The 144,179-nt window shown below is 40.0% G+C and overlaps 1 protein-coding gene across 2 annotated transcripts; it reads left to right on the top strand.

Annotated features, from left to right (window-relative positions):
* The first annotated feature begins 63,360 nt into the window (after positions 1-63,360).
* SYT9 (synaptotagmin 9) lies at positions 63,361-129,551 on the top strand. 2 transcript variants are annotated; one of them, XM_014260204.2, is made up of 8 exons: positions 63,361-63,508; positions 93,265-93,616; positions 95,639-96,185; positions 121,396-121,516; positions 122,504-122,675; positions 123,244-123,373; positions 123,946-124,102; positions 125,074-129,551. In XM_014260204.2, exons 1-7 carry the CDS (start codon positions 63,361-63,363, stop codon positions 124,051-124,053), a joined length of 1,578 nt encoding a protein of 525 aa, XP_014115679.1. In that variant the 3' UTR covers positions 124,054-124,102; positions 125,074-129,551. The 2 variants fall into 2 exon arrangements, with proteins under 2 accessions (XP_014115679.1, XP_087914359.1); XM_088058233.1 differs by lacking the exon at positions 123,946-124,102.
* Positions 129,552-144,179: the final 14,628 nt, after the last annotated feature.

Genomic DNA, 144,179 nt, shown 5'->3' with positions numbered 1-144,179 from the left:
ACTGATAAGTGCTCATCACAAAATGCTAATTGCACTCCATTAAAAATACTCAGCCTATATGATTTCAAATATTGCACGCCGTTTCTCTCTAATTGGTCTAAAAGGAATATTTTCCTTTACCTTTGGTTTCCATGAGAACTTCAAAATTGTTCTGGAACTTGACAAAGACAAACACTTTGATGTTTCTTTGCGTTAGGAAAATCTTTACCCAATAAATTACAATTATGTAAATATTAGCCCCCCTGGGGTAGAAGTTCCTCTTTGAGGCATAAGATGATTAGAGCAGAAAAATTATTAGATTTGTCCATGACCACGCTGTACTTTCCTTCCTCAGGAAATTCTGTTATCAAAGACTTTAATCCCATTCCCGCTAAAGCAAGTCAATTTGGCCACTGAGTTTGATGGGAAAAGAATTCATTTCACCCATTCAGGCAGTCCCCTAAAAGCCTGGATGATAGTAACACCCCTGGCATGAATATTCAGCTCCAGTTTTTAATGCTGAGCTTTCATGGTGGTGAGTGATTTCCCTCGCTCGCTCCCCTTTGCACCGACGTGAAATTCCCAGCTTTCCCGAAAAGCCACTGCAGAACGCTGCCAAACCCAGCAGGGAGCCACCACATCTCCTGGGAGGTGCAGGGGGATTGATTCCTGCTGCTTTTGACCTCAGTGCTCTGTGGGTGATGGCCTGGTTGGATGCTTGGAGGGAAACAGAATCCCAGAATCCCAGAATCACAGAATAACAGAATCACAGAATCACAAAATCACAGAATTCACAGAATCACAGGATCACAGAATCCCAGAATCTCAGAATCCCAGAATCACAGGATCACAGAATCCCAGAATCCCAGAATCCCAGAATCACAGAATCACAGAATCCCAGACTCACAGAATCACAAAATTCACAGAATCCCAGAATCCCAGAACCACAGAATCCCAAAATCACAGACTCACAGAATCACAAAATTCACAGAATCCCAGAATCCCAGACTCACTGGGTTGGAAGAGACCTCCAAGATCACCGAGTCCAGCCCAGCCCTGACACCTCAACTAAACCACGGCACCAAGTGCCACCTCCAGTCTTTTTTTAAACCCATCCAGGGATGGTGACTGCACCACCTCCCCAGGCAGACCATTCCAGTGTTTTATCACTCTTCCCATCAAGAACTTTTTCCTAACATTCAACCTAAATTTCCCTTGGCACAGCTTGGGACTGTGTCCTCTCGTTCTGTTGGTTGTTGTCTGGTGCAAGAGACCCACCCCAGCTGCCCACAGCCACCTTTCAGGAGGTTGTGGAGAGTGATCAGGGCACCTCTGAGTCTCCTTTTCTCCAGGATAAACACCCCCAGCTCCCTCAGTGGTTCCTCACAGGGTTTGTGTTCCCAGCCCCTCAGCAGCCTCGTTGCCTCCTCTGGATGCCCTCAAACATCTCCATGTCCTTCCCAAACTGAGGGCCCAGGACTGGACACAGCACTCGAGGTGTGGCCTCAGCAGTGCCGAGCACAGGGGAAGAATGAGCTCCCTGCTCCTGCTGGCCACACCATTCCTGATCCAGGCCACCAAGGTGTCGGTTCCTCCAGCCCCGGTGGCACCAGCGCGCCCTTTCCGTCCCCTTGGCACAGGGCACGGTTTGTACCCTGCTCCTGGGGGCTCTACCCTGAGACTGAGAGCCTGTTTAGGGAGCAGGCAGCGTCCTGTGTTCCATCTTTGCTTGTGTGATTACGAAAGGCTCCAACAGAGCGTGACCTCGTGTCCCTCAGAGCACAGCAGCTGCTTTGGGATGCGGTGGAGCTGTTTCCCTACGGCTCCCCTCGCTGCTGGAGGCCATGGGACAGGACACTGGACATGGACATTCTCCAGGAGCACACAGTGGGTCTGGGCTGGTTTGCAGACACACCAGGCTCCAGTGAGGGAAGGAGGAAGCATTTCCTGAAATTTAAGGATTTCTCTTCAAAACCCAATGCCAGAGCATATCCTGAATAATTTACACAAGAGTGTTCTGAAACACATTCAGGAGAATGAATTAGGCTGGAGATCAGGGTGGGATTTCTAAGAAAGCTTTTTCCTCTATACATAGAATAAACCAGAAAGTGAATGGTGTTGCATGTTCATGCTGTAACACAGAGCACATAGCCTCCTGCCAAAGGGTTTTGTTAACTGCAGTGTCCAGCACAGAAATAGGGCAACATGCCAGATTCCAAACATGTTGAGAAGCTTCTGAACTCTTTTCCAGAAGGGGGATTACTGTTCCATAGGTTTGAGGTCTTGTCACCTGCTTTCAGCCCGTAACACCTGCTTCAAATTCTTTTATTCATCCATGCCTACATGAAAATAACATATTTCTTTAGAAGCACAAAAGTTAATTCTCTAGAAATTTGGGCAGTGCTGATGGGCCCAGAAAAAATCTTGAAGTGTTATGTGAAGATTTGATGTTCACAGCCTCAGGTGGGGGCTCTTGCCAGCCCAGCTGAGGAACACAAGTTTCACTTCTGCTTTTATTACACTATATTGTGTTACACACACTGATGTGTGTATATTTGTGTTTATTATGCTACACAAAGATTAATCTTGTTCCACCACCCCCCTTTCCCCCAGTGCTATATTGTTTTTGCACACAAAATCGGTACTAATTAAGTTAATTATGGTTCACCAGTATTCACATGAAGAGATTAAGCCAGTGGTGCCTGCTGACCTTAATTGCAATCCTGGCCATTTGAACTGGAATTTATCATTCCTGGCAGTACTACCTGAATATCCCAACAAAAAGTTTCACCCTGTTTTTTCTGGGAGGGAAATCCCTTGCAGCAGAGAGGGATAGCTGAACTCCCGAGGGCTGCAGGAGAACTCTGGGAATGAGGATATTCTCCTGCTGCCAGGGATGGGCAGGTCTGGCTCTGCCCCAGCCCACAAGCCTGCTGAAGTGCCCGTTGTAACTGATCCGTGCACTCGAGGACAAAGGAGATTAAATTTTCTTTCTGGTCTACTGAATATGACTCAGCCACTCAGCTTCCCTTTATTTTTTTTCCCAAGGTTTTTGAAGAGAAAGAGTACAAAAGCTCTGCCAATCATGTTTGCTTTATCTTATCCCATACCCTCCCTTTTCAGCTTCTTTACCTGAAGTTTCCCAAAATCCAAACCATTCTAAAAGCCTAAAAGCATGTAAGGAGAATTTCTTTGTAAAACATTGCTAAAGAATGCAAATAAATTTGACAGTGGCCTGTAAGTACCCTCCCTCACCAGGAAATGTTAGCACGACAAATACCTTACAAAATTTTGCCTTGACAGCCTTCTCTTAGGTTTTTCACCTTTCCTGTGCTGCCAGGGGAAAACACTACCCAAGAGAACCCTTCTAACCTCGAGAAACACGTCTGGGCATCGCCCAGGAAGGATTTATTCTCTGCTAGAGAGATGAAATACATTCAGATATTTGCACACCATTCAAACAGAGGATTTGTTCCCTTTTATTACTGAGGGTTAAAGCTGACTGAGATTCCAGCTGCAGACTTTGGCCCAACCAGTCCAGCACAGAGGATGTTTCAGAGAAATCCATGACGTGCCCTAAAATAAACTCCAGGCTGTAATTAATAATATAATAAATATAATATAATATAATATAATATAATATAATATAATATAATATAATATAATATAATATAATATAATATAACATAACATAACATAACATAACATAATATAATATAATGTAATGTAATAGAATAGAATGTAATATAATATAATATAATATAATATATATAATATAATGTAATGTAATGTAATGTAATGTAATAGAATAGAATAGAATGTAATATAATATAATATAATATAATATAATATAATATAAATAATGTAATGTAATGTAATAGAATAGAATAGAATGTAATGTAATATAATATAATATAATATAATATATATTAAAATATAATAAGAAATAATATAATAAAAATTTTAAAAAATAAAAATAAAGCTGCAGCTTAACTCCAGTCTCACTGAGAGATAAATAATAATAATAAAAAATAAATAAATGTGTTATTGTGCCACTGATTTCAGCCTGTTCCAGCGTGCCCACTGTGTGTTAAGGCACCATTCAACGGGGTGAGGGAAAGGAAAATCAGGATCTGGCACTTATTTGGTGCCCTTCATTAGCATCCCAAAGAGAAGCAAAACAAAAACGAGCAGCCTTAGCAAAATAAAATGTTTAAAAGCGTGTTTTCGTTTTCCTCCATTTCTTCAGCTTGAGGGGTTTTCTGCCAGAGCATTGCACTGTGACAACTTGAACGTGGCCTCTATTAACAAACTGCTCTTAATTTTAACTTTCTCAGCAATACTATCTCATGTCTAAATTGCTCTGGAGGTTCTCCAACTCATTTGAATGGCATCTGATCTTAATCAACTTTTCTTACCCTTATTCAAAGAGTTGGTATTGCACCAATGTACAAATTTGCAAATATTGTGGCAGCTGTTTGGACTTTTACAAAGAAGAAAAGACTACATTTAACCAGCACATATTTCTAATTTGTGGTCTCTATCAAGTCAGCATCAAAAAACGCTAGTACGAAATTTAAAATGAATAAAAATCAATGATCTCCTTTATGGCAATTCATCATTCTTAAGAAGTTACATCCTCACTCATCACTTACACGGTTTGGGACCTACTTTCTAAATGTCAAGGCCATTTCTCCATAATTTTCCTCTCAGCACTGCAGCTTCTCCTCTGGCGGTGATTTTCAGGTAAAGCAAAATTTCCAAACCACAAAACTAAGAACAGCTAATTTGGACCCTGTTCTCTCATTTCCTCTTTGCAGACAACAGAAGAAGCTTGGCTTACAGGCAATTTTCTCTATCCTTATATCTCTGGTAGGAAATCTTTGTTACTATAATTATCTCAAGACAACAGGCCAATGTAGGGTAATGAAAGAAATAATTTAAGATCCTGCTGCGAGCAGACAAAACTCAATTCAGGTAGTTAAAAACCTGATAAATTACTGCTGTATCATGTATCTTTCTTAAAATTGGAAGAGAATGGACCAAAAGCAGCACTAAGAGGGCTGTTGTGATGCATGAGTTGGAAGGAAAAACAACTACATTAGAAATGTTCCAGATCCTATTCAGCAGTGGAAATTAATGGAACATTGTCAATTAGCCTGAAACACTTAGCTTAATGTATTTGGAATTTGCATGATGGATGGTTTATGTAACTCCATAACAAAGCTCAGCACGAGAAAATCTGTTTTTCCAGCTTCTGAGACTATGTTCCTCACAAAGTGGAAGGAAAAAAATATCCATATATACACATCCATGTAGGTAAAGTTGGGATAAAGTTCTCCATGTCTGCCTGCATTTTTAGGCTTTCCAATGTGATCCAGAGGTAAAGCCTTTGCTAAAAAGGACAATCTGAGCAGCAGTTTCACAGCAGACACCTCCCAAGCTTAACTTACACTTGGCTGCAGGACTCTGAGGAACAGGTTCTAGATTTCAGAGCTCTGGGTGTGCACCCTGCGACCTGCACGAGCTGCAGGTGTCCGCTGGTCATCAGCACCCTGTTCTTGTCAGGTGGAGCCACCAGATCACAAACAGACGAGGGATAAAGATGCCTTCAGTTTCAGCTTTCCTATTTGCAGCCCCTGCACTGCATTGCTGTGTGAGCTGAACTCCACACAAAGTGTTCAAGTTCTCCTCACAGCTCAGGCACACACAACAATCCTTCTCCAGCCCCACAACCAAGGACACCGTGGCAGCTCCGGGCCCAAAAAGCACAAGCAGCAGCGAATTGAGGAGAGCAATCTGGGAGGATGGGACTGCATCACCTGCAGCTGCAATTGGGCAATTAACCCCAATGTGGAAATGGAGCAGAACCTATCAAAGTGTGAAACTCCTGAGCCAGGGCCCATCTTGGGTCCATCTTGGGTGGATCCTCAGCCAGGCTCTTGCGCTGCCCAAGCTGCATCCTCTGAAGGCCTTTTAATAAATCCCCACTTTATTCCTTTAACTCTGCCCAGTCCCAGTTCCAGGGAGCCTCTCTGGGCATCAATAAAGCACAGCAGGCTGCACTGAGACTGTGGCCACTGAGCAAGGGCCAGAACCCAACCCAGGAGCTGGTTCTTGAAAAGTAAAGGAGAAAATTCCCCTTGTTTATACCTCTCTTCCTCCTGTAAAAGTGTAATAAGAGCCCTCTTGGTGGTGCCTCTCCTGGACTAAGGATTGGTTCGTGCAAGAAAAATGACCTGTGAGTTTATGAGGAACATCTTGTGACCCAAATGCGAACATCTCAGCACAGGGGTGTTTTGGTTTGTTTTTTGTAAATTTGGGTTACAGTGAACTTTAAAGAAATCCCTAGTCATTGTAGCATCTCTAGACTAATTTAATATCAGTGTACTCTCCTGATGCAAGTTCAGCCATCTGTCAAACTCCCTATGGGGCAAGAAGTCAAATGCATAACACATTTTAAAAGTATAAACTCCTCATCTACAGGCAAGACCTCCCTCAGGCTGCTCATTGAGAAGCCAAATACTGGTACAGTTACAGAGCAGCAACTGCATGGCTTGTCTCCACTTTTTCAGATTTATTTTAGCAAAAGATTAATTGGAATTAAACCAAATTTCCATTCTTATCCTTACTCCTGCTTTCTGCTGAAAAAGGAACAAACCTTCTTCTCTGACCTGAACTTTATGTGAGCCTCTGACAAAGCCTTTGTCAAATCAAACTTTTTGTTGAGCATTTGGCAATTGTCACGGGTACAGCTTCTCCCTTTTCCATTAATCCTGTGTTAAGGGTAAGATGAATTCTGTGCAGTTTCTTGAGCTTAGACCTCCCCCACCAAAAGTGATCAGTGACCTGGAAAATATTAGAAAACCTAGAGAGAGCTACAGATGGCACTTGTGTGGCAGTCCAAAATGTTTAAAATCACCCTCCTCCCAGAGCCAAACTCAAACAAAAATAAAGTCTGAACAAGAACCCTGCTTCCAGAGGTATTTAGACCTGCATAAATTTGGCATGGCTGCTGAAAAATTTATTTTTTAAAACTTCACTCCGTAACAAACATTCATAATGTACTCCTTCCAAATGGGCCCGAAGACGACGACGGTTCTGTTTTCTCAGCTGCGGTTTTGAATTCCATATTTAATAGCGACATTTATTAAATATTAATTGGAAAATGAATAATTTATACCGGTGGCTAGCATAGGTGAATAGTTCTGCCACTCATGACCTCTGCTCGAGCACTTATCACTATCCACACTCAGTCAGGTGAAGGTTTGATTTTCTAACTCTTCATTGTGCCCAGGTTTCCCAATCCATTCGGCACCCACCCATGCTGGCAATCAATAGGTGCCCCTCTGGCCTCATCTGGAAGCCACCCAGGGCAGAAGGAAACCAGCCCCTCTCCCATTTTCATCCTAGGAGACTGAGTAGAGCAGCAGAAAACCTGCAGAGATCCGTGGCTGAGAAGCTGTAAGGACAGGTTTTATGGCTGCATTAACCAGAAATGGTTTTCTGAACTCCCCAGGTGCATTTCTGTGCTGAGCCAGGCCAGGCTGAACCATCACTGATCACTAATCAAATAGATTAATAACTCAGATTCATCTATTTGATGCTGACAATGAAAGCACTGACAGAGGTCACTCAGACCTCCTAAAAAAGGAGTAAAAATGCAGTTTTACTCAAGCCAATTTCTTCTCCCTTTGCAGTTACTGAGCTGCAGAAGACAATATGGGGCATGGATTTTAGAAAGGAATTACCAGGAGGTGAATATGTAAGAACTGACTGGTGCAAAGGCACTTATTGAGCTGCAGTAATCCCACAGTATGAACCTGAACAGAGCAAGAGAGAGATCTGTCAGCTCCCTGCACAACACCATCAGAGCAGTGCAGGAAATCTCCTGGCCTGCACAGATCCCCAAATAACAGAGATATTTTTTTTTGGGGAGCTTTTGCCTTTTGCTCCTGCACTTCTATGCACTGTTAGTGGCACAGAGAATATTATTTCCTCTCATTAGCAGGTGATGCACAACATTCATATTGGATTAAGCACTGAAGTCAATGTGAATTAAGAATTCCCAGCGTTTCACTGGGGTGAGTTAAATAGATAATAAAATCTCATCTTTAGTTTTGAGTCTATTTATATATACACAAGCATACAAATCAAAAGTATTCCCAGTCCTCTGCTTGTAACTGCAGTTCAAATACCAGAGGGTAGCTGTCAAATAACAGATCAAAATTGTACATTTTCCTCATTTAGTCCCTTTCCTACAGCAATCAAGGAAAACACCAGGAAAAAGCCCAGCAGCAGAGTTTCATTTATAATTCCCAGCCTTCAAACTCTGGTGCTACAGCCACATAACAAATCTCAAAAAGGGACTGCTTAATAACAAATTGTTTCATTTTTAACATTTCAAATGCTGTTATTTCCCAGCTGCAAGGCAATTGTGAAAGGCACCTGAGAATCTCTTTGCAAAGGTGTTTTTGAACTTTTGTAAGCAGTTACAGGGACATAAAACCAATGTAGTGCCACTGAAATCAATTAAATTTGTGATGGGCACAAAGTTGCAGAAGAATCACAATATCAATGTCCAAAACTCAGTGAGAAGGTACATCTTACTCAGCAATTATCAAGCACTACCTTAAAACTTTTTGATTTCCATTTTAAAAATTTTTAAAGCATGCTGTGGCAAATGATCAGCTGCAAATACCTCAAAAGCCAAACAGCTCAATTCTGTAAAGTCTTTGCTTCAAAATTAACAATCAGTGAAAATTAATCATGTGTTTTTAATTTGTCATAGAAAAAAATCCTGTAATATCCACAGCAAATGAATGGTCTGGGGTCAGAAGGTTTTGCTGGTGGTTTCAGAGTCACTTTCTGCAAGCTGAAATTGGAGAACAGCCAATAGCACAAATATTCTTCTTTTATTTTCTGTCTATAAAAGATTTCCATCAATACCAGATCAAGAAAATAATTTAAGTACAGCCAAAATAAACCTTAAACTGGCTGAAACATGCAAGAGAATACAGAAGATAAAAACCATTTTCTTTTAAAAAGTGTCTGAATAAGTTAATTTAATTCTTATTCAACCCTTTGTGGAACATCACAGATCTGAACTTCTGTAGATTTTGTCCTGAATGTTGTACATCACTTCTCAGAGAACTGAGAGCAGAAGGTGATAGCCAGAGTTCAACATCCTCTTCCTCTTCTGTACTCTACAAAGACTTAAATAGGAAAATTAAATATTTTCCTGAACAGTGTGTAATGAGCAGAAATGGATCCACCATCTCTGACATCCTCTGGTCCCTAACTCCCACAGATCTTTTCATCTAAGACACAAAATACACAATAAGCAAATGTAGTAAGTGATGAAGATCAAGGGAATAGGTATCAGATTTTAGTGGGGATTATCTGCATGTAAAATTCCCAAGCAGGATGTTCCTGGTGTTGATTAGTACAACATTTATTTGGAAATGCAGGCACTTTTATTTCAGTCATGAAGAAGAGCTGCTTGCTCAGTCTTTGCAACTTCATCCACAGCAGCCCAAAATGATTAACACATGGCAAATTCCAGCAAGTGTCAGACAGCTGATCTGTAATCTGAAATAAGTGAAATGTGTGGTTTTCTCTGCAGCCTAACAGACTAAGTAGTATCAGAATAAATACTAAATACAGTTAGAAAAGCAGAATCTCGAGTCCTACATAACACACATAATGAATTTCACATAACACCATGGAGACAGATTTTAAAGTTAATTAGATAAACTGGGAATGTGAGTGTGTGGATTAGAGAGTTTTCTTAAGTCACTGGGTGAGAAAGTTGGAGTTTAAGGTTTGAGCTATTTTGGAAAATAAGAGACAAGGTGGAGGACTTGTGGCATTGTCCCTTTCTCCTTCTTCATCTTCTTCTTCTAAGGGTTTTTGGGTAATAATGAGTGATTGGGTAAGTGATTGGATAGAAGATGTCACAGTGCAGCACACAGGTGTTGGGTCATTGGGTCACAAAGAAAAATAATTTACTTTGCATTTGTTAATTGGACAAATAGACATATAAAGGATCTTGAAGAAGTGTTTCACTCTCCATTTTGCACCTCTCTTAGTGTGTGTAGCTCCTTGTGCTCTGTACATGTAATAGAGATGAGGAAAGAATAAACAACCAAGCCCAAACACGAGAAAACAGCGTCTGTCTCATCACTCTCAGTCCTGGGGAAAAGAACCCAACACCAGTGCTGCACCCCAAGTCTGTACCTGGGGTTTCCAGGCTTTTTTGGCTGAGGACTGACCACTCCTTTGGGGGCTGGCAGGCAGCCCAAAAGCAATCCCCCTTCCCCAAAATCCTTCCCATTCCCATTCTATTGCCCTCCCGTTCCCATTTTACTGCCCTCCCATTCCCATCCCCATTCCCATTCTATTGTCCTCCCATCCCCATTCTATTTCCCTCCCATTCCCATTCTCATTCTTCTGCCCTCCCATTCCCATTCCCATCCCCATTCCCATTCCCATTCCCATTCCCATTCCCATTCCCATCCCCATTCCCATCCCCATTCCCATTCCCATTCCCATCCCCATTCCCATTCCCATCCCCATTCCCATCCCCATCCCCATTCTATTTCCCTCCCATTCCCATTCTCATTCTTCTGCCCTCCCAATCCCATTCCCATTCCCATTCCCATTCCCATCCCCATTCCCATTCCCATTCCCATTCCCATTCCCATTCCCATTCCCATTCCCATTCCCATCCCCATTCCCATTCCCATTCCCATTCCCATCCCCATCCCCATCCCCATCCCCATTCCCATTCCCATCCCCATTCCCATCCCCATTCCCATCCCCATTCCCATCCCATCCCTCTCCAGCACCACGGCAGCTCTGCAGGACACACCTGGGAGAAGGGCACACAGCAAACTGTGCTGAACACCTCTGGCACTTCAGATCCCAACATTGCTGCAGTTTCCTGAGATCCTGGTGCAGCTGAATCACTCAGTGGAGCTTTCCAGGCAGGGGAGAGGAGAACCAGGTGCTGAAGGAGATTTTCAGGAAATGTGACGTTCCTGTGCTCCCCCAGCACCCTGTGATGTGGAGCTCAGGCAGATTTTGAGGCAGAGAAGATCTTTGTGTTTAGCCCCCGGAGGGTTCCTCGCCCATTCATTTCTTTGATCTGCTCTTGCAAGCTGTGTAAGCTTTCAGAATTTGTGTCATCTTATTTGAAAGGTGTCCACTGCCTGATAACACTGGGTGAAGAACACAGAAGTAAAAATGAACATTAAGTTTCTACTGTGGGCTTCTTTCCTCTGAGTGTTCCTTCTACACCTTGATCATCTCCCAGCCTTATCCTCTAGCTTCTTAATTCTGACGTATTTGAAAAAAAATCCATTAATTATTCACCTTTTTACCCCCCTTCCCTCTCTTGTTCTTTTACATTTAACCTGCTGGACTCCACCAGCAGTTGTATCTTCCCTTTGAAGGCAGTTTCACCTCTTGGCAGAGGTGAATACCTCTTGGTATTTTCCTGCTTCTTAGAGCCCCCTCGTTCTGCTCTTTAACAATGACACTTTATTTCTGGGGTTGGCTTTCCAAAACATTTTGCTAAGTAGGTTAACTCTGTTTTTCTGGTTCAGCATCTTTGGATAGTCCCCATTCTGCCTACGAGATATTTACTTTGGCTTAAAAAACGATTCCACGTCCTTTTAAAGTGTTAATTGTCAGCATTTTAATCACTTTTTACAACTCAGCTAAGCCTGTCCCTCCTGTGCAGACTCCCCCTCTCCCAGACAGCTCTTGAACCCCGATGAGATGTTCCCCTCGTGGGCTCTTTCCCACATTCCCACATTCCCACATTCCCACATTCCCACATTCCCAATTCCCACATTCCCACATTCCCACATTCCCACATTTCCCACATTCCCAATTCCCACATTCCCACATTCCCAATCCCCACATTCCCACATTCCCACATTCCCACATTCCCAATTCCCACATTCCCACATTCCCAATTCCCACATTCCCAATTCCCACATTCCCAATTCCCACATTCCCACATTCCCACATTCCCACATTCCCACATTCCCACATTCCCACATTCCCACATTCCCACATTCCCACATTCCCACATTCCCACATTCCCACATTCCCACATTCCCAATTCCCACATTCCCAATTCCCACATTCCCACATTCCCACATTCCCACATTCCCACATTCCCAATTCCCACATTCCCAATTCCCACATTCCCACATTCCCACATTCCCACATTCCCACATTCCCAATTCCCACATTCCCACATTCCCACATTCCCAATTCCCACATTCCCAATTCCCACATTCCCACATTCCCACATTCCCACATTCCCAATTCCCACATTCCCACATTCCCACATTCCCACATTCCCACATTCCCACATTCCCACATTCCCAATTCCCACATTCCCACATTCCCACATTCCCACATTCCCACATTCCCACATTCCCAATTCCCACATTCCCACATTCCCACATTCCCAATTCCCACATTCCCACATTCCCACATTCCCACATTCCCACATTCCCAATTCCCACATTCCCAATTCCCACATTCCCACATTCCCACATTCCCACATTCCCACATTCCCAATTCCCACATTCCCACATTCCCACATTCCCACATTCCCACATTCCCACATTCCCACATTCCCAATTCCCACATTCCCAATTCCCACATTCCCAATTCCCACATTCCCAATTCCCAATTCCCACATTCCCACATTCCCACATTCCCACATTCCCACATTCCCAATTCCCACATTCCCAATTCCCACATTCCCACATTCCCACATTCCCAATTCCCACATTCCCAATTCCCACATTCCCACATTCCCAATTCCCACATTCCCAATTCCCACATTCCCACATTCCCACATTCCCACATTCCCAATTCCCACATTCCCAATTCCCACATTCCCACATTCCCACATTCCCACATTCCCACATTCCCAATTCCCACATTCCCAATTCCCACATTCCCAATTCCCACATTCCCACATTCCCAGCTCACATGGAGTCTCTCCCACCCCCTGTCCCTCCCTGAGTTCACTCCCTAAGGGAAGCACAGGCTGAGGTGTGCAGGAAAAAGCCAAGCACAGCCTGACAAATCCCATTCCAGCGCTCCAGGGGCCTGGCATTACCCGGGATAATCCCGGATTTCCCACCCCAGGGCAGAATTAACACAATTCCAGCCAAGCCGGGACACCCAGAACTGTGACCTGTCCGTGCCAGGTTTTGCCTGCCTTGGGCAGCAAATCTTAATCCCTTTTTATTTCAACTACCAAACCACAACAGCTTCTGAAGATTTATCGCAAAGGACTGCTAATGACCTGTGTCCCACCAAACGTGACACTGCCAACATCTCAACCGACCACTTTTATGGGGAAAAATAAAATAAAGTATAGTAAAATAAAATAAAATAATTAAAATAAAATAAAAATAAAATAAAATAAATAAAAATAAATAAAAATAAATAAAAATAAAATAAATTAAATAAAAATAAAAATAAAAATAAAAATAAAAATAAAAATAAAAATAAAAATAAAAATAAAAATAAAAAATAAAAATAAATTAAAATAAAATAAAAATAAAATAAAATAAAAAATAAATTAAAATAAAATAAAAATAAAAATTAAATAAAATAAAAAATAAATTAAAATAAAATAAATTAAAATAAAATAAAATAAAATGAAATAAAATAAAAAATAAAATAAAATAAAAATAAAAATTAAATTAAAATAAAATAAATTGAAATGAAAATTAAAAATAAAAATAAAATAAAAATAAATTAAAATAAAAAATAAAATAATTAAAAGAAAGTAAAAATAAAAATAAAATAAAATAAAAATTCAATTAAAATAAAATAAAAGGAAATAAAAGGAAATAAAATAAAATAAATTAAAATAAAATAAAATAAAATAAAATAAAAATTAAATTAAAATAAAATAAATAAATTGAAATGAAAATTTAAAATAAAAATAAAAGTAAAATAAAATAAAATAAAAATAAATTAAAATAAAATAATTCAATTAAAAGAAAGTAAAAATAAAAATAAAATAAAATAAAAATTAAATTAAAATAAAGTAAAAGGAAATAAAATAAATTAAAATAAAATAAAATAAAATAAAATAAAATAAAATAAAAATTAAATTAAAATGAAATAAATTGAAATTAAAATTAAGAATAAAAATAAAAATAAAATAAAATAAAAATAAATTAAAATAAAATAATTAAATTAAAAGAAAGTAAAAATAAAAATAAAAATAAAAATAAAAAATAATTAAAATAAAATAAAATAAAATAAAATAAAATAAAATAAAATAAAATAAGTAAATAAAATAAAGTAAAACGGAGTAAAGAGCAGTTTGATGCTTATTGCAAACAAATCATGCTCTGAACTACAGTTTGTACAAAGAATTTAATCAGCAGGGAACACAGTGGCAAATAATAAATAATAAAATTAAGCCCCACATTAATAAATATTAAGCAATCTTTCATTTTTTTCAAAACAGTGGCTTTGCCATTGCTTTCATAGAAGCAGATCAGTATTAAAAATATTGCTCTGTATTTCTTTAAAACTCTAAAAATACACAGTGCCACAGGAGGGGTCTAAAGAATTCATTTTCCCCCCACCACACCTCTGGATTTTAGACATCCTTATCGACACTTTGTGCTGATTCAACTCTTCCTAAAGCAGAAGCTCTCCCAAACTCCTCCTGCTGCTTTGGACAGAGCTGTTTCCACATTCATTCCAAATGTGCTTTCCTGAAGCAATCATTACAACATCAAATGAAGGAAAAGGTGGAAGAAAAGTTCAAGCTCTGGTTGATTTTTGATTTAATGTGCTAGAAAGTCTCTCATGATACATCCAGTGCGTGAGCAGAGATTGGATTAGAGCTGGAGTGAATTCTCCCAGCCAAATGCAACATTTGGTAGATACTGAAATGTCATTTGTGAGGCAGCACTATCAGAACAAAACACACACAAAGGAAAAAATGGGGGGGAAATACGTCAGACACACAAAATAATTCAATATCTTGTCCTCTCCATCTGCTTTAGTACAGCAACAAGTAGCTGAGTAGGCAGAACTGTGCTTTGCTACTCTTATCCTATTGTATTTTATATTTTATTTTATTTATTTTGCTGTGATTTAAAGGTCTGAGTTAGTGGACACAAGTAGCAGCACTTCCTGCCCAAGTTTTATTCCTGTCAGACTTGAGCAAATGATTATAGTGAGTGCTCCAGATTTCCCAGAATCTGAATCTGTGCCTTTCCCTCCATCCTCTCATGGGTTTCACAACATTTTACTTACATTTTTCTTATCATCAGGAGATTTACCTTATTTTTTCAAGCACAAATGCTACCAAGCAGAATTCTTGGTAATTCTTCCTCCCACTGCAGATGCCTCAGTGTCCTGGAAAAACACAACTGGGAATCTGTGGGGTCCTCTCAGGACAAAGCTGGGAGCTGGACACCTGGCTGGTCACCAAAACATCCCTACTCCCAAAAATCTCCCTGAATCAAGACAGCAGTCAGATGGATTTCTCCCATCTTTGACTTTGTTCCAGGGGTAATATCTGAAATATTCCAATAATTCATGAAGAATTAAAATATTCCAAACTCAAGAGGATTTCTACAGCGTTCAAATTCCACTTCCTAAAATTTTCTTGGGCATTTCTCAAAAAAAAAAAACATTAAAAGAATATAAAGGAAGTGGATGCTGTGCTAGGGCCAAGTGGCTCCTGCAGAGCTTGTGCTGTGTGGTTTTCCAGGGTTCTGCAATAAATACAAGCTAAAATGCCAAAAAAAAACCCAACAAAGATCAGATCATGTACAGCAAAATGCACTACAGAAATAAGGACTCTCCAAAATTAGAACAAAAGAGTAATCTTTGATTTATTAACCCACTTGCCTTGATGACGAGTCTACTTTCTTGTTTTGAATTTTTTCCTGAACAAAAGTCCTGTTCCCCCAATAAATCAAATGTTTTTCAGTCTGTTTTAATTCTGAACATTTTTTGCCTATTTTTTGGATTCACACCTCAAGTAAACAGGCTTGTTTTCCTCATGAGTGCTAACAGTCCCCATTAACACAGCCTTTCATGGACTAAATACAACCCTCTGCTGCCATTCAGTATTATTTGTTCATTTTAAATAATGAATATGCCTTACCTAATGTTGAACAACCTTAAAATGCTTTATTACTCTGAAGAGCTTCGCATTGCACTTAGGAAAAATTATCAGAGTGTTTAAAAGTATTTATATATTTATATTTATCTATATTTATATTTATATATTTTATATTTATATTTATATTTATTTATTTATATAAAAATATTTATGTAAAAATGTGATGCTGCTTTCAGTATGTATTTTCATTGATTTATATTTTTATTTTATTTATATATATTTATTTAATTTTATTTAGAATTAATTTTAATTATTATTAATTATATATTTAATTATTATTAATTATTATTTTAAATAAAATCAAATATTTATTATATTTATTTATATGTTTTATTTATCTATATTTATTTATTTATATTTAATATGTAATATTTATATTTATACATATTTATATTTATATTTAATATGTAATATTTATATTTATATATTTATATTTATATTTATATTTATATTTATATTTATATTTATATTTATATTTATATTTATTTATTTATATAAAAATATTTATATAAAAATGTGATGCTGCTTTCAGTATTTTTATTTATTTATATATTTATTTAATTATATTTATAATTAATTTTAAATATTACTATTAATTATATATTTAATTATTTTTATTTATTATTATTAAATATAATTAAATATTCATTATATTTATTTTTATACATTTATTTATATATTTAATTTTATATATTTATTTTATATATTTTATTTATTTATATTTATTTATTTATATTTATTTATATTTTATATTTTATATTTTATATTTTATATTTTATATTTTATATTTTACATTTTATATTTTACATTTTATACTTATATTTTTATTTTTATTTAATTATATAAAAATATTTATATAAAAATGTGATGCTGCTTTCAGTACGTATTTTTACTTAACAATTCCAATACTTCTAGCAACAGAAGCCCACGATTATTTCATTAATAATGAGTCAGAAAGCCAAAGCATTTTTATATGATGATATGTGCCTATTCCACGCTGAAAAAATGGTTAAGAAATGATGCCTCTTGCTCACCATAATGGTTTGCATTGGGTATTCAGTCACATCTGCAAGTATTTTATTTATTTATAGAAAATAGCAGCATTGCAGACAAAGTGCAGGTACAAAGGGGTGAAATTAGAGGGGTTTTGCAAAAGAGTCCTAAAGATGAATAAAAGAAGAGTTATGGCAGCTTAAAAGAATGAAACTGCTTCAGTGCAGGGCTTCTTAACAACCTGTTTTTCATTTATTGATGGGCCTGCAGGGAAAAACTCCCCAAAAAACATTTGTGAGGCCTAAACTGGGCTTGGCAAGGATTGGCAAACAAAGTAGCGGGCACATTTATCTCTCCCTTCATTTTGGCAGCTCACCCTGACACACGGGGAGTGGTTTTGGCACCCTGACCTGTGCCCAGGCTCGGGGCTGTGGTGTCAGCTGGAGCCTCATTCCAGGAGGTGATAAACAAACCCCCAGCCTGGAGCACTTGGGAAAGCACCAATCCTTTGGAGAGCCTTCCCATCCTGACAGAATACCCAATTCCAAGAGAAAATCCATTCATGTAGCACTCAACAATCAAATATTCTTGCTATATATTTATTTTTTTTTCCCCCCCCACATTCAGAGTGGCTCTGCCAGAAGACACTAAAGAGGCTCCTCTTTTCTTCCTCTCTTCCAGAAAGATCAAGATTAAAGATTCCTCCTGGACCTTTACCTTCTCCCTCTTCAGCTCTCCAACTCCATGTGATTTTTATATCAGGTTATTTTCACAGCTCATACCAGAAAAAAGGCTTAAATGCTTTTTACCCAAACATTTAGGAAGCGAAACAATTTGTGAACAAAAGGTTGAAGCATTTTTATGAGACTAGATAACTAATATCCTTGAAGATTGCAAATATTTGAGGCATAGGTATGCTGCAATATATCTTCTCCTGTCTGCTTCGAGTTAATAAAACAGAGGGAACGAGATGTCTTTGAGATTATTGCAGATTTTCACTGCCAGTAACAATTAAGCCACAGCAGGGAACTCGTGGGGTAGGAGAAAACTGTAAAATTAAATTTCAAGTGCCTACAAAACTAATCATACATTTAAAGCACACCCCACCGATACAGTTTGGAAATCATTGTTCTGGAGTATTATTGTTTTTTCAAAGAAAATACAGATATCTGATGAAGAGAGTTTTAATTAAAAAAAAATCTTGGCAAGACACCAAGGTTTAGTCCTTCAAAAGAGTATTCTTTTAAAGCCCAGGCTCAGGCCAAAAGTGCCACCCCAGGAAGAAAAGAAGATTCAAAGCTCTTAACATTTTAGGGACAATCTGAGAGCCTATGGGTAAAACTGGGGGGGATTTTTAAAAAGCCCAAATTCAAAACGTGTTGTTTACAAGAGAGAAGCAGCCAGCAGTTCTCATACCCAGAGACCATTCAAATATTCCACATTTAGAGTGGTCTTTGCTTGGAAAAATCCATGCAAACTGTCCAATATTCAGAAACCTAATAATTCTGGTTATTTTTTTTTTTCCCATTTTCAACCATTTCCTCTGGAAAAAACCCATCAGGCACTTTCCACCTGGCGTGGGTCTGCTCTGTGCTCAGAGCTCGAAGGTGGAGTTAAAAGCAGCACTGTCAGTGGTGCTGAAATAAATTCCCCAAAAGCTGCTCTGGATCCCTGTGTCCAGTCAAAATTAACTTGTCTCAACAGATAAAATGTCCTCAGACCGTTTTGCCTCTCCTGTCAGATGCTGGGAATGTGTTAAGAGATGGATTCCTTCTATAGTGACGGCCTTTCGTCAGCAGAATTATAGAAAATGATGATGAATGACAGAAAAAAGTTATGGATTTTACTAATTATAGAAAAAAAAAAGTCATATGGAGAACCAAAACAGACTTCTGTAAATCCAGCATTTTAAGGGTCACAAAGTCATGCAGCACTTCCATCAGAGATCTCCAGGAATTCTTTTTGGAAAGAGATAATTTAGCTCATGCAGTTATAGTCTACGGGTACAGGAATTGGAATAAATAACATTTTACTTTAATGTTCCATTTTGGATGCCATCCTTAAAGGGAAAATTGTCTTAGGAACAATTCTGAAATGAATTCAAGATAAAAGTTCACCAAATAAGCTTTGTTGATATTCCTAAAAGAATTCCTGAAGTGCCCAAAAGAAATCCCCCAACGACTTCTCTCACCAGATGCGTAAAGAGCAATAAGTAAGGTGATATTACTTGAATTAAATCCCAATACCTCCATACAGAGCAGCACAGTCCTTCCCAAAGGTTTTTTGGCACATTCCCCTGTCCCTGCCTTCATAATACATTGATTAACACAGTGGCTACTTTTATATCTCTGATTAAAGCAAAAACCTCTGGACAGTTTTAAACAAATGAGGCTCTACCTGAGCAGCAGGATTTGTTGCAGTGACAATAATTGCTCCTGCCATTGAAATGAATCACGCTCAGCTGGTGCTTTCTATTAAACTGTTACAAAAGAAAACCTTTTTCCCATTTAAATTTTAGCTCTTAAGGCACAGTCAAATTCATTTCTTAGCCAGATCTTTTAAGGAAATGGGATTCACGCATTGAAACCGCATGAGTTACAAATCCATCTGCAATTTTTCCTTAAATGCAATGGAGATGTGAAAATCCCCAGGTATTGGAAGTGTTTATAAACTCCATAACATGCTCAGGGAGAGAGGCTTTTTCAGTCCTCACTGATGGCAGGGCAGGCTGCAGAACAAATTCCCTCTCCAAAACAAAAGACATGAGTTTATTTTTCACATGAACATTCTACCTATTAAGAAATAAATCGTGTTTTTAAACTTTCTGACCCTACAAACTTTCATCACCACATGAGGGCTTAGGGACCAGCACATGTTTTACCACTCAGCCAGCAATTGAAATACATTCTTCATTATTAATTCCAGATGTTTCCTGGAAGCAGCTGTCCAAAAGCGTTCTGGCTGGCTACCTGAGCAGCACTCGTGATTTCAGTTCAGCTCTCAGATTGCACATTTCTGTCCTCAATTACATGTCAAGCATCAACAATTTCCTTTCAGAGCTGCAGAGGTCAGCCAAATAAACTCTCAGGTTTTGTTAAGCCCCCCAGATCAAATTGTATAAGGACCACCAAGGACTTAGACTGCACCCACCACGTGCTTTATGGACAACTTTTGCTCCCAAGCTCCTCATCCACGCCATCCATGAGCTCTGGATGTGTTTCAATGTTATTTCATAGGAAGGTTCACCCCTGCACCTTTGCAAACAGACCAAGCTAAAACTTGGACTGTGGAGCAGCACTGACGTTTGATGTAATTTCATCACAAGGAAGAAGATAAATGTTTAGTTGAATCAGGAATCCAGGGACCTAAAGCATCACTGGAAAGAAAATGTATCGCATAAACAGCTGGATGTAGATCTTCACCAAAGAATTTCTTTGCATATTTTTTTTAAAGAATATAACTGAAAGACTCATTTTTCTTCAAATTTATCCTTGAGTAGAGTGGACAAATTCTGTCACAGACTGTACAAACAAAAATTCAAAAGTCAGAGGAAGAAGCATGTGTTCTTGTATGTGCACATAAAATGGGAAAATGAAGACAAAACTGATAAAGCATCTCTTTAATCTTGCTTTAATTGCAGCCCATGCCAATTCATGGATGCTTGCTAGAGGAGAAGGCCAGTTCAGATCAGCCCCTCAGGATCCAGAGATCTGAGCCTAAACATGATGCTCCTGATTGGAAAACCTGCTCTCAAACCCCCTCTGCTGCACACCACGCAAAGAAGGCAGCAAAGTGACATCCAGAATGGTCATTTTCCCCCCAGAAAAATGCTGTACCAAGCCAAAATGCCTTTGGAAAAGGAATTTAATATCCATATTGAGATTTTCAAAGTGTTTCTTTTCCATTTCAACCAGTAAGGAATAGATTTCAGAGTAAAGAGTTCTAGCTGTGAGCATAATGAGGCCAATATAAATCACAATTTTTGACCCGTTCCCATACAATGTCTCATGCTGCAACAGAGATTAAAATTGTGTGAACCCTTAGCTTCAGGAACCTTTACCTCAATGCAAATCTGCCTCCTAGAGCTATCAGTATCAATATTCAAGTTACTAAAAAACATTCACAAGCTTCTGCTGACTTCTGATTGCCCAGGATCCCTGGTGGTGATGGCAGCTCTGCATCCACAGGTTTGGGGTAAAGCAGATTCAGCCCCAAATTAAGCAAATATTTCTGCATCCCACAAAATCCTCCACAAAAAGTAGTTTTTGTTCTCGAGTAGCACAGAAATAGAGGAAGTGTGAGGCATTAACTTCAAACACTTAAGAGCTTTGCCTGTGCCAGCAGCAGTTCTAGATGCTAACCAATATTTAGTTAATAAATAAAACTCAGGGGTCATCTATAAACAGATGTAACAGATATAAACTACAAATGACAGAGTGCAAATACATTAAAATGGTTAAAGTTTCTTATGAATTGACCAAACTCCAAGAACTATAATTTGCTTTTTTTAAAAAAAAAAATTAGTAACAAAAATATTTGTGCAGCAGCAGCAAGGAGTCAATGCCTTAATAGAGAAAAAATAAAAATCCTGATATACTATAAAAAAAAGAAGGAATAACTATACTATATAAATATAAATATACTATAAAATAAATATAGTAAATAAATATACTATCAAAAATAAAGTAGAAAATAGAGAAAAAATCAAAGTACTGATACACTATAAAAAATAAAGTAGAAATAACTACTATATAAATATATACTATAAAATAAATATAGTAAATAAATATACTATAAAAAAAATAAAGTAGAAAATAGAGAAAAAATCAAAGTCCTGATACACTATAAAAAATAAAGTAGAAATAACTATACTATATAAATATAGATATACTATAAAATAAATATAGTAAATAAATATACTATCAAAAATAAAGTAGAAAATAGAGAAAAAATAAAAGTACTGATACACTATAAAAAAAAAAGAAGAAATAACTATACTATATAAATATAAATATACTATAAAATAAATATAGTAAATAAATATACTATAAAAAAAATAAAGTAGAAATAGAGAAAAAATAAAAGTCCTGATACACTATAAAAAATAAAGTAGAAATAACTATACTATATAAATATAAATATACTATAAATAAATATACTATCAAAAATAAAGTAGAAATAGAGAAAAAATAAAAGTCCTGATATACTATAAAAAAAAGAAGAAATAACTGTACTATATAAATATAAATATACTATAAAATAAATATAGTAAATAAATATACTATCAAAAATAAAGTAGAAAATAGAGAAAAAATCAAAGTACTGATACACTATAAAAAATAAAGTAGAAATAACTATACTATATAAATATAAATATACTATAAAATAAATATAGTAAATAAATATACTATAAAAAAATAAAGTAGAAAATAGAGAAAATATAAAAGTCCTGATACACTATAAAAAATAAAGTAGAAATAACTACAATATAAATATAGATATACTATAAAATAAATATAGTAAATAAATATACTATAAAAAAAATAAAGTAGAAATAGAGAAAAAATAAAAGTCCTGATATACTATAAAAAAAAGAAGAAATAACTGTACTATATAAATATAAATATACTATAAAATAAATATAGTAAATAAATATACTATCAAAAATAAAGTAGAAATAGAGAAAAAATAAAAGTCCTGATACACTATAAAAAATAAAGTAGAAATAACTACAATATAAATATAGATATACTATAAAATAAATATAGTAAATAAATATACTATAAAAAAAATAAAGTAGAAAATAGAGAAAAAATAAAAGTCCTGATACACTATAAAAAATAAAGTAGAAATAACTATACTATATAAATATAAATATACTATAAATAAATATACTATCAAAAATAAAGTAGAAAATAGAGAAAAAATAAAAGTCCTGATACACTATAAAAAATAAAGTAGAAATAACTATACTATATAAATATAAATATACTATAAATAAATATACTATAAAAAATAAAGTAGAAAATAGAGAAAAAATAAAAGTACTGATACACTATAAAAAAAAAAGAAGAAATAACTATACTATATAAATATAGATATACCATAAAATAAATATAGTAAATAAATATACTATAAAAAAATAAAGTAGAAAATAGAGAAAAAATAAAAGTACTGATATACTATATCAGTAGCCAGGAACATTTCCTGCAGGGTTGTTCAGAATACAAACAAAAAAATGTATTCCTTGCAGCATTCCTCTAAGCCTAGACACTGTAATTTGCTCACTTTCACACAATTAACCTGAGAAAACATTAGTGGTTTTGTAATCCTCCACGGTTTCTTTATGTACCAATCCATTTCCTGCTATTGGCAGGGTGTGAGGCCAGTAATGCATGTTCAAAGGAATAAAAACTATATTTAGAAGCCAAAAAGGAACAAACTGACAAGGGGAAAAAGTGCAGCTCCAACAGAACATGTGCAGTGTGGGACAGCAGAGGTCATCCTTGCTGGGGGGAATGCTAAACAGGAGAGCATTAAGCAGGAAAATATAAGAATATAAGAACATACATAAGGAAATCTAAAAGGAAAACATAAGAATATATAAGAATATAAGAAATGGGACCACTTGTTCCACGAAGATATCCATTTTTTGCTTCTCAAAGTTTTATATGCATCACAGGATTTTTTATTTTATTTTTTTTAATTCATTCCCTTATTTTAAGCTGCTCCCTACAGCTCATTTGGATTCCTGACAGTACCACCTTTCTTTAGCTTTCTTTTCCCAGTTTTCAGGTGATTTTTTTAAACACCCTCTGTTTGATTTAATTTGATTTCTGCTTTATATTCTCGTCGTTTTCATACTAATACCACATCTCTGTATTTGCTCTTCCCCCAGATGCCTACATTTTCTCTTTTATCATGGAATTCATCTTTTCATCCTTAAATCCACTGATTTTCTCTCCAGTCTAATTCCTTTTTGCTTTCAGTGATGCAGCCTGACCCTTTTAGCAGCTATGCCATCACTTTTCTATCATTCTTCTCTCTCTAAAGTGACTCCTGAGAGATTGCAGACCTGAAACAGAGACCCCCTGAAGATCATCAGCGTCTGGAGAAGAGATATTACAGTCTTTGACATCAAAAACCACCCAATTCCAAGGCTCTTCCCTCTTAGAGAACCAAAAATTTCACAGCTCCATGAGAGTGCTCCACCATTGCATTTGATATTCTTTTGGGGGATGCCAGGACTCAAAAACTCCTCTGTGAGTTGAAAATGGAAGTATCTGAATGCTGAGAGGTGACTCATTAGCCTCTCACAGGACACAGGAGAATCCCAGGAGGCTGGAAGGATGAGGAAGAGCTAAAAGAGAGAATTCTTGTCTTCCAGCCTCAAAAGCCAGCACATGTGGAAGGCTGCCAGTCAAATGGGAATGAAGAATGTTATGAATGACCTGAGAATGGAATTTCAGGCTACAGGCATGTGAAATGTGTTGCCAGCTTTTAGCCCAAACTCAATAACAAGCCTCAGAAGTGTCTTTAAAGAGAGCAGATGTTTGAGGTTACAGTGAGTTATGGCTATAACCAAAGTACAAAGAGAACCTCTTCTGATGACTGAAGGCACATATTAAATGATAAATTTATGGATGTCAATGAATATTTTCAGAAAATACCTTCAATATCAATCAAAGCAGCGCTGCCACCCTGAAGAGATGTTATTTCTCAGCACTGAGAACAAAATCACTCCTAATCCTCACCATAGCTTCCACAACTCAGCTGTTAATCACTGTGTTGTGACATATATCTCTCTATATGAAAGGCTGAAGTGTTGAAAGAAAACAAAATAAAAATCACAGTTAAATGCATAGCTGAGCAGAGATCTGCTTTGAAATATCCCCACTTGAGGTCTAAACACAACTGCACTTGTCAGTCAGCTTTATTTCTCTTATTTCACGGCACATAATGGCTAAGAATCCAATCCTTTCAGTTTCTCATCTGGCTTCTCAGTGTAAAATCTTTTTAAATGTCTCCCATAGCAAACTAGGGGTACCAAGATATCACTTGCAGGACCCAAAGTACCATTTGGCAATTTTCAATTTCAAACAGAGCAAAGCAGATCCACCTTGAGCGCTGGGAACTCTTGCCAAAAGAGCCAGGAACCACTGTTAAGTTTTATAAAACCAAGAAACCTAAAAATAAAGTGAAATGTTCATCCTGCCCCTGCCACCCAAATGTGCTGGGGAGAACGAGGCTGTCCCAGCGTGCCCCAAAGCCAGAGCTTGCCAAGGAGCCTGCTCACCTCCCACCAAAGGAAATACCTTCAAAATATAACCTCAGGCCTTGTTTGACATCCTGGAGTCTGGAGCATCAGAGGGGAAAAAGAGAATTCCTCAGAGAGGTTCAGTGCCACTTGTGGCTCCACAGTCTGAAACATCCCAAAACACTGACCCCATCTACGCCAAAAGTGATTTTAAATTTAAATTACACCAAAGGGAGTGAATTTTAATGGTGCTCACACACACATCTACTTCTTCACAAAATGAAACAGCCTTCAAATAAAAACCCCATTAACACTTTCTCAAACCCACTTGTGAGGATAAACAGTTGCTAATATTTCCTTTATTCCATAAACATCATCCTCAGTTTCTTCATCTTGCAAGGACTGACCCAGACCTTTCAGGTTGTACCACAGTGGAATAAGGCAAACCATCCACAGCACGTTATGTTAACATCAAGTTGTCACTGTTAATACCACTGACACTACACTGATGGTATTTTTATATGAATAAAATATTAATATAAAATATTTCATATTTATATGTAATTTGTATATAAAGATATAATATGTATTGTATGTAAAATATATGAAATATTATATGAATATTTTATAATTTAATAAAAATATGAATCATTAAATTAGAATTAAATGAGAAAATGCATGGATTTAATAGTATGTGGTAAATGTTTACTTTAAAGAAATGTTTTAGTATTGGGTGTTTCAGAAAACATATAATGCTAATTAACATAATGAGGATTATTTTAGGATATGGGATTAATGTCTTACCTAGAAAAAAGCCATATTTCAGGACTTTTTGCAGTAATTTCTGTCCCACGGTTCTGGTTATGTCTCTGAGGCTGCAGTGTGCTTTTAAATATCCTGTGAATTGAGAGAAAAGGCTTTCCTGAACATTCTTTCAAACAGAATAAAAACAATTCATGCTAGAAGACAATTTCTGATCTATGAATAATTACCCACAGAACTCCCAAGGGGCTGAGTCTCATGTTCTAACAAAAAAATGACATCTGTTTACTAATATTGATTAAGAGCACACATTGATTTTTGGGTTGATTAACTGACTGGCAAACTGTTGGGTTTGACAGTGAAGTCACACAGTGTGGAGAGAAACACATTCCACATGCTGCAGCTATTTTTCTACAACAATTACTTCCAGGTGAGCAATTAAAACCCTTTAAGTTCCAGCCATAAATTTATTAGGATTAGGAAAAATTACCTTGTAATATCTGGACACAATTTCCCCCCACTGTGAAAATAATCTTGCAGCTAAACATCCTTTCTAACCTGGACTTCTGCATTAGCACCTGTTTTGCAGCTAAACCAAGGAAAATGGTTATTTTTATAATAATATCTTTATATTTACATATAAATATATAAATATTTAAAGATTTGCTTATATAGATGTGCAATATTTTATTTACCTATATAAATATATTATATTATATTATATTAGATTAGATGATATGATATGATATGATATGATATGATATGATATGATATAATATTATATTATATTATATTATATTATATTATATATATTATATTATATATTATATACTATATACTATATACTATATACTATATACTATATATTATATATAAATATTAAATATTATATTATATTATATTATATTATATATTATATTATATTATACTATACTATACTATACTATACTATAATTATTATATATTTATAATCTATTATAAAATCATATAATAAAGATATAATATTTCTAGATAAACATACAAATTATTTATATATTATATATAAGAATATAAAAATACATTATATAAATATAAATACAAATATAGATATAAAAATATAAAAAATATAAAAATGTAAAAATATATAAATATATAAATATATAAATATATACATATATAAATGTATAAATATATAAATAGATAAATATATAAATATATAAATAGATAAATATATACATAGATAAATAGATAAATGATAAATATATAAATATATAAATATATAAATATATAAATAGATAAATAGATAAATATATACATAGATAAATAGATAAATGATAAATAGATAAATAGATAAATATCAATGTAAATGTAAATATAAATATATCTATATGAAAATCTTCTTTTGAAGCTTCCTTGAAGTTTCATGATAAATTAACAACTTTTTTGTCCTCTTTGCATTCAAACTCCTTGAAGTATCCTGGTTTGAAGAGGCTTTTAACCTTTGTTTGGGATTCATTGTTGCTGCTGCCCGCTGGATTTCCCAATTCTCTCAAAATACTCTATTTGTTATTGTAAAATATAAAATATTCTATTTTCTGTAGATTATTGCATCCTCTAAACACCCAGGGCACGGTCCTGCCCCAGAGATCAGCACGAGAGCTCCCTGTGAAGCTGCCTGATCACTGCACTTTATTCATGCAATAAAGATTCCTCTGCTGCTGTAAAACGAGCAGTGAGCTCTAGGAACAGGATCTGTGGCTGCTGCAAGGGCTGAAGCTTCTCCAGACAGCAGCCAAACCACAGCAGGAGGAAGCTACACAAGGTGCTGGCAGGGGCAACACCACCAGATGAAGGAGAGAAGGAGGAAACACAACCTCAAAGTGGAATAATCATCATCTTGTCTTCTACACCATCACCCAACGTCCCTGTGCACGCTCTGAGGAGCGGTTTCTGGTCATGGATCCCTGTCACCCTGAAAAATAAGCCTTCTGATCTTGTTTTCCGTAGTTCCAGCCACTTTCCCAGGAAAGTAGCTGTAAACAGAGATGTTCATACATTCCTGTTAGAGTCTGAGGCACAGAGTGTGTGCCCTTATCTCTGATACTGGCTCTGACATCCAGGAAAACACTGAATTTCATATAACACCATGAAAACAACTGTTATAGTTAAATAGAAAAGCTAAGAGTGTGAGTGTGTAAATTAGAGAGTTTTCTTAAGTCACAGGGTGAAAAAGTTAGTTTAGAGTTTGAACTAATTTAAAGAACAGAAGACAAGAGAAAGGATTAGAGTGTTATCTCTCGTCCTTCTTCTTACTTCTTCATCTTCTTCTTCTGGAGGTTTTTGGGTAATAGTAAGTGATTGGATGGAAAATGCCACAGTGCAGCACACAGGTGATGGGTCATTGGGTCACTAAGAAAAATAATTTACGTGTGTATTGTTAATTGGGTGAAAATAAGTATAAGGATAAAAGAACTGCATAGTTTAACACCATTTTTTGCTATTAAAGCCAACTTGAGCCAGGCTATGGGGGTTGAACTTGTGCAAAAAATTTGGGGAGGATTGCCAAATCTTTTAATTATATATGAATAAACACAAGAAGCAAAGGAGCCTTTGGAGAATCTTTCCTGAAACATAACTGAGATAAGGGAAACTTCCCTGTGGGGGAATATCCAGAGAGAACACGGCCCTGAAGAAACCAAAATACCACAGCAACAAGTAGTGTAACAATTCCTTCTCAGAAACATCTTTTGATGGACGTTTCACATGCCCAGTGGGATTGGGAAGGTGGTAACTTAATTATCCAATCCCTGGTCATTGTCAAGGATCTACAAATGCTGGAGTCAGGAAAATAAAGTTCTTTTTTTTCCCTATCATCCCACTGAGATGTGTTTGTGTGAATCATTCCTTTAGTGACAGATCCCTTCAGGTGACGATTGTCCCCTGCCAGGTGGCCAGCACTGAGAGCTGTGGAGCTCATGGCAGAGCTCAATCCTGGAGGAGAATCTCCAGGTGGAACCTTGTGGTGGGTGCAGTGGACTAACAGAAGTCGTCATTTCAGCTGCAGCATTTAAAAATCACCTGCCAAAAAAAAAGAGAGAAATCAAAAATCTGCCCCCACCTTTCTTCTGGGGAAAATAGGAAAGGGGAAGGGTTAAGGGTAGGGATACAGAAATGCACTTGGTCTGGGATTGAAGGCAGGCAGTGCACCCAGGGAAGGATCTGCCTGAGGCAGAGGAGGAGGAACCACTGCCTTTAAACCAAGAACAAGTAGTTGTAACACAGAGAAATGAGTGGCACAAACCCAGGGCTCACACAGACCCAGCTCCACGGAGCAAACACACCTATGGTCCTTTTCACCCCTGAACCACCTCCTCAAGAAACACTTCTGAGGAAGAGGCAGGTTCAGCCCCTGTTTTTAATGTAATGCACGGGGATTTCACAACCAGCAAGAAGTCATTACACAGCAATAAACTTAATTCACAAATTCCTTCTGTCTTTTTCTAGAATCGCTGCACACACATTCAATTTTCATCAGGCATGAAGAGCCTTTAGGAGAAGTTCACACCCCACATGCCACTCAGGAGGAACCTGTGCAATCAGCATTTCACCAGGGCTAATTTCTTTCTTCTTTTTGGAACAATGTCAGATAACAATTGGACCTCTCTTTCTCCCAGATAGGAGCTGCTTCCCAAAGTTTATACCTGACCGGTTTTCCTTGGCAGAAGTGACACGAAACAACAAGAACCTAAGTTATTTTAGCTGTATTCTTTCTTGCCTACAGCACTAAACCACTTACCCAGTATAAAACCATGCTGCAGCTTGGAATATGTTTTTTTTTTCCTATTTTTGAATATCAACCTCCCAAAGAAAGAAGCATAACTTAACTAAAATCACGGTCTTTGTACCATCACAAAAACAGAAAGGAGTGCTTGCTACCCTTCGGGGTGCCAAGAGAATTCAAATGTAGAGTATTTCTTTCACTTCATCTAAAGCATTCCATAGCATTTCCTGTTTCCACAGTGTCTCTTAAAGACATTTCAGTTTCAGCACGCTTTGCAACAGCCAGATGAGAGTTTAGCAGAGGATTACCTGTTTTCCTCTCTGTTGGTTATTCCTCCTCCTCACACCAAGGGCTATTACTGGCAGCGCCGTGCAAACATTACCCATCCCTTTCCTGCTCCCAAGGAGCAGCCCCAGCTCTGGAAATCACAGGCAGAAATTCCTCCTGGAGGATTCCCCAGGGGCTGGGCACAGCAGCCACAGTGCCAGAGCCATCAGGACGAGGCAGTGGCTGCACAGCACGCTCCGGAGCCGCGGCTCTCACCCAGCACAGCCTTGGCATCACGGAGCAGCTCAGCCAGGGGAATGTCTGGCACAGCACAGCTGCTCCTGACAGCCCTCCCGGACTCATCTGACACAGAAATTAAAGCAGTGCAGTGCAGAATAATGCAGAAAGCCATATGCCTCTTTCTAGCCCTAAACAAAGGATGTGAGCATTTTCAAAAAGCCCCTGTCCAAGTCTGCCTGGCTGCTGGATTCACGAGCGACTTCTGGATGCTCACAGGTAGTGCCAAAGCGTTAGGGAGAGCTGCAGAGTTCTGTGTGAAGCCCACAATTAAGCAAGCTAATGATGTGAGATGATGATCCATGGCAGAACTGGTTTGGGTTGATTTTGAATTTCCTTTAGAATTCTCAAAGAAATGCTTTGCATTAGTGGATAAAAGGCCCTGGTAAGCCATTTGTGCTTGCTGATAGATGCTAAATGCCTCTCAGAAAGCAAATAAGTCCCTGAAATGCTACAAATTATTACAGCCATCATTTCTTCCAGCTAACACATCCAACCAACAGCAAAAAACAGAGAATAATTGTAAGGTTGGAAGGGACCTTTGGGCTTTATCTGATCAAACCCCTTACTTTAAAGCAAACTAAAGTTTGTAAATCAGGACCCTGGAGCAGTTTTTCAGTCCAACCTCTTGCAGGACTGGAAACAACAATGTGCACAAGCCTCAGACATGGCTTTAAAGGCAGATTTCCAAAGCCAAAAAGGGGTTTATTTTACGTGGCATCAGCCACAGCAGCTCTAGCCCTTACAAAAACCAGGATGTGGAGAGCCGCTGACATTTTGCTCGCACACACTGCGTCACTCGGCACTCCCAAAACTCTTGAATGCCCTGATTTGAAACACCCCAGCTGCTCCTCACGGCAGAGAGGGCTCAGCTTCCCCCTGGGCTCCCCTTTTCTCTGGGCCACCTCGGGGGGTGACATTTCCAGCAGCTCATCCTCCCCGGACGGGCGAGCGTCGCACGCCACGCGCATCCAGGGAAGCCCTGACCCAGAAAGGGAGCAGGGGCTGAGGAGGTGAACCGTGCCTGTCCCGAGTCAAACACCAACACAGCCACACTGCACTCACAGCATCCCCAGAAAAAAAAAGATCTCTTCTTCCTGAGGATTTATTTTTGTGCAGCGTTTCCGCTCCTGATGGAAACTGCGTCGATGGTGCTGTCGACAAATGTTAGATCAGACACCCTGATCACATTTTCTAACTCCTTTATGTTCCTTTTTCTACAAAAAAAAAATTAAAAAGAAGCTTCCAGGATTTATTTGCCATCTGATTGTTACCTCTGCGTTAATTTTTACTTATTATTTGGCTTAGTTTTAAATTTTTATTGAAATCTATTTGAGGTGGAAACATTGTGCTTTGAATAGTTATAATCATGAGGCAGAGTATAAAAGAATGTTTTATCCAACATCTCCCTTTCCCACCCGGATGCTCATAAGCAGGCTTTACTTCCATTAGAATATTCATGGGGTATAAATAATAAAAAAAGCATGAAAGCTGCTGGAGTGTAGGTAGAAAATTTGCTCTCCTTGCTGGCTCTTAACTTGCACCTAACTTCCTTCCAACTGGTACAATAACCTGAAGCAAAATCTGTCCTTTGAGAGAAACTCCTAAGCAGTTCACAATGTACTCCATCTTTTAAATCCACACACTGCCACAGGATATTCATGGAACAATCCCATCTCTGATAATGTACACTGTAAGAGCAGGAGCTGGGGAAGCTAAAGGAAAGTTTTTCAAAATTAAGCAAAGGAAATTCTTTTTGTGCTTAAGCAGATGTTATGCACAGAAAATTTTAAAACAAACTTATTTCCAGTCTCTCCCAGGACAGTTCTCTCCCCACCAAACACAGCCTAGTTTCCAAAACATTGTTCTCTTTTACCTTTCATTAACTGAGTAGTTTTCTCATTTCCTTTGAGCAGATATTGTGCATATAGTAGACAAAGTCTAGAGTTAAAAGAACCCAAAACCACAACAGCAAGAAATGAATATTTATGTTCTAAAAGTTACGGCTCATTATTAGACAGCATTTCCCCCCAAAGTGCTGAGGTTTACTTCAGTAACTAATCAGCAGACATATATTGCCTTATAAAGCACTACTACTCCATCTGCATAATTAATAGTATATACATTTTGTGAATCATTTAAGTATGAACCCTTTTATTTGCATTGCAGGTTTGCTATTTATAGAAACAGGAGCTGAACTAACACAGCTTTGTTTGGAGTTTAATGGCTATGCCTCCTTTACTAGCCACAGAATCTTCAAAGCAGCTACCAAACACTTTAATGAAGACTTAAAAGAATTGGAATATTTCAAAATTCCTCTTTATAAACTTCTTTTGCTCCATGAAACTTTGATCGATGTACCCTCCTCACAGTCCCAAAGCCTGTCTTCCAGAAGGAGCTGTCAGCAGTTTAGTGAGGTTATCCATGCTGTGGATATTCTTTCTGGGAGATTTCAGAAGTCGACTGCTGTCTAATTCACAAAGCTTCTTTTGCAAGACTGCTGGTGGATGTTTTTGCCATGTTTGACTCCTCCCTGGCAGACCCAGCACAACAGGACGTGCTGTTTAGTAAGTTAGTCATCTTGAACATCTTTGCCTTTCAGCACAGAACATTAAGCTGAACTAAGCTTGCACTGAAAAAGATGCCAGGGTTTCACCAAAAGAGTTTTACAAGATGCAGTCAACACTTTACATTATTTCTCCTTTCTTCAACTCATGTTTTGACATTATATTGCTACAATAGAATCAGACACCCACACCCATTTTTAATCTATCCGTTTAGAACCAAATGATTCTTCCATTTCTATAAATCATCAGACTTTCAAACATAGCAACAAGCAAGTGTATTATTAATTCATTCTAATAAAACAAATCTGCTTTCAAAGCAGTGACCCCAATTAATTGGGTAAATGGAAGAGAATGGTATAAAAAACAACCAGACAAACAAAAAACCAAAACCACAAGAAAGATTTGCAATGGGTTTGTCACTAATTATCCAATCCCTTTGGATTAAATGCTTTGGACCAGCCAGGAGGCCTTGTCTGACCCAACTCAGCTGATTAAAGTCCCCAAGGCATTGAGTTTAACAGACTAAAGTGCACACTTAGCATGATTCTGACAGTTCTGTGCCCCAAATTCAGGGTAATATTCAGCTGGAAAGCACTATCAGCTATCCTGCTCCATGCCATCCAAGAAAGAAAGGCAACAAACTCCAACTATCTTTCTTTGCAGGGCTTTGTGTTGTATTTAAGTTTTAGAGCTAAAATATTTCAGACTGCTTTGCAGAATGACAGGGCCCCAAACCCATCATTTATTGTGGAGTGGTTTGGGCTGGCAAGCCCACCATCTCTTCAAAGAGCAGGGATGTCTTCAGCTAGGCCAGGTTGCTCTTCTCCTTGTTCCTGTGTTTCACCAACCTCGTTGTTCAAAATTTCTCCTTTATGTCTAATCTGAATTGACCTCTCTCAGTTTGAAATTGTCACCCCTTGTCCCATCACAGCACACAATCCTAAAATGTCTGTGCCCACCTTCCAGCTGCCCCTTAGGTACTGAAAAGCCACAATGAGGTCTCCCCAGAGCCTTCTCTCTTCTCTTCTCTTCTCTTCCCTTCTCTTCTCTTCTCTTCTCTTCTCTTCTCTTCTCTTCTCTTCTCTTCTCTTCTCTTCTCTTCTCTTCTCTTCTCTTCTCTTCTCTTCTCTTCTCTTCTCTTCTCTTCTCTTCTCTTCTCTTCTCTTCTCTTCTCTTCTCTTCTCTTCTCTTCTCTTCTCTTCTCTTCTCTTCTCTCCTCTCCTCTCCTCGAGTCTCCTCTTCTCATGGCACAGGGACTGTTCTACTCTCCCCTGGCTCAATCCCACTCCCCAGCCCCAAACTGGTTACTGTAGTCCACATCTTGCAAGCCCTGGACAGCAGGAAGGGTGGGAAGGGTGTCAGCCTCACTCTGACTTACACCAGGTCACAGCTGAGCAGCAGGAAGAAACCAGAACATCTATTAGGATCCTACATTTGTACTACATTGCAAACACACATCGTTGCTAAACCTTTAAAAAGGCATTATTTGAAATAAAGCTACGGCTTGTAATTAATATGAGCAGTTACATTAAGAAAAACACATAGAAGGCAAGGGGAAAAAAAAAATGCAACAGACAAAAGGCTGAGCAGCTTTTTCCTCTTGGGCATAGTCTTTAATAACAGAATCAGTCAATCATTCTTTGAAATTCTGCTATCAGGACAAACAGAACATGTCTCCAGGAAATTTAGGATGATGGTGCCTGGAAAACAAATAAAAAAAGAGCATTTCCAAAGCATTCATATCTCCATCCAGCATTTAGCAGATGCCTTTATAAGCCTTGAGCTGCAAGGACTGGAACAAGATGCTCTGTGCATTGTTCTCTCACCTCCCCTGTTGAAATCCCTGCCTGTGTTAATATAGGCAAGAGATTTTATGTTCTCACACTGAATCAAAGAGGTTTGAAATACAATGGTGGTTTTTGCACTGCTTATCCCACCTAATGGGAATTCACACACACCTCAGAGGAAGTTTTACTACCTTAAGACAGAAGCAGTGTAGAATGTGGTTTAACAACATTTAGTATTTGCTAAATTTAATTTGACCATTAAAACATTCACCCCCACCACAACAAACTCACATTTTAGAGACAGGTGAGCCCAGTGTCCTCACCAGTTTCAGCACCAAAAGTGGCCTGCACACAAGCCAAGGAAAGATGTACAGAAAATAGGAATTACTAAATTATTCCTTGTCACATAATAAAGCATTGCTCACCTGCAGGCATGTTTCGATGGTTTTTGATGGTCCAGCAGGTCACAGTTGGACTCTAAAGACACTGAAGATTCCTGGGCAAGTCAGCATCAAAGGTAGATATTCACCAAATCTTTCTTGCACATGCAAGAGAAAATAGTGAGGGGTAAGAAGAGACAGAAGCTTTCAATGTAGAATAAAGGGGAAATAAAAAACCAGCTGGGTTTTTCCTTTTTCCCTTAACAAGACTCCATTACATACTTCTAATTATATTTACTCAGAAAAAATGTAGGTATTGAGAGTGATAATAAAATTACAAAGGCAGTACATTGCAAAAAGCGTTTCCATAGCTATTGCAGCGTTCCTTCCCAAGATGAATTATTAACATTGGTGTCACTGCATTTTTGAAGTCAGGGATGTGGAATCATGAATTCATCACTGACAAGACAGAGATGCTGCACACATTTTCATGGAACAGTCTTAAAATGGTGGCCAAAAAAGCAACAGCATCTCTGGTTTGCTATCATGGAGAGTTTCACCTCATCCTATCAAGGAGCAACTTGTGATTTTATTTCTTCCTAAAGCAGGTAGTTCAAATTCACAGCAAGAAATACTGTCACCAGCTATTTACAAGTGGCTTGCACAGAATTTCCCTTGCCAAAACTTGTTCAGCAGATATGTGAATAATTTTGAAAAGCATCTGGCTCAAAGTTAGCAGGTTTTGCACGCGGATGTCACTGGATGCAAATCATCCCGTAAACACGTCGGTGTGTTTCAAAATAAGACAGAGCAATGGACAAACTGTTCTAACTCAACCAGTTGTGGCAGATGGCAGGATCCAGGATGTCTGGAGCCTGCCAGATCCATGGCTTCATCTGGAGAGGACCACGTGACTGTTATTTCCTTCCCCCCACCATCCTTTTCTCTTTATACCTGCTACATCCAAATCCAGGGAGTGTTAAAAAAGATTAAGGCATGAAAAAAGGATATTTAGATCCAGCCAGGCAGTCCAGCTAAGGACAGGTAAATGACTTAGCAGAGTTATAATTTATATTTTCATCAGATGCTCTCCAAGACCAAGAGTGTCTTTGAAGAAAAAAAATGAAATTACAAAAACCAAAGTGGGTTTTCTTGACTAGGATAACTTGCTTCTGGCAATCTGCTGTTTGGGTGCCTCTTGAACCTCAGCCTGGGTTCTTTTTCCTCCATAACTGTATCAAATTTACTTTCTGAACTCTTATTTTTGTTCCCTATTGCATCCTGCAAAAGTAAATCTCATAATAGCTTAACTATAAAAAATAAAATAGCTTAACTAACTATTTTAGGGGAAAACCAGAACAGAACATCCTCAAGAGCTCAGAATTTTTGTTGTGACAGTATTGGCCAGGAATTTCACATTGAAGCCCCAGGAAAAGCAGCATTGCCAAACAAAACAAAACAAAACAAAAAATTAAAAATTAAAAATTAACATAGGACATCTCAAATTAGAAGGGTCCTATAAGGATCATCAAGCCCAACTCCCTGCTGCTCTCAGGACTACAAAAAAATAAAGCATAAAACTAAGAGCAGTCCAGACACTCTGAATTCTGACAAGCCTGGTTACATTCCACATTTACACTGCGCATCTATACAGAACTACTTCAGCATAGCCTTGTGCAGAGCACAAAAAAACCTCTAAATATTGACTCCAGAGATAGAAACCTTGTAGCTAGGGCCCAAAAGTTATGCTCTTTTACAATTTTCATTGTATTTTTTTCTCCCATGCACTCAAATGGTGTCTATTTTTAAAATACATACCAGAAGAGTCCAGCACAGAGCACTGGTATATTAAGAAAACCCTGCCACACTTAAAAACTTTTAAGGACCCTTGCAATGCTTCTCATTCCATGGTTCAATATATTGCAGTACAGATTAAAAATGATAGAATTAAGAGCAAAATAAAGAAACAGAAAAAATTCAGTCAGCACTGAGTAGCTATCTCCCAAGTTTTTCAGCTTGCATCCCACACAGCTGGTGCCAACAGCTCAAGAGGGAGTTGGGCAAGATGAATTTTTTTCCAAGGACTTTGTGTACTTTGAAGTCAACATAGCTATCATATTCCATTTCTTAATTCCTGCCTTCTGAATGTCTGGGAGCAGCCACTCCTGTTTGATTCCCAAATTGCCTTAAAGAAAGGGGAAAAAAATAGAAAAAGAGAAAAGAGACCAATTTCATTGTAATGGAGAGCAGCACTTTAATCTGATGACTTTCAACTTTTACTACTTTTAGTGCACACTCCATCCAACTGTCTGCATGGGGAGGTTTGATCTTGATATTACAGCATATCTTATGAAGGTCCTTTTATATTCATTAAAAAAAAAAGGAAATTGTCCAAGTATTTCAGATATTTCTCCTGACTCTTCAGCAAATATTCTAGTATTTGATTATTTTTCATATTTATGCTTCCCTAAAGGTGGTTTATGGGCATATAAGAGCTCTGCTGGAAGTCTTGTATCATGTTTCAGGAGTGCACTGCTCAGATTTGGTCTAAGTAAAATCCAAATAACATTATCCAAATAAAACTTCTCATCTAATGATTCCTGACTAGTCATGATAAATTATAAAAAGCCACAAGCAAACTTACTCTAGGAGATTGGTGTTAAACAGCAAAAATAACTGCACTTGTTGCCACATTTATTTCCACATGGCAAGGCAAAAGAAGAAGCTGGATGCTATGTTAATGCACTGGCTGTTTCCCAACATCCTCTCGAACATCTGTTGTATCTTTCCCCTATAAAAATGCAAGTAGAATCAGCACTTCCATTGCCTCTTACATTGTAACTTAATCTAGCACTTTTCTTACCCAAAAATGGATTCTAGCAAACAGCCCCAATATCCTAATGCAGCCAAAGTCCTTCCCTTCTCTTTTTAAACCAACAAGAAAGATAAAGCTAATATTTCTAAGAACTAGAATATTTCCTAAGTTTCTGTAAAACTTACAGAGTCAATAGGTCAATAGGATATGCAATAGTTATTATCTGTTATATATATATAAAATATATATAATATATATAAATTATATATATTATATTATATTATATTATATTATATTATATTATACTATATTATATTACATTACATTATATTACATTATATTATATTATATTATATTATATTATATTATATTATATTATATTGTATTATATTATATTATATTATATTATATTATATTATATTACTTAACTTTATATTACATTATATTATATTATATTATATTATATTATATTATATTATATTATATTATATTATATTATATTATATTATATTATATTATTATTATAAATTGTATTATATTATATTATATTAATTATATATACTATATAAATTATATTTTATATATAAAATATGAAAATTATATTTTATATATGTAAAATACATAAATTACATTTTTATATATAGAATACATAAATTATATTATGTGCATATAAATTATATTTTATATATAAATATAGAAATTATACATATATATATATACAATATAATATAAATTATCTTCTGGTACTACATTAGCAGCAACAAATAAACTGAAAGAACAATGAAATCAGTTGTTTTGTTTGGAAAACAGCCCCAATGGAGCCCTGGTTTCCCCAGTAATCTAACAAAATACTATTTGTACAAAGAGATTGTTTTAAAAAATCAGAAGTTTTGGAACCAACTGGTTGGCTTAGAATTTAACAGGCTTCAAGTGAAAATTTAACAGGCTGCAAGTGATGAAAATGAGTAAGAGGGGATGACTGAAATAATATTATTTCTTTCAGACAATATTAAAACTTCATACGTATCCCTAAGGGCCATATTAAAAATGCACATATGCTCAGGAGACCTTTAATCTACGAATAGTTTATCAAAGTCACCGAGTTTTAACAGAGTAAAAGACTTTCCACAGAACGAGGGCTTCCCAATCTGCATTTCCTACACACTTTTATCTATTACATAGGAAATATGAGACATTCTGCATCGAGTTTTACGTTCTAATTAATTTCAACTGTATTCACCTCGAGCGTTTCGGAGAGCGAGCTCACTTGCAGTGTCCTGGAAAAGCTTTTCAGAGATATGCAAAATCTCTCAAAACCCAAGTGTTGGGCTAATCCAATAAAACCCCCAAAGCATCCCAACTGAACAAAAACAAGAGTTTCATGTTGAAAATGCCACCTTGCTGATAAATAGCTTCATGTAAACTTGACTCGTGTCAATAATTCACAGCATTGTGCAGGAAATAGTTTAAAAGTTCCAGGGTTTTTTATAAACTCCAAAGAAAACTATGCATTTGTATTAGAACAAAATGTTTGCTTTTATTTTTCAGCTTCTTTTCCCAGTTCCCTCTGGGTGGGATAAAAATATTTCAAGCCAAGCTGCAGTTAGTCACTAATATAACTGTGCATACCAAAGAAAAACAGATTCATTAAAACACATCTAGCTGTAGAGATCCTCCACAAAGCAAAGATCTAGTCAAACAGTCCTGACTTCAAAATGAAAGCATTACACAAACTTTATCTTCAGCTGAAAGTCAAACTATCATTTCAGTACTCTCCTAATGCAGAACACTTTCTAATTTTATTATTAATGCTGCTTGCTTTATGCTGTTGAACACTCACACCATGGACACAAATGGAAAATTTTGCTAAAAATCATAGATGCATAAGGCTGGAGTTTTGTCTGGAAGTGAAGGAACATCACACCACCTAAAAATAAAAGAAAATAAAGCCAGTAAAGGCTTTATTAGCCCATCTCAGCTCCACTTAGTGCACCCATTCAGCTTTCAGGATTATTCCCAACAGGATAAAACCCTGATGGTATTAGTCAGAAAAATTAAATTAGTCTTTAGCAAACCACTTTGATATAAGTTATTCCAGGGCTCATTAGATCAATCCTGAACCATTAAAACGCTTTAGTACTGACCAGGAAAGAGTGAGACAATTCACAATTGATTTCCATGGAAGCTAAATTACATTACATGGAGTTATATGTCTAGTTCAAAAAGGGCAACAACAAGTCCATCCAGTGTGCTTTTAAAAGAAAAAAAGTCTCTAACCTCCACTTCTTACAACAGTCTGCTCCAGTTTCCACAGAGAAAAATCCAGCTGATCTAGGTGCCTTGATAGTGGTTTGTTGAGATTTTTTTTGGCAAATATTTAGTGGAAAACTCAGAGCTTTTGATCTTCCTTTCCAGAGAGGCCTAAAAAGATAAGACTCTATCTTGGGCCTTATCAATTCTGCACATAAAACTTTATCTGTGGCAACTTCAGCTTTATTTGGACCATACACAATTTACATGCAGTCTTTTGCTAATTATTGCTTTTTCATTGTTAGCTGCTGTGGCATTTTCCAGCAGCCGTGCACTTGGCTGCCTTTGGATTTTTTACTTTTGCAAATATCTCCCTGACAGTTCCTCAGAGTTGAGCACCAAAATTTGATCTAATAATCCACAAACACCATATTCCCTGTCCCTACTGGGGATCCCCAGAGCTCCATCCTTGGCCCCGTGCCCTGCAACATCCTGAACGACTCGGACATGGGATTTCAGGAGACACTAAGTTTGGAGCTGATAAAAAATCGGGAGGAGCTGTTGTCTCCCTTGAGCCAGGGGGGCCCTACAGAGAGACCTCGACAAATTAGAGAGCTGAATTAGAAAATTCCCCAACTGTATGAATTTTAACAAGGACAAGTGCTGGTTTCTGCACCTGTACAGGCAGACTGGGGAAGGAGAGGCTGGAGAGCAGTGCCAGGGAAAGGGAGCTGGGGGTCCTTGGCAAGCTGGATGGGAGCCAGCAGTGCCCTGAGCCAGGAGGGACATCCCTGTCCTGGGGACATCAGGCACAGCAGGGCCAGCAGGGCAAGGGAGGGGATTGTCCTGCTCTGCTCTGGGCTGGGGCAGCCTCACCTCCAGTGCTGGGGCAGGTTTGGGTGCCACGGAATAAAAAAGGTAAAAAGGTACCAGAGAACATGCAGAGGCCTCAAGAATGGGGAAGGTTTTGGAGGAGAAGCCGTGTGAGGAGCAGCTGAGGGCACTGGGTCTGCTCTGCCTGGAGAGGAGGAGACTGGGCTCAGAGCTCAGTGCAGTGACAATTTCCTGCTGGGGGGAAAAGGAGGGGCAGGCACTGATCTCTGCTCTGTGTGACAGTGACAGGAGCCGAGGGATGGCCTGAAGCTGAGTCAGGGGAGGTTTAGCTTGGATATGGTAAAAAATTTGGGCACTGGGACAGGCTCCCCAGGGCAGTGGTCACTGCACCAAGCCTGGCAGAGCTCAAGAATCATTTGGACAACACTCTCAGGGACACGGTGTGACTCTTGGGGGTGACCCTGTGCAGGGCCAGGAGCTACTTTGGGGATACTTGTATGTCCCTTCCAACTCAGAATATTCTGTGATAATAATAATTGGGAAATGTTTTGGACAGGCATATCTTTCTACATTTAGTGCTGCTCAATTTGTTATCCCTTGTTATATTAGAAGTCAGGAAGAACAAGTAGCAGTAATTTGTTCATATAAATGATAAAAGATCACCCCTGTGCAATTTAGTCATCATGCCCATTGCTGTCACTTTGAAACTCACTAACAATTAACCACAGAAAAATACAGCAGAACATTAAATGCTAATAGAAACTCATGTCCATTTCTCCATGGATAAATTTATCTGAAGACACAGAAACCCCTTAACAAGCTTTGCTTTGCACAAAAAGACACCAAGTAGTTATTTCATATTTTTGTTTCAGATTACAAAAAGCTTCCCTTCAGGAGAATCAACGTAACACTGAAAGTTGAGCTCCAGACATTGTTTATCAGGACACATGAAAGTAACCAAAAATCAGCTGAGAAGGCAGAGAAAAAACACATATGCAAACTATTCCAATGCCAAATCAATTCCTTGCAATCTAACATGTGCCACACAACTCGCCCAAATACCCAAAATCACTTTCAGATCCAGTTTTCCCTCAAACCATTCCTAGCTCCACAGCAACCTGCTCCAAGCAGAACTCAGCAGAACAAAGTCTGAACTTGTAAAATTCAGTGAGCACGATCACAAGATGTTTGATGATAACCAGCACTTGTCCTTGCTAAAATTCAACTGCTGTTGGTGGCATGGGGACAGGAGAAAGTCTGCTGACCAGGAAAAATCAGGAAAGGAGAATCAGAATGCTGCTGGGAGCAGTGTGTCTCCAACTCTGTCATCACCAAGAGCCCAGTAAAAATAAGAGCATACAACCAGAGTGGAAAGGAAATGCACATTGTACCAGCGAGGCAATTCTTCCTAATTTTTAGTAGCTCAGAAATTTAGCAGAACAGAGCAGCCTTGGAGACTGAATTTTCCACAAGAGACAATGAGGGTTGCATGTTACACTAATCACAAAACTGTTATTAGTGCTGGAGAATTAATCTGCCAGTTGGATAGCCTGAGCCCACAATAAAGTGCAATGTGTGAAATAGTCAGCCCATGGGAAAGCACAAACATAGCTGCTGGTCTAGAATGGTGCAGCACACTCCTGGCAATTAAACTGGCTGCTGTTGGAGAAAACATTCAGCAATCCATCTGAAGGAAAGAGAAAATATATCCTTTCCCACAGAGATGCACAGGTTCTGGGTGATCTTGTTCAACAGGAGGATTTTCAGACTGCCTTAGCATGTGATTCCTCTGAGCAGGTTCATTTGAGACTAGATTTTTGATCACCTGGAATTTTCTCAGGTCAAAATCCATACCCAACACACTGCTCTGCTCAGTCCCAAAAATGGATTTGTTCTAGTTCTCGTAATAGTAGAGTACAGAAGCAAACCTTGTGGTTCCCCCTCCATAGGCAAAGTAGGTTTAGAGGAAATTAGGAGTCAAGAAGCTCAGGCTTTTTCTGGAACCTGTGTGACACCCCAAAAGTGTCACCTGGAAAGGAATCAGGGATGCATCACAAGAGGAAAAAGTGAATTTTTGACATGGCAGGAGCAATTCTATGTTTTAGAGTACATGCATTACACTGCATGTATATGTACATTTTATACTGGAGAAAGTTCCTGTTACACTCTCATCTTTCTAATGCCTGAAACCAAAGCATAAGGTCAATAGCTGTGCTACAGATCAAACCCAATTAGGCTCCCTGCAGGTGCTCATTTTTCCCTGCATTAAACACTGCAATGTACAAGAAGTAGTCTAGCAAATAAAGATGCTTAGAGACTAAATCTCCTAAGAGCACATCTGTCCAGTTGCTGCTTTTTACTACAGCTCCCTTAAGTAAAAAATCACTTGTCACACCACATCTATCTTTTAAAGCAAATACACATCTATTTTATCTGCTGAAAGTGTTTCTGACCTACAGCTGGTGGACTCTTAGCACCTTCCCATGTTCTTTCTTCTTGCAGTAACTCCATAATAACAGCTGCTTCAGTGACATGGATTATAAATGATCTCTTTACCAACAGAAGTCGCAAGTTTTATAGAAAGACCATATTCCACAAAGCTTTTATTTACAGCATTTGCATAGAAATGACCTTGCACTGAAGACTGGACAAAAGACAGAGGAGCTCCACAAACTGCCAGGAGTAAGAGGTGAGGGGAACAGCTTGCAATGCTTTGATTTCTAATTAGAATGCAAGATGCTTGAAGCAAATGGTACAACTGAGATGGTCAATTAAGAGTGCTGTTATTGTTCTTCCACTGTAAGACCCCCTCAACCTTGCAAAAGACAGAAAATCATTACAAAATTGTTAATGCTTCAGTGTTAGGGTAGCTATCCTTTGGAGAAGAAAAAGCTTATTTATATCAAAATACAGATACAAGTAGAGTAATTTTATCTCCTGGTTTCCAAGGAGACAAGTGACCTCTATAGACTTCTCCTAACAAGCGTATCAAAGTCATATCTTAGCAAGTAAAGCCATGAAAGCCGTAAGAAAGTAGCTCAATGCAGAGAAAATCTGCTGCTCAAACCTGAAGTTGAACAACTTGGGTAGCTTGCCAACACAGCTTCGCTATTGGTGTCACTTCCCGAGATTCCTTTCAACAGAGCGTTCTCTCTAACAGATACTGCCAATCTTTACTTCAAGGCAAAATAACAGGCAGGAAAGGCTCCAGGATGGAAGCACAGACAGTATATTACAGCCAACAGTAGTATATGATAATCTATAATAATCTAACTTTAGCACTCAGGGGGAAAACCTTCCTGAGATCCAAAATCCGTCCTCTCACAGCCCTTCGGCAACGCCTTCAATCCAACATTAATGTTGTTTCAGCAATTCTCTATTTTAGCATTCTGGAATCTCAGGAGGATTCTGCTTTCTTCCTCAGCCAAGCTCAGGAAGCCTACTGGAGCCCACAGTATGTATAATCACATTTTCAATGCCTTCCTAATCTACAAAAAGCAGATTTGTTTTGGCAAAGTGCTCAGCTAAAGAGATTCCTCGTCTTTCCCCAATTGAGTGTCACTCACATGTTCTCACAATAGGGAAACACTGAACCAGCTTTTTCTTGGAGAAACTGCTTTAAGCTTCTCCAGTTGAAGTTTACCATGCATCCCTGCACACATTTTGGTTTCCTTGTTTGGCTCACCCTCCTTTTCCTGCTGTTGCTCCTCCTTTATTCACTTCATGCAGAGTGCTGGAGAGCTGACATGGAGATGGTGAGCTGCAGGACTCCGGGCTAGGAGCAAAGAGCATGTCTGGGGTAGTTTATGACTGATTTCAGCCTGTCCTGATCTAGCTCAGCTGACAGCAACAATAGGAAGTTAAAAAATTAAAAAAAAAAAAAAATTAAACAAAAACATCATTAAGTGCAGCACTTAATGGGTTCTCTGTGGTATTTCCAAGATCAGCTTTAGAGTCCTGTATTACTTGTGGGGTAGGGCTGGAAAAGTGGCCTTGAGAGATTCACAACTGCTGATGGCAAGTTCCTGCATCCTAAACATCTACCTGGGCACAGGCTAACCAAAAAACATTCAGGAAAAGTGATGAGGGAAAGTTCCTGCATCCTAAATATCTACCTAGGCACAGGCTAACCAAAAAAAAAAATTCAGGAAAAGTTTTGATTCGGGAGACAGAAAAAAATAAGGTGGAAGAAACTGTTATTTTAGACCTGCCTAATGAAGCGTTTGAGAATATAAATGTGTGAAGGTGTTTTGAATGAGATCATGAGAGACAGCGCCAATGATTCTGCAGGAAATAAGAAGTGAGAAAAGCTGAACAGGAGCAAGACAGCTCTAGGTCAAACTCACAGGTGCATCAGATGAGGCACAGTGCTGACAATCACGGGGAAAAAAAACCATCAGCATGTAATGCCAGAATTGGGGGTTGCAGTGTGAAATGGATTTTTGGAAAGACACAAATAGCAATAAGAAAGGTGAAAAAGTAGATCTAGACAAATACAAGTCCAGGATTTCTCCAGTAAGACAGACTGCAAGTACAAAACTCCCCAAACACTTTCAGTACCTGTTTTGCTTAAATCTTCAAAGATGACTAGGAGATCAGGTGTTGAGCACAGCTGGTTATAAAAGAAAACAAAATAAAGAAAAGAGTTTAAAATAAAACCAGCAAAATCCCAACACCACACAAGATTCCGACACACAATGATAAGGGTTATCTTGCTGGAAAATAGATCTAGTTATTCTATCCCCCTTGATCCCACAGCTGAAAAAACACACAGAAGAGAAAGCAAGAGGAGAAAATCCACATGGCAGGGGCCTGGTGAGTGCTCAGGTGCTTTTATCTCCCACCAGCTCAACAACAAAATTGTCACTCGGGTTTTTTACTCACTGCTATCTGTGACAAGTTTTACAGGCAACCAGCTGTAATCCAGGCTTCTTTCTACTACAGAATTCTATGTTTTCACATCCTTTTGTTGCCATATACCTACTGCTCCATCATATTCCACCCCCTGAGCAGTCAAGCATGTCTCACACTCCCATTTGGTTTGCAATCCCTCCTTTCCCACTCTTTGCAATAAAGGATGGTCCTTCACTTTGTTTAGGACAAATAGAATCAGTGCTCACAGGAATTTATTTTTAGAGAAAAAGTGCTGAAGTTGCCACTTTTGTGCTTCCCTGTCTAAGAGGTTCTCTGAGAAATTTGCGTCGCTCCTCCACAGAGCAACTCCGTGGTACAGCGAGCTCTCATTACGGGGATAGAAAATCAAATGAATCAGAAATCGAGCGCTGAGCATTCACAGTCCTGTGCTGGCTCTTCCTTCTCCTTGGAAGCACAGCCTCACCTAATTACAAAGCCCTCAGCACTCCCAGCTGTGTGGTACAACGTGACACAGGCGCGCAGCATCGCTTCAGAAGCAAGATGAGAAACACGGGTAGCTCTGTGACAGGGCATTTTCCACAATTCCCGTGCTGATAAGCATTTGATGATGCAGAAGGTTACATAAATAGACAGAGGGATGAAGGTAGATAAGAACAGATGTGACACAGATTGACAAGCACATTTCGGGGTACAGGTCTTACAGCACAGTCAGCAGAAGGCCCGAGGCAAAGTGGTATTTTATTAAAGTGAATCACATAGCGTGGAGAAAGGCTAAGCAGGGTTATCAAACCTTCTCCTATCATCACACATAACAAGAAAAAAAAAGACTGCTGCTTACAATTTAAAGAAAGGTCTGACTCTTATGAACCTTAGCCATGGAATTCTCACTAAAACCGCTGCTTTTACAAAAGGTCTTCGCTCTCCCACTGGCAAACAGCAAAGCATCGGACTGTGTTCAAAAGTCCTCAAAATAAAAGCAAAGTAAGAGATTCAAAACCAAAATTCAAGCATGTCATAGAGCTAGAAATCAAAAAGCTGCAGTATAATTTGGCTGAGTGTATGGGTTTTGTGTTTTGTTTTTTACTACAATCAAAGCTCTTCGGGTCCGTGCCCTTTGTGATTTATCGATAAACAGCTGAGTTCTATTTGCAGCTGCTCAGTCGTAACTCGGGGGAAGTAAAGGACCTACTTTACCTGCCATAATGTAAATTTATTATGGAATTGCCTATTTTATCTCTAATTTATCATAGGAGAGCACAGGATCCCTGCAGCAGAAAGTCTTCCAGTGACTCACAGCTGATGGGTGTAAGCACTTAGCTTAACATCACTGAACACCATGGTCTTCAAACAGCAGCCTGCTGATCTTCCAAGGATGCTGGCCAGGCCTCAGCACTCAGAACATCTGGAGCACTCCAGGAATCTTAGGTGTTGCCAGACTTCTTTTACTCTTCTCCTCTTACCTTTTGGGAAAAGAGTTTAAAGCTGGCAATAACCATGTGCACGCAGTTAGCTGTGACATAAAAAGCATTCCCTGAAATCTCTTAATAAAACAAATATCAACCAACAGTAGGTCATTCAAGTCTGATAAGATCCCATTCAGTCTGAAAACTCAAGATCTTGAAACAGACCCTGAAAATTCAAGACCTGAAAATGGATTTCCCACTACTGATGTTGCATTAGCAAACTGTGTTTATAGATTCATTCTAATCTGGGTCTTCTGCTCCCAGTTTACTCTGAGAACATCAACCTTCCAACCTAAATTCTGCTATTTGCAGGTAGGATATTGCATTAAATTCACTGTGATTCCTTTGTGAAATTGATAAACTTTGTTTTTTCAAGAGAGAATAGCTTTTACAAATATCCCTCATCATCAAAAGGGATAAATAATTTTAAAAATTCTCTGTGGAGAAACACACCTGGGCAGCTGCCTAGAAACATCCCTTCCTGAGAAGTGTTTGAATGCATGTGGTGAAAGTGTGCTTGGACTGAATTTAATCCCTCTGAAGAGTCATGTGTAGAGCTTTTTTTGATAAGCTGATGGTGAGGAAGGCTTCACCACACACTTCCATGCTGGCTCACTTGGATGGGAGCCAGGCTTTCCAAGAGATCCGCTGCCATGGAGAGAGATCATAGCAGGTTGACACATTTTCCAAGAGAGCACAGCACACAAAGTACTCCCTGTGCTTCTAAAGAGAGGCTTTCCTTGGAAAAATCCAGCCCAAAGGGAAGGGTGGGGGTGGATGGAGAGCTTGAGCCTTTCTCCTTACACTCTGAAAATGTAATTGCACAGGGAAAGGCTACACACAATCACAGTGCCATTAGTGAATAGGTCAGCTTTCTGTGAAATAATAGCCATCTCTCAGAGACAAAATGTGTGTATGCATATCGAGCTGCTTATGTAAATGCATTATTTCAACAGCCTTTCCAATCAAAATTCTAGTTAGGATTTGTCCTGCTTAGGTATAAACTCGATTTATCTACCAAAGTAAACACAGCATAGAAATTATGTTATAGATTTCTAGGCTAGAGGTGTCAAGCAGAAAGTCTGAAGTGCATAAAACAGAATAAAGAATTAAATTCAGTAATCCATACACAACTGCCTGAAGGTTGGGAAGAGCAGGTGGACTAAACAGTACTAAGGATCACGCTAGGGAGGCCTGTAAAGCTAGAATTGTTTCTGGATTAGATCTCTATTTTGGATAAAAACGACTTGACTGGCTACCCTAGAGGATCAGGTTGGTATCACTTGGCTACGTTTACTACTTGGAGTAAGGCTCAGACTATGAGCAGGGATCAGGAAAGCAGGGGCTAAAGCCCTAAGATGATGCTGGATTCTAGTGATGATAAATGAGAAAAAAAATCTCTCTTTATACAGGAATTCAGACCATATTTAATCTGGGCCCATTGCTCCAGCTGGACATTTTACAGAGGATGGTATTCCTAAATGTAACTCAAATTCCTCAAAGTCCAACCTGAGTAAGAGATATATCTTTCTTCCATCTGATACATTTATGGTGCAAGCACAAGTTAAAGATTTATTAATGATTTATAATTTAAATAGGAAGTGGGAGTCACATGGCCAGGGATATATTAAGGGATGAGGGGAAAAACCTCTCCAGGACTAGACCCTAAAAGAGTTTCTAGCATGGTAAGACAAATAACAGCCCAATGGTCACAGCTGAGACTGTAGTCAGGGGTGGCACAAGAGAGGAGAACTCATGAAGCTGAAGCAGGCGTGAAATCATAAAAGACATGCAAGACCACAGGTAAAAACATGATAAAAACATGTAAGTAAGGTAGATACCTGAAATACATCTTGTACCAGCCCCATTTTAGCCCTGTAGGTCTTAGAAAGTCCAGCAGGCATTTTTGCCTCTCCCAAAGCCTGCAGAATGGACTGTGCCTTCCTGTCCACAGCACTCTCTTCACCCCTGCCAGCCCTTCGAGACTCAGCCCTGCTCTCGGCTGGGCAGATGCTCCCAAAATGAGAGCTGGAGGAAGCAGGGCTAAACCAGCTGTCACTCCAGCTCAGGCAAGTACCAAGCAGCCCTACAACTGGGATGCAGCTTTCAGGAGAGCAGGGAGGCAGGAGTGAGATGAGTGCTGCAGGCTGAGAGCCTTCCAGGTGACCTGGGGACTGTGGACAGAGGTGTAAACAAGCAAGTCCCACTGCCAGGCTGGAAGATGGAATTTAGGTTAAGGCTAGAGCTTGGAAAAGGAGAGCATATGCAGCTGAGTGATAGAGCTTGACATGCTCACACAGCTAAAATAAGAGCTGTAAGAAGCAGGAAGGAGTGTAATGTCACTCCTTCTAAAGCTGGTAAGAGACTCGTGGGTGCAGCTTGGGCTGTGGCTGGTCAGGTGAAGAGAAACTCCAGAGGTGAAAATAGCCATGGGTTGTCAGAGATGGGAAATCAAGACACAGGAATGAAACCATAGAGGAATTACTACTCCTGCTACAGCAGGTACAGAGCCCCTGGCAATAATCCAGAGGAGAGGTTAGGCTGGTTTAAAGTTAGGAATGCAGAGCTGGGAAGCTGAAATTGATGGTGATTGTTTAAAATCTCACATGGTAAAAATGAAGACTGCGGGGAGGAGAGGGAATTAATCTATCACTCTGTTTAAGACAGATACCAATTTATGGCAGCAAAAAGGCTGGATTTCGAAATAAGAGCCCCCAGAAGGCTGCTATTGCTCTTTGAGTGCTGAGCACAGCTAATTCAGTTTGCATTTGTCCAACAGCACAGGCTCTGCCTTCCCAAAAACCGAGCACAATGCGAAAGGTCTAAAAGCCTGACAGAAATATCTGCCATAGAGGACTAAACTTCAGACTCAAGTAATTCTCCACACAAATATCACACAAAATCAATGCTTCCTAAAAGAGCAAGTAATCATCAGCAGTCTCCAATAAAGTGCTCTTCTTTTTACCAGCTAACAGAGGTCTTCATCCATCATAAGTAGTGCAGATGGTAGAAAAACATTGGCTTCAGATTTCAAGTACTACCTCTCTGAAATTTTTAAGCATCTCTCAAAAGGTAGACCTTGTGAGGTTGAAGTAGTTAAAGGCTTGGACTGAGAAGAAAGAAGGGAACTGCTCACCTTGGAAGGGAAAACCCTCCAATTCTCTCCCAAAAGAGCTCTGAACCATCCTCATTTAGGACACTGCTAAAGGCTGTCTGCCACTGAGATCTGCAGGTGGACACAGCACCAGAGCTGCCTGTAACCTCAGGGTTCTGTGAACTCACCAAGATGATTGATAAAATGCTTTTCTCCAGTCAGAGACTGAACAGTAAGTTAGCTGCAGTTTGGCTAAAATTAGGTTAGTTATGGTTTACCTCCCTCATGATTTAGTAAGGTTAACAGTAAGAAAACATACTGTATTAGCCAGATGTTCTCTGAAAATGCAGGTTTTTTTGTGCTTGGCAATGAGAAAGAAAAACTCATGGCATTTGTAGCACCTTATATTTCAGAAAGAAAATTTCTATCATTATTGGTGGGAAAAAAAAGAAGGAATTACAGAATTGCCTTAAAAAGAAGGCTGTCAGAACTCTTTAGATTTCCACACACAGAAGCAGACACACAGATGACAATCCCATTCTAAAGTTTCACTTGTTAATCTGATACCACATGAGGATACTATGGTATTATGATGTTTTAGTCCATTTTCAGTTCTTCTGATTATCCACCCACCTTCTCTTCCCCCAAGCCCCTGAGTACCAGTGTTCACATTGGTTTATAATCCAGTCTGCTGTAGTGCAGTTAAATACATCTCACTGTTTTTAATTTCATAACATTTTCTTTCATAGTTCCAATGCTCTTAGACTCACAGTGCTTCCTCTGCCCTGCACACTCCCTGTTCTTACTGGTTTTACTCAGAGTTGATGCTCAGCATCTTTCAGAACATAATCTTATTTTACAGACACAGGCTGTAATACCTCCTTGGGGTTTGTCTGGTTATTGCTGTTTGCTGTGAGATGAGCAGGCAGCGCTCACAAAGGCGCTGCTGTGGCACCACAGGGTCCCTCCTGCAGCCAGGGGGGATGAGAGGAACCAGAGCAGAGCAGCTTGTTCCCCCCTCCATCCCGTGCCACAGAACATCTGCTGAATCTGCTGCACTGGACACAAATGGGAATTCAGCAGCTCCCAAAAGGAGACCACAAGACTTTTACAATTTGCCCACACCTCTGATTATCTTTGCTGTGTCCAAAGCAGCACTGTGCTGCCCCAGATAGCCCAGTCCCACCTGAGTCCAGCTTGTTCTGAGTTTAGGAACCTCCCTCACCTTTAAAAATCTCCCATAACAGCCAGATTACTATATTCCTAACCTCTCTTCATTAGTCTGTTGGCACCACTCTAGGAGATACCAGAGATGGCTTTGAGAGAACAAATTTCAGTGTTAAGGGCAGGATTGTGCAGATTTGAGATGGAGGAGCACAATTTTGGTAACAAGAACAACATTGCATAATCTTGATGTCAAGTATTCCTCCTGGTAAGTCTGAAACATCATCTGGCAGGGAGAAGTCCATCCATCATTCCAATAATAATTTGAGATACAATAATTGGAGATACATTGCCACTGTTATGCTCACAACATAACTTTAAGGAAACTGGTTTATGGCTGTCCACAGCCAAACATAAGATGCATGAGCAGAGTCTGAAAATCTTAAGTGCAATCAGTGAAAGACAAAATACTGAAAGCCACCCCTTTCCTGCAGCCATATGAAGATATTATGAGCAAGACAAAGAGTACTAGAAACTATAAAAGTAGGGTGTAAAATGATATTTGAAACTGTTTCATTTGCAACCCTGCACCCTTTTAATTTCTTTTTTCCCTAGGGTAACAAATGTTATCACATTCCAGGGCTTCAGTTTAAAACAAAGAAGTAAAATCTGCAAACTGCACAATATTTTGTTGCCTTAGATCTACAAGGCATATCAGAAAGCCACAAATTCCACAAGGAAATTAGAGTGTAAGTTGACATGGAGAGCTGAGAGGAACAGCAAGCACGATGGATGCTGAAATAAATCCTCACTTGTATTTGCTAGAGTAAAGCAAGGTGTATTGAAAGAAGCCTTCCTGTTATGTTCTGTTTCTCCCCCTGACAAAAATAATGAAGGTGATCCTCTCCACACATATGGAATTACAAAGAATTGGTCTGGCTGGTGTCTTAGAATATTTAATCCCTTTACATCAGCAAAGGGATTCGCTCCCACAGAAAGCACGCAGCAGAGTAAACGCTGTAATCTTGTTCTTTAAAAACATGGTTGGCACAGGAATTGTCCATTTCACTCAGGAGGATGCAATTACATTTCAGCTTTCATGTAAAGCTGCTTCATGAAATTGAAAAGGCTGCGCATGAACAGAAACAGAACAGCAGGGAAAAAACAAAGACCGTGCCTGGCTATGGATCATTTCTCCTTTTCCACACGGTTTGAGGGAAAAATAGCTGGCTGCACTGGGTGAAGATAACCTGCAGGAAGCAGGCTGGGACCAGGCTGATGACTTAATGGCAACAAGGAGTCTAGGACTGAAGAGTTCAGACCCCTGGGGAAAGCAGATAATCCAACCCCTCGTGTCTGTGAGTAAAGACTTTATGAGCTACACAAGAGAAAAATAAAAACAAAACCAAAAAACAACCACAATAAAAAAAACAGCAAAAGATACAGAGAAATGGGAAGTCATCTTAGGTCTCAAGGGAAGAAGAAGAATCTTGTTAGTCAACCCTAATCCAGATGCTGGGACAAAAATAGAGAAGTCCCACTCACCACTCTCTGTGCCAAAGCCTTCGAGAGACGGCAACACAAACTGCCAGGAACGCTTTAACTGAACAGGTTTCTGTCAGGAAATGCCAGTGTGTTCATTTGGCTTAGGAATTCTCATAAGAAAAATAAACTTTCTGAAACAGTCAAGGAGAAAAGAATTCCAAATGTGGGTCTTTGTTCCTCCCTCCCAGCTGGGTATGGGAATGGGAGGAAATTCATATAGAAGGAGGAGGTATCAGGCATTTGCTTCAGGGTGCTCTCCTCCCAAGATGACAATCTTAGGTTTGATGAAGACAGCCTCACTTTTATCAGCAAAACCAAAAAACTCCAAAACACTCTGAAAAAATGCATATCTTCTGCCCATGCTAGGACAGGAGCTATCATGGAAGTCCTCCAGATTTCTAAGACATTTCTCATTCATCTCTGGTTGCACGATTATGAAAAAAAGGAAAGTTTAAATTCAAATACAAACTGCAAATATAACTTTCAGGTCAGAAACTCCCAGCTTAAGAAATTACACTCTGATTCTGTAAAGCTACAGTAAGTTAATTAACGTTTATTAATCAATGTTAGTTTCAATGTGAAAAGCAGCAAATCCAGTCCTAAGAGACTGTTTCTACATCCACACAAATATGGCTTATGTAAATGTAAATATATATAAATCTTGACCTGTTAATTATCAAGGTCTTCACTGTGCAGTTTTAGATACTTTGATCAAAGGTTAAAAAACTCCTGTGAGAGACAGATGTGTTTTTTTTGGAAAAAAACATGGTAATTATATTTTATTATAATTTCTCCTTGTTTTCTGAGTATCAAGTTGTTGGACAGAACAAAAAGTTCAAAGATATTTTTGATGAATATCTTAAAAATGTCTTGTTGCCATCAATAATGAGATTAAAGTCATGTACCCTTGATATTTGGCATGTCTGCCAAGGAAGAGCAAAGTTATTACCAATAACATCTTTGTTATGTAACCTAGAGAAATTTCAGTCATCATTGACAGGTCAGTGAGGAGAATTATCAATAAAAAATCCTATCACACATTCTTTAGTTTGCTCACATTTGTACTTTGATGAGGTATACACTGAAAGGTAGACATCCCTGACTGGTTCAATCATTTTGGATTTTTGGAGTAAAAGTGAAAAAAGAGAAAGTGTGCTGAGCTCACTGTGTGGTTCAGAGGAGCTGTAAAGGTTTCACCTGCTAATCCTTTGGTTCTGTGCCACACTGCAGTGCTGAAGTGAACCCAGGGTTACAATGGAAACCCGAGATGTAGGGGACAAGATGAGATCCCTGGAGCTAAGGGATTTAGCTAATTGAACTAATTTAGCTTGAACTAAAACCCCCAGACCCCACACAGACAAACAAATCTCAGAACTGAGTGCTGCACTGCACTGGAACACACCAAACACAGGCACCCCACAGATCTCTTTGTTTTTACCCAAATTTGGGAGTAAAGGCTGATGTACAGCGTGGAGAAAGTCACCTCAGTCTTCACTGCTCCTCAAGGAATTTGGTGGGAGATGCACTGGATATTGAATTACCTGATGGGAGCTGCATTTGGGAGAATTAAGATGACCTTTTGTGTTTTCTCTAAACTTAATACACATTCAACAGCAACTGCAAAGGCTTGCTTATTTATTCAAGAAAAAAAAGATTGTAAATCAAAATAAATTTTTGCTAAGCTAAACCACTTTTGGGACATCAATGTAAAACAGTTTTGCATGATTTTCATTCGAGACAAAAATGCGTTCTCACTTAAATTCTTTTCTTATCTGGTTAGATTGCCTTCTATTGCATAGAAAACTGCATTTACTTTCCTGAGTGTTGTGTTGATTATATTTTGCCCCATTTTTCTATGTAATCATACTCAATTTCTATTTGAAGAAGCCAGAAAACCTGGCCAGAAAACCAACAATTTTTTCCACAGTCATAACATCATTGTCTTTTAGAAAAGCTTGTGAAACCTATTTCTTTTAGCTTTTTCTCAATGCTTCCAAATCATTGTTTTGTAAGATTATTTTTTTGTTTCTTTTTTTTTTTTTTTTTTTTCTTCCTGGAGACTCTTCAACTCATCTCTATCTGAAACTGCAATATCCAAAACTTGCATTAGATGAAGCGTCAGCAGTTTTGAATCGGGATGATTACATCCTTTGTCTTTCATGCAATATTCCTCCCCATAAACTGCAGAGTCACATTTGTCTCTTTTTGCAATAGCTTCACGTTGTCACTGTGTTTGTTTTTCCCCACGAGCCCGTGTTTGTGCTCCAAACCCTGCTGCAGCCAGCACGAGCACGGGGTGGATAACGCATTCCTCACCTTCTGTTTTCTAACATGGGGGAAAGAGGCCACTGATTTCCACACAAAATCCATGGAGTCAGGCACATGCCTCAGCAAAATTCAAACTAAGGAGATTGCTGGCATCAACCCACTCCAAACACCGCTGCAGACACAGCCCAAGGGAATACTGATTTCCCCAGGCTGAAAGGTGGGCTCCATCACTGGAATAGTGTTTAGAATCCTCTCCCAAAGGCAGGCACTGTTCCAGGGAGGTTAAAATCAAAAGCCATAGTAGGCAAAACGGCAGGATTTCGGTCTAACAGCACCTTGCATAGATCACATTTGAAAAGGTGAGGCCAGGAGTTATTTCATCACAGAAAATGTTGGGTTTTTCCCACAGGTTCTGGCTCACAGAACAACTTAACTTAGAGATGGCCTGTGCCCTCTGCCTTGCTAAAGCAACCTGAACTCTTCTGGCTGCAGAGATATTACTGTGTTGAAAAGAAATGAAAATCTCAGTGCCTAAAGAAGAATGAACACGACTCTGAAAGCTAACAGCAGCTGACATAGGCTGGAGAACATTTCTGTGACAGCTCCAACATTTAACCAGAGAAATATGGAACATGAATCTCAATTTCCTGTGTAGTGTTTTAGTGTGGACTTCAGTTCCTGGAGTAATTAATGGCAAAACAAACCCTTCTCACACAGGGTTTACTAGGTGCTTACCTAGCTCCTTCGCAAGCAACTCTTGTTTTCCAGAGAGTAATCACTTGTCAGAATTTATTTTTACCATAAATTCTGCTGTAATATGAAAGTTCAAGTGCTAACGATTGTCAGTTTTCCCTAGATTTAGGCAACAATGTATTTTGGGAGTATGACTCAGGAAAACATTCACATGACCAAGAAAAGCAGGTGGCCAGGACCTACCACATAGCATCAGCCTCATCAGAACATCCTCAGAGAAGGAAAAATAGCTCCTAGCTGTTTTTGGGAGATGATCACAGGGTGGAAGAAAGAACTGTCCTAAGGTATAGATTATAATTATTACAACAGATAAAGCAAACTGCAGGGACTTTTGCCTCAGCATCACAAAGAGAGATATATATTTTAAAAGCACTAATCTGCTGATGGAAGTGTTTCTATTGTGTTGTCATAAGTCTTGAAAAAACTCATTTACATAAGGGTCATAAGTTTAAATTATCCTGTGCCAAAGAAACAGCTTACCTGGTTCTCCCTCAAAAGTATCACAGCAGCACAGCTCTTTTATTCCCCCAATGTTTTGACTGCAGTAGGGGAGAGGAGCTGTCAGTCTGTTGGGAAGGGAGATGGCCAAGATCCCATAAAACTCTCCATCTCATGCAGATTTATGCCCAGCACTGGGCCCTGTGGCTGCACAGGAGGCTGGCAGACATTACAGCAAGGTACCACTTGAGTTACAGCTGGGATTCCTTCCTCTCCTCCTTCAGCTGGAGAAAAGGGATTTCTTATTCCTGTCATCGCCTTGCCCAGAAACAGGGCTGTGCCCAAGCCAGCTGAAATAAAAGCTGGGCAGTTTCAAGGTAGGTTTTTCACCCTTAGCCAGATGTTCGAGGAAAGGATTCTGCCTCAGGATCAGCACTCCAGGAGCTCTCCATGGGCTGTCCTGCCTCACACTGACACCTGGAAAATATCTGACTTTAGGGCCATGGGCTGCTCCCTTTAACTAGAACCAGAGGTGTTCTGGTGCTTGAAACTGTGTGCACGCATGTGTTTCAACCCTGATTTGAATTCCTGCTCATGGCAAAAGGGATTGCACACCCAACCTCTGCCCTGAGCCCAGAACAGACACCATTTCTACATTTCCTACCTCAAGAATACATAACAGAAAGCATATTCTTGACTATTTTTAACCAATTCTGTCCTCTGGATGGACTCTAGTTTATTTGATTATATGCTAATCAGATCTAAAAGGAATAAAAAATTTTCATCCATTCACAAGGAGACTTCTGGATGTGTTTTACTTGCAAGCAGAACCCATCTGACCTGTCACTTAATTCAAAATTTTCTAGATTTAGCTATCTTTTCAAAGTTCATGACTACAGAAACACTAGTGATATCTGTAAGTTACAAAGCATTAACTTACATGAATCAAAATGAGGGTTTTTTTCCTTGGGTATTAAGAATTTGGTTTGGGTTTTTTTCTTTTTTTAGGTTAAGGTTCTGTTATCTCTTAAAGTTCAAGGATAAGGGGCCATATCCTCCTCACTGAAAGTTACTCCCTCAGCATTCTCTTACAAATTCATCATAAAACCACCAAACATTTTTATTTCTTGCTTTTGGTTAGGAAATGTTAATATGTAGCTGCAAGCAGCTGAGTGGAAATACATTAGCAGAGCTTTCCTGCAGTCCACATGATGACTGAGCTCAGATATTTACTCATATGAACTATTCCACTCAGTGAGATTGTCAATAAGAATTAATTATATAAAAGCTTACTAGACAGTGTGATAACAATTTTCAGACTTTATACATATATATATATAAAAATATATATAAATATATATATATATATATTTTCAGATGATTCTGCTTTTTGAACTAAGAAAAAAGTGTTTTAGAGGTAATAACATTTACTTTATTCAGTGGTTTTAAGAAATGATGAGCATGGCTCCGGTTTTATATAGAGTCCTGAATACTGGCTAGAGTCTTACAATTATAATATTTTTCTGGGCAAGCTACTTTCAGTGACAGGTATTGCATCATCATTCCATCTTGCAAAAAAATGGGCTCCATATTTTATAAATTTACAAATTCACAAATGATATTATTTTTTTATATTATTTATTGGCTGTCAATGCATAAAATGCAGGACCAGCTCCTATTGTTATTGTCTGGCTCCCACTAGCATGGGATAAATAACAAATATATAAATAACAATAAATAACAAATATATAAATAACAATAAATAACAAATAAATAACAAATTTCAGGGTGAGTTAAGACACCCCATTTTCAGGAGGTTGTTTTCTGATACCAAACTTTTATCTTCCTTAAGAATTTGGGTATTACAGCAGGTGAGGGGAGGAGAGTAGGAAGAGTGTCTCACACTTAGCACAATGACTCCATCAACTTTCATTGGGCTATCTTCAACATTCAGGTCCAAAGTGAAATTCTGATTTATTAGTGCAGCAGTCTATCTATGGCTCCCCTTGGAAGCAGGAAAGTCCTTCAGTGGTTCTTGTGTGTTTATTTGCAAGAACAGAGAGCTGGGGCTCAGAGATGGAAAGCCAGACAAAATTGCAGAATCCAAAGGGGAGATAAAAACCACCGACTGCAGAGACAGGACTTTAAATCCATGTGAGCAGTCAATAACGAAAACCACAAACCACAGACTCGGGAATTCGACAATTCTCCTCAAGCTCAATTCACTCTCAAGGCTGAATTATTCAGTACATGTCTTTTTTTTCTCCCAGCAGAGTTTGCAAAAGCTGTCAAGGAAGAGATTGTCAAATTAGAAGGCAAATCAGAAGAGATGTGTTTTCCTCCCTCTTTCTCAAGTTTTAAGGAAGCTTTCTTAAGATAGATTAAAATTGCATGTGACAAGCTACAGCACCCAGAGTAGTCTCTATTAACAATGTGAATGGTATAAAGATCAAGAAAAAAATGGTAATCTGTTGTAAAGAGGTCATGAAAGCAGTCCATCATATTGAAGAGCTTGTGCTCATGTTAAGCTGTTTACAGTCTTCTGGGCAGTATCTCCTACTTTGAGCTTGCAGCTTTTCCTTAGGCAGTGAAGTTTTGTCCAATGCCCAAAATAAAGACAGAACAAGGGAAAAAAATGAAACAAAAAAACTCCCTGATGAGCTGCAGTCTTGTTTTTGCTCATAACCTTCATTCAGACAACTCATCCATTATCCACACCCCTTCAGCTCACTCTGCACGACGTAGCTGAGTCCCAGTTGTACCAGGACATTGGCTGTCAGATGTACACTCCGAATCCTCTGGTACAGCACAGCTTCTAGTGACACTTGATGGCATCTCAGTGCTTTGACACACTTTTCCTCTGCCCAGGAGGGACACTCTGCTCTTCCTTCAGGACCTGCTGTCAGGAAGCTCCCCACCATCACTCAGAAAAGCCCAAAATGACATTTTACTCATTCTGACATGGGAACAGCTCGCAGGCCTCCTGCAGAGGAAACTACAAAGATCAGTACTATCCTAGCACTTAACACTGTTTTATGCATTAAAAATCTGAACAGATGCCAATAAACGACATGTGAGTACAAATAAAAAGCCCTAAGATTTTATAAAAACCGTGATGAGGATACACTACTATCCCTTCCTTCATCAGAGTATGTAATTCTGATCTCAAAATCTTCAAATGACTCCACTGTACTCAAGGACAGCTATTTTTTCATGTCAACATCATCAAAGTGATGATACCACCTTCCCTTTAGTTCACACTAACCTATTTCCATATGACCTCTACAAGTCAGCCATGAGGGGAAGCCCAAATGGGGACATCCCTATTTTCTAACTAGCCTCCCCTTAAAAGCATCCCTAAAACCTTCTGTGAGGAACAACTAACTCATCTCAGGAATGACGCTGCTCAGAAAAGCATCACTTCAAAAAAAAAACTCAGTTGTGGTTACCCAGATTTCCATTTCTTGTATCTTTACCTAAGCATTTTCTACTTTTCAGCAGCAGCAGGAGATATATCCATTAAGAACAGAAGGGTAACTGTGTATGAGAGGGAGAGTGAGGCAGAAAGCCTGGCACAGCCAGTAACAGAAAGGTTTTTGATAGATGCATCAATCCTTGAGCCTACCATGGCATTTCCCTTCTCCAGCTTGGACCACAGGTGAGGCCTTTGGTGAAACAGCCTCCTTTAACCACAGCAATGTTCTCCTTGTTTTCAATCATTTTGTCCTCCTATTTAACTACAGATTCACAGACTTTGATTTCTTGGGGTGAAAAAAAAATCTTGTTTGTTGTGTTCTGTTAGTGACTTAGCTGCTCTGTGTGTTTTCTTGGTTTCCTGAAGTACCCCTGGCCTCCCTTCCTCCCTTTTTTTTTAAAAGAAAAAGGTATTCCCATGATGAGCTATGCCCAAATGGGCAAATATATATCAAACAATTATAAATACTCAACACAAATGCTTGATAAGTTCTGCTTGCAGCATAGCCATAACAAATATTCTGATGAAAGCTGCCTTACTTGCTGCCAGAGATGCATTTGTTTCATGAATGCCTCAGCTTTGAAGGTGACTTCATTGCCAGCAATCTTTGTGTTGCTGCCAGAACACTGGGGAAAAGCTTTATTTCAAGAAAAGAAAGACGAACGTGTCAATTGATGATGACAGAACTGTTGTAGGTCAAACAGTTAAACTTATTCTGGCTCCGTGTGTAGCAGGCTTGGGGAATCTTTTTCTAACTTCTGAGTATTGTGTGAGGGCAGCTCTGAGCTAAACAGAAAAGAAATAGACTTACTGTGGTCAGTACAGGTTGTAACTCTCAGGGTAAGGTTAATAAGAGCATCCCACTGCATCATTCAATGACCTTCTAGGACCAAAGTTAATTAGTGCAGCACTCATTAGGGATCTCAAACGTAACCCGGTCCCCTCGACTGGGGAAATCTGCAGCTGACACAGGAGTGAACCAGGAGTGCCTGCAAGAACACAAACACACAATCAATGATGACAAAATGGCAGATATAACCCTGTTCTCACAGGCAAGATCTCACAGGAAGGAAATGTTGCACTTGCTTTGAGACACAGCTGATTACATTCACTGCTCTTCTCTCCAGAGACACGGGCATTTGCTCACACAGTGCACTTAGAGCCCAGAGCTTTGGACAATATTTGCAATCAGTGATGTCCAAATAGTTTCTCTCCTCCATCAGACTGAAAAATTTCCATCTCCCAGCACCTCTATTATCTCAGCACCTTCAAATTGCTGCTATTTAAAAAAACGAAGCAAGATTTTAGTTATAGCAGAAGGATAAAGAAATTACTTCTTCACCACCAGGCTGCCCAGAGCTCAGTCTGCAGCAAGCCCAGATCCCAAGCTAGCAATGAGCTTGTGGTCCCACAGGATAAAAACCACACTCTGGTAAATGCATTAATATCACTTTGCAGCTGATATATTTGTCTGTCCTGGACAGAGGTCAAGCTACAGAACAGCACAACCATCTTGGTCAATGCCAAACTACCAAATTACAGCCAAATAATATGTAAAGTAATATAAAAATGATAGTCAAATTGTATACAGTAATTCAAAATGTGGTCAGACATGACCACTGGCCTTTGTGCTTTTCAGATCTCTGTCAGTGATCTTTGATAGCTTCTCTGTCCTCCCTCCTCTTGGACATATCACCAGCATTGGCCTGGACTTGATTTTGTGTTACAAATGAGAAAGTTTATATATGAGCCTATAGAGAGTTTACATACATATGAATAATTTAATAACCCTCTTGAACCTGTCTTTTCCCTAAAAGACATTCTGGTACCTCTAGCTCTACCAAGTTCTTTAAAATTTGCCCCTTCTTCACTGCAGCAGGAGTGCTGAAGCCCGATCCTTACGTTTCAGAGAAAGAGCTGTGACTGACAGTACCTCTTACCAATTGTCTTTCTCCCTGCATGCTTGGAGAAACAAACAATGATGATACACTTCGATGATACACTTTTTTTTCTTTAAGAAGGAAAAAAGCTTCTACTAGAAGATGATGCTATTTCTGGAACCATTATCAGCAGTCTTTAAACAGGAGGCTGAGCATCCACACCAGTCTGAACTTTCTGAGCTCACCGCGGCCTTTGATATTTGCCTAAAATATTATAAAAGGGGAAGAGAGGAAAAAAAAAAAGGAAGTTAAATGGAGCAGCCAGTTCTCAGCTTCTCCCCTCATGACACCCACCAGCCTCCCAGCCTACAAACCCAGAAAGCGAAGCAGCACCTTACGAATCTCCTACTTGTCAGGATAAACATGCCTAATGGCAGACATCTCCTCAGCCCCCACCTCCTCCGGGAGGGCTCTCCTGCCCTCCCCTCCGGCTATGCCTGGGTCCCAAGCGCCTGAGCTTTCCCAGCCGTGCTTCCAACTCTTTTTCAACCCGTCAACATGAATCTGCTGAATGGAGACCGCCGTTCCGCCCGGGCTACACCCCTGACATCTTCCCCTCCCGACTTCGAGGGCGCGCGTTCCGGATAGCGAGGGGTTCGGATAGCGAGGGGTTCGGATAGCGAGGGGTTCGGATAGCGAAGGGCTGTGATACCGAGGTGTACCGCAGCCCCGCGCCCGAGCCCCCCCCCCCGCTCCCGAGCAGGAGCCGGAGCCGCAAGGGCGCCCGGCCCGGGACGAGCCGGCTGAGGGCCGGGCCTGCCCGCCGGGTGGAGGCGGGGGCCGGGGCGCAGCCCGTCAGGACCCGCTCCCCGCTCCCCGCTCCGGCAGCCGCCGCTCCGCCTCTGAAGTTTCGGAGCGTGTGCGCCCGAGCCGCGGGGCCGTCCTGCCCCCGGGGCGGAGAGGGGCGCGGCGGCCCCCGCCCGCTCCCCCTCAGGCAGCGCTGCGGCCGCGCGCCTGGGCGGGCGCGGCTCTGCGCTCCCCGCCCCCGCGTTCAACTGGTGGGACCCCCGTGCGGCCCCGGCCGCGGCAGCGGGAGAGCGGCCCTGCCCGGCCCGGCCCGGCCCGGCCCGGCCCGGCGGGGCGGGCGCCGCCGCTGAGGAGGATGCGGGCGGCGGCGCGGCGGCCGCAGGCGGGCGGCGGGCAGCGGCGCGGCGCCTGACCGCGGGGCTCCGCTCCGCTCCCGAGGATGCTGCGGGGCGATGCCCGGCGACAGGGAGGACGAGATCTGCCAGAAAGCGCTGCAGCTGCTGGCCGAGCTGTGCTCCGTCGGGGCGGTGGAGAACGAGAACTGCCGGGATTTCATCTACTACCTGCGGGACAGAGCCCGGCCCCGCCTCAGCGACTCAGGTACGGCCGCCGCCCTCGGGAGCGCGGGCACCGGCGGCTTCCCTCCGGCCCCGGCCGCGGGAGGAGGGCGAGCTGCCCCGAGCATCCCCGGGCTGCCGGGAGCCGCGGGGAGAGGCCTGCCGGCAGCGGGCGGCCGCGCAGGGAAGGAGCTGGCGGGGGATGCTCCGGTGCCGCGGGGCTGGCGAGGAGGGTTTGTCTGGCGCTGCCCGGGGGAGCACGGCGGTCCGGGCTCGGTGCCGCCGGGCTCGGCTGTGGCTGGCCGAGATGCGGAGCCCGAGCCCGCGGCGGGTGCGGCAGCGCGGGGGGCGGGCGCGGAACTTCGCGCGGAGCTGCTCGGAGCCGCCCTGGCCGGAGCCGCCCTGGCCGGAGCCGCCGCCGTGCTGCAGTGCCGGGGAGCCGGGGCTGCCCCGCTGCCCCCCCGGCACTCGCGGAGCTCGGGGTGAAGCGCCCGGGAGCTTCGTAGCTCGGTTTAGCTTCGGAACGCGTTTTAACCCATCTCCCCTGTTTCCGTATGTCGCGAGATAAAAAACCCGTTCCTCACATTTCTGTCGCAGATGTGGAGCTGTCGGTCTGACAGGATGCACACCGGGGTGGTTTCTGTGGGTTTGTCAGGTTTATCGTGGCATAACGCTCTTACTTTAAAACTTTAACTTAAGGAAGCTTTCTCATAAGGAAGCTGAGCTCCAGCTGCACAGAAACGTGAAAAGATTGAGGATCTGTCTCTGGACGCAAGGGAAAGGCAAATTGCAGTTTAGAGTCGGAGCTTATTGTATTTATTTTTGCATCATCGAGTTGAGCTTGCTCAGTGTGAGGAGAAATTTAGTGAGTTAAGGCAGAAGTTGATAGACATTTGCAGTGCTGGGAAGCCTTGCTGTTAGATCAGCCAGTCATCTCAGCACAGTGTTCACTGCTTCATTATTCTCTGAAATAAATCAGTCCCTTCAGCATAGGGCAGCCTAACGACACTCTATTCTTAAATACTTTCCTGTAATTTGGTAGCCTGAAGTAACACTCAGAGTGCAACTTCCTGACAAATCCTCGTATATGCAGAAGGCCTGGAGAAAACAAGTACAACTAAGTGAAAAAAAAAAAAAATGTGGAGGAAAAAGATGTGCTGTCACAATAAATGAATAAGGAATTTTCCATCATTCAGTTTGCTTGTATCCATAGCTATTTGCAGCCGCTCTGGCTTTTCACTACTTAAAATATTCAAATTGGAGTGATTCATGCAATGTTTGATAGGGATTCTTTAAAAGTAGGCAAATTTAATTGTTTGGTTCATATAGGCAGATTTAATTACTTTGTTCATATAAGCAGTAATTTTTAGAGACAGACACCTGTGATTTTCTGTAATTTTCATTTACTAAAGGATCAGGCACGTATTTGTATATCAGGTCATGATTCCAAAGCCGTCTGTTTAAGTCAGTGCTCACTTTGGATACGAAGCTACTTGAGATGCATATGGAGACTTTAACCTCCGCCACTTGGATAACAGCTTTTCGGATTTCTTTCAGAAGCTACCTGCTTCTTTTTTTTTTTTTTTTCATCAGCCTCGGGCAAAAAGAGTACCTGGCATCTGTTTGGGAGTGATTTTAAAACACGGTGTGCTCAGTAAAAATTTATCACCTCTACCTAAAGACGAAGGGAAAAAAAAAAAAAAGATTAAAAAAAGAAAGTGTGTTTATTTCTACCTGTGTTGCTTGAACTGTTATTATACAACAGCCTTCTGGTGTTGTTGTGAACCTGCTCGATTACACAGAGCAGCAATCCCTAACCTTCAGCAGCCAACATGCAACAGCAGTGAGCAATTCTGCTGCAGGCAGCATCTTCCCATTGGCCTCAATCTGGACCTTTTCATTTTTTTGCAGCTGCAGCTGGTCTCAGAGGGTCTTAGCTGGCAACGTGTTACCCATAAACCCTGACTTGGGAAATACTTCTGCCAGGCAGGAATTTGTTCATTTACCTAATCTCCTGTTTCTGTGTTAAAATGTATTTATTGTCCCTGTTTGGCTGTGCAGGTGGTTTGTTTAGCTGGTGCTCAGTTGTGGGCTGTAAGGAGACAGCGCACATGACTTCCAATGTCAAAATCTTCCAAAATGAAGCAACACACAGTGAAAGGGCAGGAAATACGCTGAGCAAACCCAGCTTGCTTTTATGTAGTGAGTTTCATTGACTTAACAAGGGCAGAACGGCATTAAAAAGCCCTGACAGCTGATCCATTCCCTTTCCAGCCGCTAGAGGCTTAAACAGGGATGTGAGGAAAAGTGGTGCTGAAGGACAGCGTCTCCTTATTTCAGAACTGGGCAAAAGATGAGGCTGCCTGTCCTTGTTGCAGCTTCGTGCCCCGCTGGGTGTGAGGCTTTAGTCAGACTGGGTAACTCTTAGGCCACCCAGAGCAGAAGCCTGAAAAGATCTGCAGCATCAGAGTGGAGAAAAGCACACGGTTAAGTATCTGAAGAGGTGCACGACTGGGTGTGGTACGGGGGTTAATGCGTGGGGACGCGCTTTGAAAAGTGCTTCTGAAATAAAGTCACCACTCGCCTAAACCCAGGGACATGGTGGGGACAGACAGTTCTGCAGCGCCTTTGGCCAAAGCCAGTCGTGGATTTTGGCTCTGTCCCCTGCCAGGACCTGTTAGAAAAACCCACCCCTAACTGAGGGAGGGAGGGAGCCGAGGGGCTGCTGAGCCTGGTGCCAGCGCTGGTGTCCAAGCTCGGGCTCCTGGTGCCCCTCAGTCCCATCACGGAGCAGCCAGGTCCCTGGAGATGCTCTCCTCTCTTGCTGACATCTGATGCACTCTGTGCCTCCCTGGGTGGCTTGGCCAGGAGGGAACTGGATGCTCGTGGTGCGCGCCACATCTTCCTTTTTAGGTTTTTCAGTAGATTTCAGCAGTTTTCCCCTGTTGTGGGGAGTGCTCTGCGTGCTTCGAGCTCCAGTTTAGGGGCTACTGAAATGTGGGTTTAACACTCTGGTCCACTGGATTTCAAGGGTGACACGAGTGAGTCAGATTTTAAAGCTTTCCAGAAAACTAAAGATGCAAATTTGGCATTTAGTGAAAAATCATCAATTAGTTCAGTAAGACTTATATATCAGAGCAACCTTGAAAATCCCAAAAGGCATCCTTAAGCATTTAGATACCTTAATAAGCTGACTCGTTTTCTGTTCCATTGTAAAATGTCAATAATATTTCTGTATCACAGAAGGGCTTTATGAGGGTAAATTGCAAAGTCTGAACACATTAAATGTGTAATACATTCATAAAGGAGAGTCAGATGGACCTCTCAGAGATACTCAAGTAAAAACAATGTTTGTCGTATGGGCATTTGAAAATAATCACTCAAGATCGTGGAATATCACCCCATGACACATGATAAAGCAAATATTGTAAAGGAGGAGTGAGCAGAAGAATTCCTTCAACGTGTAAAAAAAAAGAAAAATCCAGTAAACCAAAACAGCAACAACAACACCATGAAAGCAGAAAATCTGGATAGAGGGACTGACCATTAAAAGAAGAATTAAGACAAAAATGCTGCTGTTGAAGATGAGGGTTCTAACAAAAGTCCAGACCACTAATCATAGTGAATTTTCATTAATTTTGTAGTGGAAAAATGAATATAAATACAAAGTAAAGTTTTCTTTTGTATTGCTTTGGATTGCATGTCCTGGCGATGAGCCATCAAGGTCTTATAATATTCTTAATTATGTTCTTTCAAATTGACTAATAGATGCTAAAGCAGAACACGTGATGAATATTGTGGGCATAGTGATGGCCATTAGGCAGAAAGTGTTTTACACTTTACATAAGTATGAGACCAATATTTCACAGTGACAGAAAGCCAGATTTTAGTACTTGATGGCAGTAAAGATAGTTGATAGTCAAGAAATAAAAACACATGGGAGTGGAAATGGGATGGATATTGAAGACGAAATGTCAGAGAAACTGCAGTTATGGTCCTGCAGTAGAATTTCAGCATTTTATGAATCAGTACTTTACTTTTTAATGTCTACTTTCAACTTCAAGACAGAGAAAAAAAAAGCACAAAGAAACAAAAAGCCAAAGAGGCACAAAAGTGGCCTCCCAGCCCTCTTTGGAATGTGAGAGCCAAGGTTTTCTGTGGAGAGTGTTGTTCCAGTAGACTGCTCATTCCCTACAAAGCAATTAAATCATACCCCAGAAGGTTTCCCTTCAATTCAGAACTGAGTTGAAAAGCAAAATCTGTCTTCAGAAAGTAGTTTGATTCCTTAAAAAGGTATTTTAAAATCTTCATATCTTAAATTACTTCCTGATTTATTCCCACCTCACCCCCCAAGTCTTCCAGGAGCATATCAAGCTGCAGGGTTGCATCAAGACCCTAAGATTTGTCTAGATAAATGCAAAAAAGCATTTACAAGTTTTAAAGATATGAAGAACATTTGAGTGGGTGAAATAACTTCCAGTGTGTTTTTTCCTTTTATTTTCCTCGCCGTCAGCCGTTGCTTTCCATATTTTTTAATTTCCTTTTCCTGATTGTATTCAATGTGTCCCACTAGTGCAAGACTTTGTAGGGTAGGGGACAAGTGAATGATATTTCCTCTCGTGAGGTCAAATGAATGAACACGTGCGAAGCCCAAGTTCCTTTGGGTTTTGAGAACCAAAGTGCTCTTTCCAGAGCTGAAAAAAATACAATGCTGTTATGTATTTTTGACTAAAAATAGGTATTCATTTTCTCTTTGAAAAGTCAGGTACAAGTCTGAAGAAGGTAAGAACAATTACTTCCTGTTGCTTGCATTCTAAAAAGTTCTGCTAGTTTAATTCTCTCTAAACAAGGAAGCTCTCAGAGACTTTCCTGACATACTGGAAGAGTTTAAAATAAGTCTTTTTCCTTCAAATCTGTTTTAGAGAGCTAAATTTTGAAATAAATTATAGGAAAGAGAAAATCATGTTCAAAGTAAATGGGCTACCTGTGTACTTAATAATGGCTTGAAACTATAATTAAGGTAAATCAATTTAAAGAAAAGTAAAGATTTTAATTTATTGCAACCACATGTAACATTTTCCTGGAATGCATTTTTGTTCTTTTTGTGGGTAACCTAAAGAGTTGGAGGTGTTTAAGTTATGATTTCCTCTTCAGAACCAGAGAAAAGGACGACTGTAAAGATTTTCCTCATGACAAAACCGAGCTTTGATCAGGCTGGAGCACACTCACGTTAAATACTCCTCAGATATGAAAGAGCCCTGCTCTGCTGAGATCACTTTATATTTTCCAGCCCTGCAAAGGACCTGCAGTGTAGCAGCACTTTAACCTGAGAGGCCAAACATGAGGAGGTTTTCTCTAGTCCTTGTGAGCAAACCTCACTCCACTGCTGTCCCATGGCTGCTCCTGGACATTGTGGGGAGCAGAAATGTTTCAGTCTACGAGAAAAAGGCAAAAGGAAGGCGGCTTCCAGCCCTCCTTGGCCTCCACATCCAGATTCAGTGCAGGTGTGGAAAGCAGGAGCTTTCTGGGGCTTCTATTTCCATTTTGGTTTTAGTCCTCCCTTGTGTGGGGACTTTACCAAATGTTTGTTGTTTACGGTCTGCCCTTACACCCCAAAACTTTACCGATGTGTGACACTGTGTTAAATCGACTGATGCCAGCTACATCCCTCTGTATTTAACAGAAAAAAATGTGTTTACTGCTAGAGGGCACATATATAAAAATAATACTTATTTCCTGAAGTCATTGCAAGCCCATTTTGTGGAGTAATGCTGCAAGTTAGAATAACATGCTAACTGAATCAGAAATCAGTTATGTCTACGGGCACACAGTTTATGCAAGTCTCTTCCAAGTGTGCAGTGAACGTTAAGGAAAACGGGTTATTTGCGAGTAACAAAAATATCTATCACTGAAATCAGCCTGGAGAGTAATGACCTTCGAAAATCAGGATGCCTGGATAGCATCCAGTCTGTCTTACACCTGAATTCCCATCCTAAGTGCTGGTTTTGCTGATGAAGAGCAGGAGGTTAATCCAGCCCTTGGACATACAAACTGGTTTTGCCGCTAAATCTTGATTTGTCATAGCTCCTATTTGAATGGGATTTTTCCATTCCTCATAGATGGGGCTGGAGGGGAAGGAATTTTCTAATTATGCTTCCCTTTAAGTTCCCCTTTATCTTTGAGCAGGCCACAGTTTACATTTGTCACAAAAAGCTCTGGTTGCTTCAGCAGAGGTGTTACTGGAACAGATTTATGGGTTATTAATTCCTAAAAACCCCATGAACTTGTGTTACAACAATGACATTTTTAGAATTTTATGATGGTAGAACACTGAATTGTTAGGCATTTGTGTGATCAATGCATTTAGTGACCCAGCTACTAATGATCAGCCACGTGTTCCCCCAGATAGCTTTCTGGAAAATTCCTTTCCAAACTAATTTGTGTGAGTTTAATTATACTGACAATTCAGAGACCTAGAAATGTAAGTCCAAAATTATTGCTGTCATAACAGCAGATCTGCTTAAACTCAGTCTCGAGGCTGTGCAGCTCTGTACCAACTTTGATGTGCAATATGTAGAGGCTGAGCACAAACTGCAATTTATGTATTTTTCTTTCAAACCACATTTCTAGGGTTTAGCTCTTCCCTCGCTGAAAATAATGATCATTGTTGATGTAGTGCAAATCTGTACTTAAGAACATTGCACTGTACATCTTTTGCTATATTTTGTCATTCATTTAAGCTCTTCTGTGGCTTTATTTAGACCAAAGAGATAAAGAGAGATTATTTTGACCTAAAGCTTTATGTCCCTTTCATACCGCTAACAAAATTTTAGCCCAAAGGATAAGAATTTATAATAATTAATTACAGATGCTGTCAGTTGCAACTGCAGCTCCTAAAATTCATTATCTTACAAGATCAATCTTTTTTTGCATGCTTTGTGGTACTGCTAAACAGAGAGTACTCGATCCATTTATTTGGACAGTACAGAAAGAAGGTGCTCCGTACAACAGGTGGCGTTTTGCACATTTCTTGCATTTGCTTTTGTGATCACACTGGGTATTGTGTGGTTTAAGCTGCTCAAGACGTTCAGCTGCCTCTCTTTTTTGGGCTTTAGGCATTCATTAGCCCAGTGAGATCACTTTGGCTTCCTTTGGCAGGATTCGATCCTGTGTATCTCCCAAGGTTAGCTGGAATTCAGAAATACAGTAAACACAGTTGAAACTGGCCTGTGTGTGTGTGTTTTAAGCCAATTTACAGTTGATGTGTGTCTACCAAAGATAAATGTCAGAAGAGTCTATAATCTGTCAGAAAAAGCTTTCAGATTATTGCTCTAAATCCACCATGCTAACAACAACTACAACAACAACAACAAATCAGGCACTAATGAATTTGGAGCAAAAATTTTCAAAGGGCTTTTTTAAAAACCTTCCAAATTTCTTTTTAAAATAAGAAGAATGAGGATTTGAAATAGGGTAAAATAAAAATAAGAAATAGGATATTTTCTAGAATAGGAAATAGGATAATTCCTGCCAGGATATTTTCTCACTTCTTTTTTGTTTTAGATGCACATAAAAAGAAAGCCTTGCTGACTTCCCATGGATATATGGCTCTTTGTACACATGTCCATCAGGCAGTTAGTTTGTTTAGAGTATCCTAATTCTGTCTTACAGTCTGTGAAACTCCCTAAAAACTTCCTTTCCCCCTGTGATGGACCTTTCCTGTGTGTATACAAAACACTAAATATTTATCTTTGAAAATTTCCTCTGGACAGCCAGTCTTCATCGTTGCCATCCAGGTTACTTTGTGCCCGGCTTCTCCATCCCTGTCCCCAATTCTGTGTGTATGTACACCAGGGTTCCACCTGTTTGTCCATTGGGCTGTTCCCACTCCATTTCTCAAGCAGCATCTCATTTTATTTACTGCCCCATTTTTAATCTCTTTAATTCATCTCTGGTTTAGTTCTCTGGCTTCAGCAATATGGTTCATTTTCTTCTCACATTTAGTGAACTTTCAGAATTTAGTGAGAGTTTCAGTAGCTGTGTAATCAGTCAGTGTATAGAGTTTGAAGCATCTTACACACTTATCTCAGCTATATAAAATCCCTTTAGAGTTCCCTTTTAAAACTTTCTGCTGCTTTTGTCTTTTGCAAGAGTTTCATGGCTATGGAGCTCATGGTTTCACCAGTACATATTAAGTGTTTCTCACATCTATCCAATTTTATAAATAACTACGACTTGTAATTCCATACAAATTATCCTACTCTTATAGAAAGCAATGTGCAAATTAGAAAATGATCAATGAGACTGACAGTGTTACGATCTTCTGTTGCCATTTGGAGCAGATGTTTTACCCATTTAAAAGTTTATTTTTTTCCCCTAGAGAAGTGAAACGGATAAGATTAATGCCTTGTTATTCCATCTCTTTTTGGGAAGCCCACCCTAAATAGGCTGATCTCAAGTATTCACTGTGCTAAGTTCTCTCTGCACAGCAGAAAGGAGAAGAGTTTCTGGAGGCTGGCTGCAGGGAAATGCAGCAGGTATTGAGATGTTCTCGCTGAGCTCTGTCCTACTCCCTGTAGTAGGGCTGATGTAAGATGTGTGTAGTGGCAGCATAACCTGCTGTAAAGAGATTTTAGGTCCATTAGCAACTAAATACAAGAGAAAACAGATCTGGTATTGCTGCAAAAATATGTAAAGCTCTAAAGAGGAAATTCTCTTATCTGTACAATTCCATTTATTTAAAGCTATACCAATTTACTCGGGGTAATACAAGACGCAAATCCAAACCAGTTGGTCAGATTTTGCTTAATTATGTGATTGTGCTCTCTCCTGCAATAGCTCATGCCATCAAGAAAGGTTCCTAATTCTCCAGATGCCACTAAGGCATCCATGATAACAAAAGTCCAATGGAAACTTTCCTTCCTTTTTGTTTTGAGAAATATTAAAGATGAGTGTAACGAGTTAAAAAATTAAAAATTAGAGAAATTAGGCTTAGCAGGTAAAGGGGAGGTGAGGGGCCGAGCCGGTTTTGTCCATTTGGTTTGTTTGTTCCAAGTTCTGAGGTGCTTCACAAACCAAGAGTGGAGAAACCTCGAGGCGCAGCGGGCGCGCATACGGAATGGAGTCGGTGGGAGGGGAAACACGGACTGGGTTACTCCCGGAGCACGGAATGGAGTCGGTAACTCGAAAAACGCGGACTGGATTTCTCGCGGAGTACAGAATGGAGTCAATTGGAGGGAAAACCCGGATTGGATCTTTCCCGGAGTACAGAATGGAGTCAGTTGGTAATTCAGAAAACACGGACTGGATTTCTCGCGGAGTACAGAATAGAGTCAGTCAGTAAACTTGGAAAACCCGGACTAGAGTTCTCCCGGGGTACAGAATGGAGTCGGTTGTAGGGAAAACCCGGACTAGAGTTCTCCCGGGGTACAGAATGGAGTCGGTTGTAGGGAAAACCCGGACTAGAGTTCTCCCGGAGTACAGAATGGAGTCGGTTGTAGGGAAAACCCGGACTAGAGTTCTCCCGGGGTACAGAATGGAGTCGGTTGTAGGGAAAACCCAGACTGGATTTTTCCCGGAGTACCGTATGGAGTCAGTAGCTCAGAAAATATGGACAGGATTTCTCCCGGAGTACGGAATTTGCAGAGCACGGTGCCTGTCACTTGTTCTGCTCAGGAGATGGAGCTGAGGAGCAGAACAGGCAGCCAGGCCTCTGAAGGGAGACATGAAACTCATTCCCGAGGGATCAAAGAGCACCGAGCACACTTGCTGTCACTTGGAAATTAGAGTTGGCACAGCTGAAGCCTGGGGTTCTGAGGACCTGTCTGTGGGGACATAGTGGACAGGAGAGGCTGTGGATATACCGTGTTATACCTCTGTTGGAAGAATTTCTATTTCTCTTTTGTATTACACTAAAACTTGCCTTTTCTCTCCTGATTTTTGAAGCCTTTTGAGCTTCTTTGTGGAGTTTGCTGCAGGGGAAAAAAAAAAAATAGATAAAGCAGATCTGTCCAAATTCTTTGTCTGTCTTGGGGTCCTATCACTTGTTTGTTGAGTGGTGTTTTTTTTGTGGGTTCAGCAGCTTTCTAAGGCAGCAGAGAAATCATGATTTGATGCTGACATTTGGGCTGTGGCTGATGAGGAAAGAGAAAGCTTGGCCATGGTGGCTTCCCCTAATACGGAAAAGCTGTCACCTTGACTCTTCCCTGTGCAGCAGCCCCACTGTTCCTGCCAGCTTCTCTTAGCTGCAGAAGGTGTAACGTTTTTATATCTGCTCTCGTTCTCAAGTTAATGTCTTGTTCCTGCCTACCTTATTCATTCTGTACCTGTCTCTTATTCTGTTGTCATTGTGTTATAAAGAGAGAATTGACTAGTCAAGATGATTTCTTCCCTGCTGCTGCCAGGAGCCAGTGATGATAAAATAGCTAAAAGCAGTTCCCAAAATAGCGGTGCACAGGTATAGGTTTGCCAGAGCGATTTGATAGCGATTACTCTATCGGTCCTTCTGTAGTGTTACAAGTCAGACCCAGCACTGTGAACAAAAAGTGCTCTTTCTTCCTTTGATGGATTTTTCTTCTTCCTCTTCTCTTTTTCTCCAGAGCTGAAAACCAGAACAGACCTTAATAGCAAAAGGACTGGCAGCATCTTCAGCCACTTCAACTTTTCTTTCCTTCCCAGATTAGAGGGAAGCAATTTTTTCACCTTCAGAAACATCCAAAGTTCAGTCTCAGGATTCAGGTCTTATCCTAAAGGCTCTGTGCACTGAGAGAAGAAGCAGTAATTTTGTTAAAATGGAGGGCTTGGGATTTAACATTTTTAGTCATTTACCTCCCTTTTTTCTGTACCCCTCTCTGTGTGGAAGATTTCCAGTGGTAGTTGTTGCCATGGCACTAAGCAGGACGAGGTGTCTACTCCAGTCTCAAAACTGGATGTTTACGGCCGTATTGTGAAAAATTATCCCTTCTGACAACTGGGGGTTGTTTATGCGGAATTAACACACTGCTCCTCTTCTTCCAAAGTGGAGAGAGGCTCTTCAGGTCATTCCCTGTGTGTCAAGACAAATGTGAGCTTCAGCAGTGCTGGAAGAGCCTCAGAATTAGCTCTGTCCTTCCACTCCCTCGTTAGCTGTTCAAATGAACAACCGCTTCACGCCCTGCCGAGCAGCTGATTGGCCTTGGAGGGCAGAAGCATCTGAAGCAGTATTAATGTTTCATTCAAAATCCTGAGAGCTAGGGAGGAAGGGAATTAGGGAATTCAAAACCCCAAATCAGCACTGCCTTTTATTTCACCAGGTCCTGTTCTCTTGGGCAGCATCCCTAGTTTTCTTCCACACTGGATTTCCTCTCAGGATGGTCTCTGCTGCCTTTGTGAGATGTTTTTGCCCAGGGTAAATTTAACAGCTCCCTTCCCTTTGCTTTTCTTTCTCCATTGTCTGCTCCTTCTCCCCAGCCCTGTTGACAGTATCTGCTATGACATATGCTGTACAGGAGATGGAGAGACAAAGAAACTGTGCAAGTCCCTCCATCCTCTCCACTTTTCATTTCTCAGGTCTTCACTGATGCATCAAGGCTGGTGAAATTCCCTTTTTATTTTCTCACCAAGCAAAGCAGATCAGAAAGCTGAAAAATTAGTGCCTTAAAATACTATCTCAAAGATATGTGAGCAAAGTGGATGTGATAAAGCAATCAGTAAAGGAGTGTAGAGGATTGCATGACAGCAAGAACAGCCAGCTGCATCTGGGAAATATGTAAGTCCTTGGACTCCAGCAGTATAAAACTTTCCAAGCTGTAAAAGAAGAGCAATTCTTTCTTTTTTTGTGGCAGTCCCAGAGGTTTGAAACATGGTTGGCAACTAATAGTTGCAGCCATAGAGTCATTGACTTTAAAAGAAACATCCCCTCACAGTGGGCATTCACCTAAGATCTTGGATTAATTGTACATAGTATAGTACGTTCTGGGGTTGTTAAATTTGCAGATGCTGCTAACAAATAAAAATAGTTTTATTAGGACAGGAATAGAAAAAATGTTAGATACAGAAGTGTTGCATAACCAACCTTGATGAGCAGGGAAGCACCCCTTTTGCAGCATTTCAAGAAGTACTGTTCCCAGTAAATGCCAGCAAATAGACCCTAAATCCCTAGGTCCATCCTGAGATGAATATTAATATTGTTGTTTTTAAAAACCCAAATGTTGCTTATTCTATGCAAGAATGGGGAAGAAAAAAAAATCAGGGGAAAAAGCCAGCTTTGACAGAGTATTTCCTGACTCAGCATTTGAATGAAGGTATCAAGGTTGAATCAAGGTAATGGAAGGACTTCACCCCAGCTGAGGAGGACTATGAACACACAAAACAGCACAGGAGGTGCCTGCCTGTAAATCCTGCTAATCAAATATTACTCAACAGTGTGTCAAGACAAATGTGTTTGGCTCAGGGATGTTTTTTAGAGACAGGAATCATGTTTTAGCTGGCTGCAATAGATTACTAGTTGAGGACTGTGAAAACTAAGGCTGTTTTTTTAATTGTGCCAGGCACTTGAGATGTGATCTTGTAGGAATCTGTCAGTGCTGGTTTTCCCCACCCTTTCAGCTGTTTTTTCAGTACTGATATGCAGTAAAAATTCCATCTAGTGCCCTGTCTGTAATCAGCAGAGAAAGCAGGGCATGTCTCAAGTGTGATGCCAGTAAAGCATTGAGCAGAAAACGGCCCAAAAAGCAGCCAAGAGAAAAGAGTGGGCCCAAGGATTTAGGTGGAAAGTAGCCTGTCTGAATATGGCTCACTCTATTTTCATAGCAAACACAAAATAACAGCCTGGGCTTTGTTGGAGGCTCTCAGCACTTTACTCTTATAAATAATAAACAGAATACATTTTCTCCTGTGTGGGTTAGCAAATAGAAATGTGCCTCTGTTATCAGCAAGGAAGCCATAATTGAGAGGCAGTGATTTTGTGGAATTCACATTAAAAAATGGGACTAAATAAAAGCATGAGGAGGATTTCAAAACTTCCATTTCTGTGCAGGTTTTCATGTTTAGCTATGGAATTTATTCATTATACTTTTTTGCAAGCTTGGATTTACATTCTCAGACTCAAATCATGCCACTCACTCCAGCCTGTGTCTGACACAGCAACAGCTCTAACAGGGTAACTTTAGGTAATCTCTTGCATATCCCAGCATTTTGCCATTTACTGCCCCATTTTCAGCATGATTTCAGAGTTTTGAGCATTTGCTTTCATGGCCTGGCTTGGATTGCAAATGCACATCTTGGCGTGACACCATTTGAGACTGAAACTGAAAGGAATGTGGTCGTGGTAATCCTCTTCACATTTTTGTAGCAGAAATGTGGAATAGAACATATTTTTCTTGGAGAGGGACACATTTCTAATGTGCCCCATTTCCATTTTGTGTCCCACTCACATTTGGGATTAAAGAGTGTATTTTTACTGGCTCTATTTATTTGTTCTTAAGGATATTTATTTCTTTATTCATTTCAGTATACCTCAATGTATGTTGTGTTTCATGTTTAGGAAACTTATAGTATTAACTACCCTTGCTTGAAAGTCTAGAGAAATTAAAATGGGTGGAGTTTACTCAACAACCCACTAACAGCACAACTTTCACAAGTCTGGAAGTTTGGAACATGCAATTCTTGGAAGTGCTTGATCCTTTTCTCTTCTTCTTCTTTTCTGTCAGTTTTTTTCTTAATTAAAGTAATCACATGCTTACAAGTGGAAAGTTTTCTGGTTTTTTAACATTCACATTTAGTCATTTGAAAAATTATTCTTTCTTTTCTTGCAATCACCTGAGTCAACCCAATGGTGGGAATCATTTTGATTTTAAGGACATGGGATCACAGGGACTTCCTGAGAAAAGGATGTGTACAAGTACCTGAGTCTAAAGAAAAAATTTAAAGTAATGTTCATGTAATTCAGTTTTAGGTATGGTTTTTTTTTGTAATACAATCAAGCTATTAGACAAGTGATTATATTCTTTCAACCTCATTTTCTTTATTTATTTTGAGGTGCCATGTCTAACTAGGATAAGAAGTAGATACTGGTGAGTGTCTAATCCCACCTGTGTTGGATGACAAGGAAGAAAGTACCAAGTTGTCAAAAAAAAAAAAATTATCCTAAAATCATTCCACTGAAGTGGCTGAAAAGTTAGCAGATCCCACCAGTGTATTCCAGCTAGCAAGAAAAGTGGGATGTAGCTGTCTCTGGAGAAATCAGAGCCCCATTACTATTTTTAGAGACCAGAAGATGAAAAAAACTGTGGCTATAAATTTACCATCCATTCTGTTTGCTTTTCCCTTGGAAGTAGCAGAACTTTTAAAGTTCTTCAAAGTCAAGGAATCCCCCAAATCTGAGAGCAAATCTTGGGGTAGGAGAGATGTGAAAGCTCAGTGTTTCCATGCTGTTCTCTTCAGCATCCTGCAGCAGTGGTGCTCTGGTTTCTAGGAACCAAAGGGCTGACACCAACATCTCCCTTGAACTCCCTGTAATTCTGGGAGGGAGATGATGAAAGCAGTGGTTCTCCCCTTGGAACAGGCTCAAGGAAGAGCAGCCATGTGTCTGCAAGAAGAAGGTTTCAAGGCTGATGGTCCCTTCTCTACATCCCATTTGTTTGTGTGCATCCACCTGGAGAGTCTGCTGCGTGCGTCATGTGAAAAGCGTATCACTGATTGTAATTGAACTCATCTTGAAAAAACTCTGCCAAACCCCTGATCATAATTTCTCTCCCTGGTAAGGTTGTTTATCTTCTCTTCCTTGTTTATTGCTTGAGTGAAGCTAGCACATTTGAAATTCTGGTTTAGAAGAAGTAGGATACTGTATAAGTGGTGGTGTTTCGCTGCAGAATAACCCCCAGAGGGATTTGTAATCCCCTGGTGCTATCATCCAGTGGGGAGCCAAACTCAGTTGGTTTGATAATAAGCTCGGTGCTATGAATTCAGCCTCATACTCAGCCTCATTCTGCATTGGTTAGCATTGCCTAGAAATTAATTAGTGCTCTGTATTTATGCTATCAATGGCATCCAGAGGCTGGCCTAAACACGCTGGAGCTGCTGGCAGCAGCTATATGTACGTGCAGATATTTTTTTTCTCCCTCTATAAATATGTGCTGTAGACTGTCTTTTAAAGGAGTTGTTACTTCATCTTCCCCGCAGCTAAACACAACCAGACAGCACCTGCTGGACATCAGTCAAAGATGCACAATGACACATAGTTTTCTATTAATGTTTACAGGATTTGGAATGCTGTAATTGATTTTGGCACTGAAAGTGCAGTCTGGTAAATTGCTTGTCACCCTTGTTTCATCCCCGGTCTCATTGAGAATCTCATATACAATTAACCATAATTGCTATACTGTATTTATTCTAAAGCACACAGCACATTGCTGGTTTGCTGTTTGGTACTCAAAAATGGTGAGTTAATTGCTTACAAAAACACAACTCAAACTAAGGGCACCTCTGTGGCGTGGGACTTTCCTTCAGAGCAGAAAACTACAGAGCCTTTAACATTGTTCATGTTCCAAACTCATGGCCCTCCTGTACTTGAGATCCCCCTGACTGCAGGGACACTCTCTTGTGCATAAAGGCACGAGTCAATCTCCATTTCCAGCTTGTGGGACACAGCAAGAGGAGCTGGATTCCCACCTGGGTGGTTACAGACCGAAGTTAACAAGTTCTTGTGCTGTCTGCAGGACAGAGCAATTCCTTCTGCATGTGGAACTGGACAGGAATTCTTTAAAGGAGCGTATTTGCTCCACATCCTTTAGGTCACAAGGTGGAAGCAGCACTGAATGGCTCACATGAATTCCTCTGCCAGTTTATCCTGGCAGTATTTTCTATTTAAACAGCCAAGGCTCCAGAATTAGCATGGACTGTCTAGAAACCTCAATAAAACAAAGAGCTTTGCCAAGAAACAGTCTAGGACAGAAAAAAAACAAAAAAAAAAAAAAAAAGGGTGAAGCCCTTCTCACAGATCAGCAACGGGAATGTGCAAAATCTTCTTTCCCAGGAATGAAGAGCTGCATTGTCTCCTGCTGTCATCCAGGGGCTGGATGCTGGAGGACAGGTCCAGTTCTCAAGTTTAGAATGGGAGCACCTGCTCTTTTCATGGATTGTTCAAGGAGGACCAAAATCAGAAAGTTCCTTGCTGTCCTTGCTAAAGCAGAGGATACTCTTCTGTTCTTCACGTTAAGAAACTAGCTGTTCTGATTTTTTTCTGGAGAAAATAATTTCAGGAGGTAAGATACAGATCGAGCTAAATTAACTTAATTAAAGGGAATGCAAATTCAGTAGAATACATTTTCTAGTAGAGAGTGTAGATTCTACTTGCTGCAAGCACAAAATATCTCCAACAGTCTGGCTGTGACAAATAGTGGCAATAATTGTACGTCTAAAACGTTAAAAATATCTTCTATCAGAATGCTGGATGAAAAGAGGAATTTTTAATTTCCTTTTTTAACTCTTGCAAATTAAAAAACAAGCCTAAGTACCATGGACTGATTTCCAGGATATTCAAACTAGTTTAGATCTGACTTTTAATCCAGTTAATTATTTTGCTATTCTCCATTCAATTAATTATCAGATTAAGGTTCTTATGTAATATGTAAAATGGTCTTTTGATAATGAAAGATTATGAAAGAAACGCTGCAGAGTTTGCTTCAGAAGAAAGCGCAGCAAGATTGAAATCTGCAGAATTCCAACTTGAAAGAGGCTATTAACTTTGATAGCAATTGCATGTGCCATTACAGTTGCATATTCCACAAGAAAATGGGGTGCATCACTTGGGGCATGGAAGACAACCATAAATCTTCACTGTAGGAATCATTTAAGATTTATATATATATATATATATACACATACAGAAATACCATCCCTCAGATTTTCTGCTTAGATTTTCCGGAATTGCTGCATTTATCAAAACCTCTATTTCAGTTTTTTTATTGCAGGTGTTGATTGTAATTGATTTGGAAAGTTGTGGTTGCACAGGAAGGACAGAGAAAGGCCAAGAAGATGATTAGAGAGATGGAGCATCTCTCCTACAAGGAAAAGCTGAGAAAATGGAGTTTGTTCAGCCCAAAAAGAGGAGGTGACCTAATTGTGGCCTTCCAGCACCTGAAGGGAGCCCAAAGGAAGGAGGGAGAGGCTCTTTGTGGTGACAGGACAAGGGGAAATGACTTCACACTGAAGGAGAGTAGGTTTAGATGAGATATTAGGAAAAATTTCTTTTCTGTGAGGGTGGTGAGGCCCAGAGAGGTTGTGGGTGACTCATCTCTGGAAGTGTCCCAGGCCAGGTTGGATAGAGCTCTGAGCAACCTGCTCTGTTGGAAAGTGTCCCTGCCCTTGGCAGATGGTTTGGAAAGCAGATGAATTTTAAGGTCCCATCCAACCCAAACCATCCTATGATTCATGGTATTTCAGTCTTCCTGGAATCTACTCTGGAAAAAAAAAAGAAATTCTTCTGTTTTACAACCTAAGAATTGATGCTCAGCATGAGTTTTTTTCACTCTGCAGGGTTGGTGACGTGGCTTTTCAGCTGCCTGTGTCACTTTCCTCCTCCAAAATCTGTTCATCCTCTCAGTCCTTCACGTGTTGGCCGTGTGCCCGCGGCTCCCAGGAAGCAGGTGTGTTTGGAGAGATGACAGCTTTCTCAGGACTCAGTTATTTAATTAACTCCTTTTTAACTGGGTTATTTGAAAAAGCTGTCCCACCTGCCTGGTGGTCAATACCTTGCTTGTGTGCTAAGCAATGCTTGTCAAACTCCCTGTGTCCCTTCCATTCGGTTGTGTCACGCCTCTCTGGGAGCACAGGGGAGTTTCTGGACTCACAGTGAGGAGTGAGAAGATCCAGGTTCCATTTTTAACTTTTCAAACCGTTTTACAAAGGCTCTCCTTCAGAACTGTGCCGCGTCTTGGGTTTCTGCTCCTATTTCTAAAAAGGCATTTAAGTAACTCTGACATTTTTAGAGGGAAAAGCTACTTAGTGATAAACTGTTTAATCACTGAGATAATTTAACAGCTTTGTTCTACAGTCTACTTGGTACTGTGAATAGAAAAACAAACAATTCTTCAAATATCCACTAGGGTCTCTGAGCACATTTCTGCACTGTTTACATTCCATTAACATTCTTCAGATAGAGATTTACTCACAGTGCTTTTAACTGTGTATGTCCAGACACATTTTCTTGCTTTCTTGCAGCTTTCATGAGTAAAACTTGAGTAAAAAATAAAAATAAAAATTACTCACCCCATCAACAACGGCAGATTCATTGATTATTTAAATAAGGACAGAAAGCTGTCACTTATGTCTCAGATACATAGCAGAGGTCACTGAACTTAAATAAAGACTGAAAAAAAATAGCCTGCAAATTGCTCTTTAAAACACCTTTTAAACATCTCCAGGGATGGTGGCTCAGCACCTGTAAGGTCAAGGAGGGAAGTTTGCGTTTGGCTTTCCCACACAGCTCCTTAGAGCTCGATCAAAACTGAGCGAGCAGCTGTGGCTCCAGCCATATAGATCTGTCCTGCTCATCATTAGTCAATTTTTAGACCACCAAAGCCCTACAGGCAATGTCATTTGTTAAGCTTATGTCAGTGGTCATTTTATATGTGTTTGATACATCAGAATTTTATCTTTCCACCCATGCTGATGTAACTTAGGCTTGGGGTGGTCATGGGTGAGTGTGTATGTCAGAGGGGAGGGACGGAGAGAGGGAGAGGAACAGGAGGCAAAGGAGAAACCTCTGAACACACAAACCAGTGGAAATGGGTGTGGATCCATCTGCAGCATTGGAAAAATGGAGTGTGTGAAGTGTTCTGTTCATTGGCATAGAGGGAAATAGATTAAAATCTTCAGGGCAGTTTTAAAATATTAACCATTCGTATTCTAATTGCTGGATATTTTTAAATGCATTGAATAAACACACTTCTTTAAAGTGGTTAGTACTCTTAAATAAGGTTCAAGATGCAGCCATTGCTATAAATGACATTTTGTATGAGCATGGGAGCCTCTGAATCTTTCTCTGGCCTTAGTCTCTGGTGTTCACAAGTTTCTTGAGTTGTGGCTCACAGTGATCTTAAATATCTAAAATAAAAACACTTCCTGCTTTTCTTAGGTACAAAATCCACCACGATGCCCCTTGCAGCTTTTGAAACCTCCAGACAGATGCAAGGCTAATGCGTTTGGTGAAGTTACTATCAGCCTTAAAACCCTGAAATGCTGAAGCATTACTATCTTGACCTTTATGTCAAGATGAATGAAAAGAAAATTAACTTCTAAGACAGCAGGCCATTCTGCAGGACTGCATTTGTTGGAAAACGTCTGGTTTACCATAGAGGCAGAAGGGCAAAAATAGGCTGTTTTTCAGAGATGCTGAAATATCTTAATCTTGATGGTTGCCAGAATTTCTGTCCTTAAAGAACTGGTTATTGACGCTGTTCTGTGGCATTTCTGTTTTATTATTCTGTGGGTACAAAGCTCTGGATGTTGTTAAGAGGAGAGATCTGCAAATGTGGAATTTGGCAGCACATAGCGTTGTATCAACGTTCATCTTTGTCCCTTGTCCCCCACCTGTCTCCTCCTAAAGATTTCCTTTCCTCAGGAATGCAGGAGGTTCTCAGAGCTCCTGACCTTTTCACAGTGGATGATTTGTTGAGCCTGCCCCTTTGGCTCTGTGGCAGGACCACGTTTCTCCAGGTGCAGGTGCCAGTTTGACTCAGGGAATTTAAGGGCACATTAATACATTAATCTTCCTGAGTCACTGACAGAAGTTTCGCATCCCATCCGTGAACTTTGACATTTATTGGAGAGCAGCAACCCCACAGTTGCTTCACTGATGCTGAAGTGCATGGCCCAGATCTTGATTTTGTTTTTTTGTCCTCTTTTTAATCTGTCATAGCTCAATCAAAGTGCTTAAATCAGCAGCTGTGGAGAGTAAAGCCCTGAATTCATCCCTCAGTGAACCACAGTTCCTTCAGTTTGCTGCTCCCTGAGAAAGCTGCACATTTGGATGCCTCCTGCCCACTGTGGAGTGAAAAAAATACAAGGAGAAAAACCCCTCGAGCTTTCCAGTTTCAATTTTACATTCATGATTAAGTACAACATGAAATGATTTCAGTTCATAAGAAATTGCTCAGTTCTTAAGAGCTGTTGCTACTTGTTCTTTCTACAGATTTCTTTTAATAAAATGTCTTGCATGGCTGTTCAATTAAACCCAAGAAAACAGAAATCCAGATAGATTCAAATCTTACCCAAAGCATACATTCTTTAGTATATGCTTAGCAAAAACAAGCAAGTTGAAGTTATTTTCCATATTCAGATTTGCCAAAATTAGGAAGGCTTCCAAGACCATCTCAGCTTTAAAATAATCTATGTCTAGGAATGAAAAAACAGAAGAGCAGTCTGAATGATAATTTTATCAAATCTGTTTCTCATTTCTGTTCTTTAGCTTCTGTTCTTTAGCTGCTAACATTCCTAAGATGTTTCACTTTAGATTTCTCATGATTTTCTCTGTTTTCATATCTGTTCTACAGTTTTCTCTTAGACAGTGCTGTCGACAGACAAGACATTTGGACTTGATCTTAAGGATCTTTTCCAAACCAAATGATTCTATTATTTTATGACTTCCAGAATTACCCACTTCTAAGTCTGAAAGTCTTAAGTTGTTTGGATTTTTTTGCTGTCTAGTAAGGGAGTATGAATGGGGAAAAAAAAAATATTCCATATTTTTTTTCCTAACAGTGAATTCATAGTAGACATGGCTTGATGGTAAATTATTAATTCATTGTCTTTCCTTGTAGTAAATATCCCTGCCAGTAAGGCTTCCATCACACCCTAATACTTTTGGCTCTTCCTTAAATGTAAATCAAGTATTGTAAATATTGAACCACTGTGAATTGCCAAACTCCCATAATGTAGACTTGGAGTAGTTGATTCTGAAAAGGAAGCTAATTAAATAATTGACCTCGTTTCCATTGCAAGCAATCAGACTTTAAAAAGAAGCTTCCACTTCTACTCTGTGTAAATTGTCCAGAAAAGTAATACTGTCTTTTTATTTCTTACATAATTATTTTAAAAAAAGAAAACAGAACCAAAATACCCAAACAAATTATGAAAGGTTCAAAAATAAATATTTTTGGTTAGGTTATTCAAAATCAGAAAGGCTAAGGGTTTCCACTAGATTTAATAAGATTATAGAGAATGGGAGACCACTGGTATGTGAAATTCAATGCTTCTAGTGGGGAAAAAGATTGGAAGTTTGAAAGAAAAATACAGATTTTGACTAGAACTATATGAGCAACACAAATCCTATTAACCATTTGTCAGTCTCTGTGAAAGTATCTTTTAATCATATTCATCCCATTCTAGATTTGTGTGTCTGTATTTAGGAATTAGTGTGAAACTTAAATTCTGCTGAAGCTCCAACAGCCCTTCACCCTCTTTAGTGCTCTGTCCACATCTCCCAGTCCTTCATATTCATTTAATTTCACAGATTTTGGTGTCCCTGCCCCTGGCAGAGGGGTTGGAATGAGATGATCTTTAAGGTTTCTCCCAACCCAATCCATCTTATGATTTTATGATCTCTCTAGCTGTTGTTTTGAGCACTTTGGTAGAATATTATTGTACAGTTTTATACAAATGGGAAATGAAATGCTGCTGTGTCATTTCCTTTAGTACTCTAAAACACTTTACTATTATTGCAACTTACTGGGCTTTCAAAGACTATAATGGAAGTTGGAGCTTATTGGTGTGGTTCAAAAAAGCTGTTTGCTCTTCCATAACCTGGGGACTTCCTGCTGCAGGCTCTATACTGCAGAAATAAGTGGCAATTTCTCCTCATTATTATTCACAGGGTCATAATATTCAAGAGTAATGTGTGCTTGGATGGCTTAGTCATTAAAATATTCACAAGTCTTGACGGTTTCATAATTTTTAACACACGCAATTTGTCCAGAGAAACTTCTACTCGAAAATTTCTCCTATGTTATTCTTTATTCATTCTCCATCATTCGTTTTGCTCTTAAAACCTTTCATTCTGCTAATGAGGGAGCATACACAGTATTTGCCAAAAGTGACTAGTCATTTTGTATGACTAGATGAGAAGTTAAATTCTTCAATTACTGCATGAACTCCTATTTTGCATAATAAAAAAAAAAATAAAATAAAAAGCCAGGATAAACACTTGCAGAACATTAATTAACAGCTCCGCTCACAGCGAAGGATCCTGCAAGAAAAAGGAAAGTCTATCATGTTAATTGTTTTCTTGGAATAAATAATCTGATTCTGTGATTTAACACACGCAAAGAAGAAGCAGAAAAAGTCACTTTACTCCTACAAAACATGACTGCTCGCTGTGAAGGACCTCACAGGAATTTGCAGTGTGAGTGTCTAACCCCAGAATTTCTTTTCCAGGTGTAACATCAGCAGCTTTCCCTTTTAGCTAACAAGACACAAGCATGCCTCAAATGCCAAATGGCTTTTAGAAGATTTCATGTTCCTTTGCTCCAGCTACCTTTCCTGTCCTGTAAATGTATCACTCTCCATGATTCTGCCTAACAGGGTAAAATAGAGCCATTAAAGCCCTCTCCATACACAGAGTGCTTGAAAGTCTGGCTTGGTATCTTTACAGCTGCTGTCCTCTCTTCTGTTATATTTTCATTTATGGATTTATTTTTTTTTTTCTTTTTCCCAGTGTGTAATATTTTACACTCGGTGTTAGGAAACCAGAGGTATACATATATATATAATTTTGCACATTTTATCACTTGTGTGAAGTGTGCATGGAAAAAGAATTCATTAATAAGCAAAAAGAACCAAGAATGAGGCACAAGAACCTGGAAAAATCTTTTTGCAATTCTGATTATGCAGATATGAAAAATCCTTTTTTTTTTTCTATTGCACATTGTGTCTGTGTCACTTGTGGAGCAGAAGCTTCAGTTTCCACCAGAGGAAAACATCATTTTTTGTCAGTAGATACTGCTGCAGGTTGGCAGGGAAAGATGCAAGCCCTTGGACATACGACTCCTCTCAAGTCTGTCTATAAAAATCACTGCTCATCCAGCCAGCTGTCTGATTAGTAAAGGCTTTCTTGTCACTTACAAACTGTAGCACAATATTATGTGTCAGCTAAGTTGTCAAAGAAATTCACATTAATGCAGACTAAATATATTAGAGAGCTGGTGTACAAACAGTAATAAATTCTTCTTAGAACAAGTTCACATACAATTTTTACTGTAATGAATCAGCAAAGTACGAAGTGACCTTACCTGAATTGCAAACAAGACATTCTGCTTACATAACTTTCCTTCTTGATAAGCTAAACTTTTCTTTTTGCAAAACAAAAGAAAGGTGTAATTTACTATATTTTGAGTACATTTTTCTCGTTATTTAATGTCCATGAATGATTTCCTTCAGGGTTTGTTGGTTTGAGGTTTTTTTTTTTTTTTGCTTAAAGCTTTAGTTTAGTGATCTTATCAATAAACTATGATGTCAATCTTATGTCAGTTTTGAGTTGTGTCACAAAAATACTCTGCACACACAAATCTCTTACTGCTTTTGCACTTGTTATTGTATTTTATAAGTAATTCTGTATTTTTTCTATTTAGTAATTCTGATTTCATGTTGAAATCGTGCTGTGAAATTTGTGCAGATTTAAACTAATTGACAAATACCTCGGTGAAGTCGTAGGATTACATTTATAAGATTTAGTTAACGTTAAGCAATATCTGAAAAAGACATGAAACAAATTTGTAACCGAAGCAAAGCCCATGAAGTGAAAGCACACACTGGCAAACTGGAATTTGTAACACTTTTCAGGAATAAAAAGACATGCAAGCCACTCAGAGGATTAGAACAGTATCTTAACCAACACAAGAGCTTTCCATACCCTAAAGCCTACCTAGAAGATGTAGAACAGACAACCAGGGAATAAAAAAAAATCACTAAAAGCTAATAACAGCCTCAAATACCAGTGAGACCCAGCTTCAAATACATTTTCAGGGCATGGAGAATGTTCCTACCATGTGAAGCCCTGACACTGATCTCATTTAGGCCGGTTTTGTTGATCCACACACACAGATTTCAGGGTGAGATGCAGTTGGAGCATGCATGTATTATAAAATTAATAGAATTTCAGATTCATTCCCTTGGTTTTCTTGGCCTTTTTCTTGGCCTTCCTTTAAAGAATTGCACTGAAGGTTTCTAAACACGGTATTAAGGATAATTAACAGCATTTCAGAGAAGAATACATTAGCTGAGAACTATTCCTCTGTCCCAGGAGTCTTTGCCAAGGGACTCCTTCCATCCTGAACAAGTTCCAGTTATGTTAATTAAGGAAAACTTGTGAAGCACAGAGGAAACTACAGGGCAATACCAGGATAAAGCTGCTTCAGGTACTTGATCCTACACTTTCTCTCTGGAAAACTTTGGCTCTTAGACCTCTAGGTTTAAAAAAATACTCCAGTTGCTCCTGCAGTGCAACTACTGAGCTGAATTAAGGCTGCTAACCCTCCTTGGATGTATTTGCACAAAGGAAAAACAATTTAGATTGTCAAAGCACAGCTAGGATTTAAGCAGTAGGCACTGAATGTTTTCATTGTTTTTTAAGAAACTTCTAAATATATTCCTTAAAATATAATATAATATAATATAATATAATATAATATAATATAATATAATATAATATAATATAATATAATATATATATTTATACAATATAAAAATATATTTATAGTATAAATATATTCCTTAAAATCTACCCCCCAAACAACAAAAAAGTAATGAAAGGAGGATTTTTTTTCCCCCCCTCAGGAAATGACAGCATGAAATTTCAGCTGAATTTGGACAGAACCATATTCACAAAGATTGGTCTGTCCCAATGTATCCTATAGTCTAGTAATAAGATTATTCAGGAAAAAAAATTAACTTTATTTTTTTATTTGAAATTTGTTTGGTATAAATAGGGAAAGATTGTTTCTTGTGGACTAAAAATATCTGTATTGCAAGATGTTGAATTGCTGAGATTTGTTTCACCACTTGTTAGCCAAACTTCACCCAACAGCTCCACTGTGTATTACAGTAATGCTGGAATATTGGAATAGTCATTTTAATAAGAACAGGAGAGTAAATCAGCACAGAGAAGAAAGCTTGTTTTACAAGATAAAAATGTGTGAAAGAACTCTCTCACTTAGGATTTCTAGTAAAACTCATTAAGCCTCAAGTTAAACCAAATGACAGCCAGTTTGTCAGGAGGGGAGTTCATTGGTAGAACACCAGGCACATCCAGGCAACCATCAACTTGATTGTCTAAATAATTACATTTTTGGTCAGCAGTTCCTTCTCTGTGCCTGGATGATGAGAAATTCACAGTTCAGTTATTTCTTTTTTATCATATGTTGGGTCTTACTCGAATCTTTTGGAGTCAGATGAATCCAAAGGTTATAATTTGTGCTTTTTGACTCCATAACTTTAGTTGCATGTCTAGACACATAAATTGATCTGTGTTAGCTATTGACCATTGTTGGCTAATTTAGATATTTTATTTTGTATAAAATTTAGCAATCCAAATGATAACTTTGTAAGTTCAAGAAGGAAAAAAAAAAAGGTACTTCTTGTTTCAGATGTGAAAAGACAAAACCACCGCATTTCTGTTATTTTTTCTGTCTAATTTTTTGGTGAGACTTTTCAGCATCAGGGTTTCAGAGGATAAAGCACAACCATTTATTCCAGAAAAAACAAATCAGCTGCAATGTGGTACTGTCGGTATTTGAATGGAATCATTATACATTTGTGGTCTTACAGCCCCCCATACTGAACAGCTCTCATGCAACATGTATGTAAAAGTACAAGACAATTCAAATTCTTCTAAAACAATCTATGATTTTATTCAAAGTCAGTATAAAAGTTTTTGTTCAGTGGATCCATACTAAAATAATTTGAAATGTAAATAGAAGCATAATTTTCTTTCCTTTTTTACTAGCTAATCTACAAAGTGCAGTTACATCTTACAGTGTTACTGGAATTTTGGTTATTGTGATCTAAAAAGTGCTACCCACTTGGTATTTTATCCCTACCAAAGTAACATTATGCTCTTAACCTGCTTGGTGGTTCTCAAACATTGCAATTGGTTGCCCACAGAGGTTGGGGAGGTTTCCATCCTTGGACAAATTTCATTTCATGGGTATATTCTGTGTGAGGTGACATTGTTTGGGCAGAGGGTTGAACTAAATTATCTGAAAAGTCCCTTCCCCAAAGGTTCTGTGATTCTCTTTAATAGGAGAATCCAAAGACAAGATAATTTATATTCCTATCATACAGTCTCTTGACATAAAAAGTGGGATTTTTCTTTTCTGTGTAACAGATCTACTTTAAAATGGAAGTAAAAAAATGTAAAAAGATTCCAAATTCAGCAATGACCAAACTGAGTCTTTTTGATAAAAGGACTGAGGGTTTTTTTTATATCACTGATTGTAATAAGACCTGTCACAGACAGAAAGGCCATGTTCATCTCTCCAGTCTATGCTAACAAAACCTGTGATCCACAGGTAGGAAACTCCATTTCACTTGTTATTTTCATATCATTTTTAACCTTGTGATTGCTACCAACCAAAAAAACCAACAAATAAAACCCCCCCACCAGAACAACAAAAAAAAATCAAACAAAAAAAACCCAAAACACCAGAAAAAATTATTTTGATAAGCATAGTAGAGTGAAAGGGATTGAGACATGGAAATTGGGTGGAAAACTGATTATTTCATCAGAATATCTGTAAGACAATGCCATGAGCAAGATATTCAGAAAGCCTGTGTTCTTCTGGAAACCAGAGCTGAATTCCTGGTTGTTGGCGCTGCATGGAAGGAATGGCAGTGCCTCCCTGAGTCCTCTAACAATGCTATCATGGTCTCAGTAGACAAAGAATTAGAGGCAGCTACCAAGCCTCAAGAATGTTTAATCTGGGGCCACCCTGAATGTCTTTCCTCTTGTTTTCTGTCCAAAGGCCTCCTTTGCTAGTGGGGAACACATTGTCCAGCATCAGCATGCCAAAATCAATGTGCTATAATCCAAATATTCTGACATGCTGGGATTTGGGGGCTCAGCTCTCAGTGCAGCCATGATGACAAAGGTAGAATTGGGAAATTTTGACTTGGGTTCATAGCAAGATGCTTGGCTGGTGTCATGGCATTCACACAGGGAATTTAGAAGCAGCTGGATTTCTGAGGAACAGTTTCTGTGCTGCAGATCTCATTTCTGTGAGGACAAAAAAGTAAAGACTTACCCTGCTCTCATTACAAAGCAGAGGAAATCACTGGCATCAGATGAGTACTGCTACCACAGGAGAATACAGATAAACAGGCTTAGAAAAACTGAGACATCTGGAAAGATGGAGTAAAAATTGTACAGAAAATACAGTGTGTAACAGTACAAGTGGCTAATGGAAAAGCAGCCAAAAATCTCTTCACGTGGGACTGTGCTCACCTCAGATATTCACAATGGATCTGCACCGTCGTTGAAAATTGCCAGCCAGGCATGCAGGATGTGAAAATTACTGTCTGATGGAAGGGAAAAGCTTAGAGCACTACCCTTTAGTCTACTGTCTTTCACAGAAGCAAGACAGATACTTATGATGGCTCCTTTTCCACCCACAGGAACAAAATTTTCATACAAAACCTTCTCCCTGACACAAAGGAGTCAGGAAGAAATGAAACTGAGCTGATGGATAAACACTCCCCTCTCATGCTGTGACCTGCACTGTTTACTGCCCAGCTTCTCTGCAGCAAGCTGTGAGATAATGATGTTACATATGTCATTAAAGCCCCCCAAACTCTCCAGCTGAAAAACAGTTCATGTTGCCCTCATGTGTTTTTTCTCACGGTGTCTGTTCTCTAGAAAACTTCCTCTCATCTTCAAAGTAGGCTAGGGGACTGCAGGTCTGCTTTTCAAATTGTTCCTCACCTTCATATTCACAAGCCCTTATCGTTGGGCAGTCTTCTGTTCTCACCTTGTAATCTTCTGGCTGCTTCCAGATTTCCCATTTCTTTCAGTGTTTGGCCATTTACTTGAATCAGTTTTTTGAAAGAAATGGCCTTTTTTCAGACCTCTGATGTATTTCTTGCTTCTTCTCCAGGGAATGCAAGACAAATTGCTTTATTCTAAAGGCCTTCTTTCACTTCTGCATCCTTGATCCTCAGCTTTTTAATCAAAAAGAGGTTGTGCTCTGCCTCCACTGCCAGATTTGTTTACCAATAAATATTCAAAAATTATCAAGAGCTACCATTCTGCTCTCTCCCAAATTCCCTTTTATGCATGGGAGGAATTTCTTTAATTAATTTCAGCTCTAAAAAACTCTTTGCTGTAATTCCAAGCAGCTGCTGTGCTGTCCCCACTGTTAATGAGCTTTGTCTTCATATGACTCGGAGAAGGACAGAAAGGGCCATGCTGGCTAAAATTGTTTGAAATTGGTTTGCAGCATGCAAAATAAAGTGGACAGCTCCTGTGTGAAATGGATTGCAGTGTCACTCCCCCCACTGTGGAAATTTAATCTGTCTGGCTGGTGAGAATGAGACTCACAGCAGGGGCAGAAGGTATTGACTTTACCACTTTTTTAAGAAAAATGTGTTTTTTTTTTTTATTTTGGGATGGACTGGGGCTGTTTCATCTGAATTGTCATTCTTAAATAATTGTCTTTGTAGAAGCAGTACATCTCAACCTTCTGCCATCCTTTGAGAATTCAGGCTAGCTGTTTGCTTAGAGAGATGCAGCCTGACACTCTGAACCTACACACAGTGTGAAAAATTGCTTTGATCAGCTTGTGTTTATAATTTAAGGCAGTAAAATAGAATCCTCACTAATTGTGTTTAAGGCATGATGTGTTGTGTAATCCACAGAGAGATTCATTTCAAAAACACTGTAACCACAAAAACAGCTGTTCCACTGAGTCATTTTCCTAACGTGCAATTTAAAGCAAAACAGAGCAAAACCCACTCCCAGTTGTAACTTATTTGTGTTGATGGAGTAGGATAATGCTGGAAATGTGGGGAAAAGCAACAGAAAACTCATCTCCACGTTCCTTTTTATACCAGAAATTTGGAAAAAGAAAAGGAAGAGACTTTGGAGCTAAAAAAAACCAGAAAAAACTCAGTTTTGAAGAGATATTTGTATCCTAATTAAATTTCGAAGAGCAAGCCATGCATTGACAGTCAAAAATAATTTACAAAGATAGAAATGAGTCTAAAGTTAGATGGAATGGAATTAAAATAACAAACCAAGATACATCAGTGAAATATCTAAAAAAATCATGTCACAGAGGTGCTTGTCTGCATATTTTCATGGTGTTTGAGCCTAATACAGGCTCTGGAAGAGAAGCTAGTAAGAACTGGTAAAACAGGTGGAGGAAACTGCACTAAAATGAAATGAAAAAGTGAAAAAAAAGACAAAATGTGCTGCAGGCACGGCTCTGTCATCAATTGGAAGTTGAGTGAGCAAGTGAACAAGCCTTTTCACATTTAGAAGAGCTCTTTTCAAATTTAGAAGTACCCTTTTCACATTTTCACCTTTCATCCCACCCCGCTTTTGGAGGGAAATTATACGCTAGGCCCAAGTCTTATGCTGAATTCCAAATTATTTATTTTCCCTTGGTGGGGAAAGAAACTTGAACTTTTAATAAGTTTGTATTTTATGGCTGTTGCAGGGAGCAGAATTTAATTTGGAATCCAGAGGCGTTTGCCTCGCGCACCGGCGCTCCGGAGATGCCGAGCTCCATCGAGTGCCGAGGCGTGACACGGACGCGCTTCTCTCCTTTGCAGATATCTCCATCAGCTTGCTGTCCCTGGTTGTCACTGCCTGTGGCCTGGCCCTGTTTGGTGTGTCCCTGTTCGTGTCCTGGAAGCTGTGCTGGATCCCGTGGCGGGAGCGGGGCTTGCCCTTCGGGAACAAGGACAGCAAGCAGGAGCCGCTGCACTACGCGGACGCGGACGCCAATGACCGCGACTACAGCGAGGATTACCTGGGGCAGCCCGCTGCCTACCCCGAGGCCTCCATGAAGATCAGCCACACCTCCCCTGACCTCCCGCTGGACACCCAGGCGGGGACCAAGGAGAACTGCGTGCCCAATGTGCGGATGCAGCGCCAGATCACCGAGCCCACCTCGTCTGACCGGTCAGTAACTCCCATTTCTCTCCGTTACTCATGAATACGGGCCAAAAAGCATGGCACGCTGATCTAAGAGATATATATATCATCTTCTAGCCGTGTTCCTTTTAAAAAAAATGTTAAATATACAAAAGTTATTCACTGAGGTGCACAAACCTCGTAGGTCGAAGCAACAGCATCACAATCCTATTCCATTCTTCTCCCAACTGATGCCTTGTTGGGACTGCCTAAAAACAGAGGCCAGGCAAAATTAAGGGAATAAAAACCATGTCTATTTATTGAAGGGCCTTCAGGTGCATTTTGGGCAGACAAAGCCCTCCCCCCCAGGGGCTACACCCAAAAAAATAGACCATGGGTCACAGGTTTTCACACTTTTGTAAGTTTGGTCCATTTGTATATTGGGGGTTAATCCTCCAATTACAGCTTCAGGTAATGAAGTCATTTACCCCAAATTTTCTCCCTCCAACTCACTTTTGTTTGCATTTGCCAGGGCCTGAGACAGTGAGGTGTCCTGGATTCCCAGGCCTGGAGGGGAATTGTTCTGTCTGACCAGACTGGGAGAACGGCAGCTAACACTCTGTATGGAGTTTAGAGGAAGACACTAAAGAATTGCAGGACTACAAATACATGGAAAATATAAAAGCTAAAATCCTAAGGCATCACAACTACTGTCTCATCGGTGCTTTTCCCTCGGGAGCTGGATAACACAGAGCCCTGCGTCCCTTAAAAGCACCAGGACAGCCTAGATTTAGCTTGTAAAGCATATTCATTTGCACTTAGCACTGGTGCTGAACACTCAGTAATATCTCCTCAAAGATTTTTCCGAAGAAGAAAAGTAGGGCAAGCTAATGCAACTCTTGCAAGAGCTAGAAACAGGATTAAAAAATCGTAGATTTTAGCCACAGTCATGACTGTGGGGTGAAGAGTGGCTGAACAGGAGTCAGTGAAGTGTCCGGGGGAGCTGGAGAACCAGCACAGGAGGGAATAGGAGAGGGGGAGGCTGAGAGTTTGTGCAGGGGCAGGTGATAAAAGGATTATTTTTTATACAGCAAGAATAAGGATCAGCATGTGAAGAGCCAGGAAATATCTGAGTCAAAGCAGAGGCACTTCAGTGGGAGAGGGTACAGCACTAGCCCAGTGGCTCTTTGCAAGCCTCTTCTTTTTATTCCTCCACAGGATATTCTGCACCTCTCACTGCCATGAGGAGCTTAAAGGTTGAATTTTATTTTTTCTCTTTGGTGACACGATAATATTTTATCCTGGAAATGACTAATGGAGAGCCATAAGATTATGTATTTATTATACAACAAGAGGAAAAAAAAAATCAGGATAGCACATAAGAGGCTGTTCCTGCTTTAAGCATGGGTAAACAGATATTTACCAGGAATGAATGAACAATTATAGCAGAGGAGCTATTGCTGATTACATTCAATATAAATAGTTGTGGATTAATCCTGTGTAGGCATTTTCCACATGATTTTTCTGTGTTCAACCTGAGCTCCTGGTGCTCCTATGCACTGAGTGATGGCTGCATAGAAATGGAACAATAAAGTGGAAGTCATAGAAGATTAGGGTTTTGCCTAATCCAACTTTCACATCCCCCCACCTCAACAGGAATTGCAAATTTGATTTTTGTTACCATCCAGGAGGGAGAAATTTCAGTCACAGTAACTGTGAATTATTAAATTTCACTGGACCAAAGCTAAAAGCAGCTTCTTATCCTCAGCTAATGAAAGTAGAGGAGCTTTTCAGCCAAAGTGCCGCAGAGTTTATTACATCAGGTGAGAGAGAAAAAAGGAAAACGATTGTTGGGGTGGTCAGCAAACCATTTCAGCCCAGCTTGGGACATGGGAGCAGAAAATGATGTGGCATTACCAGTGTGATGCTGAAGGTGGGCTCTCAGAACGTTGGGTCTCACGGTTTATGTTAAACACCCGGCCCCGCCGCGCGTCGCGGAAACGCCAGGTGCCAGCAGGATCTTGGGTGTGCGTTCACAGCCTGTTTCAACTCTTTCCCTTTTGCTTTAAGGCACAATTCACTCCGGAGACAGCTCAACCTGTCCAACCCTGACTTCAACATCCAGCAGGTTCAGAAGCAGGAGCAGCTGACGGGCATCGGCCGCATCAAGCCGGAGCTGTACAAGCAGCGATCGCTGGACACGGACGACGGGCGCAGGAGCAACAGCAAGGCCTGTGGAAAACTCAACTTCATCCTCAAGTATGACTGTGATTTAGAGCAGCTGATAGTGAAGATCCACAAGGCCGTCAACCTGCCGGCAAAGGACTTCTCTGGAACTTCAGATCCGTACGTGAAGATCTATCTGCTCCCCGACAGGAAAACAAAACACCAGACTAAAGTGCACAGAAAGACCCTAAATCCAGTGTTTGATGAAGTTTTTTTATTTACTGTCCCGTACAATGATCTCAACGCGAGGAAACTCCATTTCTCTGTGTATGACTTTGACAGATTCTCCAGGCACGACTTGATTGGCCAAGTGGTAGTGGATAATTTTTTAGATTTGGCAGATTTTCCCAGGGAATGTAATATTTGGAAGGATATTGAATATGTCACCAATGTAAGTATTATATTTTTTTTTCTTTTTGAATTTTATTTGTTTCTGACTTTATTTCCCTAATCTGATTATAACTGAAATTGTCTGTTGAATTTGTGAAGGAAAATACTCTATCCTCTCTCTTTCTCAAGCTTTGACCTTAATCCAGGGAAATTGACAGTACATTTTCAGTCCTCATTTCTTGTTCTTTGGTTATATTAAAGAATGTTTTATGTGGAGACAGTGGGTTTAGTCATTGCCCTGCTGATAGGGCAGAAACGCCGGAGAATGTTTTAATCTTACTTAATCTGGAATTTACTTAAGGAAATATTGCTTTTCTTATTTTGCCTGTCTTCCTGTTTTGCATGATTTTTTATGTAAGTTACAGCACACTAATCAGCCAGAACTGCAGATTCAACATTTCTTATGTAGCAATCTTCAGTTCTTCAAAAAAACTATTCTCATAAAGTCAGAAAAGCCCACAGCTATAATCCAGCCAAACAGAGTTCATACAATGCTGCTCCATGAGAGACTGAAACCCACTGAATTGCTTTAACTCTTTGTTTGTCTTTGCTGTGTTCCCAGGGAAATGAGGAATGTATTTTAGCAGTCTGTATTTCAGTTATCTGTTAGCAAGTTCTGTGCAGGAATCCAAACAGTGATTAAGTATAAAATCATGGAAATTGCTTCCAAAAAAGAAGGAGCTTTCTACTCAGAGCAGGAGCCTTGTAATGCCATTGGAGATGAATCCCACCTCAGGAGGACAGACCTTCAGTGGGAATGATCCATTACAGAAATCCACAGGGGTGAAGGCACCGGTGCCAAGTGTCAGTAAATATTTCATTTGCTATGTCAAACCACACTCCAGTGGAGTGCACATTTTAGAGTCAAATCAACCAGACATCATTAGCAGTAAGATCAAAGGGTAAGTTTGCTAGACCTCAGTTCAGGAAAGTGCTGATGCATCTGCTTAGCTGAGAATGAGAAGTCATTGAAAGGTAAAGGATGTTCTGAGACAAATGACTTGCCTGAATTATACCTCTGTGGTCTGGTAACATGCCCATTTTACACACCAAATTTGTTAAATTTATTTTTTTTTCCCCTTGGAAAATTCTTTATGAAAATGGATATTTTCCTAGTTTTAAGGTGAATTCTCCGCACAATCCTGTCCCACACGAGGATGGAAGTGCAGCAGCAGCAGCACAAGCAGTTCCTCACTCAGGGTACAGGCAGGGGCACGGACACTTGGTGTCAGGGAGGACAAACCTGGCTTTTGTGGGAGAAGTTACTGCTTTTCAGCTGCAAGGGAAAAGTAAGGATATGACAGAGCAGCTGACAGTCATTCCAAGTGAAAGGCTGCCTTCATACAGCATTAAGTGGCCAAAGATCAACTTCATTTTTTACAGCCAGCTGAAAGCTGAATGTGCATGCACACTGGGGCTGCTTTGGTATGAAGGGGTCCTTTTTCCCTGCTTTAACTTAGGCAAAAGATTGGCTCTGGTATTTTCTTTTGAATCATTTCTTCCAAATTTCAAAAGTGATACGGCATATCATTTGTATTCAGATTTTCTGTAATATTTGAAATGAAATTCAGGACTTGAGTCATTTATTAATTCCTCCTGGTACCAATTCTCCCATGAAGTGTAACCCTGTTTATCCAAACAGAGCACACGACCTGCCACCCAGACTTGTCACTGGCTCTCCACCTAGCAGAGGCATTTTCAAAGCAAGTGACTCATGGTGCAGAGGAGACACATCCCATTTTGGGTAATGTGACTTCTGAGATAAGAGTATCAGATAAATGCAAGTGTGGCTTACCAATTCACATTTCCAGAACTTCAAAGGTTAGAATTCATTCTGTGAGGTTATGAGAAATACTCCATGCATCATTAAAGAAACCAAGTTTCAGCCTGTTCTCTTGTCTGTGCAGCTGAGATATCTCAGCCTGACAGCAGAAGCTGGATCTTCATCCAGGGCTACTCTGTGAGCATTAGTGAAACTCAGAAAGAAATGTTGGCAAAGTTTTGAGCCCCGTTGGGCAGTTTAAGGTTGGAAATCAAAACTGTGTCAGCTGTAACAGGTTTTCAATAATTCATGTTTGAGCATCGTCTTGTTTCAAATAATAATTAGGGAACAGAAAAATGCTGGGCAAAGTCACTGAAGGGAATTTACTTTATGTAGGTCAACAAAAAGTGCACACAGGAAGGGGAAACCTAGGAAATGAATGACAAGAAGGGAAGCTCCACACAAACTACACATGACAAGTTTGTCATACTTCTGAGGAGTACAATTCATTTTAATTCCTTGTGCATCTTATTACACTGCCTAACCAGCCAGCCCAAAGGCCTTTATTTTACATTCTCCATTTTATTATGTTCTAATCCAATTTGACACAGCAATATAAAAGAATGTATCAAATTCTTCTCTGCCCAGCAAAATGTCCTACTTCAAGTGAGCACTGCAGATTATGCCTGAAATGTCAGCTTTACTGCAAACAATGCCATTAAACTGACCTATTATGGCATGTGCTTTCTTCTGTTTTTTAATAACACTGGAAGATTTTTTTATCCTTAACCAGCAGTTTTCATTCTTTGGACTACAACATCTGTTACCATCCCAGAGTTTGAAATTATTTCGTAACACGGACACAGGTCAGCATAAACATTTTTTTGCGTGTTAAAAGCAGTCTGGTGCCAAAGATGAATCTCCAATATCAAAATGACTGTTCTTCTAATCCCAGGTCCTCTGAGCATAAAAATCTCTCTCCTGTAACACTGACACTTTTTTCAAGCAGATAAAAAGCAGCAGTGGGCTGTATAATAATGGTAGAAATAATTAAGTGGATCAACTTTAGCATGAGCATGAAGTGAACTAGATAAGTTTTGGTTTTTTGTTTTTTGGGGTTTTTTTGTTGTTGCTTTTTTTTTTTTTAATATCTACCAGTAAGATTACAACTGGTTTCTGGCTTATCAAGAGGAAAATATACTTTTTTATTATTATTATTTTAATTTTTTATTTTTATTTTTAGCCTGGGTTTCTCTTCTTGGCATGTTTTTTTTAGTAGCATCTAAAACATAATCAGGGCTTGGGGTGGGTGTTTTTGGATGCATTTGTTCATCAACTGATGGTATGTTTGAAGGGGAAAAACAAGTGGTTGATATTTCCTTGGTTGCCATCTTCAGACTCAAATGGAATCAATCTAAAACACATGGCTTTGTCACAAGATAAAATGGAAAACCATGAAAGAAGAAGGTGTCAGATATGAAACAGGAAAGTCTGTTTCAGATAAAGGAAAACCTTCTCTTTCAGAAGGTGCCAAGTATCCTCTTACATAACCTGCTGAGCCCCTGGGAAGGAAAATCCTTTGTCAAGAATTGCTTGTTAAACATCACTAGTCCCATGCAGGGCACAGAGAATGTTCCTGCCAACTGGAAATCCAGCTCTGCTTCATCCTGCCTCTTGGGATTCTCCACGTGCTCAGCACTTGAGAAGCAGGTGAACTTCCTTGAGGAGTTTTCTCAGCTCAGATGAGGGGGATAACTGGAGTAAGGAAGTCCTTTTAGCAGGCAGATTTGTGGCTTTGGTCTTAGAGTATAATAGCTTCTGCCACTGATGCTCTTTGCAGTTGTCAAATACAGTTATGTTTAATATCTAAATATAATTATGTTTAATATCTAGGCATGGAACAACAAAAAATGCTCTTTTTTCAGAGTGTTTAAGTTCACATATACACTTAAAAAAAAATCCTGTTCCTAACAGCCCATTGGCAGCTTTCTCTCAATAGATCAAGGTGCAAAAGGAAATGGAAATATAGGGAAATATTTCTGAATCTAAGAGAAAGGAGAGTACAGGAACAAGACACAGGGCAATACAGATAAAATTGGAGAAGTAACATGCCACAGACTTTAAGGAATGTGTTTACTAAAACCCAAAAGAGAGTTACGGATAGTTCAAAGCTATGAATGGACATGAGCTGTATATCAAGTTGTTCATTTTCACATTCAGAAAGAACCACAATATGCCAGAAATTTCAAAGCTAAGAAATTGATTTCGTCTGTTTGTAAGAATCTTCAAGCTCTGTTAGGGCCTGGGTCAAAAATGCAACAGTGTATCAGATAATGCTGAATTCCTTTTGCACAGATTCAGGAAGTAAAAACATATTGAAAACAAAATAATTAATTTAAAATGCATGTTGAAATGCATGTTAGTGTTTTGACAAGGAGAGAGTTAAAAATTAGGGTGACTGTAAGTATTTGAAATTCTGCATTCTAAAAATGCTAATTGTTCAGTGCTGTTGTTCTTGAGTTTGCCCGAGCAAGAAAGATTTGAGAATTTGTATTTTTAGGCATTTATGTTGTGTACGTGAGATGCAACTGGAATCATAACATCACCAAAAGGAAGTTTCAAGTTCCCTGTTTGGGAGATGTTAAAGCCAACCACAGAACGTGTGAGATGAAAAGAGGCTAATTTTTTTCAGTCAGTTCATGGAAAGCATAATGAAAACACAAAATACTGAACTCTGACTGAACTGAAAACTACTTCCTCAAAGGCTGCGTTGTTCAGGTCCGTTCCTGCTCAGCATCTGCCAAACGCTCCTGAATAGGTGCAGGTCATAAAGCTGAGCTTAAACCCTCAGACCTGGAGGAAAACGCACATTGTTTGAAAGGAACAGGTAGATTGTGGGGCTCAGCCAGAGACGGCTGGCTCAGGACACAGTGCTGCTGTGGCAGGGATGAGAGCAGGTCCGGGATGTGCGGATCCCTGGCACCGGCGTTAATCCGCTCTGTTCCCTCCGCTTCATCTCCCCCGACAGCGTGCAGGCTCTGGAGCTGAGCCCACCTACTCCACTTCTAAAAACCGGTTAGCTTGTCAAGATGTTTTAGTTAGTGTTTCTGAAATCCCTGTTCTGGCAACTCGCAGGGCTTGGAGAAGCGATGGCACTGAGCTCAGAAAAGCCTTTAATATATTTACAGTGGTTAACAAAATTTTGGAGTTTGAGGAGGAGCAGAAACAAACCAAGTCTCTGTCTCTGTTTATGAATCAAATCCAACTCCTCAATGTCAAGTGCCATATCTACCTTTTTTGTGTATCAGAAAAAAGGAAACAAAAGGGGATTTTTATTATTATGTTATTTTATTTATTTTATTATTGTATTATTGTATTATTGTATTATTGTATTATTGTATTATTGCATTATTTTATTTATTTATTATCGTATTTTATTATTTTATTCATTATTTTATTTTTATTATTTTATTCATTATTTTTATTTTACTTTATTACTGATTTTTTTATTTATTATTCTTATAATTTATTTTATTTTTTATTTTATTTTTTAATTTATTATTTTTATTTTACTTTATTTTATTATTACTTATTTTTATTTATTCTATTTATTATTTTAATTTTTATTATTTATATTATTTATTGTATTTTTATTATTTTTATTTTTATTTCATTTATTCTTTTTATTTTATTTTATTTTTCATTTTATTTATTATTTTTATTTAATATTTTATTTTTATTATTTCTGTTTTTATTTTTTTTAATATAGAAAACCTATCCTATATTAACCTGGTGCTCTATTTCTTTAGGCTTTAGTTATGGTTGTGAAGATGTACCTATTTAATTGATTTGCAAATGCAAGTCTCTTTCGAAGAGACAGATTTGCAAACCCATGAATCTTGTTTTAAAACATGGCAAAAAGTTTGGCAGCAACAACAGCTATTTCATGGTGATTTTAAGGCAGTAAACACAAGGGATAGGGTTCACCTCGTTTAATGAATTTATTTAAAAATTAAAATAAAAAAAAACTAAAAAAAACCACCAAAACACAATCAAAACCAGAAGTATTCAAAAAACTCTAAACCAGAAAGCATAATTGCCTTTGAGAGACAGATCAGTGAATATTCATCTTCTCCTGAGTCACAAGGTCACCCTTTGTTGCATGATTTTTTCTGTCTATTCTTAATCAACTGTACAGAAAAAAATGAAAGTGCATGTGTAATGAATAATTTCATAGCCAAAAGGTGCTGGAAAGTCATAGATCTTTAATCCATCCAATTCCTAAGGGTCACCACAGTGAGGATGAAATAGAAATTAATTAGGCTTCAGCACAACAGGTATAGTACTCAGTGTACAGTAGAGAACAGCTGCAGCCAGTGTTTTCCTTTTTAAATACCTTTTTACTATTTAAATTTACTATTTAAATGCATTCATTTTCAAAACTGGGCTTTTCCTTTTGTCTTTTGGGGTTTTCTTCTTTGCAAATGTACTAATTGTTTTTTAGGAGAAGATTTGTCAGGGAAGCCATCCGTTTAAATGATCAGGAGCCAGCACTCAGTGTGGCTGACCAAAGGATGGGCACAGAGAAAATTCTGACAGGTTTGCAGAAAGTTAAAGGCAGCAAATGCCTAATCCTGCTGGAGCAGCTGGCTCATGGCGAGAATAACAAACAACAGGACTTGGGAAGGGTCAGGAGTTTAAAAAAAAAGTCAAATGCAGTGGTTTGATAAGGAATTTTTGTTCTCTTGGTCCCGAGACAGTGGTACAAGCACTGCAAGCTTGGCTCTAAAAGCAGGGGAGATATTTCATGTGAGGGATTTCCCAACAGCCTGGTAATTCCACAGAAACAGGATGGTTTATCACTGTGATATCCAGCTCCCATTTCCTGTGGGTTTGGGAGCAGTTTTAAGGAAATAATAATTCAGAATTGTGTCCGTGTGGATTCACTGTGTGAAGTTTGCAGAGCCCGGGAGTGTGGCCATCCGAATTTCCAAGGGAGCTTTTTCAGCGTGGATATTTCTCTACTAAAAAAACCCTCCATACATACCACCAACCAAGCAAACAAAAGAAACTAAAGGAAACAAAATAATAAAAATAAAAGCTGTGTAATGGAAATGGCATCATTCCAGTTAAAAAATTCAATAGAAAAGAAGGTATTTTGGAAGTTAGTATTTTGAGAAAACTGAAATTTCAAAATAAGATATTTTGATTTCTCATTTGGAATGCCCTGCTATATTTTAAAATATTTTGAAAGCAAATTGTTTCAAGACAAGTGATGGGTATTCTGCTTCAAAATGGAAATAAGTCAAGATTCCTTATGAAAGCTTTCTAAACTGATACCTTCCCTGCCCATGAGTGCTGAATCTTCTTGAGTCCACATTTCCCTGGTACAACAGCCCCAGAACAGCAGCAGTATACGGAGAATATTTTCTTCCAGACATTAGCTGCATGCTGAGAAAGGTCAGACACCATCCTAAATTCCTGCTTTCCTCTTAGTGAAAGTGTCTCTACACATCTCCCTTCTCCTTTCTTCTCACCCTCCTCTGCCAATCCTTTTTTTTCCCCAGAATTCTCTCTCAAAGAAGGTTCTGGGAGAGAAAAAGCTCACAGCAACACTGACATAAACCAAAGTCAAAATGTGATCCCGGTAAGCCAAGCCTGTCCTTCAATTATACCATCCAAAATCGTCAGTGGGAGCTACAAATACCAAAAAGATCCTGCTCCAGTATTTTACAATTCATTGGCAGCAATTCATGAAGACAAGCAAGGAGCATTTGCACAGCACTAAGACTAAAATAGCTGTATTAAAGGGATCTTGGTTGTAACCATTCTGCACATAATTCAGGATTAGACTGTGCCATAGCCTTTTTTCTACAGGGTTATATAACTTTCAATTTAAACATGTATTTAGCCAGGCAGGGGAAAAAAAAAAAATCGCTTCAAACATGTATTTAATTATTGAACAGTTTTGGGAATGCTTACTCTGTCTTTTTTTTTTTTTTTTTTTTTCCCCTAGCAGAGGTCACAAAAAGCATTTCAATAGCTTATGGATTTATCAAAATTTCTGCAAAATCCTACTCTTTAAATTAAGTTTCAATATTTGGAGCCAAACTTGAAAATATTCTTCCCTCTGAACATACTGTGCTTATGTGAAAAGCCTCAAGCCATTTTTAGCCTTTAATCCCCACTAGATATCACAGCCATCAGGCATCTTTCTCCACCAAACAGGGTATTTCAGAGTTTTACAGTTCCCTCTCTGTGCAGTCTGTTTACCCAGCTCTCATCTTATTTTCCCTTCTGTTTAAGGGGAAGTGGACTTTTTCTGTTACAATTTCCTTAGGGATTCGCTGTGACTGTGCCCTGAACTGGAGCAGGATATCCTGGTTGTTGGGGCAAGGGATGGCAGAGCTATTTGGGAAGCTGCACTCCTGACTTCATCTTTTCTAGATGAAGATCTTTTTCCAGGTAAACAGCAGAGAAAGTGTCACTGCACACAGGCTCTCTTCTCACCAAAAGATTTGTCTGGCCCCATTCAAAGTCTTGTTAGAGGATGTCAGCTGCCTCACTCTTGAACCTTGCAGGATTCCAGGATCTGTAACAGCAGACAAAATACTTATTTGTACCAAAAGGAGGAATTGCTGGATCATAACTAGTGCTAGGAGGCATGAGATTAAATTATAGATCTTGCCAAAATTAAGGTAAGGCTGTACCATTTGATAAATGATCACATGAGATTAAATTCTAGATCTTGCCAAAATTAAGGTAAGGCTGTACCATTTGTTAAATGATCACATGAGATTAAATTATAGATCTTGCCAAAATTAAGGTAAGGCTGTACCATTTGATAAATAATCACATGAGGACTGTTTTCAGACCTCTCCGCTGCCTTTGTAGGGGGAAAACATTAGAAGCTGCAGCTGGAGTGGGAGCTGACCTGTGGAGAAACACATATTATTCCCACAGTATGTATCTATAAATGTATCTATAGCTTCTCTAGCTGTTCTCATCCAGGAAATTTTGAAGTGCCATAAACAACAGTGAAAACTCCAAAGGACACACAAAGCATTTTTCCTGTGATTTAGGGCAAGGTTAGCTCTGCTGCTCAGAGCATGGTGCTGATAATGCCGAGGCCATGGGCTCGGTCCCTGTAAGAGCTGCTCACTGGGTGATGCCTGTGGGTTCCTTCCAACTCAGAATATTCTGTCCTGCTGTGGGAAATACAATTCCAGATATTGTGGAGGCCCTGTTTGTGCCTGGGTGGCCGTGGAGGTGTGTGGCAGCTTCTCAGTGCTCAGCCACGGCCCCGTGGAGAACCTTGCTCGGGGCATCACAGAAACATCCACAGCTCTGCTCCTCCATTCCCTCACTTGGTGAAAAACAGGCAGCCAAACCATCCAGGGGAAGAGGGCTGGGAATGCATCACTCTTTCATGTTAAGTGAGCTGTTTTTCTGAGAGTGGAGCTAAAGAAACAGTGGCAAAACTGAGGACCTGACTGAAAGCTTTTCCATCGAGATTTATCAGCCCCGAGTTTACGACATCTCTGCAGCAGAGAACTTCATTTTAGCTCACATTTCCTGTCATGTAGGCTCTCTTCTCTAAAGAATTCTCTCTCAGAATAAAGAACATTCTGAATACATGTGTATCAGGAACAGCATAAAAAATGTGGTGTTTCCTGCAAAAAATCCAGCAGGCCACAGCAGCATCGCTTTGTGCTTGCCTGGGGAAGATTAAATGACAGACACACAAATCTCTGAATTCTGCACTGCTTCTCACAAAGGCAATGCACGCTCAGTGCACACTCCAGTTCTAAAATCGTGGATGTTATGACTCCTGTAGTCTTGCTGAAGTTACTGGAAGTATTCACAGGGGTAAATGAGGCAGAGAGGCTTTTGCAGTGTCTGAGCCTTCCTGTGGCTCCCTGACAGAGATTTAGAGTGAGCATTTCACACCATGTACTCTGGAGAAGTGACAGGCTCAGCTGATGGGAATGCATTAGCAGTGTCTGTGCTATCATGACATTTGAGATTTGTGTAGTTACATCCTCCTGGCCCTTCATTGCTTGATTAAACACCTTGCTCTATTTACTCAAGAAAACAGGAGTCACAAGCTACTTCTTACCTTAGTGAGTGCTTAATCATTTTCCACTCCCTTCACCAGGCAAACTTCACATTAAAGCTGTGTACACCATCTGGAAGGAGATTCCTGACTAGTGATGGGATCTTGCTTGTGATGGGCAGGGAAGCAGGAAACAACTGACAGCTGGAGCTTTTCACAGTCTATTATATGAGCTGTTGGGGGAAAAAAGTCCCCCACTCAGATATTTAGGGTAAATCTGGCATCTAAGAAATAGCAGTTTGTCACTACATCAGGAAACATCACCTTGCTTGCCAGACAACCAATTACTGACATCTCCAGAACTTGAAGTTATTGCTCCTCCTAACATCTCCTCCTGTTTCCTGCAGTAAAATTATTTGGGAAGGAGCAGTGAATAGGAGAAACACTTTGAAGGTGAACTCCAAAGAACAAAAGAGCAATTCTCCATACCGTACTTTGTACATCTGTTTTCAGAATTCATTGAACTCTATATGTGTTTTTCTCTTTAAAAGCATGCTGGGGTTTTATAAGTATTCTTAAAAGCCAGCTGTGATTTAATCAACCATCTGATCTGCATTATGATAACTCTTCTGAATAATCCCAACAATAAAATAAATATGTATGCAGTAAAGTGAAACAAAAGTGTGTACAAAAATGATTAGAAAAAACCAGCAGACTTTGGTTTCAAGCACCCTAGAGAGTTATTTATGATCATCAGTAAGAAAGGAATCACTTTAAAATAATGAAAACCTTTCAATATCTGCAACTCCACTGAGCACAGAATCTTACAGTAAATGCTAATTTAACTATGAACTTCACTCTGTTGGGACCACAACACTTTATATGCAGGTAGAAATGAGTAGTGTTCAGGATTAGATCCTGACTCTACTGTAAAGTCAAGGAAAGAATTCCCACTGAAGCTGAGATTCCATGCACATCCTCTTGCTGTAGTCTGGAAATAGTATCTTGTAAACAAAGAGCCAAATGAAATTGTGTTAACAGGTAACCTGAGCCAGACACTGAAGAACAAGCAAATTACCATCCTTTTATTCCTCTTGCAAAAGAAACACCTGACAGTGACCTACCCAGCAAAGATTTGAACGTATTCCTCCTCCCCTCAAATCTGACAATTCAAATGTGAGCGAGTTATCACCTTTGGTTTTGCAGAAAGCAGATCGAGATCTCTCCATCAGAAATTACCTGAGTTTGACATCTGCTTCTTCAGTTTCTGTCTGGCTGCAGGCATCCTGAGGAAATGAAGACAGATTATTTTCCTCTGAGGTTTCTGCTGTGAGTGCCCCAACCCATTCCTTTCAGTAGTTCAGCATCATTTCTCATTTTTCAACTCCTTTCCAAACACTTCACTTTATTTAATGTATGGAGCACCATCATTCTTGGGAAAGCCATGAAAAACACTTCATTCAACACCAGTTTTTTTTTTTTTTTAATCATAAAAGGACATAAAGTTTCTTATCCTATCTGTAACAGTAATATTTTTTGTTACAATACAGATATTTTATAAATAAATGTATCTATAGCATTAGATGCTCACTGTCTTCATCCCCATCGTCCTGTTCTTCTCAAAAGTTGCTTATTTTGGGACACCATTCAGCGCTAAATCAGGGCACAGATCCTTCTTTTCTGACAGTTTTGAGTCAGAATGGTCAGAGATAACTACACTAAATCCTTTCAAAATCACACTTCCAAAAAATTGAAGTTGGACCCTTTTAATGTATCAGATCAAGTACCCAAAATCAGACTAACAGAGTTCTAAAGTACACTCATAATTTAGGACAAGACAGTTCACACCTTTGATTTCATCTTAAAACCATCAAATTATTTAAATTACAAAACTAATTGATCTGATTCAACTAAACTGAACACTTTGAGAAGGCATCAAAGTGACCATGAGATTTTGAGTCACAGGCTGCCTAACAGTGCTACTTTTTTTTTTCCCTACCCATAAGTGAGTGTGTACTGAATAATACCATTTATTCTGAACACAGTCATAACCAGCTGGAAGTCTGGGCAGCTCACCACACTCATCTCTTAATTCCATGAGGAAGAACAGAGCAAGCTGCAGAAAACAGTCATTTTCCTCTCCAGGTGTGTTTCACGTGTAGCACGTGGAAGGTAAAACAAGTTAGAAGAGAAGTCTGCTCGGAGGGACTTGTGTTGACTCATCTTTATGGACTTAAAGCACTTCTATATTTAATTTAGTGCTCTCTTTATCTCACATCTTACACTACCCTCTGTGCATTCTTCAGGAGAAACAACATGCTCACTGGAGTGGCCCTAAAATCGCTTCCAGTGCACGTCTAAATATAATAGGGAGGCACGAACACATGTGATAGAGAACAAGTGTTACAGAAAAAGAACTCCTATCACACTCTGCACAATCATATCTTCCCCTGCTCCCGCTGCAGACACCTGGATGGATGATACACACGATTTCAGAGCCTGCATTTTCTAAAATGGATTCTTTGCTCTTCACCTTCCTTCAGCTTCCTCACAGTCTCTTGTTTTGCTTTAAGGCTCTTTTTTTTTTTTCTGTAGTAGATGTAGTGCTGGGTTGGCAAACTGCCCAGCAGCTTCATGATTAAAATATTCTGTTTATTTGTAAGGTAGGTGGAGGATACACAGCAGCAGCATAAATTCTCCATGACCAGATCCACATATCTCAATTTGTGTCCTAATGACAGCAGCCCAGAGCTGTCTCTGAAGAAGAGCAGGCAGCTGGATCTGCATGAACTTCTGGGCAGCACCAGCCACGGAGATACCAAGAGTCAGTGAAGTGTTCCTGGTGCTGCCTGGGAGAAGGGGATCCCCACAGGTTCCTTGGCATTGGTTTGGGAGGTGAGGCAGGGAGGCTTGTCCTGGCAGGGTTAGACACCCACAGCATCCCAGCACCACGTGCAGTCAAGTTCTGCAGCCTTGAAATGGTCAATAGAACCTCTAGGAGGAAACAGAAGAGCCTGCTCTCCCATGGTTCCTGTTGAGTCTGGAATACAGAGTGTGTGCCCTTGTTTCTGATACTTAGTTATGAGATCCAGAAAAACACTGAATTTCATATAATATATAAATATATAAACTCTCTAATCTACACACTCACACTTTTAGCTTTTTCTATCTAACTTTAACATTTGTTTTCATGTATCACCATGAAAACATGCTCATGAATTTCATATTATATGAAATTCAGTGTTTTTCTAGATCTTATAACTAAGTATCAGAAACAAGGGCACACACCCTGTGTTCCAGACTCCAACATTTCCCCCCTATGCCTCAAAAAACCATCACCAAAACCCCAACATCTCTCCTGATTCAAATGTGGACTTCTCTTTTTAGCATGGTTGGAGAACCAAAGGGTGAAACTCTGTCCACACATCTGGAATGGTGCTGCCTGGTTATCATTAATTTTATTGGCATCCTCTTCCTTCCTCCCTCTGCTGCTTTAGTTCCTTTTGTATTTGGAATCCAGAGAGATTCTAAGTTAGAAAATTAGATAATTTTTGTGGGAGTTTTGTCCATATTAACTTATTTAATAATTGGGTTTTATAGGATTAAAGTCCATGATTTTAGTCTTCCACTTGAGCTGCAATTAAAATGGAAAGGCTGTGCAGGCAGTGCACCCCATCCATTAACAGAATTCTGCCAGCAGTGAAGTATTGTCTTTACCTTGGCTGCTTCACTTTGAATTTTGCAGGTATTTTCTTTTCCATATTACCCATATAAAGGAGGAAATGAAACTGCTATGGAAATTGTTTTCTCTGTTTTTAAAAGTGGGCAGTTTTTATAGAGGAGTGTTATGCACGTTGTGAAATTTAGCTGTGCATTCGTTCCAGTGGAAGGTTCCATGAAATGCTCTCAGGGTTGGTTTTACGTCATAATGATCCCTTTTCACCTTTTCTCTGGGGGAGGAAACTTTGTGTGGATGTTGCACTGTTAGTGTTATACAACTGTTACTGTTATTTAGGTTATTAACAGGTTACTGTTACACAGGTGGCACATCAGAAAATGTATTTTTTTTTTTATATTTAGCGGCACCACTTAATAGCAACCAAGTCAAAAGTAACAGAATTTCAGCATCAGGGAACTCTAGAAATGAAATTCCTTCTTGGCAGCAAGCAGGTGAAGTATTCTCACTGGTGCCTGACCTGAGGGCATACATGACACCATGTGAAAAAGTTGTCCCCAGAGAAACAAAACACAAAGAGAAATTCCAGCAGAAAAACATTTGATTATTTGCTTTAGAATCACAAGGATGCCTAGGAAAAATAGCTATTGAAAAGAAAAAAAAAAAAAAGAAAGCCAACTTTAAATAGCAATGAAGAAAATCACTTTATAACTCATAAGAAAGGAGTAGGAGAAATAGATTCATAAGCTCATGCTTCTTTTCCCCACCTGCTAAATTGATGCTGGGCTTGAAAGGAGCTGATGACAGAAAATATTGCTTTTGACAAGTCCAGCTTAGATAATAATACTTGTATTACTTTTTAGTGGGATGAGAAGCCAAAAAGGATCAGAGAGAGACAGAGAAAAGGCACACCAGGGATTTCATTGAATGTGGATATCAATTATATCCAATTCAATTTTATATATATATATATATATATAAAATTCAATATCTAAATCAATTATATCAAAATATTCTGTGGTATCACAGAATTGTTTAGGTTGGAAAAGACCCTTCAGATGACATAGTCCAACCATTAACCCAGCAGTGCCAAGGCCACCACTAAACCCTGAGTGCCACATCTTCTAAATCCTCCCAGGGATGGGTGACTCCACCACTTCCCTGGGAAGCCTCTTCCACTCTGTAGAATTTTTAACTGATCAGACATTTGGATTTATTTTATTTTTTTTTTTTAATGGCACCAAAGTTCTTTTCGTGGTCTGTGAGGGCAGCACATTTTATCCAAGGGGTCAGGAGTGCTGCTGTTTGCAGGGAGCAAGGCACATGTGCTTCTCCAGCTGCTGCATTCTCTACCCTGGCCACCATATCCCCCACTGAAATCACAGCTGGAGTGGAATTCCACCACAGCTGGAAAAATCTATCAAGAGACTGATTGAATCAAAAAATGAAGCATAACTCAGAGAAAAATTCTAGAATGGCAGGCTACTGCAACATAGAGTTTGACATGAACTTGCTATTTTTCAAGCATGATACTATTTGGACTACTGTCTTCTTTGTATCAATTTCTGCAAAATTGTAGAGAAAACTCAGACTAATAGCAGATCCAGATTTGTGAAAATGGCCTTCCCTCATTACCCCTTTTGTGAACACCCTGTGCTAAGCCTGAGCAGCAAAGTCAGTACAGAACACCTAATGTGAGTGTAATGAATACATCCACAACATATTACAGGTGCATCTGCACGCTGAAAAGAACATTTTCTCCCCTGATACTGTGACTTTCTCCATCTTTTTCATCCAGCATTACCCAGGTTCTTAGTTTCCTTCTCAGAGTGATGTGCTCAGAATCCACGATGTAACAGCTGCTCTGCACAACACAAAATGCCTGCTCTGAGAATGACATTGATATTTCAGTGGAGCTGTAAGTTCACATGCAGCCATTGTAACTCAAGGTGGAGGGAAAGGCCAATCCATTCATTTGCATACAGATCTAGTTTAAATTGACATTTTCATTTGAAAACACTAGGGGGAAAAAAATTAACAGGCAAGACATTTTGGATTAAAACATTTTGATCAGTTAACTTCCTGTTAAAACCAGCTTCCCCCCTTGCAATCTTTCTTGGATGGATTTGAAATTTTCATTATTAGTGGTATATGGAGATAATTGAACATATCTTTCAACTCATGTCAGAATGGAAGCAAGAGGTAACTGGCAAATAATTTGTGCTAGAAATAATTTTATGCATTAGAATGGATTTGCTGCTTCATTTTCTTTGAGCTCACATTTGCCTAGAGATACTGAACACTTAACACATAATTTAGCCTCCTCTTCATGAAACAAACCAGCCTTTAGCCTTGAAACCATGGGGGTTTGTTTTCTCATCTCTTTCCATCTCTGTGATGTTCACCAGAAGTTTTCTTTTACATCTGCAAGGTTGGCCCCCCCAGGTTAAATTGCTTTAAGGTAGTGCATACTGCAATGCCATTAACCTCTGCTTCACTTTGGTCTTTTCAGTCTCCCTGTTTCACCAAAAATACAGGTCTAATCCAAACCAGTAACAGCCTGTGGAAAAATTACTGGAAAAATACAAAAAGATCCTGTTCCAATATTTTTCAATTCATAGGCAGCAATTCTTGAAGACAAGCAAAGAGCATTTGCACAGCACTAAGACTAAAATAGCTTAAATACTATACTAAAGTCTAAATATTGTATTAAAGACTGAAATACTGAAGGGATCTTGATTGTGTGGACGTTCATAAGAACTTTTGTCCTTCATTTAGGCAATGAATGCTTCAGCACAAATCCAGTCAATGTCCTGCCTTGCCAGATTGCACTGTTCGGCTGGCTTGTGACGCTGCCCTGCGTGAAACATTCCCTGTCTGCCTGACCTAGCTGTCCTTCCATTCCTACCACCTTCACCTGACATCAAAACTCTTCTTTTTCCCACTGGAAGCTCCCTCCTCGTTCCCTTTGGAGAAAGCACTTGCCCTCCAAACACATATTCCTACCTAGGGCAATTTGCATTTCACTGCTGTTCCCAAGCTTGTCAACATTTCTGAAGAAATGAACTTCCCTGCAGAGGGGAAGGTCTGAGTCAGCTCTGTGCCACAGTGCTCCCCTTAAAGCTCCAGCACTGGGGAGTCAACCCACCCTCAGGAGACTCTGCAAGTGTTGTTCCAAAGGTGGCAAGGTGTGAACAATGACACCTTTGGGGTGGAGGTGGGATACCTGGAGCTGGGAGGAGAAGCCAGTTTCTCCATGGCACCTTGCCTGTAAGCTTACGTCTTGCAGGTTGTGACATTTTTATACACTCTATCGTGAAGGTGCAGTCAATTCCTCTGCTTTTCCAGCCTTCCCTGTCCTACACCCACCCACAACCCACCACCACACACACACACACGTGCACCTCCTGCCTCCCAGCACCATCCAAAATTAACCGAGGCAGCCTGCAATGTCTGCAAAACAAGGGCCAGGGCAGAATTTTTTACATTATTAAATATATCCTGAACTTTCCATTTTCTAGAAAGTGACAAGCTGTAGAATAATAATTAAAAAAAGCAGTAAGAATTCGAGAAACTAAAATATCTTTCAGAGGAATAGTTTAATTTGCAAGGAGAAATTTAAACTTCAATTAACTTTTCTCTCTGGCCAGCAATGCCATCTAGCAAGCCTTCAGAGCCAAATCTGTACTCACTCTTTCCTTAATAAGTGATGAGGAAATTAAAAATTACTTCTATTAACTTTCTACAGAAGTTTCCCTTTTAGAAGGCCTCATTTCTGTTTTTCCCATGAAATCAATTTCTGACACAGGCACATACACATAAACAGGACAAGTGCTCCAGCTTTTCCACTCATGTCTCTGCTAATTTCCATTAGCTCAATTCAGACTATCGCTGCACTTCATCAATTTGGTTTGGAACAAATTAAGACATTATTTCTATCTCAGTAGCTACAGGATAATTCATTAGATTCACTGTTAGGCCCAAATTCAAACCACTCTAGTTCTGAATTGAAAATCTGCATAAAGGCTTCAAAGCCAGTAAAATCTATAGGATTTAATCTATATATCTATAAAATCTATAGGATTTAAGCATATGTTTAACAACAGCTATGGGATAAAGTTTTATCTGTACTGAATGGAGGCTTTTTTAAAAGGATCTTAATACAGAATAATTTATCAACAAAGTCTTAAATGACTCTAAGAACAAATATACCCTGTAAATGCAGCTTACCAGTGGAAAGTTTCAGTTAATCACTGCCACCCTGTTTATAGGATATAAATAATATATTATTTATATATTATTATATAAAATATAATAACAATACATGATGTGATAAAGGATATAAATAATGACAATGGAGATGTTGGGTCTTTAGAGAGATAATTACATTGAGTGCCTACAAGAAAAGGTTTCTGTCCTTGATTCTACTGGGGACACTGTACAAGAGAAAGTTATGAGTATTTTCTCCTTGAGGACACTGACTGGATTTGTTCTGGAGCATTCCTGGAGTAAAAGGCTCCTACTTTGGCTCCCACTACCTCATTTCTGAGGCATCTGGAATCACTGGCACAGCACAAAGTTGTGGCTGGAGAATCCTTCTTACATGGCCTGGATTAAAGAAAAGCAGTCATGACACGAGAATCATGGAATCAGGAGAGGCAAAAACCCAAACAACCCCAAAACACAAACTCTAAAAATCCATGTTAAAAGATCTCCACACTCTGAAGACAGAGGACACGCTATTGGATTTATTTTTGTTACTGCCTTTATAGAGAAGTTGCCAAAATGCTTGGGAAACTGTGAGTGCAAAGTCCAGAGTGAATTACATGCAAACAATTCAGCTTTCTCATATTCCTTCACTGCAGTGAAACCAAGCTTCTGAATTGTTTGTTCATGTTCTTTCCCAGTAAGTGAAATCAGACATACCAAGCTCAAAAGGCTTCTTTACTTACTTGCTTTCATTTTTTAAGAAAAGCATAAAGAAAAGAAATAGAAGCAATGAAATACAAAATAAAAAATAAAAAATAAATCACAGTGACAAAATGGTACCACTTGAAAATTAACTTAAAACATGAAATGCAGCCTGACATTGATGTATTGAAAGAATAATTATAAAAGATAGGCCATTCCCATTTTCCACTTACTTTACTTAATCACATCTCTGTAGATATGGATTGATTCAGGCATTAATAAATATCTGCTTTACTAGAGTTCATTTCTTTGATTTGAGGCATCATGAAAATAGAATTTTCCAGTCATATCTTTTCTATTCATCTCAAAATGTGTAATGAGAAGCAACTGGCGCTCTTTGCATGCAATTTCAATTAAAATCCAACATTTCAAAAGAGTTTTTATCAGTATATATTTCTCATAGATATAACTCAGAATGACTCTGATTAAATTATAAAAAATGTAGAGCTAACTTCACAAATTCTTCATGTTAGATACCTTAGATTTACCATCATTCCCAAACAGATTATAGTCTGTGGGATTCACATAATATTTGTGTCCTGGACCTGTTCCTCAGCAGCATTAGTATCTTATCACTCAAATCTTATTCCAGGCTTCTCAACACAGATGAGCAATTTAATAAATGTATATCCCAAAAAGCAGATAACACTCCTTAAAGCATGTCTCAGTCATTTGGGCTTAACACATATACCTGGTATACTTAACTCATCCTTGTCTTAGCTGAGTGAACCTCCTCTGAAGTAAATCCTTGCAAAATTCAAATCCCCACATTAGCAAATATTAGAATGATGTACAGTGAAACTTATCTTGCACTGTAGCAGTGTAATTCCCTTAATTCCAGGAAAGATTTGGAAGTAACTAGGAATAAATTTTTGTTGTTTAAAATGCAACCAATGCTCCTCGGCTTGGAGGGGAGAAGAAGGAGAGACTTTAATAAAAGAGTGGCAATCTGTCCTTCCTGTGCTTCAGAAACTCAAGTGATACCATCTCATCCCATGACACCTCTGCTGTTCCTGTTTTCCTCTGCCCTTTGCAGAGACGTGTCCAGCTGCTGAAGGAGCCACTGCCTGAGCTCTGACACAGCGGCAGGAATTCAGCAAATCTCTAAATCCACTTCTGCCTCCAAAACCTCTCTCAAGAGTTACCAATTTAATAGGAAATAAGCAAGGCCATCAGTGCCTGCTAAGTGCCCCAGTTAATGCTGGGTTGGTGAGATGCATAAAAATACACGTGGGCACCTCACAACCCATAATTAGTTTCGCAACACAGCAGAAAAGTGAAAAAGTAGTGTCTGCCTTTTTATAGCTGGAGAACTGAGGAACCTGGTATAATTGAGACATATGCTTTAATTAGAGTGGCACAGGCACTGCGTGGTGCAGGCCTATCACAGCTCCTCTGCTCCAGAAATACAAATCTCCAGTTGCCAAAGGAATGGGCACAAACCTTATGAGTGCCTAACTCGGGGACAGCCAATCTCCTTCCAGATCAGAGGCAGAAGCAGAAGATACAACCTATAAATTGTCTTGTTTCCTTCCACCCCCTGCTGCCTGTTTTACATCCCCATTTTCTGCACTCAGATGTATTTATGAGAAGGAAGAGGAGGGCTCTGATCCCAAATGTCATTGCCAGTTGTCAGAATACCCCTAAGAAGCAGGTGAATTAGAGGTTTCACTGGGAAGGTTTGATCCAGCCTGAGCTGCTTAGTGCAGCCTCAAAGGCATCAAAGGTGAGGCCATTTAGGGGCCCTTAGTCACCATCCTCTTTGAGGTTACACATCTCCCTGTTTAATATGCTGAGTTATACTCACTAAGCAACAGCATGGAGCTGCTGACACAGTACTGGGGAGTGATTTATCCTGCAGGCTAATCTCCAGCAAAATGGAGTGATTTTAAAATCTATAAATACTGGGTGATTATAGACTGGAGACCTGCTTATGGTACTGTTATAATTCAGCTTTTTCAAAAGTGTATTTATTTTGGGTTAGTTTTACATTGGGGGAACCTGAAATGTGTTCTGGGAAAAGCAGGAACGGTAACCCTTTCAATAGAAGCCACTAAAAATTATTCAAAAATTGGATTTTTATAGTATATCAAGTATTTCCACCAGGAATGGAGCAAGAAGGAAGCATAATATGAGAGGGGGGCATGTCTCCATGCTCCTAATAGCAATCTTACTTACCTTGAGGTTTCATGGATTAAGGGATTCATCCTGTTTGCAGTTTTCAGTGGGAAACCTTGTGATTTACTCCTCTGGCTTGAGCTCTCCCAGGCAACACTGGGACATTTTCAAGAAGCTTCGTGCTGTTGCTCCGTTGAATAAAGAACTGCATGAACACAGCAAGGGCTCAGAGACAAATCTGGGTGGGATTATCAGAGACTCCCTGCAAGGCACAGCTCACATCAAGGCACTCAGCCCTCACCCCGAGCCTGGGGCCCAAGCCTGGCCCACTGGAAAAGCAAAGCCGGTCCAAATCTTATTTTTTAGAATACAGGAAGAGGCAGGTTACAGATTAAAAATAAAGGCTGTGTTTCTACCTCTGAAGCTGGGCAGTTTGTGAGGACAATGGGAGCCTGGTATGTTTGTTTGAGGATATTTATTCAGTTATGCTTCCTGCTGAATGGGACCAAAAAAAAATAGTATGGGGCATGCACATATAAGTGAATTACAATTTCAGTTTAATTATCTGCTGATTATTTTCTTTTGAGTCATTAATAAAACTGACCAGCATTTTGGAATGGTTACATTAGGGCTCTCATGGTTGCACTGGAACACGCCCACTATGGTATGGAACATAACCACTATGGTTAATGAACTCAGTTCATTAACACTGAATGAGGTTAGGCACAAATTTGGAAAGTGCAACATGCACAACTTGAAAACTTATTTATGAAATCTTTTCCTAGGCAGGCATTCCAAAGTACCTCTGGCAGTGCAATGCCTGTAGTGCCACATGTTGTGGAGCATACACAGCAAGGCACAGGCACTCAATTTGAACAGGAACTAATCCTTGCAGAAGATCCTGCCCTCTGTGCTTGTTAATTCTGCTCCTCCAAGTGATTTCTTGCTAATACAGCACACCTTTAGTGACAATCCGTGGCTTAAGCCGTGTAGCTCAGTGGTTTTAAACTCGTGAAGATGTGCACTAATCCTCTCTGCGCTCTGATAAATTGGCTTTGGTGCTGTTAAAAAGCTGAATTTGTGGAGGAGACCTGTGTTTGCTGGAGTGAGGGTCGTGCCCTTGCCAATGCTGCTCTCCAGTCAGAGGTGCTGCCTGGTGCCCTGCAGTCACCCAGAGAGGTGAACACTCCCCTGCACGTTCTGGGGGGCAGTCACGGTTTGTGGGACTCTCTGAAGAGCATTCCCTCATTGAACCTTCCTGACTGCACCTTGAGGACCCATTGGTAGCAGCAATTTTCAATGTTGCCCTCTCATTACAGAAAATAGGGGTAAGAGAGGGAGGAATAACCAGGGCAAGGGGAAAGGCTCTCTCTGCTGTAAAAATTCCTTCCAAATGTCAGAAAACTTTTACAGTGTGATGGAGTAGTCATTAATTCCCTACAATTTGAAATGAAATTATCAGAAGACAAGGCTTCTTTTTCAGACTGAGAAGGATTTGAATGGCTGAAGTGTGTTTTCCCTGCTGCTGCCTGCAAGCTTCCCTTCAGTCACATTCCCAGGCACTGCCTTGTGAACAAACTCAGCATCATCTGTGACCTATTGCTACAACACCTACACCTTCTAGAACTGGAAAAGACTAATGAAATCAAAGGCTCTGAGTCCAGCAGAACTCAGGATTTTTTTCCCAGTGCAGTTTTTCAAAAAGCATTAAGAAAGTATTGTTACAGCATCTGCTAAAAAATATCCATCACCGTGCAGGTGACAATTACTTTTCAGTTGTAAGGCAAAGCTTGTGGGTAAGTGTATTATGGCCTCATTCCTAATAGTGCATTCAGCACATGTGATCCATTCTTTTCCTGGGCAGTTCATTGATGCAGTTCATTAATGCAGTTCTATTTTAGCTCTTCTTCTCAGTGACCAGGGGATGGCAGGAGGCTGTACCAGGGGAGATTTGGGCTGGACATCAGGAAAGAGGCTTCACCCAAGGGGTGGCTGGGCACTGGAACAGGCTCCCCAGAGAAGAGGTCACAGCACCAGCCTGGCAGAGTTCCAGAAGTGTTGAGACAAAGCTCTGAGGCACAGGGTGTGACTCTTGGTGCTGTTCTGTGCTGGGAAGGAGCTGGACACCGTGATCCTCGTGGGTCCCTTCCAAATCAGGATATTCTGTGATCCTCTGATTTTTCCTTGGCATCTGAATTCAGCTCCTAAAACATTTGTATAACAATTCATTTACCTATAAACTTCTTGATAAAAATTGGATAAAAGTTTTTTAAATGTTCATTAAGGATGATCAAGTCAGGAATGGAAACTTTTGTATTCGGTAGTGGCAGTAAATTTAGAGTACTCACAGAATTAATTCCTAGTCACCACGTGGAGCACTGGAGCCGAATACACAGTGACTTTGCCACAGCTCACAATGAGAAGGATGCCAAAATACACAGTTAAAACAACAGATAGCTGGTGGGATTCTTTGTGGTCAGGGAAAACCTGATTCAACAACACTGCCTTTTCTGAAGGGTGGTGACCAATTCAAGAAAAAACAACCTCTCAACATTTGCAAGACTGACAAATTCCCAAAAGGTGGCTTCAGTCAATAATATCTTTAAATGGCTTATGAAATTCTGGTCCCCTCAGAGTTGCAGCACAAGAGAGAATTTCACAGCTACCAATGTTCAGCACCTTGGAGCTGGGGAAATACATTTACATGTACATTTACATTTACATTTACATCTACATTTACATTTACGTGTTGGAAGTTGCTCTCACAGCAGGAAGGACAAGTGAAAACTTTGCTTCCTGTTTCCCTGGTTATGTGTATCAAGCTGATCCCTGGGAAAATTTCAGAGATCAGTTAGTTTCTTGTAATGTTAAGGGCAGGTGTTAGCCAAGGGAAATTTCTCCTGGCTGTGCTGACGCCTCTTTAACCTGCAGGACTTCTCACAGCATCCCAAGCAGGGATATTTTGCACTCTGATCCTCCCACCAAGTGAGTCAGTGACACAGTTTGTTGCAGCAGGTTTGCTTCCAAGTGGGAGCTATCAAGAGGCACTGAACAGTCTGAGTCATAGCAGCCACCAAGATATTATCCCAGCCTTTATTAGCTTTCCAGCCACCTGAAACGCTGATCTTCAGAATGGAAAAGGTGATGGGGTTAAAAGCTGGTTGTTCCTGACAAATAGTCCATAATATCAACCTTTTCCTTCTTTGACTGCATCTCTTAAACAATAACACAAGCACCTACTTTTGAATGACTGAATGTGTTTGGTTTTTTCTTTGGATGAGCTGTGAGCTAAAGCAAAGATGCCTCTCTTGAGCAGGGATCAAGTGACCTGTAGAATTCCCTCCTGACACACCATTTCTCTACAGCTCTGTGCCAGCAATTCTTTTTGTCCTGCTTATGTCCCCTGCTAACTCATGGGGTGACATAAAGTGGCTGCACAGGCTCTGGGCATTGATCTGAGCAGCTGCCTCAGAGACAAACCTGTGCCAGGAGCTCTTTCCGGGTCTTTTCCCTCTCCTGCTGTGTCATCCACCACCCTTCAGCTTTTGGAGAGAAGGAGCCAGCTTGGGAAAGATGGGAAGCTAGTGCACAAAGCTAAGTAAGCAAGATAAACAGACTCCACAACAGCTGCGCTTCCCTTCCCTATAAATCTTGGAATGTGGCCTTGAAATTGCTAATTTCAAGGATCAGGTAGTTTTTTTTTTATTTTTTTTTCAGTCAAGAATGAAATATTAAGTTACAGGCAGCGGGTCTGTGAAAGCGTGAATTCACTGCTCAGTCAAAAAAAATGCAAATCAAATCAAAGAAATAATTTAATACAATCTTTGCTATTTTTAATGAAAGAGCTAGACTTCCCTCTTAAAAAAAAAAATATAAAAATGATGCTTTGTAACTGCAAACGGGGTTTGCAAACTTTCTAGTGCTTTTCTGGAACCCTGATGCCATCAACACAGGAAAGGGTTGCAAACTACTCTATCAGTGAAGCAGATGGATAAATTTACTGGAGGGAGCTTGTCTGTGTGAGGTACAGGGAGCTGCTGTTGTTATTATTGTTATTATTGTTATTATTGTTATTATTATGATGGACAATTAATAACAACTCTTGCTCTGCTTCTGGTGGAGACTTTCCCGTTGCCATAGACACTTCAGACCTGTCACACCTGAGTTCATGCAAACCTGAGAGCTGCACAAAGCTTTGTCCTGCCCAAACCATTTTTAATTTTTTTCTCTGTGAATGACTCTGTGGGTTTCCTCCTGCAGGCCAGAAGGAAAAGGCACAGGCATTCGTGGCTGCTTGTCAGAGAAACAGGCAAATCACTGAAAAACAGAATAGAACAAAGCTTTTCCAGTTCCTCACAGGGCACCCCATCATTTAAATGTGTGTCATCAGCAAGGACTGAGTGCTCTTTAACCGCATTTACTCCGGAGAACTTTGGTGGTCTAGCAGCAGAGTGACTCGAGTTTTGCATGCACATGGATGGCTGTTTTATCAGATATGCTTCAAAATGAGAATTTAGCTTTTACTGCATAACTGTAGCTCCCTAAAGGTGTATTTTTGGCTTTTAATCCTGCTAGAAGTAGAAAAATTGCTATTATTGCTTCACATTATCTTTCTTTTCTTGGAACAGGATAACGTGGATCTTGGTGACCTGATGTTTTCGCTCTGCTACCTTCCAACAGCTGGTAGACTAACTATTACAATAATAAAGGCAAGAAATTTAAAGGCAATGGATATCACAGGAGCATCAGGTAGGAATGAATTTAATGCTCAGTGTGGATTTCTATCCCATTTCCCTCCCAAGGCACAGAATTCAACCCTGTCCAAATCCCAGAATGATTTTTGAGAGGAGGGTTGTTACACTGCGAGCTCTGCTTGAGTACAGGAGTTGATGAGTAATAAATAATACATTTTAGTTTGCTTAGCTCCAAGCAACAGTTTAAAATAAGTTGCTCTCTCGAAGAGACTGCGAGATTATTATTTCCAATGTCCCTGTAATTCAGAGCTGGCCAAAATGCATTCCCAAGGCTGGGAATTTGTGCAGCAGACTGTTAGAGCTGTGACACAGAGGCAGACTGGCCCTCGCTGACAGCCCCCAAGAGCCGCATATGGAGAAAGCAGTGATCACCCCAGAATCCTTTCAGCAACCCTTTCAAAAGCCCACAATAAAAATTATAAATATAAATAAGGTTTCATAGACGACTTTTAAACACTAGCAGGGAGTTGTAAAGCTCTCAGAAAGGAGCTACAAAGAAACATCTCTCTTTATTCTACCTGCAGGACTCTAAAAATAATTATAATTCTCTTGAGAAATATAAGCCATTAATTGTTGCCCTTTGAATTGTATTTAACCATACATCAGTAAGTCCCGTTGTGAAAAACATTGTCATCTTCTGTCTGTCCTACAAATCTAACAAGTAATTAGACTGCTATAAATAGGCTGATACACAGGCTGTTGTATAAAATAGTCATGTATAACACGCTTCAGTGAATATTTTAATACCCTTTGAGGAGCTAGTACACAACAAAGAGCTTCTTGAACCTAAAAAGTTGATTATAAGCAGGTAAAGCTTTCAAAGCTGCGCTGCCTCCCGTGCATTCCACGGTAACAGAGAAGCTCAGATCCCAGTCAGGTCCAGGAGATCAATCCTGCAAGCAGGTATGGGCACACAAGAAGTCTCCCTTCACTTTCCATCTGCATTTGTCGAAAATCAACGTTGTTCTTGTGACCCACACAGATCCCTACGTGAAGGTTTCTTTAATGTGTGAAGGAAGGCGGCTAAAGAAAAGGAAAACTTCCACCAAGAGGAACACCCTAAATCCCGTTTACAATGAAGCCATAGTCTTTGACGTCCCTCCAGAAAACATTGACCAAATTAACTTGTCGATAGCTGTTATGGATTATGACCGGTGAGATGCCTGTAGCTGTCAAATGTTGGCTGGGAAAGTCTTGCACGCTAGATTTGCACCCAGAAAGAAAGTTGGTTTTATTTTCCCTGTAAGTGGGGAATTCGTGTCGCCTTGAGCTTGGTAGAAGCCTCCAATTTTTTTGTTTTGTCGGGCAGAATTTCCTGACTAGATTTTTAAACATAGATTAGTGATGAGTGACATCAGGAAGCTGCATCTGTGCCCAGCAGAACTGAGGTGACTGGGCATTTAATCGTTCTGTTTGTGCATTTCTGCCAAGCCTTTGCTCACACTCCCCATTTATAAAGTTGTGTCTCAGAGCCTTCTTGCCTTTGCAGCTAATTACAGAGCACGGGCAAAGAGCCTTTTGTGTGCTACGAGGGGGGGAATATCAAACTGTTCTGAGCAGTGGGCAGCACAAAGAGCAAACCCACGCATTTCCTAGTGCGCTATAGCTCCGGGCAAGCATTAGTCCTAAAAATCCACGGCTGACGCTTCTGATGAAATATACAAACGGTGTGGTTCCCAAGGTAAAATTTTAAGAAACAAATGTTATGGACCATTTTCACAGTGTAGGTCACAATGAGGTCATTGGAGTTTGTCAAGTAGGCAACGATGCAGAGAGCCTAGGTCGCGACCACTGGAACGAAATGCTCTCGTACCCTCGGAAGCCCATCGCTCACTGGCATCCTCTTGTGGAGGTAAGGCTTTGATTTGTTGCTTCCCCCCTGCAGCACTTGTGAATATTCTCCCACACGGCATTAGGAGTTGGACAGAATTTTGTGAGCGAGCCCGAGATCCGCGCGCGTGAGGTAAATCCTAGAAAAGGGTTTGGAAACGCTTTAAAATTGAAAGGTGACACACGAGTTAAGTCTGCTCCTTTCCATGTTAGGGAGACAGAAGGTTACTGTTGTCTATAATATATAGACATGAAAACACCAAACACTGCACAGTTGAGGGTTTGGTTTTGCCTTTTAAATAAGATCTTGGCTAACTTTCACTGTTAATTGATAGAAAGAAAAGGACCTTGTTTACAGAACAATCAAGACCAATTCTCTTTTTATATGCAACAGCCTAATTTGACTTCTTTTCTTGTAACAATATATCATCCATGGCACTAGCACATCTCAAAGGATGCCTAACTGCACTGAAAAAAAATATGTTTAAGTGTCTCTGGAGATCTGAGGCGCTGATAAGAAGCGACACAATCAGAAAAGCTTTTCAAGGTTCCTATGTTTTTTTTGTTTTGTTTTGTTTTGTTTTTTGTCTTTAGGGCCCTATTCAGCAGGAATGTTATGCAGGTCTTCTGCGCTTGGATGGCTGCCGAAGAGGCTTCCTCACCCTTTTAACCTATTCAGCAGAAATTTGGCATTCCTGTTGAACTCTTTCTTAGCCATATCCTCAGGGGCTATTCCACAGAGTCCAGTGGGGTAAAGATGTCCTTTTAATCCCTCTGTCTAATCCTCTCCCCAATACAGGGAACACTAATCCTGGTTCATGAGACACAAAAATTCATCAAAGATCGAACTAAATTGCTTCCTAAAGTTACCCTGGCTTACTCCCATTGTTGCTTTCACTGGCTGAGTCAGGCAGTACTCCCAGTCAAAGGGAAATATCTTGTTTATGAGCAGCCCCCGAGTTCTCCTCAATGCTGAAAGACAGGAAAGAGCACAGCACCCACACCAAGCCAGGAAAGATGCTGTGGGCACTACAAGGCAGGCAGTTCTCAGCCCCTCCGAGTTCACTTTCTGCACCAGAGTGCAGCTGGGTTACCACAGTGCCACTGAAGTGCTCCCTGCTTGAAATGAGCACCGGCCATAGGCAGTTCCAGAAAAGATTGTCAGGCATTATGAAGATGCTGCAAGCCGGGAGGAGTCCCACAGTCTTGTCCTGTGTCCGTAAGGAATTGCGTTTCCGGGTGCCTGGGCACCAGGGCAGCACAGCTGGAGCAGGGAGTGCCCAGGGGCTGTGTGGCAGGAGGAAAGCTCCATGCCCTCTCAGCACAGCCAGCAGTGGGGCAGCTCTGCCCAGGGCAGATGCTGGCTGAAGTGCCACGCTTGAAATGCTGACCTGGGCATTTGGGAGCTCTCAGCTGTGGCCAAGAGTTGATAGGAATGTTCTGGCACAGCACACGAGGTGTAGTGTGAGGGCTGCTATTGCCCAGAGCACAACAAGTGTCTCTTAGCAGAAGTTGTCTACATCCTTATATCCAACCTGTCTTCCCTCTTTGATAAATTTCATTGCAGCCAGAGCCCACAATTAGGTTTTGACAGCTCTTCCCTTTTCACAGGCATCCTGTTCTTTTCATACATGCCTGGCTAACTTCTTTAGATTTCATTACTGTGGATTGCTTTTCATGTCACTGAAAGCTAAACAGAGCCATATTTTTTTTCCTTCCCAGGAATCAAGTGGGGGAGGGTGTCCAGCGCATCCAGGCTGTGCAGAGAAATATATACACAGCATATCATTTTGGTTCCTGAATCAGGACTAGACTCAGCGAGAGCTTCTGGAACCTCTGTGGCCACAGCCATAGGACCCTGAATATTTGCTGAATAGGACCCTCAGTCTTCTACTGTGTGAAGAGCTATTGGTTTCAAGTAGCGTGATGTTATCCACTTGTAGCATTAATTCTCCAGCTGACACTTCTGCTACTGATAGATTATTTGTATGGTCGTAAGCATTACCCAAATTCAAGTCTTCATTTCTGTTCGGTAGAATAACCCAGGTTCCACAAGCAAAATGACAGCAACCTAAACCAACAAATATGGGAAGCAGCAACAAATATTGTCCTTGTATTTGCAAAAAAGGTGCAGTATTGTGAATGGTTAGCTTTCTGAGTATCTTTTTTTTTTCAAGAATGATTGCCATCAGATATTTATTTTTTGATGACAAGTTGCGTCCTCAGTGTCAGCTGGTGCCTCCTTTCACCTGACATGAAAACAAATTAATACGGTTCCTTGCAGAAACCCTTCAAATCTGAAAAACTGTAAAAAAAGTTCTGCTGGGTGAGAACAAGATGCATATGGTATTTGTAATGACAGCATGTTCTTTGAGAAAGGAGATAGCCATCTGTAAAACATGGAGGTTGTTAGTCCTCAACCTTTGGAGATGATTTTCCAGTCGACGTTTCTGAGTCGTGTCCACAGCGCTGCAAACTGTTGGAAGCGTGTCCCAGGTGGCAATGCTGGATCATACAAACAAGCACACACACCCTGTGTCGTTTGAAAACGCTGTTCCAAGTCTATAGTGCCTGTGAAGACTTCCTTTATTATTTGTGGTAGAATTAGCAGGGCTGTTTTACATGATGGTATGTTGTAAATTCTGACAAATTCCGACCATTAAAAGAAAATGAATCTAAGCACTGCATTCTGTCATGTAATGAAATTTGTGCCCCAAAGCAGGAGACCCTGGGATAAATTTTTCCCCACTTATTTAGCCACGCATGGAGTTCTCTCATCCTCCAGTATTTTCTACAGAGAACTTGACTCACGTCTTTACCTGGGAATTTTTTTGTTTAAAAGATGCAAAGTATGGATGTTTTCTACAACAGAGCTGTCTGCTGTGTGCTTACAGAGAGGGAGCCCTGGTTGTTAAGTAGAGTTCAGATAAATTAATGTGCACACACATTGCTTCACATCTTGTATGTGACGAATGTTCACCAAGAGTTTTGGATCTGCAGCTCTGCTGACACAAATTATGCATGCACAGATTGAAGAAATATCTAAAATTTTGGCCTCAAGTCTGAAAAGTTAGTCCCATAACCTATCAGTGCAGATCTTCAGAATTCAGAATTCAGAAAATTAGAATTACTTGTGAGTAGAGAATGTCTTGGAACTTGCAGGAGATCTTGGATCTGCTGTGAATGTATGCTGCAGGTATAAATCCAAATTCCTGTAAGCACAGCGGTTTTCAGAAATCTCTTGCCATGCTGTGCAGAGCACAGCTGCCACAGGCAAGGACATACCTGGCAAACTAAACAACACTTCCAAACCTGCCCAAGCACAATTTCAGGAGGACAACTGCTGGCATTTCCAAAAGAATGAAAATAATGTTCCACTGCACCTTCAGCTTTCTATCAGGAGGCCGGTGGTAGATGACAGTGTGCACATCTGCTCATGCATGAGCCTCCCTTGGGGCAGAATCCTGTGCTCTTTACCCAGGCTCATCTCCCAGGAGCCACAGAGAGGAGATGGGCCTGAGCAAAGCAGGAGGAGCTCTTCCTTTGGAGTGGAGTTCTGTGATTTCCCGGATAAATCATTCTGCATTTCACCTCTGCCCGGAATGCAGAGCCAGGCATGCTTCCCACGGCAACATTAGCAACAGAAACTGCTGGGAAGGGGAGAACTCCTACACAACAGGCTCAGTGTGTCCCTGGAAAAGTGCAGGAGCCTTTCTAGGATTTGTCCCCAGCAGCTCAAAGGGGCATCAGCTGAAAAGTGGTATCATTATAATTGCCAGTGGGTTGCAGTTCTTTTATTTTATTGCCATGCTCGGTTTATTTAATGCTCAAGGGTCTAGCATCAAAAGAATTATTTTGAACGGTGTTCTACTAAAACAGGGAAAGAAATCTCTGTGACAGTGAGCATTTAAAGTGGAATCCAGCAGACTTCAAAGGCTTAGAGATGAGGAAAACCCCCTAAATTTATTGAATTCTCGGAATTTTTGCTCATGACTTGCCAACTGTAACTCAGGCTGTGGCATTACTATGTGCTTTTTACAAATACCTGCCTTACCATAGTAGTGCATCTATGGAATGATAGATATTTTCTGTATTTGGATACTTCACTCTTCATCTTTATACTCCACTTTACCAGTGATATTCTCTAGACCCAAAATATTTTTGTGTTCTGGTTCTGGTTGGCCAGTAGACTGCTGCTGCTGCTGTCCTCAGACTGTATTACAAAAACACCACAGCCTGCTGGAAGGACCAGAGGATGGATAATTCTGCTACAAACTCAACTGGAAACCCAGGGAAAGCTATGGTCCCAATGCTGCTCAGTCTTTCTTTTCTGAGCTGTGATTCTCAGTGGTAAATTAGCAGCAGACTCACAAGAATGATTTCAAAGCTGAAGCCCTAATTTGTTTTCTTATTTGCTGTGAATGCATTATTACACTGTATGACAAGTATCATAACTCTAAAATAGAAGAGAAAATTGGTTAGAAATGCATCTCAGCAAGATCTTAATCCCATTTTTCTCTTTAACAACGTGCTATTAAATGGTTACTTTCAGTTTTCCGTAACGAGCCCCCGTGCCAGGTGTTGTTCTGTGGAAAAGCAGCGAGTGGCCATGGGAAAACCTCCCAAGTTTCTGACAGTGAGGCCGAGTCCCACGGACAGTGGCCTGGTACTCCCATGACAAAACACTCACAGCACAGCTGAGTGCTCAAATATTTCTTTATCTGCTTCCACTGAAATCACAAGACGTGAAAAGCATTGCTTTTTCCTTTTATTTCGCTTTTCCCTGCAAACAGCCCCGGCAGTGGATGAGCAAACATTCATCTCAATCTGGGGAAGTGGGGACCACAGAAAACAGAACAGAAAACCAATATGTAGCACAGAAGACCTGGTGTTAAAACTGTTGTTACCAGCCATTGCATGACTCAGTTTTCCATGCCAGCAGGTCCATAAAACACAAAAGCAGCAGGTGTGAGACACTTGTTACATCAAGTTCCCTGGTAGGGGAACTCCTGGATCAACACAAAATGAAACAACAGCAAAGGGCAATGCAAAAGAATGAAAAAAAAAAAAAAAAAGAGGTTATTTTAGTCCACCCTTCTTGGTTTGAGAGGATTGTTGTTGAGGGGGCTTTTGGGTTGTTTTCATTCTTTGGTTTGGTTTGGTTTCATGTGTTTTAAACACCAAGCATGGTATGTAGCTATATTAACATGAGAACCCAAAGCCAGAGCCACAAGAGATATATTGATTTATATGTTTATCACCTGGCAACATTTGAGCACTTGAGGAGATGTGTCTGCAATTGAAATTTAAAAAAAAAAAAAAATAGATGAAAACTCTTTTGGTTTAAAAGTAACAAACAACAAACGGGGACCAGGAAATTCAGTTGAAAAATCTGTTTGGCCCAGCTAGAAATCTGTCTGAAATGACTTTGCTGTTAATACACTTTGTTTGAACAGAAGGAAGTGACAAAAGTAGATCAGGTGACTCCATCTGAAGTTTCATCAATGAAATGCTTTTTTTTCCCCTTTAGAACAGTGCATTGCCAAATGATCACATCTCAGTATCAAGAGAGAAAACAATGGATTTCTTACCTAGTAGGGGGAAATGAAAAAGCATGTAGAGAAGGGAATCCACAATACTGTAGAACTCAAGAGAAGCCCCCGTGCTGCGAAAAAGGGCAGCAGGACGGACTTGGTGCCAGCATCACCTGGAATCCTGGTGCCAGCATCACCTGGAATCCTGGTGCCAGCATCACCTGGAATCCTGGTGCCAGCATCACCTGGAATCCTGGTGCCAGCATCACCTGGAATCCTGGTGACAGCATCACCTGGAATCCTGGTGACAGCATCACCTGGAATCCTGGTGACAGCATCACCTGGAATCCTGGTGCCAGCATCACCTGGAATCTTGGTGCCAGCATCACCTGGAATCCTGGTGCCAGCATCACCTGGAATCCTGGTGCCAGCATCACCTGGAATCCTGGTGACAGCACGGTTCAGAGCTGAAGTGACAGCCCTGCTGTGCCAGGTGCCCAGGGCTGGCCAGCTCCAAGGGCTGTGCTCACAGCTCCCCTGCCATGGCTGGGGTGGGCAGGGAGCCCCAGCTGGAAGTTCTCCAGGGCCCTGCAGTTCTCCGGGGGCGCATCCATGTCCTCGGAGACCCGCCAGGGGCAGGGAAGGCGCCGCCGGCGGAGCGAAGGCACGGAGGGGAAGGGGACGGGAGGGTTTGCAAACATCTGAGCTCTTCATTTGTTCATTCTGCCCGGGCTCTCTGGTTCCTGCTCCTTTCTGCTCAAACGTGGACGTTGTCCAAGGGAGCTGTTTCACTCGGCTGCGTGCCCGCCTCGGTCCCCGTGGCAAAGGCGCCTGAAGAGAGCTGCGCCGTTTGGGTATAATTTTGGTTTTGATAACACATGAGCATTGTACTATACTTTATTATTTCTTGTTCAATAAATAGTCCTGGTATCTCTATGTTTCATGTCTAATTTTGGAGAGCAGGGCCGTACCTGTATCAAGGCTCTCTCAGTTAGGTGGGCATTTTGTTCGTTTAGTAGAAATAATGCATGATTCCTTTCGCAGTGGTGGTTTGAGGGACAAAAGAATTCTTAATTTTGTAATATGTATTACAATCTTCTAAACACGAGTTAAAATGTACTGTGATTTATTTATATAAATCTAGTCTGAACAAATAAGTTTTGATCTTAATAAAAACTGTAAGAAATTGTGCAATTGTAATTTATTACTATTTTGTATTTAATAAATATTAAAGTTCAATTCATTATTCAGAAAGCCAGCAAACACTTTGGGAACGTTTTTGCTCAGTTTTTCTCCACAGATAATGTGTTTTGATAAAGTATATGAGGCCAGAGAGAGAAAAAGCTTTTAAATTTACAGCACTCACACATAATTTAGGAGTTTGGATACTGAAACCTCCTCATGTTTCATCCCATCTCGACAGTCATCGTGGCAGAAAGATTATTTGACATATCACTGGTGAATCTCATCTATGTTTCATATTAAGAAGAGAATTAAGGAGCTACAGAAGTGCCTCTATCAAGTGACTTTGTGTTAAATTACCAAAATTGGTATTTAGCATGGCATACTGGCAAAATTAGCAATCCTCCTGTCAACACGCACCTCCAGGAAATTCCAAGAGGTCCCCTGGCAGAGCCCAGAAACAAATGGAGAAGGGCAAAAATATATCTGGTGTGACCACACAAACTGCACCCAAAAAGGCACCACTCTTGTCATTTTTTCCTTCTCTTTTACACCAAGTGAGCTTGCACAGCATCAGCAAGAGTCCTACCTGTGCATGACTTGTGAGTCAGGAAGAGCCTCTCTGTGTCTTTAGGGACAAGCTCAGTCTCTCCTCATTTGGAAGGTCTGTCCTGCTTGCACACACCACATTAATAAAGGGCTGCTGACGTGTGACATGAGGCACAGAACAATATTTCATGCCACCGAGAAATTAATTCAGTTCTGCTCTCTTCTCTTGGGGAATATTTGACATCGCGGGCGCGTGGAAAAGAAATGAGAACAGGCCTGGAGTTTGGAAGTTGCTACTGTCCTTAATAATAGGGATTTTTAGTGCTCTGAATAAAAAGGAAACATCTCTAGGCCCTGAACAGACTCCTGTTTTTCCATGGGTGTGCTGGGCTCCTGGGAGATGGAAGACCAAGGGCACCTCTACAGGCATTTTGTCCCTGGCAGTGAATGTAGTGATAATTACCCCTCTCTGTCCCATAAGCCACCACAAAATACACCTCAGCAGAGGAGGTGTATGAACTTCAAAGTTGTTTTTAATGTCTTTCAGTAATACTGGTTTGCATGTCTCTATTTCTTCCTTAATAAGCGAGCAAAAGCCTCTTCCTCTGTCAAAACAGGCCCACACATCTCTCCTTTTGAGACACTTTTCCAGCAGAATCATCCTTTAAGTCTTTATATGTAGCCTACAGACTTGGAAAAAAGGAAAAAAGGGGCAGTGGTTGCAACAGCCTGCTAATGACAGCAAGGCAAAGTTTGGGAATCCTCCCTGATCAACAGCAAGGCCTTAAAGCTGAGCAGCCCTGGGATCCTGCACGGCTGATCAGCCAGAAGATGGAAATTAAGGGAGGTGCCTCGTTAGTCAGGAGCTTTCCTGGCTGCTGCCCGTGAGTTCCCACAGGGGGAACGTCTGGTGAGGCCACAGCACATCCCAAGGAGCACCAGGACCAGGAGGGACAGCAGTGGCATGTCCCCAGGAGCTGAGGACAGGAGTGTTAGAGGGAAATCTGCACCTCAGGAAGGAGCAGAGAGCTTCTAAAGACAGGATCCTGTCAGGAAACTTGGTGATTGCAAAAGTAACCTTCCCAAGGAAGGAAATCACAGAGTTTCTTCTTCTGAGAGCTAATTCCATCCACCTCTGACAGTACTGGCACTGGAATTTGTCCCAGTGGGCCCTAGCAGAGGTTTCTCATGTAAGCAACACATGGTTTTTATTCCCTGATTGGTGTTCTTATATTTCCATTTAAATAGAATCACATCATTCTCTGGGTGCACTTATGCATTTATCATTGTCATATTAATTAACCACACACTTCAGTCTAGCCCACCACACCATCCAAAAGGTCATGGCTTTAAACCACTTAATAACATGCCAGAAAACATTCAGTGCATTCATGTTCCAGTACCAGCACGTGTAGGAAAATCTGGTAATGTTCCAAGGCATCAGAAGTGCCTGAACAGTTCAAAGAGCTTGACTAAAGCTCATATTTAATATCTAATATTAAAGTCATTTAGAAGTGTCAGAAATGTCAGCAAAGCTAACTACTGTTAGGTCCTCACCCAAAGATAAAAATGGCAATAAAAATATTTTTGTTGGAAAAACCATTCTTAATGTTAACAATGAATTCCATACTGAACCCTTATTTTGTAATTTTCAATTTAGCAGGCAAAATCCCTTTTCAAGAATGTTACTGCAATCCTATCGTTTATATCCTGGTAACTGACACAAAAACAGTTTTAAAACAATATATTAAATAGAGTTCACCTACATTAGGTCTGCCAAAAATGGGATATAGTTTTAATAACCATCTTTTCAAAATGCAACAGTTTGGAACTTTTCCAATAACTTTTGCCTTCCTAAAATAAATAAATAAATAAATAAATAATATATCATTCCCAACATAAAATAATGTTAAAAATAACCAGGATAATATTTGAAGAATAATCACATAGCTTAGAGGAAATTCCAAACTCCTCAATCAGTTTTTGTATTTTAGTGAAACTCAAGTCCAAATAGTTGCTGTTCCTGTGGAAATGCCTCTTCCATCTGCCAGAAAACAACCTTTGATACTGGTGTTTCCTCACTTCACAACCTCAGCTCTCCAAACATGTTGGCATTTTCCTTTCAGTTCAAATGGCTTTAATATAGACCAAGTTTCAGGAAAAGAACAGTAAACCCTCAGAACATCTTTTGTAAGTCTGGCCCTGAATCAATTAGAAATGCAGGCACAATTTTGGACAATAAAGAAGTTTTTCTATTCTTAGCAGGAGCCGAGGTTTGCTGTCAGGTTTCCCCCAAATTAATTCATTTCTTGCATCTTTACCCAATTGTTTGTAAATGCTCCAAGACTTTTTCCCTTTCTACACTACTTAAACTACTTGAAAAGTTAAAGTGGATTGAAACAGAGGGAGCAGTTTCCAATGTGACATTGGAGCTGTATCATCTCTGGGTGAGGAAGGAGAGGAGGTTACTTCCTCCAACTCTTACTATAAATCCATTTTAAATAAAAATTCACTGTTCCAAATAATAGGTTGAGATAACTCAAAAAATAAAATAAAATAAAATAAAATAAAATATAAAATAAAATAAAATAAAATAAAATATAAAATAAAATAAAATAAAATATAAAATAATAAAATAAAATAAAATATAATAAAATAAAATAAAATATAAAATAAAATAAAATAAAATATAAAATAAAATAAAATATAAAATAAAAATAAAATAAAATAAATAAAATAAAATATAAAATAAAATAAAATAAAATATAAAATAAAATAAAATAAAATAAAATAAATAAAATAAAATATAAAATAAAAATAAAATAAAATATAATATAAAATAAAATAAAAAAATAAAATAAAATAAAATAAAATAAAATAAAATAAAATAAAATATAAAATAATAAAATAAAATAAAATAAAATAAAATAAAATAAAATAAAATAAAATAAAATAAAATAAAATAAAAAGTCCTTCCTTTCATCAGGAGCATCTTTCTGATTGGGTGTGGGGCTCTGCTGAATTGCTTTTCCATTTCCTCCAATGTGCAGTGCCACTCTGTCCCACTCCCTTTTGTACCCCTGCCCTGCCAAGGCAGAACAGCACATTTCAGCTAAACCTTCCAAAGTCCTGCAGCTTCTGAGACAATTCATTCCCCTTGGAAATTCCACTGCAAGCAGAAATAACTTCTGAGTTGCATCTAGATACCTGCCTGATAGATTTTCATTTTAATTGTTGACTGGTTTGGTTTTTTGGTGTTTTTTTTTTTTTTTTTTTTTACTTCTGTTATCTGCCTTTTTGCCTCCTCCTGTCCTCAAAATCTTTCCTTGATCCTCTTCCCCTCAGTGATGTTTGCTGGACAGATGAGTTCTCATTCTTTACATGGAAAGTGAGCCCAGGTCCAGCAGACAAGGCTGGCAGTGAGCTGCTCCAGCCTTTACTCACGTTTCATCTGCCACTCACTCACAGCAATAACATTTTCATTACAAAGGTGGGTATTTTCTCCTCAGGTAACAGCCCAGAACTGTAGGGACGTAAGGGCTGCCTGCAGAAGGTGAGGACATGATGGAATTTAGTTGCCAGTTTTCAATTTAATGATTTAATAGTAATGGCCGGGCCTGAAACACTTTTGAGGAATGCTGCAAAATCCAAGGTGACAGCAAATCACAAAATCAATAGCTACTCATGTCTCCTCCTAAAGACATCAAACATTTGGTGTCTTCAGTGTTTGAATAAGCACCTTAATAAAATGTTTGAGGCCATAACACAGCCTGAGATGTCAGAACATCCTGACACCTGTCTAATGCAATGCTCAGCCACACGGAGAGCAAACAGACAAGTGAGAGAACTGTGTTTATAAAAGGAGTTACCAGAGGATTCAGGGAGCAGACACAACTATCCAGCTATCCCAAATAACAACAATTAATTGAGAAATATCTTCTGGAAGTTTTATTTAAACCAAAGGCACAGCTAAGTCTAATGTTGCTGTCATTTAAGAGAAAGGATCTCTAAAGAAAGGATCTCTAGAGAAAGGATCTCTAGAGAAAGGATCTCTAAAGAAAGGATCTCTAGAGAAAGGATCTCTAAAGAAAGGATCTCTAGAGAAAGGATCTCTAGAGAAAGGATCTCTAAAGAAAGGATCTCTAAAGAAAGGATCTCTAGAGAAAGGATCTCTAGAGAAAGGATCTCTAGAGAAAGGATCTCTATTCAGCCACACAGAGAGCAAACAGACAAGTGAGAGAACTGTGTTTATAAAAGGAGTTACCAGAGGATTCAGGGAGCAGACACAACTATCCAGCTATCCCAAATAGCAACAATTAATTGAGAAATATCTTCTGGAAGTTTTATTTAAACCAAAGGCACAGCTAAGTCTAATGTTGCTGTCATTTAAGAGAAAGGATCTCTAAAGAAAGGAGATTTGCATTTACAGTGCTGTATTAATTTTCTTTCTCCTTTGGCACCTGCTGTGAACTGTTTCAAGAAGGGTAATTACTTGTGACAAAGAAAAAAGAAAATAATAAAGGAAGCTGTACATCATTATTTGTTTTGGCTGCTGAGTAAACCCCACATTTCAGGGTTTAAGACGAGTCAGCAGCACTTCAGTGTGCTGTGCTCAGAGCTAAGGACTCCTGGCCCCTCACAGAAGTAAAACTTCTCAGAGTAAGGCATTATCCTGTTCCAAAACTGCCTCCTTTCTCTTCCCCACACTCTGCTGTTCCAGGAGTGTTTCCCACAGAGCTGACAAGCCTCAGTTTCTCTCGGTGGGCTCTGTTTGCTGGCAGATGCAGGGAGCAGCTCCTCTGGGTGCCTGAGCTCCCACCAGGGCCAAACCTCCAAAGCAGGAAACAATTGTCTAATTGTCTTTTTTTTTTTCTGTTTTTTGGGGGTTTTTTTTGGGTGCTTCTTTTCCAAGCATATAAAATAAATATCCAGTAAACATCCAAATAAAACCTGAACTTGCTGAGGCAGAAGGTTCAATGCAAAACATTAAAAAAAAAAGAGAATAATTCCACCCAAGCCACTCATGCTCCATGACAGAGACCCCAGATAGAAATTATTATATCTACATAGAATATCTACAACACTCTTACAGCAATTCATGTGTGATACCACATCACCTCACTTTAATTCACCTTTCTGCCTCCAGTGTTCCAGCAGTGGTTTTGTGTTTGTTTTGAATTTCCTGGTGAGTACCAAGAGTGCTGCAGACTGTGCCCAAAATAGCATCTGGTTTGTAATTACTGTCTGGAACCTAAATTGCAAAAACCTGTTGCTCCATGAAAAGATATAATTATTGAAAGGATCTTTTATGCATGGTTTGTCTGCATGCTCAACCATCAATTAAATCATTACCATCTAATCCTGCTCATAAATAGAATTGCACAGATTCCCAAATTCCTGAACCTACAAAAAATTTGTTTCCAAGTGAAAAATTACCACTTTTATTGAGCAACTAAAGAAAAGCATAATTCCTCTGGAGATAGGAGCTCCAAGCAGAGCCTTTTATCTCTTTTCTTCATGGAGGGCTATACAATCACCAAGTCATTAATTGAGGGGTAAAATCAAGTCTGGTTTATCCACTGCAGGTACGTGGGATAAAAGCTAATTGATCCCAAACCTGTTTTGTGGGTACCAACCTCCACCTGCCATCACAGCTTCAGTCTGGCAGCACAGCCTTTTTGCTCTAGAGTTTCACCCAGGCTTCCCAATTTTGACTTTCACTAGTATATTATTTTTTCCCTGCAAGCAGAGAAACACATCAGACACTCATAAAACTTCTGAGCTTTCTTCATCCTGATCTGCTTACCAAAGGAGCAGGACAGTGCAGGGGATGCATAAACACTCATTTTTGTGCTGCCCAGGGCTGTGTGTCAAGCAAAATCAAAGGAGTGGTGTGTATTTCATGAGCTTAAAAAAAAAAAATACAAATGTTTTGTATCCTCTTGATCTCCTTCCACCTCCTGACACAATTCCTGTGCCAAGTGTGACAGCGTTGTGCCAGGGATGCTCTGCAGGGAGTCAGCGAAGAACTCAGTGTTCCCTTTTGGGGATCTGGTGGAAAGAGAAGCAGAGGGAATGCAGGAGGCACTTACCCTTCCCTGATGGATCCTTCCTACCACCAGCACTGCCTCCAAGCTGATGGACAAGCTGTGTGAGACCTTGATTTTCCAGCGTTTTCCCTTATGCTGCAGTGCCTTAAGGACAGCTCATGTCTGACACAAACAATTCCTTTCCTCCAATATAAAGATTTCTTCATCCCTCTGCTGGTGTTACAGGAATTCTGAGTATCATGGATGTAAAGGCCCCATTTCCCCATCCCCAGCAGGGCTCAGGGCTTTGCAGCATTTCCTTTCATCTGTCTGTAACTATAAATCACAGCCTGGGTAATCCTATCAACAAATCCTCCTTAATGTTGTATGTTTTAATTAGGAGAGCCATAAACGTGTTTTCCAGCATCCTGGTGTGGTGAGTGGTGGGCATCACTCCCGATTATGCAGAGGATACTGAGCAAACCCAGCCAAGGAAAATGACCTTCTTCTATCATGAATCCTCACATCATTCACTGTGTCTCTGGGAAAAGCCCTGTAGTGGCTTTAGAAAGATAAAGGTTTGGGTTTTACTGGACTGGATGAATGAATTCCAGTATCACTTTAGACAAAAGAATGCAATCTGATATGAGAATTTTGCCTTCAGTCCTTGACATTTCCTTTTGCACTGCCTGCTCTGGGCATTCCTCTTCCATGCCTTGGTTTGTGTTCTGGAAATAAAAGCATTTCCCTTAAGCCAAGAAAATGAAAAACACAGGACATACCCTGGGAAATGCTAAGAAAAGTACAGTGTAGATCTATTTCTCATCTCCAAAATAATCTTACTTTATACATCCTCTTAAAAGTAATTTCCTCCTTCCTCTGCCTTCCTGTAGCTCCTTTGGCTGCACTTACATAGAAGGTTTTCCCTGGGTGTTTATATTTTTCATTAGAAGTGTATTTCTCCTTCAGACACATAGAATTTATTCAAAACGTGTCCCGCTACTCATATCTTCTCTAGAAAAATGTATTTTAAAGGATCAGCCATTTATTTCATCTTCTCAGCAAGGAACATCGCTGCCCTAATGCAGCAGGAAATATCCCCCAGAATGTCACTTTTATTTATTATTATTTATTATTTATTTATTATTTATTTATATTTTATACTTTATATATTCATATATATACTTTATATATTTATATTTATATTTATATATTTATTTATATTTATTTTTATATATTTATATTTATATATTTATATTTATATTTATATTTATATTATTTATACTTTATTTATTATTATTAGGATGAATTTTGTGTGCAAATGTGAATATTGATATAAATTCACATGGTTGGGTTTGAGGCTCTAAGCCCTGAACATAACCAGGGAAATTAAGATCAAGGAAAGATCACTTCCAAGTGGCACAGAATCTGTTTCTACCCCTTCCTACCCCTGGAACTGGACTTTGGATGCAATTCAAGTCTAAGTTTAGTTCCAGCTCCAAGCCTCTCTGTGAAAGTTCCTAGGTATTTGTTCTGCCTCACAGCTGATGGCCAAAACTTCAGCTGGAATCCCATTAGATGGTTTTGTTTCTGCAAAGATGGTGGAGTGGACAGCGTGCCTGGAATGGTAAAGAAAGTCTGGAGTATTTGGGTGAGAGTTTATCTTAGGTCTAATTTTAAAAAAATGCTATTTTTGCCTTTTTAATCCAAATTACTCCTGAAACGTATTCAGAGAAAATGGAGATATTTCCAATAGCCCTTCATTATGTTTTCCCAATTGTAAATAAGCCACTATAAAATGCCAAAAAACATGTGAAAAGGGAACATTTACATAACATGGTAAACATAATTTAAGAAGTTGTAATCTTCAAAATTTTGTGCAAGTATGATTATCTAAATTACTGACAATGCCAAAGAACAGTAATGAAAGAAATCCTTAAAGTACTTGGAAACCTATAAAACTAAATACAATGCTTTTTTTAGAGAATTTGTGTCATTTTATAGTATTTCCTGCATAAGCTGTAATTATTTGAGCAAGTCCTGCCAGTGCACAGTCAGGAACATCCAGGACTGTTTCCTCTCTCTTTTATTTGCAGCAGATTTCTGTTCAGCTGAAGGCCAAGGCTTTTTCTCTATTTTCTTCATTTTTCATATAAAATATAACTGGGTAGCCAGGTCTTCTTCAAACACTGATTCTCCACTGATTCAGTTTTGATAAATTGCTTAAACCCTTGTCACCTCCCAGATCTAATCCTGTTGCAAATCTCACATAAATATATCAATAGCACTGAAAGATTCAAAACTTTGGATTTGGGCACCTAAATTCCATCCAAAAGCTTTGGTTATGCCTTTAAAAGCACTCTGGTTTTTAGTGGCACAAAACATCACATTTTTTTTTGTTAGTGTTACACCTTCAGAATTTTTTCTTGCAGTCAAGGTAGAACCAAGACACTGGGTGAGCAGCTCAGCTTTCACTTTGTTTCTGACAAAGTATCTGGGGAATTCAGAATGTTCAGGATGAGAGAGTATAAATGAACCCATCCATTTTAATTATGTTTAGGCTTCATGAGATTTTTCATATGGCCTTCACATGATCTATGGTTTTTGAATTTGTGACTTCTAGTATACTTCACCATTTCTTTTATTTATATTTATATTTATCATTTCCTGTGATTTTGGGGGTCTGGTGGAGCTCACCTGGCAGATTCCACGGTGCTCTCAGGCAGTGCTGTAACCTTGGCACAGCCACAGATTTGAAATGGAGACAATTAGAACCCTTCTTTCAGCTTTAATATTTGGAGACCTTCTGGCCATCTGCTGAGAAACCACAAAGTGCTGCTGGCTCCATCCAATCCCTGAGGGAAGCTTTCCATTAGGTTTTCTGGAAGGTTCCTAGTCCAGACTAAGCTGGAATCTCTGTCTTTCCAAGTGCTGCTGCTCCCCCATTGCAGAACAATTCCTGTTACAGCTTTACATTGTGATTTAAGCAGAGTTTGCATGGCACAGTCCTTCCTTTTGCATATAATCTAACCCAGGAAGGCATTAGTGCAGTCCCTCAGTGACTCATTAAAAATATTTTAATCAAGTTCTAGTGCACTTGCCATGCAAAGAATGAGATGCTATCTCATTAAAAACAAAACAAAATAAAAAAATCAACAACAAAATCCCAAATTAGAAAAAAAAAAAAAGTTTTAAATAGGGCTCCAAAGTCTTGAAAGAATAATCTATTGTACCCTCATTTAATTCAGGCACCACCAGGTGCTTTCTGGCCTGTTCTTGTGTTTAATAACACTGCTGGGAATATTGCCATTGACTACAATGAGGAAAAATAATACCTGGTTTAATATATGCTTCAGCTTATAAAATAATAACAGGTTGCTCAACATGGTTTTGCTGAACCTGTTCATTTATTTTCATACCTAAAATACAAGGACCAGAACACACAGAAAATTAACAAAAGAGGGCAGTGCTTCTTGTTCAGTATTAAAAAAAAATAAATCCTCTTTTAAGGATGTTATTAACTTGTGTAAATCATCCCTTTTTGGAGGGACATGTCACAGTCATGGATGTCAGAAATGTAGAATTGGCTGGGTGGTAGCAAAGTGTTCATGGTTTCTGTCAGGACCATTATGAACCACGGGGAACTTCTGCCACCTCACAGTTTTAACCTTTCAACATCTCTACTAGAATCAGGGAATCATGTAATTTATAGAATTATAGGATTATAGGATTACGGAATGGTTTATGTTGGAAAGGGCCTGAAAGATCAACCACTTCCAGCCCCCCTGCCATGGTTCCACTGGCCCAGCTTGTTCAGAGCCCCACCCAGCCTGGCCTTGGACATTTCCAGGTTGGGGCAGCCACGGCTTCTCTGGGCAGCTGTGCCAGGGCCTCCCCACCCTCAGAGGAAAGAATTTCTTCCCAATATCCCATCTCACCCTGCCCTCTGGCAGTTTAAAGCCATTACTGCTGCTCCTGTCACCACAAAGCCGTGCCCAAAGCCTCTCTCCAGGTGTCCAGGCTGCTGGGAGGCCTCCCTGAGGCCTGATCTTCTCCAGGCTGCACAGTGCCAGGCAGAAAGGGACCTGGGGGTGCTGCTGAGAGCGGCTGAACGTGGCCAGCAGAGTGACCTGGTGGCCAAGAAGGCCAATGGCCCCTGGGCTGGGTCAGGAATGGTGTGGCCAGCAGGAGCAGGGAGCTCATTCTTCCCCTGTGCTCGGCACTGCTGAGGCCACACCTCGAGTGCTGTGTCCAGTCCTGGGCCCTCAGTTTGGGAAGGACATGGAGATGTTTGAGGGCACCCAGAGGAGGCAACGAGGCTGCTGAGGGGCTGGGAACACAAACCCTGTGAGGAACCACTGAGGGAGCTGGGGGTGTTTATCCTGGAGAAAAGGAGACTCAGAGGTGCCCTGATCACTCTCCACAACCTCCTGAAAGGTGGCTGTGGGCAGCTGGGGTGGGTCTCTTGCACCAGACAACAACCAACAGAACGAGAGGACACAGTCCCAAGCTGTGCCAAGGGAAATTTAGGTTGAATGTTAGGAAAAAGTTCTTGATGGGAAGAGTGATAAAACACTGGAATGGTCTGCCTGGGGAGGTGGTGCAGTCACCATCCCTGGATGGGTTTAAAAAAAGACTGGAGGTGGCACCGTGGTTTAGTTGAGGTGTCAGGGCTGGGCTGGACTCGGTGATCTTGGAGGTCTCTTCCAACCCAGTGAGTCTGGGATTCTGGGATTCTGTGATTCTGTGATTCTGGGATTCTGGGATTCTGGGATCCTGGGATTCTGGGATTCTGTGAATTCTGTGATTCTGGGATTCTGGGATTCTGTGATTCTGGGATTCTGTGATCCTGTGATTCTGGGATTCTGTGATTTTGTGATTCTGTGAATTTTGTGATTCTGGGATTCTGTGAATTCTGTGATTCAGTCCCAAGGTGTGCTGCCCCAGCCCAGCAGAGGCTGGAATGAGTGCTCAGTTCTGCATTAATCACTTCCCAAACTCAGCCAGGAGCCAGCGGCAGGGACGCGCCCGTGCCCATTGCCAATGCTCTGTCATTACTGAGTCCCTCCTCTCCCCTGTGCTTTCAGACAACTGCCTCTGCACTCCTGTGGCAGCTGCACTGCACAATCTCCTGTCCCTTTATCCTCTGGAAACGCTGTTAAATGGAATTGTGCTCCTCTCCTGCCAAGGCACCACTGGGGGAACAGTAATTAATGCTGCTGGTTCTCATTCTCTCATTATGGAGCCCCTTATCCTGACCCTTCTCCATCAGAAGGCCCCAGGTGAGGAGGCTGAATTTCCTCCAGAAGAATTCCTTTCAAAGCAAAATGAGCAGGTTTTACTGATCCAGAGGGCTTCTGTTTTTGGTGCCTAGCTAGGAATACATCTGGGGGAAGAGACAAATGTAATTTACAGCAGGAGCTTAGAGCAGGTCCCCCTGTCACATCAGAATGTAAACACTCAAGGTTACTCATTACTTCTGGAAATCTTGTCCCATCTAGTGCAACAAATTCAGGGGCATGATTGCAAACAGCTCCCATTGCTCTAGACACTTGAAATCTATTTATCTGTCTATATTAGCTATAAACAGCTTTTATTTGATGTATTTCCCAGTTATTCAAGAGATCAGGAGCGAAAATCAGTGTTGAGCCTCTCCACCATAAATACACCCCCAGCTTTCAGCCCTGTTTATTTTTACAAGTGGTTTATTTTAAATATGAGTTTATTTTTCTTTTAAGGGATTTTATTTTGTTCCAGTGTACTTTCTCCTCACATCAAATTCAGAGTGGTCTTCCACTTAACTTATCTTTCCTGCATTGCTGACAGTCCTTCTGAGCTTGAACAACATTATCAGAGAAGTAATCAATGTTCTGCTGGAGCTGAGGGGATTCAGCAGATACTCTGAAACCACATCACTCAGAAGCTCCTCCCTGCCATTTGGGATAAATGTCTGTGTTTGAGGAAAGAATATATCACATAATTCATGCCCATGATTCTTCATCATATGGAGAAAGTTCTACTTCAAATAAAGAATTAGAAAGCAAAGCAGCAAGAGGGCTGTAAAGAAAAAAAAAGTAGACAACAGCAAGAGAGAGGGAGAGGAGAGGGAAAATGTGATGGGAAAAAATGAGACAGGACTGGAATTAAAGGCAATGATGTAGAAAAAAATCCTGACAGTTTTAATGGGTTGTCAAAGAAGATCTGCAAAGGCTCCAAAACAAATGAAACAAAAAAAGCAGAGCCATATACATAGATATAAAAATGAAAACGGAGCAGTGTCTCATCTGTTATTCCAGGATGACAAAATTAAACTACTCTAATAAACTAAAATTGCTGTTTGTGAAATGCTGCTTTAGTTTATGACATATACAGCCTGTACTTGTTCTAAAGATTAACCTGCATCCAAATCTCCAGTCTGTCCTGGAAAATTCCCTTAGCTTCCATGGTCTCTGATGCTAAGAAACCATAATGCCATGGTTTCCATTATCCTGGATGCAATCAAATTCATTATTTGCTTGGTTTAACAGGACTACATGCAATTAATGTGTGTGCACGTGAGTGGCTTCCTCCCGGGCTGGTAAACAGGAGGAACAAGTTTTCTTCTTATTCCCAGTTTAATCAATATACCTACAACAGCAAAGGAGAACATTTCAGAAGTGAAAAGTGCAAATCATGCAGTGAGGACTCTGCTGTGGCCCCTAAGCCCTGACCTACATCAGGATGTTGTGGCACCTTCAAAGGAATGTGGGATCAATTGGATCTTCTGATTCTCCACTTCATCTCCAGGCACACCAGGAGAAATATGCTTCTTTCTTTACCTAAAAGGGAGAATGGAAAATATCAGCTTTTATGTGCCTCTGTGGTACAGAATAAACAACCCCAGGTAGGTTTAAATTAGCAGATGGTATTTGTGACTAGGGAATAAACAATCTTTCTAGAGAAACGTAGCTTTAAAAAAAAACATGATTAAATAAAGTTTAAATGGGAATTAATGTATGCACTAAATGACTGATGCCACGCTAAAAATCTTCCACTATTAGCCCTGTATGCATATTTGTACTCACACACACACATAATATTGAGAAAAAGTGTACTAGAGAAGCTGTTTTTCCAAAGTAATTGTCACCAGTGAAAAGTGCCAAAAATACTGCTTTTTGCAATCTGTTTCTCTGAGTTCTGTGTTTCTTTTCCTGCTATTTTTTAAAATGAATGCCTTTTTATGGAAACCAGATTTTTTTTTTCATTTATTTTTTTTTTTTCCTTATGAGTTAATCTATTCCTGCAGCTCCTTCGCTGCCTTTGGTTGCAGTCCCTGGAATTTCTGCACCCATGAATTGTGTGGGATAATGGCTGGAATATTGAAGGTCCTCCAGGGGTTCTGCTCCCAAGCTAAGACCCAAATGTTGCCACATAATTACATTTCCTCCATAAACCTCCTCTTAAACCTAACATCAACGCATCTCTTTGAGGCTCTTTGCCAATTAATGGAAATCATAGAAATTAACTTATCATTTTAGTACCTGGACAAAAGGGA

Source organism: Pseudopodoces humilis, chromosome 7 (assembly GCF_049639895.1).
Source record: "Pseudopodoces humilis isolate 2021_Gansu_Grassland_sample_001 chromosome 7, ASM4963989v1, whole genome shotgun sequence".
Taxonomy (NCBI): domain Eukaryota; kingdom Metazoa; phylum Chordata; class Aves; order Passeriformes; family Paridae; genus Pseudopodoces; species Pseudopodoces humilis.
The sequence above is the reverse complement of the archived record's forward strand: the minus strand, read 5'-3'. Positions and strand labels throughout refer to the sequence as shown.

What these genes read in the sequence shown, in the direction of transcription:
- SYT9 (XM_014260204.2), top strand. Translation starts at nt 63,361, where the DNA reads ATGCCCGGCGACAGGGAGGACGAGATCTGCCAGAAAGCGCTGCAGCTG. An exon ending in ATATTGAATATGTCACCAAT is followed by an intron (nt 96,186 to 121,395) that starts GTAAGTATTATA and finishes TTCTTGGAACAG; the next exon opens with GATAACGTGGATCTTGGTGA. An exon ending in ACTGGCATCCTCTTGTGGAG is followed by an intron (nt 123,374 to 123,945) that starts GTAAGGCTTTGA and finishes TTTTGTCTTTAG; the next exon opens with GGCCCTATTCAGCAGGAATG.